This window comes from Polyodon spathula, chromosome 24 (genome assembly GCF_017654505.1).
Source record: "Polyodon spathula isolate WHYD16114869_AA chromosome 24, ASM1765450v1, whole genome shotgun sequence".
In the NCBI taxonomy this organism is placed as follows: Eukaryota; Metazoa; Chordata; class Actinopteri; order Acipenseriformes; family Polyodontidae; genus Polyodon; species Polyodon spathula.
The window spans coordinates 674107-797819 of NC_054557.1; the positions used below are offsets into that span (position 1 = coordinate 674107).

General features: G+C 41.3%; 1 protein-coding gene across 2 annotated transcripts; it reads left to right on the forward strand.

Moving 5' to 3' along the window:
- Nucleotides 1-43059: 43059 nt before the first annotated feature.
- On the forward strand, nt 43060-118860 carry LOC121299142 (semaphorin-7A-like). Of its 2 annotated transcripts, XR_005947368.1 has the most exons (15): nt 43060-43241; nt 54573-54715; nt 55371-55406; nt 57595-57687; nt 58425-58512; nt 58615-58725; nt 80225-80367; nt 85300-85478; nt 88079-88187; nt 89186-89381; nt 94156-94271; nt 106925-107070; nt 107443-107501; nt 112441-112886; nt 117459-118860. XR_005947368.1 is itself a non-coding variant. In XM_041226710.1 (14 exons), the coding sequence occupies exons 1-14, from the start codon at nt 43121-43123 to the stop codon at nt 112791-112793; spliced, it is 1893 nt and encodes a 630-aa protein (XP_041082644.1). In that variant the 5' UTR covers nt 43060-43120; the 3' UTR covers nt 112794-113296. The 2 variants fall into 2 exon arrangements, 1 of the variants encoding a protein (XP_041082644.1); XM_041226710.1 differs by lacking the exon at nt 117459-118860 and having other exon boundaries at nt 112441-113296.
- Nucleotides 118861-123713: the final 4853 nt, after the last annotated feature.

Here is a 123713-nt window from a genome sequence, read left to right on the forward strand (position 1 = left end):
TACATAACTGCATTTTTCTGAGATGGCATCAAGAGGCTGCAATGGTGGCATTCCTGATGGGTCTCAAAGGCGGTTACCAAGTTTCCCTGCTATCTTTGCCTTTGGGACAGCAAGGACACTAAGGCGCACTACCACAGGCGGGACTGGCCACAGCGGACCGAGTTCTCTGAGGGGAGGAACAAAGCCAAGTGGGAGCCACTGTTCGGACCCCGGAAGGTGCTGATGCCACCACTGCACATCAAATTGGGCCTTACGAAACAATTTGTCAGAGCTCTAGATAAGGAGTCGGCAGCCTTCAAGTACCTTCAAGACTTCTTTCCTAAGCTGTCTGAGGCAAAGGTGAAAGCCGGTGTCTTCGTCGGACCACAGATAAAGAAGATCCTGGAGTGCAATGAATTCCCCAAGAAGCTCACTAGTAAGGAGAAAGCAGCTTGGAACAGCTTTGTCGCAGTGGTTCGGGGCTTCCTGGGCAATCACAAGGCCGAAAACTATGTGGAGCTGGTTGAGACTCTGGTGAAGAACTACGGCACAATGGGCTGTAGGATGTCCCTCAAAGTCCATATCCTTGATGCTCAGTGGAGCAAGGCAAGCGCTTCCACCAGGATATACTGGACTTTGAACGTCGCTACCAAGGACAGTATAACGAGAACATGATGGGAGACTACATTTGGGGGCTGATTCGTGAAAGTGATTTACAGTATAATCGTAAATCTCAAAAAACTACTCACGTCTAAATCTTTTGTAGTCATTTTTGTATTACTTTAGTATAAATACATGTTAATTTGGATTCATATGTTGTTTTTTTCTGACTTTATGTGAACGAAAAGACACAAATTCGCCCGTTTTCTCATTGGAAATAGGAAAATTTCAAAATATCACTGTCCTGGTCACAAAAGCAAAGTTTGTGGGGAATAATAGCCATTTTCTATACTTTTCAGACATAAGCAATTAGGAAATAACACTTACTACCCAGGAACAAAAATTGTGTTACATAGTGTTATAGTAGACAGTAGTAGAACTGTGTCCCCTGATCAGTAAGTATCTCTTTTGGTATACCCACCCTTGCAAACAGTTCTAAGAGTGCCTTAGCTATGGTTTTACTACTGGTGCTTCGTAAAGGAACGGCTTCAGGATACGTAGTGGTGTAGTCTAGAATTACTAGAATATATTGGTAACCCGCTTTAGATTTTTTCAGGGAACCAACTATGTCCATGGCTATTCTTTCAAAAGGAACATTGATCACAGGCAAAGGAATTAGGGGAGCCGGTTTGGGCTTTTGACCCGATCCCAACTGGCAATTGGCGCAGGCTTGGCAAAACTGTTCCGTCTCTTTATACACCCCGGGCCAGTAAAACCTTTTTAGTTTTGGTTATCCATAGATGCCCCCCCAATAAGTGGCTATGAGACAAGCGCAACACCAACTCTTTAAACTTCGTGGGGACCAACAACTGTTCAACCCAGTCTCCCCCCACAGTATCCACACAATAAAGTAAATCATCTTTAATAATAAAATGTGGTACACTGACATCACCCCTATTTTCCCAATAACTCTGATCAGTAGTCACAACCTGGCTGCAGGCAAACTGTAAATTAGAATCTGCAGCCTGCCCCTGTTTAAAATCTAAAGGAGAGAGCTGTAAATTTTCACTCTCCCAACTTTAACACAGTTCTAGATGTTAGGGAACTTCTACACACTCAGTACCTCTGTCTGGTCTTTGAGATCGGTCATTACATTTCCCAGGGAAGACTTTGTGGTTTGGCCTGACCTCTCCGTTTTTGACTACGTGATTTACGAGTTTTCCCTGGGTCCCCACATACATCCCGGTCAAAGGAAACAACTCAGACATTGTATCAGACTCTACAGAAGAGGGCGCTGGTTGCTCCTCATTAAAAACCAACACCTCCCTCTCTTGAATTAGTTTGTCAAACTCACAATAGTCGCGTCCCATAATCACAGGGTAGGGTAATCTGGCCACAACCCCCATTTTAAGTTTCACCTCTTGTGACCTGGATTTAACGCCTACCAGAGCAGTGGGATGGGACTTAACATCTCCATGTATGCACACAATCCTTACTTCAGAGTTATCTAACATATTACAATGTTTAACCAGCCCAGCTGAGACTAAACTTTGGCCACAACCTGAATCCAACAAGGCCAACGTATTTTTACCCTCTATTTCTATCGGGATGAGGTATTCCCCAGTACTATGAGTAACGGTAAAGAAATTACTCACTGTGTTGACCATATGACACTCCATTTGCTCTTCTTTTTCCCTATGAGGACAGGAGCAGGCTATATGTCCCCAACCATTACATTCATAACACTGAACCCCGTTTATACTAAATCTTTTTACATCATCAGTTTGTTTTCTTTCCCCAGCCCAAGGTCCCTTCCCGGTCCCAGACCGCTCTTCAGCGTCTCCTGACCCAAACTCAGTCTTACTGGAACTTTGCTCAGGACGAGGCTTTGGGTTCAGTGGTCACCAGATCCTCCGGATGAGGTGGGTGAGACGGGGCGAACAATATCCAATGCGGCCCTATGATACTCGACCAAAGTAATTAATTCTCAGCAGATTGTGGATCACCTTGGGCCACCCACCTCCTCAAATAGGGTGGTAGTTTCCGTAAAGAATGGTCCAGGACCAACAACTCAACAACTCGTGCCGAATTGTTCAACTTAAGGTTTTAACCACCTCCTTGCCAGGTGAATCAAGTCAAACAGCTGTGACCGGGGAGCCTTCCCTTCCTCATACCTCCAGCCGTGAAATCTTTGTGCTCTTACAGCGGGGGTTACACCTGCTCTTGCCAGAATCTCTACTTTTAAAATTTTGTAATCCTCGGCGTCCTTCGGTTCGAGGTCAAAGTATGCTTTTTGTGCTTCTCCACTGAGGAAGGGGGCAACGATACATATCTTTCTCGTTTGATTGTTAGTAGCTTATTGATCCCAGAATCTCATCAAGCAGCTTCTTGAAGGATCCCAGGGTGTCAGCTTCAACAACATTACTGGGGAGTTGATTCCAGACCCTCACGATTCTCTGTAAAAAAGTTCCTCCTATTTTCTGCTCTGAATGCCCCTTTGTCTAATCTCCATTTGTGACCCATGGTCCTTGATTCTTTTTTCAGGTCGAAAAAGTCCCTTGGGTCGACATTGTCAATACCTTTTAGAATTTTGAATGTTTGAGTTAGGTCGCCACGTAGTCTTCTTTGTTCAAGACTGAACAGATTCAATTTTTTTAGCCTGTCTGCATATGACATGCCTTTTAAACCCAGAATAATTCTGGTCACTATTCTTTACACTCTTTCTAGAAAAGCAATATCTTTTTTATAGCGAGGTGAACAGAATTTAACACAATATTAAAGATGAGGTCTTACTAATGCATTGTACAGTTTTAACATTACTTCCCTTGATTTAAATTCAACACTTTTCACAATGTATCCGAGCATCTTGTTGGCCTTTTTATAGCTTCCCTACATTGTCTAGATGAAGACATTTCTGAGTCAACAAAAACTCCTAGGTCTTTTTCATAGATTCCTTCTCCAATTTCAGTATCTCCCATATCATATTTATAATGCACATTTTTATTTCCTGCGTGCAGTACCTTACACTTTTCTCTATTAAATGTCATTTGCCATGTGTCTGCCCAGTTCTGAATCTTGTCCAGATCATTTTGAATGACCTTTGCTGCTGCAATAGTGTTTGACACTATTTTTGTGTTGTCTGCAAATTTAACAAGTTTGCTTACTATACCAGAATCTAAATCATTAATGTAGATTAGAAATAGCAGAGGACCTAATACTGATCACTGTGGAACTCCACTGGTTACCACACTCCATTCTGAGGTTTCTCCTCTAATCAGTACTTTCTGTTTTCTACATGTTAACCACTCCCTAATCCATGTACATGTGTTTCCTTTAATCCCTACTGCGTTCAGTTTGAGAATTAATCTTTTGTGTGGGACTTTGTCAAAAGCTTTCTGGAAATCTAAATAAACCATGTCATATGCTTTGCAATTATCCATTATTGATGTTGCATCCTCAAAAAAAATCAAGCAAGTTAGTTAGACACGGTCTCCCTTTCCTAAAACCATGTTGACTGTCTCCCAGGACCCTGTTACCATATAGGTAATTTTCCATTTTGGATCTTATTATAGTTTCCATAAGTTTGCATATAATAGAAGTCAGGCTTACTGGTCTGTAGTTACCTGGTTCAGTTTTGTTTCCCTTTTTGTGGATCGGTATTACATTTGCAATTTTCCAGTCTGTCGGTACCATCCCTGTGTCAAGAGACTGCTGCATGATCTTGGTTAGCGGTTTGTAAATAACTTCTTTCATTTCTTTGAGTACTATTGGGAGGATCTCATCTGGCCCAGGGGATTTGTTTATTTTAAGAGCTGCCAGTCGCTTTAACACTTCTGCCTCGGTTATGCTAAAGTTATTTAAAACTTGGGCATGTTGTCTGTATCCTCCTTTGTAAAAACTTGTGAAAAGTAATCATTTAATATATTTGCTATTTTTTTTTCTTCATCTATGATTTTGCCATTTGTATCTCTTAGACATTTAACCTCCTCTTTGAATGTTCTCTTGCTGTTGTAATATTGGAAAAACATTTTGGAATTGGTTTTAGCTCCCTTAGCAATGTTCATTTCTATTTCTCTCTTGGCCTGTCTAACTTCCTTTTTGACTTGCGTTTGCAGTTCGGTGTACTCTTTCTGTGTACTTTCTTTTTGGTCCCTTTTTAATGCTCTGTAAAGTGCCTTTTTTCGCTGAATATTTTTTTAATTGATCTATTAAACCATTTTGGCAATTTAGTTTTACATTTAGATTTGTCTACTTTAGGGATGTAATTGTTTTGCGCCTCTAGTACTACATTTTTGATGAACAGCCATCCTTTTTCTGTGGATGTTTTCTCTATTTTAGTCCAACCTACTTCTGTTACTCTCTGTTTCATACCTTCATAGTTTGCTTTTCTAAAATTGTAAACCTTAGCTTTAGCCCTTACTTTTGGAGTTTTAAAAAGCACTTCAAATGAGACCATGTTGTGGTCTGAGTTTGCTAGTGGTTCTCTGACCTCTGTTTTAGTTATTCTGTCTTTGTTATTTGAAAAGACTAAATCAAGGCATGCCTCCCCTCTAGTCAGTGCCTTGACAAATTGTGTTAGGAAGCAGTCATTTGTCATTTCCACCGTTTCAATTTCATCCGTCATGCTACCCACCATGTTTTCCCATTTTATATGGGGGAAGTTGAAATCCCCCATTAGTATGGCTTCTCCTTTGCTACACGCATTTCTAATGTCATCGTTTAACAGATTATTTTCCTCACCGTCTGAATCTGGTGGTCTATAGCATGCTCCTATTATTATGCCCTTTGAATTTTTGTCCATTATTCTGACCCATATTGATTCAGCATTGTTTTCTTTGTCCAGGTTTAACACCTGGGCTTCAAGACTGTTTCTTATGTATAGCGCTACCCCTCCTCCTCTTCTGTCCTGCCTGTCTTTCCTATACAGTGTATACCCACAAATATTATATTCGTCCCCATCACTCTCAGATAACCAAGTTTCTGTAACACCTATCACATCATAGTTACCTGTTAGTGCAGTAGCTTCAAGTTCTAAAATTTTGTTTCTGATACTTCTAGCATTTAGATAAATACATTTAATGGCTGTCTTACCTGAGTTGTTGTTCTTGTTTTGATGCAGTCGCCCTTCTGTTTTTTTGTTGATTTCTCCTCCCTTCCTTTCTAGTTTAAATGCTTCTGAACTAGCTCGAGGATCTTTTCTCCAAGTAGACTGGTTCCCTTTTTATTTAAGTGCAGTCTGTCCCGTCTATACAGATAGTCCTCGTTGTAGAATGTGGTCCAATGATCAAGACAGGTGAAGCCTTCCCGTGTGCATCACGTCTTCAGCCATGCGTTTAGATTAATTATTTCCAGCTGTCCATATGGTCCTTTGCAAGATGCCGGTAGTATACCAGAAAATACCACAGTTTTGGTCTCCAGCTTCATTTCTAGCATACTTACTAGTTTATGCAAATCCTGCATCGCGCGGCACTTTACGTACACTTGGTTTAGCTCTGCTGGGTTTACTAGGATTTCCCACATTATGCAGGTGTCAGATTACTGGCTTGAAGACCATGTTGATGTTTTTTTTTTTTAAGTTTAGTTTCTTCTGCAGCCGTCGACCTGCTTTCAGACTGCTTCTAAACTGCTCTGCACTTTTCCACGCCTGTACTTCTCCCACGCTGTCACTTCCAGTCGCTGTCGCTCGGAAGACTCGTTTATAGCTGTGTTGTTCTGCTGTGCTGTTGGCTCCTCCCCTCCCCCATGTCTCAGAACGGGGCTGAATTTGAATCAGCTGCTCCTAGTTTCAGCTTGTTTGCTATCAGAAAACCACACGCGGCTGTTTGACTTTGAGCTGCAGTGTTTCCCCAATGTCCTGTGTTTTCTGATTAAAGCAATTAAAGCTATAATTCCTCCTTCCTCCTTTCTCCTTACTGCTTCTAAACTGCTCTGCACTTTTCCACGCCTGTAAATAATAAGTAAGCATGATTTGCAAAGATGCCAAATCATGGTAAACTAGAGTTAATGCATAGAGAATACTGCAAAATCCCAATGCAAACTTACCATGGTAGACATTTACATGGGTATCAGCAGATAAACACCATGGCTCTATGTGTGAACCTTGTAAACAGAAAATGCACAATAATTCAGGCACAATTCCATTACACAAGTGTGTTTAACTTTTTTTTTTTTTTAATATAGTCTGTAGCCACTCTACCAAACTGAACCAAGAAAATACATGAGCAACTGCCTACCTTCCAATCCCGACTCAGACAAAATTCATTAAAGCCTCTAGCACAGCTTTCCAAAGGATTCCTCTCGCTCCAGGATATTCCACGAGAGGTCCCAGTCCACTCCCCAGCTCTGCATCCGGGGGTCTGCTTGAGAAATAAGCAGCCGCTCTCTAGCCCACTGCCTCCTATAGCAGCCCAGCCAGTGAGTGAAAGCAAGGTGGGGAGGAGGAGGAGAAGGCAGGCAAGCAGACAGGAGCTTGAGAGACACATGGAGAAGACCTCTGAAACCCCTTGATAAGACACATTCCTCACGTAAATCATTCTGAACTGAAGTATTTGTATTCACCACTGGCGAGAGGAATGGGATTACATGTCATACACAATTATATTTTAAACTGCTCTGGATTTAAGATATAAGATGTCCTGTTAAGCAGTTTGTTCATGATAACAAAAAACAAATGTAGTTATGAACTACTGTATTATCCAACATGTAAATATCAGAAGCATCTGGTTACATGCAGGTTACAGCGGTATGGAATTCATATCGCCCAAAGCCCATTGTTGTGCCAAATAGTGTCACTAAAAAATAGTGTTGCACAATTGTAGTAATAAAGTAATTTACTACGGCAGAGCAGAACACTGTGTCCGTTTACCAAATTAATTCACATGCGCTCTGACAAGGAGCTTTTTTTCCAATGACACTATGTGGCAGAACACCGGGACAACGCGATTTGTCTAAGGGACAGCAAGTTTTGCTGTTATACTTAGCCCATTGATTCTGTTGCTAGAAAAATACTCTGTGTAGATTTCTAGAGCCACGCAAGTTTCAGAAAACTCTGAAATGCGGAAGTCAAATTCACACAGATATTTAAATGCATACCTCTAAACCGCAAACAAAAAAATATATATTCACGTATACAGAACATATCCCTTTAATTCACAAACCCTTCATCTAACACACAGTAACAAACTATATTATTACTAATTCACATTGATTAAGTCCAGTAAAGTTAGACTGTCAGCTCTAGGAAGAACACATAACATAATAAAATTATCTGCTGAGACATGACACTGTCCGGTCAGGGATCTGCAGCTGGCCAATCTCTAACTACTATAGCGAGATGCTCTGCTGTGCTAAGACACGACACTGTCCAGTCAGGGATCTGCAGCCGGCCAGTCTTTGACTGCTACAGTGGTTTAACTTGTAGATAATTTCCCTCAGGTATTTAAGACTTTCAAGCTGCAACTCACATAGTGATCCAACAAAGCAACCATAAAGACCAAGGAGCTTTTGAAACAAGTCAGGGATAAAGTGGTAGAGAGGCACAGAGCAGGAGAAGGGTACAAGAAAATTTCAAAGGCACCGATTATCCCTCTCAACACAGTGAATTCCATCATTAAGAAGTGGAAGATGCATCATACCACCCAGACACTACCCAGATCTGGTCACCCTCCCAAACTGAGCAGCCGGGCAAATAGGAAACTGGTTTGGGATGTCACTCTGAAGCCAATAATGACTCTGAGAGATCTGAAAAGTTATGTGTCTGAGATAGGAGTCAGTGTTCACACATCAACAATAAGCTGGTCCCTACACAAAGCTGACCTGTATGGACAGGTGGCAAGAAAGAAGCCATTACTCAAAAAGCCTCTTCTTAAAGCACATATAGAGTTTACGAAAAATCATGTAGATGATTCTGCAGACATGTGGAAAAAGTTTTTGTGGTCAGATGAGACAAAAGTTGAAATTTTCAGTCTAAATTCCAAGCGTTATGTCTGGCACAAGCCCAACACTGCACAACAACCAGTCAACACCATCCCAACTGTCAAGCATGGTAGTGACAGCATCATGTTAAGGGGATGATTCTCTTCAGCAGGGACTGGGACACTTGTCAGGATAGAGGGGAGAAAGTATGGTGCAAAGTACAAGCGAATCCTTGAGGAAAACTTGTTTGAGTCAGCCAAGACTTTGTAACTGGGGAGGAAATACACATTTCAGCAGGGCAATGGCCCGAAGCACAAAGCCAAAGCCACACTGGAGTGGTTGAACAAGAAGAGAATTAATATTCTTCAGTGGCCCAGTCAAAATCCTGACTTGAATCCAATCAAAAATTTATGGCAAGACTTGAAGATTGCAGTCCATCGACGATCCCCAACAAATCCCCAACTTTTAGAACTGGAGCAATTTTCCTGCGAAGAATAGGTAAAAATGTCACCATCCTACTGTGCAAAGCTAGTAGAGACCTTTCCAAAAAGACTCACAGCAGTACTTGCTGCAAGAGGTGCTTCTACCAAGTACTGACTTGAGGGGCTGAATACTTATGCAACCAGTAAATTTCATTTTGTACAGTTTTGCTGACATTTAACCTTCTCCTCCTCGTATAACACTGTTCAGTCTAGCCACTACAGCTTGAATCAAAAAGTTTGTTTGAAAAACACTGCCCAAGTATTTTTGTTTACAATCGCTTGACACAAAACAGTATCAACCTGTTTCAGAAGCCAGTGTTTGAACTGAAAATCTATAACAGCAGCATAAACAAAACTAAAGGAATAAACACCTACAGCAAATTTCAATGTCAAACCCTGTCACTTCAAAGGGCTGACAATAGAGTGAATGGGGACATTAAGTGCTGTTGACTTCAACAATAACCAATATTGCAATTATGCTGTGTAACTGAAATATATTACTGTACAATGCTGTTCATTATTAAAGTATCTTCCCAAACCCTAGCCTGCTACAGTACATTGTAGCACATTCTACTAATTAAAAACAAAAGAAAGCTTTAACCATGTGTACTGCAGTGCTCTGTATGTTATCATTCATTTCAATCAGAGCACTGCAATACTGTATTGCAACATGTAAATATAATCAACCGCCCCCCCCATAATAATCAATTAACACATGGTGCTAAAGGCATTAAGGTGAGACAGCTCAGCAGCTTTCCCTCTAAGCTTTTTACATACTGAGAAACTTGCCATTTTGACTGAGAAAGGGTAAATTATCAATGAGAAACCTTCGATATACCTTCGAAACCTTTTAATATATTTTTGCTGCATTAAACAATTTTGAAACAATATTCAAACACAAGTATCTCAACCACTTTTTTTTTCTGTAATAGTAAGTAAAGCATCTGAAGGCACTTCAAACCGGTCATAACGTTTATAGACATCACTTGGCTCACTGATGGCATTTAAAAAAAGCAGGAAAACCTAAGTATTATATTACAACAGTTCAGAAAACCAAATGTCCAGCACACTTATGAGAATCATATTCAGTCTTCCACTAACACAGTAGTTCAGTCTACAAATAAATGTATTTTGAAAAGACCTGTTTAGCTTATTGCTGGCATTTACAATAATAATAATAATAATAATAATAATATAATAATAATAATAATAATAATAATTGAAGTAACTTACAAAAAATGACGGTGATTAAGTAGATTCAAGAAAATGCACAGAGTCCTTTTCTTCAATCAGTTGCCAGGTTTATTGAAATATGCAGGGAGTCTGGTCCCAGGTATAGGACAAACAGAATACTCATCATTACAATGTTTGCATGACATTAAATACCCTTCTGTATAGATGGTCCACCTCCCCTTTCTCTGACACTTAACCAATTGCAAAGGTAATTTAATTTATTGTGTGAGTGTGTGTCTGTGTGTGTAGGCTAGTGTGACAACCTCTGAACTCAATGCATTCTTCACACTCCTGGAGACAAAAGGTCCATACATCTGTCTTTTGTTATCTTCTTGCGACCCCCTTTGATCCCAGTGGCATTATCTCTTTTGATCTCTCTGAAGTCTTTAGAGCCTGTGCTAATTGTAGTCCACAGCATTGTTATCTCGTTAGCTTGCAGTCATTGTTGGGCAAGAGCTTGTAGACGCAACGTCTCTATCAATGGTTAGCAGTACATGCAATTTGAAGCAAACAGTCTGCTATCTGCAATATTAGTCTCTTTTCAGAAAAGAACACCAGTATAGCTCTGCTAGTCCACATGCGTAGCAAACTGCTAATCAATTCTTGATCCATGTTTTTCAACAATAATAATAAAAAGTGTCACAGACAGAATGTGTTTATGAAACCAATGGTGTGCAGTGTAGTGACTACATCCACACAGTAAAGCTTTAAGGATTGTATTGCTAGAAAAATAGTTCTGAGCTCATTTCTTTGTCGTCAGAAAATGTTTAAAAAGGTTTAAAATTTCTAATTATAGCCTCATTAAAGGCAGATAGCGTGTAAAGAAATAAACTAAACAATAATGAAATACGTAATTAATTTAGCTTACTTACTTCAGGAAAGCTCCGCCTTGAGGCAAGTACCTTAGGTCTTAGTTTTTCAGCATAGAAGAATGCAATGCTTTCCTATTGTTGCCATCTTATTTTCTTTCTTATTATCTATATGTTTATGACTGGCATTATTATATTTAATGGTATTGACTCGTACATGATCATGCGAAATACAGCAAAACTTTAAGTATTTCACCATCCTCATATAGATAATCAGGTTCCTCATATAGATAATCAGGTTTCTGTCTTACTGAAACTTTTTTTTTCCTTCGTTGGTGCAGCCGCCATGTTGAATTTCATCAGAGGCATGGAGTGAAGTCACATGACGAAGAAACTCGCAAAATAAATAAATAAATAAATAACGGCCATGGTAATGTCTTCTTCAATTACTATACACTTAAATGTGTATTTTCGACTAATGTGCTGCTTACATTTTTACCAGTTTCAAAACGCTTGAGAGGAGTTCTGAAATGGTTGTTTTTTAAAAGGGAAATTAAACAAAAAGCGTCAAAGTGTAAGTATTGTGATTTGTATTTATGTTTACCAGAGTATTTATACTTCTAAATAATGCTGGAAGACTATGCTTGCTGGTTGCCAGATTTCTGATGGGTTTATAGCCAAAAGTCACTCAAAAATAGCTCAAAAACACCCCAATTATTTGTTTTAACTGAAAGCAAGCTTAATATTATTATTAACACGCAGGCCGGTCCATAAAAACACAATCAAAAGTTTTCATAAGAAAAGATATCTGGTATAAATCTGAAAAAAACTACAAACCCCAGTACAGCTCATCCACACGTCACTAACAACAAATTCGTACGGACCTCTGAAGGACAAATCATACCAGACCAGCAACCGAATTACAGCGTGATCCCTTTATTGAAATGCTAATGTCTGCTTATGTTAATGCTTTGTAAGAATGGTCTTAAAATAATAGGTTTACCTCGAGAGGCTGTTGTCTCAATTGAGGTTGATATTTATAATAATAAATTGTGAAAGTTGGTAAGCTGAGTGCGAAGGTTGCCAGTTACTGCGAAAAAATGTGCGCATTTTAGCCTTTGAGGGAACGCTGCAGCTCAAATATTGCCACCCCATGAAGTCAAATGTATTTCCGGTGCACCCCCACCTTACTTGTCGGTTGATGGATCCTATCCAGGCTACTAAATGGCGCAACAATGCACTATACCAAGCTTGGCTGCTGGTAAATGAGCAAGTCAAAATCCATCTGTACAATTGTGTAATCATGTTACCCTTTAAAACCATTTGACCAGCAGAGAATAAGATAATACCAGAGTGAAAGCAGAGCTAAGCATGTTAAAGTACAAAAGGTACATCATATATGGTAAAGCCTGGTAGAAGCATGGGAAAACTGCAAAATTAACAGCACATTTACTATGGGACACTTTTTATGAGACTGCAAAAACTTACAATCTGGCAGACTAGATATGTTGTTCATAACCATTTCAGGCTGATATGTACCTAAAGAGATTACATTTTCTATTGTAGATTCTTACTAGTTCATTCTGCATTGTGCACATGGCAGTGTGTGTAACTTACACAGAGTGTTGTTACAGATAAGTAATCTCTGTATCTACTTCCCTACCTCCTCTGTGCACCCACTATAGTTTCTGTGATACAAGTATCTAACGCATTGCAGTGCCCAGCAGTTAAGAGGTGAGGGTTATCCAGCTTGTTGGAGTACTGTTGAACACATTGGGGCTGATACAGTCTGTTTGCAGACTGAGAAAGCAGCTGACGGCAGACTTGATAAAGTTCAGCTGAAGTTGTAATAATGTAAAGATGCCTATGTACAAGTAAGAGCAGCCAAATCCTAATTTGAACTGACTTTTCACAGATGGGGGATTTTCACATGAACCACTAGCATAAAAAGGAATAAATATAAGCATTCAAAATTCTAAAAGGTATTGACAATGTCGACCCAAGGGACTTTTTTGACCTGAAAAAAGAAACAAGGATCAGGGGTCACAAATGGAGATTAGACAAAGGGGCATTCAGAACAGAAAATAGGAGGCACTTTTTTACACAGAGAATTGTGAGGGTCTGGAATCAACTCCCCAGTAATGTTGTTGAAGCTGACACCCTGGGATCCTTCAAGAAGCTGCTTGATGAGATTTTGGGATCAATAAGCTACTAACAACCAAACGAGCAAGATGGGCCGAATGGCTTCCTCTCGTTTGTAAACTTATGTTCTTACGTTCTTAAAAATAATTGTGATTGTAGCTGAAAAAATAATTGCATACGTTTCCCATACAATGTACACCCATTTACAAAGAGATCTCTGTGTTTTAGCAAAAACTTCTTTTCATTGTAAATATCAGACACTATCAGTGTCAGTAGGCAATAAAGACTGCCTCCACTGCACACTTTACCCATTCTGGTAGTAGCTTATTGATCCCAAAATCTCATCAAGCAGCTTCTTGAAGGATCCCAGGGTGTCAGCTTCAACAACATTACTGGGGAGTTGATTCCAGACCCTCACAATTCTCTGTGTAAAAAAGTGTCTCCTATAAACTCCATTTGTGACCCCTGGTCCTTGTTTCTTTTTTCAGGCTGAAAAAGTCCCTTGGGTCGACACTGTCAATACCTTTTAGAATTTTGAATGCTTGAATTAGGTCGCCACGTAGTCTTCTTTGTTCAAGACTGAACAGATTCAATTCTTTTAGCCTGTCTGCATATGACATGCCTTTTAAGCCCGGAATAATTCTGGTCGCTCTTCTTTGCACTCTCTCTAGAGCAGCAATATCTTTTTTATAGCAAGGTGACCAGAACTGAACACAATATTCAAGATGAGGTCTTACTAGTGCATTGTACAGTTTTAACATTACTTCCCTTGATTTAAATTCAACACTTTTCACAATGTATCCGAGCATCTTGTTTAGCCTTTTTTATAGCTTCCCCACATTGTCTAGATGAAGACATTTCTGAGTCAACAAAAACTCCTAGGTCTTTTTCATAGATTCCTTCTCCAATTTCAATATCTCCCATATGATATTTATAATGTACATTTTTATTTCCTGCGTGCAGTACCTTACACTTTTCTCTATTAAATGTCATTTGCCATGTGTCTGCCCAGTTCTGAATCTTGTCTAGATCATTTTGAATGACCTTTGCTGCTGCAACAGTGTTTGCCTCTCCTCCTACTTTTGTGTCGTCTGCAAATTTAACAAGTTTGCTTACTATACCAGAATCTAAATCATTAATGTAGATTAGGAATAGCAGAGGACCTAATACTGATCCCTGTGGTACACCGCTGGTTACCACACTCCATTCTGAGGTTTTTCCTCTAATCAGTACTTTCTGTTTTCTACATGTTAACCACTCCCTAATCCATGTACATGTGTTTCCTTGAATCCCTACTGTGTTCAGTTTGAGAATTAATCTTTTGTGCGGGACTTTGTCAAAAGCTTTCTGGAAATCTAAATAAACCATGTCATATGCTTTGCAATTATCCATTATCGATGTTGCATCCTCAAAAAAATCAAGCAAGTTAGTTAGGCACGATCTCCCTTTCCTAAAACCATGTTGACTGTCTCCCAGGACCCTGTTACCATACAGGTAATTTTCCATTTTGGATCTTATTATAGTTTCCATAAGTTTGCATATAATAGAAGTCAGGCTTACTGGTCTGTAGTTACCTGGTTCAGTTTTGTTTCCCTTTTTGTGGATCGGTATTACGTTTGCAATTTTCCAGTCTGTCGGTACCACCCCTGTGTCAAGAGACTGCTGCATGATCTTGGTTAGCGGTTTGTAAATTACTTCTTTCATTTCTTTGAGTACTACTGGGAGGATCTCATCCGGCCCAGGGGATTTGTTTATTTTAAGAGCTCCTAGTCCCTTTAACACTTCTGCCTCAGTTATGCTAAAGTTATTTAAAACTGGATAGGAACTGGATGACATGTGGGGCATGTTGTCCGTATCTTCCTTTGTAAAAACTTGTGAAAAGTAATCATTTAACATATTTGCTATTTTTTTTTCTTCCTCTACGATTTTGCCATTTGTATCTCTTAAACATTTAATCTCCTCTTTGAATGTTCTCTTGCTGTTGTAATATTGGAAAAACATTTTGGAATTGGTTTTAGCTCCCTTAGCAATGTTTATTTCTATTTCTCTCTTGGCCTTTCTAACTTCCTTTTTGACTTGCGTTTGCAGTTCTGTGTACTCTTTCTGCGTACTAATATTTTTTTTAATTGATCTATTAAACCATTTTGGCAATTTAGTTTTACATTTAGATTTGTCTACTTTAGGGATATAATTGTTTTGCGCCTCTAGTACTACATTTTTGAAGAACAACCATCCTTCTTCTGTGGGTGTTTTCTCTATTTTACTCCAATCTACTTCTGTTAGTCTCTGTTTCATACCTTCATAGTTTGCTTTTCTAAAATTGTAAACCTTAGCTTTAGTCTTTACTTTTGGGGATTTAAAAAACACTTCAAATGAGACCATGTTGTGGTCTGAGTTTGCCAATGGTTCTCTGACCTCTGTTTTAGTTATTCTATCTTCGTTATTTGAAAAGACTAAATCAAGGCATGCCTCCCCTCTAGTGGGTGCCTTCACAAATTGTGTTAGGAAGCAGTCATTTCCACCATTTCTATTTCATCCTTCGCGCTACCCACCGGGTTTTCCCATTTTATTTGGGGGAAGTTGAAATCCCCCATTAGTATGGCTTCTCCTTTGCTACACACATTTCTAATGTCATTGTATAACAGATTATTGTGCTCACCGTCTGAATCTGGCGGTCTATAGCATGCTCCTATTATTATGCCTTTTGAATTTTTGTCTGTTATTCTGACCCATATTGATTCGGCTTTATTTTCTTTGTCCAGGTTTAACACCTGGGCTTCAAGACTGTTTCTTATGTATAGCGCTACCCCTCCTCCTCTTCTGTCCTGCCTGTCTTTCCTATACAGTGTATACCCACAAATATTATATTCGTCCCCATCACTCTCAGACAACCACGTTTCTGTAACACCTATCACATCATAGTTACCTGTTAGTGCAGTAGCTTCAAGTTCTAGAATTTTGTTTCTGATACTTCTAGCATTTAGATAAATACATTTAATGGTTGTCTTACCTGAGTTGTTGTTCTTGTTTTGATGCGGTCTCCCTTCTGTTTTTTTGTTGATTTCTCCCCCCTTCCTTTCTAGTTTAAATGCTTCTGAACCTGCTCGAGGATCTTTTCCCCAAGTAGACTGGTTCCCTTTTTATTTAAGTGCTGTCTGTCCCATTGTAGAATGTGATCCAATGATCAAGATAGGTGAAGCCTTCCCGTGTGCACCACGTCTTCAACCATGCGTTTTGATTAATTATTTCCAGCTGTCCATATGGTCCTTTGCAAGGTGCGGGTAGTATACCAGAAAATACCACAGTTTTGGTTTTCTCTTTTAATTTCCTTCCTAGCTCTCTGAATTTGTTTTGCAGGGATTTTGGTCTGTCTCTTCCAATGTTGTTTGTACCGATGTGGACGACTACTACTGGGTCGTCTCCTGTTCGTTCTAGGAGCCTGTCCACGTTTTCAGTGATGTGCTTGACCGAGGCTCCCGGAAGGCAGCACACTGTTGTAGTAAGGGGGTCCAAACTGCGAATTGAACTTGCTGTGTTTCTCAATATGGAGTCCCCAACAATCATGACCTCCCTTCTTTTTGCTGTCTGGTCACCACTGTCAATAGGGTCCTGGATGTTGTTCCTTTCATTCTCTTGTTGTTGGTTCTGCTCATCAAAATTCTGAAGTGACTCAAATCTGTTGGTTGTTTTGATTTCTGGTGGTTGTGTTTGACGAAGTTTCTTTTTTTCCCTGCTTCTGCCTACCTGAACCCAGCTGTTCTGACCTTCTATCTCCCTGGTGGCTTTCAGTCTGTTAGGGGTGATGCAGACTTCCATGAATTGTGGGTGTGCCAGTTCCTCAAGATCCTGTTGCTGTCTCACTTCTTCCAGCTCCATTTCTAGCATACTTACTAGTTTATGCAAATCCTGGATCGCGCGGCACTTTAGGCACACTTGGTTTAGCTCCGCTGGGTTTTCTCGGATTTCCCACATCAAACAGGTGTCACAGATTACTGGCTTGAAGACCATGTTGAGGGTTTTTTTTTTGAAGCATAGTTTCTTCTGCAGCTGTCAACCTGCTTTCAGACTGCTTCGAAACTGCTCTGTACTTTTCCACGCCTGTACTTCTCCTACAATATTACAACAGCAAGAGAACATTCAAAGAGGAGATTAAATGTTTAAGAGATACAAATGGCAAAATCGTAGAGGAAGAAAAAAAAATAGCAAATATGTTAAATGATTACTTTTCACAAGTTTTTACAAAGGAAGATACTGACAACATGCCCCACATGTCATCCAGTTCCTATCCAGTTTTAAATAACTTTAGCATAACTTAGGCAGAAGTGTTAAAGGGACTAGGAGCTCTTAAAATAAACAAATCCCCTGGGCCGGATGAGATCCTCCCAGTAGTACTCAAAGAAATGAAAGAAGTAATTTACAAACCGCTAACCAAGATCATGCAGCAGTCTCTTGACACAGGGGTGGTACCGACAGACTGGAAAATTGCAAACGTAATACCGATCCACAAAAAGGGAAACAAAACTGAACCAGGTAACTACAGACCAGTAAGCCTGACTTCTATTATATGCAAACTTATGGAAACTATAATAAGATCCAAAATGGAAAATTACCTATATGGTAACAGGGTACTGGGAGACAGTCAACATGGTTTTAGGAAAGGGAGATCGTGCCTAACTAACTTGCTTGATTTTTTTGAGGATGCAACATCCATAATGGATAATTGCAAAGCATATGACATGGTTTATTTAGATTTCCAGAAAGCTTTTGACAAAGTCCCGCACAAAAGATTAATTCTCAAACTGAACGCAGTTGGGATTCAAGGAAACGCATGTACATGGATTAGGGAGTGGTTAACATGTAGAAAACAGAAAGTACTGATTAGAGGAAAAACCTCAGAATGGAGTGTGGTAACCAGTGGTGTACCACAGGGATCAGTATTAGGTCCTCTGCTATTCCTAATCTACATTAATGATTTAGATTCTGGTATAGTAAGCAAACTTGTTAAATTTGCAGACGACACAAAAGTAGGAGGAGTGGCAAACACTGTTGCAGCAGCAAAGGTCATTCAAAATGATCTAGACAAGATTCAGAACTGGGCAGACACATGGCAAATGACATTTAATAGAGAAAAGTGTAAGGTACTGCACGCAGGAAATAAAAATATACATTATAAATATCATATGGGAGATATTGAAATTGGAGAAGGAATCTATGAAAAAGACCTAGGAGTTTTTGTTGACTCAGAAATGTCTTCATCTAGGCAATGTGGGGAAGCTATAAAAAAGGCTAACAAGATGCTTGGATACATTGTGAAAAGTGTTGAATTTAAATCAAGGGAAGTAATGTTAAAACTGTACAATGCACTTGTAAGACCTCATCTTGAATATTGTGTGCAGTTCTGGTCACCTCGCTATAAAAAAGATATTGCTGCTCTAGAAAGAGTGCAAAGAAGAGCGACCAGAATTATTCCGGGCTTAAAAGGCATGTCATATGCAGACAGGCTAAAAGAATTGAATCTGTTCAGTCTTGAACAAAGACGACTACGTGGCGACCTAATTCAAGCATTCAAAATTCTAAAAGGTATTGACAGTGTCGACCCAAGGGACTTTTTCAGCCTGAAAAAAGAAACAAGGACCAGGGGTCACAAATGGAGTTTAGAAAAAGGGGCATTCAGAACAGAAAATAGGAGACACTTTTTTACACAGAGAATTGTGAGGGTCTGGAATCAACTCCCCAGTAATGTTGTTGAAGCTGACACCCTGGGATCCTTCAAGAAGCTGCTTGATGAGATTTTGGGATCAATAAGCTACTAACAACCAAACGAGCAAGATGGGCCGAATGGCCTCCTCTCGTTTGTAAACTTTCTTATGTTCTTATGTTCTTACTCGCTGTCGCTGGGAAGACTGCCTCGTTTAACTGCGTTGTTCTGCTGTGCTGTTGGCTCCTCCCCTCGCCCGTGTCTCAGAACGGCGCTGAATTTGAATCAGCTGCTCCGAGTTTCAGCTTGTTTGTTATCAGAAAAACACACGCGGCTGTTTGACTTTGAGCTGCTGCTGTGTTTCCCCAATGTCCTCTATTTTCTGATTAAAGCAATTCAAGATGCAATTTCTCCTTTCTGCTTCGAAACTGCTCTGTACATTTCCACGCCTGTACTTCTCCCACTCGCTGTCGCTTCCACTCGCTGTCGCTGGGAAGACTGCCTTAGAACAGTGCTGAGTGCCGGCACTCTGCTACCGGAAGTGTCGAGTGGCCTGGGGTGTCCTGTACTGTGTGAAACTCACGGTATTAATTATTATTGTTGTTCTTATGATTAATATTAATAATTATGTATGGAATTATTTGGGGTGGTATGCCTATATTGTAGGACTTCAATGTGATAATTTTAATTTTCTTCTAGCTTGTACTGCTGTGCTGTGGCCTGCATAGGATTTATTGTACTGCGTGAGTGTCCTGCATAGGATTCTATTATACTGCGTGAGTGTCCTGCATAGGATTCTATTATACTGCGTGAGTGTCCTGCATAGGATTCTATTGTACTGCATGTGTGTCCTGCATAGGATTCTATTGTACTGCGTGAGTTTCCTGCACATGATTATATTATACTGTGTGAGTGTCCTGCATAGGATTGTATTGTACTTTGTGAGTGACTTGTATAGGATTGTATTGTACTTTGTGAGTGGACTGTGGAGTCCTAGGACACTGCTGAAAGTGTCATGTGTGCTCAACAGGCTGTTGATAGTGTGACAAACATCCCTGTTCTTTGCAGAGCAACTGAAAGAGGAAGTAGGGAGACAAATCTCCTTGTACTTGGACTGAGCTGTTTTTTCTAATGGTCTGTCTGTGTATGTGTGCAAGTAAAGTCAAGCTGAAAAAATCTGTATAAATATGTGTTTGCTCCGCAACTGGAGATGCGTGACACATGTAATAAAAAGCTTGGAAGAGGTAATGTATGTAAGCATGCAAGTTGCAATTTAACAACAGACATCTTTAGGGATGTCTCCCCAGACAGCTGTCTGATAATCAATACAATAAAATGCATTAAGCTTTGGGATTGCCAGTACACAATTAATGCTATTTAGTTGGATTGTTTTAGTAGACCAAATAAAACAAATGATGCTTCAATCAAAGTTGTTACAAATTTATTCAGTAAACATTACATAAAATATATATATATATATATATATATATATATATATATATATATATATATATATATATATATATATATATATATATATATATATATATAAAAGAAATAAAAAATAACAAAAAAACAAAATAAAAAAGGAGGAAGGGGCTTCTCCAGATGAATGGCATGGGCCCAACTTTTAAAACACAAAGGCCCAACTGTTGTCAAAATTAAACAGCTCAGTTGCAATGTACATGAGAATAACTCATATTATCATAAAATGCAGCATGGCACAATTAATTCAACTCCAGAATTAAAGTTTTTTTTTTTTTTAACCCAAATAAGGTATTAGTAGGCAATTGCTAAAAAAATTTAGTTTAAAAAAAAAATTTAGTTGTCACCAATTATTATTTTCTCACCAATTTAGTTGTGTCCAGTTATTTTTGGGCTCAGCTCACCACTACCACCTGTGTGCAGACTTGGGAGTTGTGAGGACAAACACATGCTGTCCTTTGAGGTGTGTGCAGTCAGCTGACTGCTTCTTTACATGCTGCAGACTAACAATGCAGCAACTTCAGAGCTACAGTATCAGAGGACAATGCAGCCTTTGGCAGCTTACAGGCAAGCCTGCAGGTGCCTGGCAAAACCACAGGGGTTGCTGGTGTGTGGTGAGCTAAGGACACCCTGGCTGACCTAGCCCCCTCCTCCCTCTGGGCAGTGCTTGGCCAATTGATTACCACCCCCTAGGAACTCCTGGTCACAGTTGGCAGTGACATAGCCTGGATTTGAACTTGTGATCTCCAGGCTATAGGGCACATCTGTGTGGAGTGCTTTTACTGTATGCGCCACTTGGAAGCCCCTGTAAATTTGGTGTTTTAACAAGCAGATATTTTCTCAAATACAAAAGTATGACAATTACATTCCCACAACCTTTTAAAACAGCTGACACAACACCCTTTTAAAACATGTTTACACAAACACTAAGTCAATGGCCCTTACTTAACATGCTACTACAACACTCCAGTTCTGCACTGCATTCTATGCAGTCTGCTTTGACAAGAGCTATCTGAACTTCGTATCTGCATAGACCTTCATGCTTCTGAAGGATTTTGATAGTAACCTGTAATGCAAACCAGTCATTAGGAAAATCATAGTTTGTGTCTCGTCATTAAGAGACTGTCTGTGACTACATAGCCCTGGCAGATCCTCCTCTGTCACAAGACTCTGGAGCTAAAATAAAGCAGTTGTCTGAAGATGCGAAAAAATGATTTGGAGGTTATTAATAAAGGCATCCATACCACATAAAAATAATCCAACCCACTGTAAAATTAATGACTTACCACATTTTCATCAAAAATACTAATTCTTGCTTAAATTTTGCCATGTATGTAGGATTAGTAAAAAGAAACTTCCTTCAATTATGTCATTCCCCAAATCCTGTATTCCAGAAAATATATCACTATCACAACATGAGAAAATAGACATTGATCAAAACATGAGAAAGTACATACAGGCACTAAATACAAGTATATTTTACATACTTATACACTTTCCATGAATATGTACGGTAGTGAAATGTAAATTTATTAACATTCTGTGTATGTATAGAGAGATAGTTATACACACACATTTGACTTGGATAAAGGAGTTGGCTCAAGAATAAATAAAAGCACACAAATATCCATCCATCTGTTACTTAGAAAATGAGATATAATGACAGTACAACTCTTTCAAGCCTCTTCTCACCTTCTGTGTTACACTTACTTGTATCTCAGTGTCATCAAATAAAGCGCCAACACCTGCATTTGTAGAGTTGTTCTTTGCTAAGAACAACTCTCTCTCTCTCTCTCTCTCTCTCTCTCTCTTCTCTCTCTCTCTCCTCTCTCTCCTCTCTCTCTCTCCTCTCTCTCTTCTCTCTCTCTCTCTCTCTCTCTCCTCTCTCTCTCTCTCTCTCTCTCTCTCTCTCTCTCGTTCTCTCTCTCTCTCTCTCTCTCTCTCTCTCTCTCTCTCTCTCTCTCTCTCTCTCTCTCTCGTGGAGGATTGTGGGAAGGGCTTGCAGAGAGGTGGAACGCCGGTGCGGTAGGACCGGGAAATTTAAAACTTTATTTATTTATCTATTTATTTATTTATTATTTTTTTATTTGTTTGATAGTTACTTAGTTGTTTTTTTTTTTGTGGTGTTTGTTTGTTGCATGTTCACCACACACAACACAACAAACAAACAATATACAAAACAGGCCACAAACCTCTATGTGTTTGTTTGTTTGTTTGGTGGTGGTGTGTGTTTGGAGATCCCGTTATGGGATCTCGTTCAGGAGGGCTGGGGGCTCTCACCCGCCGACACGGGGTCCGTTGCCTGCCTGACCCCGGGGTTTCGGTGGAGGAGTGCCTGCTGGCAGTAGGAGAGGTGGTGGGGTTTGAAAATATTATGTCGGCGTCAAGAATGAATAAAGCGCTGGTAATATTTTTAGTGGAGGTGTCTCTGGTACACAAGCTGGTAGAGGAAGGATTTACAGTGAAAGGTGAATTTGTTCAGGTTTCCCCTCTAGTAACCCCGGTTACGAAAGTTATTATTTCTAACGTGCCTCCGTTTTTAAAAAATGAGCAATTAGAAAAGAATTTAGCTCGTTTTGGTAAACTGGTGTCCCCGATTAAGGGAATCCCGCTGGGGTGCAAAAATAACAGTGTTAGGCACGTCATGTCGTTTAGAAGGCAGGCGTTTGTCTTACTAAATGATCCTAACCAAGTCATTAATGTTGCCTGGAATTTTAACGTGGAAGGGATGAATTGTGTAGTTTTTGTCAGTTCCGAAACGATGAGATGTTTTTACTGTGGAGAACAGGGACACCAGAGAAAAGCCTGCCCGAGAAAAGAGGCTAGAGCGGAGACAGGGCAGGATCAGGGCGATGCTGGCGGGGAGGAAGTCGGGGGTGTTGGGGGTGAGCGGGAGGAAGAGTCGGCTCCCCCAGCGCAGCCGCAGAGCGAGCCCGTGCTAACCGAGGAGGGGGCGATCCAGAAGGAAACCGGAGCAGAACCACCAACACCACGGCCTCGCACAAAGAGACCCAGCCGCAGCCTGTCACTGACGGGTTCGGAGGATAATACAGCTACTACTGAGAATGGTGAAGAATCATTCAAGGTAGTAGCGAAAAAGACACGAATTCAGCGGAAGGCTGCAGAGCTGCCGGATGGCAGAGCGCAGCCAGTGCAGAACTCCGAACCCGTGCAGACAGGGAGACTGCGGGCTCCAGGCGGGGCGTCAGTCCCTCCCAACGCGGAGGAAGAGAGCACAGCGCAGGGTGAGCCGGGCGCGGTGCAAGACTCTCCGCTAGCTGAATCTCAGCCGCCTGAAATAGTGACGGCTGTAGCAGAGACCGGTGTCGGGGAGTCGGAGGGAGCTGCGGAGGAACGGATTCTCGGGGGCGAGCGAGAGGACAGCGCGGATGAGATGGAGGGGGAGCTCTCTGACTCCTCGCTTATCTCAGACATCCCTGATAGCCAACCCGTCAGTAAGAAAAAGTTATACACACTTGAGCAGGTAAATGATTTTATGATAGAAACAAAAGGGAAAAGGGGAGTAGAAATAGAGAGTTTTTTCCCTGATCTAAGGTTATTTCTCCACTCCGCTCACGTTATAACAAGGAAAGCCACAATAGAAGAATTTGATCAGCCAAAACGTTATAGATTAAAAAAAATTGTTCAGAAAATTAAAAAGGATCTTAAAAGTGGTTCAAAATCTCTTGTTTAAAAATGGCTGTGTTTTATGAAACTTCTTTTATTACTTGTTTTAGTGTGTTAGTTTTTTTAGCTATGATGGAAAGGTGCGTTTTTATTTCTTTTAATCTAAACGGCTGCAGACAGTCTTTTAAGAGGGCGCAGCTAGTCGGGTTTTTAGAGCAGAAGCAGGCGGGGGTGGTGTTTCTGCAGGAAACGCACTCGGATCAGGAGAATGAGGAGGCGTGGCGAGCGGAGTGGAAGGGGCTGTGCGTGATGAGTCACGGCGCTAGTACCAGTGCAGGAGTAGCCGTGCTTTTTAAACCCAGCCTGGGGGCAGTTTTACTAGATATAGATGAAATCGAGAAAGGGAGGATTTTAAAAGTAAGAGCTAGGCTGGGCAGTACAGTGTATGTTTTTATTAATATTTATGCCCCCAATAGAGGGGGCGAACGAATTTTATTTTTTAAGAAATTAAAGCAAGCTCTTTTTAATATTAATAATAATGATGTGGTGGTAGTAGGAGGAGATTTTAATTGTACTGTTAATTTTAATATTGATAGAAATAATGATGAACCACACCCTCAGTCCTCCAGAGAGTTGGCTGCATTGTTAGAGTCCAGTGACCTGGTTGACATATGGAGATGCCTGCACCCCAGTTCAAGACAATACACCTGGTCTCAGTATCACACAGACTGTGTATATAGAGCAAGACTAGACCGGTTTTATACTTCAAAAAACGATTTAAATAAATTTATCAAAGCAAGAATCATCCCCAGTAGTCTCTCTGACCACCACTGTCTATTAATTACAGTATTAATTCAATCAGAACCCCACAGAGCATCTTACTGGCATTTCAATGTAAAATTATTACAAGATGTAAAATTTAAGCAACAATTCAAACTTTTTTGGATAATTTGGAAAAAAGAAAAAGCACAATATAAAGATTTAAGACAGTGGTGGGACATTGGCAAAATACAAATTAAATGTTTTTGTCAACAATATACTATAAATGCAACCAGGTCACTGAACACAGCCGTGAGAGAACTGGAGTCCAAAATCCTCCTCCTAGAGGAAAGTTTAAATTCAGAATTTAAAGAACAGACCCTGGAGAACCTAAAGGAGCAGAAAATCGCGCTGGGGAGCTTGCTGAAGGAAAGAGTGAAGGGGGCGATTGTGCGTTCCAGATTCATGGAGTTGAGAGACATGGATGCCCCCACTAGTTTCTTCTTCAACCTGGAGAGGAAGAGAGCGGACAGTAGACAGCTGTGTTGTATCAGGACTCCTGGTGGGAAAGAACTGCACACCCGGGAGGAAATCAGCAGAGAGGCGGTGCGTTTTTACAAGGAACTTTATAATAATGAAATGTGCAACATAGAGGACACTGAGCGGCTGCTCCAGGGGTTACCCAGCCTCAGTGAGAAGGAGCAGATTCAGCTGGACGCACCGCTGACCCACCAGGAGATGACCGCCGCTGTCAAGCAGCTCTCCAGCGGAAAGGTTCCCGGGATCGATGGACTGCCAGCAGAATTTTATAATAATTTCTGGGATATAATGGGGGAGGATTTGCTCCAGGTTCTGAGAGAGAGCCTCAGCCACAGGGAGCTGCCTCTTAGCTGCCGTAGGGCAGTGGTTACACTGCTGCCCAAGAAGGGAGACCTATGCCAGCTTAAAAATTGGAGACCTGTGTCAATTTTATGTTCTGATTTAAAGATTTTATCCAAAACAATCGCTAATAGATTAAAAAGTGTTATTGGAACTGTAATACATATGGATCAAACATATTGTATACCGGGTCGCTCTATTTTTGATAACTTGTTTTTTATTCGAGATTTTTTAACTGTAAGTGATATTTGTGATTTTAATGTAGGAATGGTCTCCCTGGATCAAGAGAAGGCTTTCGACAGAGTCGACCACACCTACCTCTTTCATACACTGGAAGCCTTCGGGTTCGGTCCTGGTTTTATTTCTTATATTCGGCTTTTATATTCCAACATTTTTAGTATTTTAAAGATCAACAATGGGCTGAGTCAGCCCTTCCCAGTGTGCAGGGGTATAAGGCAGGGCTGTGCCCTGTCTGGTATGCTGTATTCACTGGTTATAGAGCCCCTGCTGCACCTGCTGAGGGTCAGGCTAGCTGGATGGACAGTGCCCTCCTCGCCCTCCACACCCTCCTCTGCCACAGTGAAGGTGTCTGCCTACGCAGACGATGTGACTGTGTTTGTGAGGGGGGATGCAGATGTCCAAGCGCTGCAGCAGACTCTAAATGAGTTCCAGAGAGCATCTTCTGCCAGAGTAAACTGGGCAAAATGTGACACCTTCCTGTCAGGCGGCTGGGATGAGGGCACCCCTCCTTTCCTGCCTGAGGGGCTGAAATGGAACAGAACAGGTATTAAAGTGTTGGGGGTGCACCTCGGAACAGAAAACTACATGAAAAAGAACTGGGAGGGTTTGTTGGATAGGGTGAGGGGGCGGCTGCAGAGGTGGAAGGGACTGCTGGCTCAACTGTCCTTCAAGGGCCGGGTGCTTGTTATTAATAATCTGGTGGCCTCTAGCTTGTGGCACAAGCTGGTATGCTTGGACCCACCCCAGGGCCTGGTGAAGGAGATCCAGAGAGTGTTGCTGGAGTTCTTTTGGAGCGGGAGACACAGTTTGAGGCCGGCAGTCCTCTACCTCCCTAGTGATGAGGGGGGGCAGGGGCTAGTCAGCATTGCCAGCAGGGTGGCAGCCTTCAGACTGCAGGCGGTTCAGAGACTCCTGTACACTGAGGAGGAGGCTCATTGGAAGAGGCTGGCCTGTTTCCTTCTTAATAGATTTGGGGGGCTGGGGTTAGGAAAACACCTGTTTTTAATTGAGAACACCAGTTTTAGTAAAGCAGGACTTCCTCCTTTTTATCAAAGTATTTTAAAAGCCTGGCAGCTGGTGAGGGTGGAAAGGGATGTGGAGTCCTTGACAGGGCAGGACCTGTTTGAGGAGCCCCTATTTTTTAATCCACTCTTTCCAGTTAAGTTCCTCCAGTCGATGACGCTCTGTGCCAGTTTTTTAAAAGCAGGTGTAACCAGGATGGTCCACCTGTTAAACCTTGAGCTCTCCTGCTGGCTAACTGCCTCCCAGCTAACTGCACAGCTAGGCTGGCACTCAGAGAGGCTTGCAGAAAGACTGATGGGTGAGTTGAGGGGCTGCCTCTCCCCGCGGCTCAAGGCAGTCCTGAGGGAGGAGTTGTCCAGAGGCACAGAGCAGAGACAGCTTTCCTTATTTCCAGGGATGATCGTGTCACCAGCAGTAGGTGAGGAAGGTGAGGGCGGTGGAGAGAATGGAGGGACTTTGCTTAAATTGCAGAATGTGGAGGAAATGATCTTTCACACAATGAATGGAAAACAGATATACAAATTGTGTGTTAAAGCCACAGAGTATAGTAGGCTAAGGGGTCTGGTAGACTCTAAGTGGCGAGCTTACTTGGCTGTAGAGGAGGGGCACAGGCCGGTGTGGAGGGTGCTGTACAAGCCGCCTCTCGCCAAGAGAGTGGGGGACCTGCAGTGGAAGATTCTACACTGCATTGTGTCCACAGGCAGGTTTCTCCATAGAGTGGCCCCCAGCATCAGTGAGCAGTGCGCTTTTTGCTCAGCAGAGGAAACTCTCTTTCATGCCTACAGTGAGTGTGAGAGGCTGCGGCCACTTTTTAATTTACTGCAGGGAATCCTGAATAATTTAGGAGTCGTTTTTAGTAAGGAGCTTTTTATTTTTGGGGTTCTATACAATTTTAAAATGAAAAACAGGTGTGTTCTTATTAATTTTTTAATTGGACAGGCAAAATTGGCTATTTTAAAGACAAGGAAAAATCAACTCTCTGGTTCTGGACTGACCAGTTTAGTGGTTCAGTTCAGGGTGCTCGTGGTCAGCCAGATCAGAGTAGAGTTTGAGTATTTTAAACTGGTCAGTAACCTGGAGGACTTTCAGGAGAGGTGGTGTGTGGGAGACGCCTTGTGTGCTGTGAGTGAGGAGGGGGAGCTCCAGTTTTTGTTCTAATTTTATTAAATTTTTGTTTTACAGTGTTTTATTTTTGGCTTTTATCTGTTTTCAACAAAGAAAAAAAAAACACTGTTTTAATATTGATTTTTTAATGATCCTTTTATTTTGTTTAAAATCTGTTTTTAAGGAGAACACGATATATTTTAGGATTTTTTAAATTTTGCTCAGGCAGTAGGAATCTTAACTTTTGTTGTGTTTTACCTTTATTTGAATTTTAATGGATTTTATTTGGAATATTTAAATAAAGGATCTTAAAAGTCAAGTCTCTCTCTCTCTCTCTCTCTCTCTCTCTCTCTCTCTCTCTCTCTCTCTCTCTCTCTCTCTCTAAATCAAACAGAAAACAGCCTTAGTATATTATGTCATTATTTCAACAACAATTAAAGCATTATTGTACAAACTGCACAGGCATCTTCAATTGAGGCTTGAGATGCCATGCTTGCACACTCATCCTTCTGAAAGTTAGATATTAATCCTTTGCACAAAAGACTGTCAAGGGATTGCTGGCATGGTTGATTTGAAGGTGAATATGGGAGTGAATGCACCATTCTTTAAAGATGGCAGCATTCCATTCCTGGATTGCCACTCCTATTAGCAAGAGCCATGAACTCTCTGCTTTCTTCAAGTTCACAATTTAGAATTTGTGCTGTCAAAGATTTTCGCATGTGAACTGGTGCCCTTGGACCAATTTGTGCTTTTCCTGTGAAGTATATTCCTTTCAGCACATCTACACAAAAACAGGGTCCTTGCCAGAGCCATGTTGATGTGCAGCATGGTGTCGTAATGACGTGTGTGTAAATATTGATTTGCACACACTGCACTGTATTGGTTTGCAATGATCGGAGTCCAGATGTACTTATCAATTCAGGGACATTCACTGGGATTTGTTCATCTTTCTTTATGCATCTAATAAAAATAACAGCAACAAAAAAACACACATAGTAAAATATGCTTTTCCTAATTATACATATTCTTGCCGGAACAATTTCATATTGAAATACAGTCTTGCATCATAACTTTGATCTGAAACACAATGGAAACAATAATTTCCCTGATATATAATACTGTAGTCTAAAATACCTGTACTTGTACATTAAGTAGGAATTCATTTGTGGGCTTGTTTTTTATAACACATTTTTTTTAATTAGCTCTTTGGTTTTATAATATTTTTTCAAAAAACAAAAGTAGACCATATCAAAAACAACAACAAAAATAACTTAAATTTACCTTTAAGTGTTGTTTTGCATATAATGTTGTACCCTGTAAAATTAAAAGAAAAAAGTTGAAACATAAAATTACACTTATTGGCAGTTATATTTTTAATGTATTATTATATTCAAAGGAATACAATGACTTACCAGGCTTCATTAAGTCAGTATGTGGCTCCTAAAGTTGCTTTTGTAGATTAACACGTCTAGCAATAATAATAATTAATAATAATAAAACTTACATTATAAATAATAAAATAATATTATTATATATATATATATATATATATATTATATATATATATATATATATATATATCACATACTATATAGAGATGGATATAGATTAAAATAAATAGACTAACAATTACAATTTTTGAAAATGATTACGTATGTATGCTGTGATGGAAGTTTTTCACTCAACTTCTGAAAGAGACTCATGAGATAGTCAAGGTTGAATCAAACAAGTTTATAGCTCAAGGATAAAACCTGAGAACACATAATAAAAGAAAACCGAGCAATGTTCTGACTATAAGTAAGCATAATTTATATGATTTGACCAAGAAATAAGCTCATGCTACAAAGGTCACATTATATACTATATGCTTTATTTATATATTATGGATGACATACATGTCACAGAGACGGCCGAAGTGGGCGGCGTCAGAACCAGGAAAGGAATGCAATACACAGAACACAGGACGGAATGAATGAAATGATGATGGCGCTTGCTTGCGCGGCGGCCGGTTTATTGCAAAATAAAAGGGTTGAACAAACAAACAGAAAAAGGACACGGCACTGGTAGCCAAAATAAAACAGACAAACAAAAACGGACTAATACTTAACAAAAAACGGTGAGCAGCTAGATACAAACAAATAGAGTTTTAAATAAACAACCAACATAATAATAAATAGACTAACAATTACAATTTTTGAAAATGATGAATACGTATGTACGTATGTATGCTGTGATGGAAGTTTTTCACTCAACTTCTGAAAGAGACTCAGTGAGACAGTCAAGGTTGAATCAAACAAGTTTATAGCTCAAGGATTGCAAACCTGAGAACACACTCACCACACGCATGTGCAAAGAAAACCGAGCAATGTTCTGACTATGCAGAGCCAGTAAGCATAATTTATCTGATTTGACTACATAACCGCTATGCTACACAGAGTCACATTTAACCCTTTCAACAGACTAGGGTACTGCTTACATTTACCCATCCAAACGACAATACAATGTGTATGTGTTATAAGTGAAAGAGAAGTGATATCTGAAAAAAATAATGCCAAGTTATCAAAAGTGCCCAGCCACCTTAAACTGCTGCTGAGATATCAAAAACTGCAACCTCCTCCCCCTTCTTCGTGGCCAAGTTTCAAGAAACCATTGGGGAGCGCAACCTTGCCGGCGGCACAAAGCAAATAGGCACAACTGTAAAAGCCTCCTGCTCCTCTCCCCCTGATGGGGGGAGGCCAAGGTTGCCCCAATTGTTTCTTTTAACTTGTATCAAAAACACCAGCAGGCATCACCCTGCTGGTGGGGGAACTGATAACAGCAGGCATTCACCCTCTGCTGGTGGACAGGGACCCAAGCAGGCATTCACAAACCTCTGCTGGTGGAAAGGGAGTGATACCAGCAGCTAAGTTAGAAGAAACAATTGAGGCAAGGCCTTAGCCAGCACCAGAGCAAATAGGCACAATAATTGACCCCCAATTCTCAAATGGGTTTAAATGTACATGTGGAAGGGTGGTGGGTAATTCACTGACAAAGGAGACAGAACAGTTGTACTTGGAAACACCACAGAGACGGTGTGGGCGGCGTCAGAACCAGGAAAGGTAATGCAATACACAAAACACAGGACGGATGAATGAAATGAAGTGATGAACACGCCTGCTTGCGCGGGTTTAGGTGCCAGGTTTCTCCTTCATGGTAAAACTCCCCACAGGCAAGGCACCAGCCACAAACCTTCCATGTTTTATTTTTTTTTGTTGGTGTTGCTGTGGTTTTTTTTTTTTTTTAAAAACACCTCTCCTTGTCTGAAGGCGCTGTTATCCCACCGCTGCCACCACGTGTCACAAAGACGGCCAAGTAGGCAGCGTCAGAACCAGGAAGGAATGAAATACACAAAACACAGGACGGATGAATGAAATGAAATGATGATGGCGCTTGCTTGCGCCGGTTTATTGCAAAATAAAAGGGTTAAACAAACAAAACAGGACACGGCACTGGTAGCCAAAATAAAACAGACAAACAAAAAAACGGACTAATACTTAACAAAAAAAACGGTGAGCAGCTAGACACACAAACAAACAAGGTGAGTTTTAAATAAACAAGTATCGTGCTGGTCCCACCAGCACGTAATAGCAATTGAAATATCTAACCACCGAACACCAGGTGCCCAGTTTTATTTTTAGGACAGTTCTTATTTTTCACACGTGAATTAATAAAGTGCAATTCCCCGGCAGAGGGCACTGTTGTCCGTGGGCTGCCTATCAACATTTTAAACACTCGTGTTACACAGACCCGTTTATGATAGACAGCACCACGGAAATACCAAAGTTGGTAAACGAATTCACTGCAGGCGCACTTGCAGGTGCTCAAAGAAATAATAATGAAAACAGAAGGCGAAAAGAACTAGGAAAAATAACACAACAATAAAACTAGAAATAAAAGGTTATGCACTCGGCAGCGTTATCTCAGTCGCCGCTACCCGCACGACCCGGATCACCAACCTACTCTAGCAGCTCCCTGCCTGCTCTAAACAATACTTCGGGGTCTGCCCAAGGGTTCCCCGCTGTCACTCTCTTCCTTGCTCGTTGCCGTGTTTCTCCCAGCTGGTTTCTCGGTCCTCGACCAGTGCTTCCGTACACACAGCGTATCTAAGCGGGCAGACCTGAGGAAACAGCAGAGCATTTTTTTATAGGGCTAGCAATCTCCCAAGACTCGCCTCTCAGCCATTCAGAGAGGGGGAAAGTCCACACACCCACTTTCCCAACTCCCCGTGTCACTGCCATGACTCACAGGCGGTTGTTGGACGACTGCCGCCCTCTTCCTGCAGTACTGTGAACACACCAGCAGAGTCAGCACAGATCTCCCCCTGCTACAGTACAGCAGATAGCCAATCAGAAGAGATTTCCCTGGTATGCTCAGATAAAACCCATGACACTTTTAGAAGGGGTCTTCCTTGAAAATGCCCCCAATTGTTGCTTGATGAGTTTACCTGGAAGACACCTGGTGTTTCCTGGTGCTTTTCAATTAGTTTTTTGGTTTTGTTTGTATGTCAACACTATGGTGATTCCCACAGCCATGCTGTTCAGAGGAATCTCTTCGGTTGGTCACTTGACTGTCTTATGCTTTATCCAGCAGTTGCAAAACCTTTTTAAAAAAGAAAGCTCCTGAAAGCATGTACTGTGTGTAAATCCATGAAAAACAATTGTTTCTGGCAACTGATCAGACACAAGTGGTAGCATTGGTTCCCATGTGAAGAGCTTGAGTGATGGGATGAAAACAAGGACTCACTTGAAAAGCTGCCAGAGAACATTCCCTGAAAGCTGTGTTTCATGATTATTGTCCAGTTTAACCCTTCTTTATACACTGTATTATAGATCAACCAATCACAGTTATGAAAACAAATGACAGTGAATGGAAAACTACAACAAAACTGTTAATGTGTAATAATCCCTGTGTTTTGTGATTAATATTAAGTTATATTTTGTTAGAGCAGCCAGAGCATTAGGGTTTGTTTGGAAACTGTTTTAACTCTTTAAGCCCCATGCTGCTTTGCCCCCTCCATGTCAATGCACCTCACAGCACTGCCCCCCAGGGATCTCCTCCAATGAGGGGTTCTGCTACCTACTCATCCAATCCTGGGGCTCTCTGCGACTGCATATGCTAATGGTGTTCATTTTATTAGTGGCAACTGGTATCTCTTATGATGTGAACCACTTGGAACCCTGCTGCGCTGACCAGAGCTCATTTTAAAAGGAACCCAACTGTCCATCCAAAGAGAAGTCCAGTCTTTACGGTAAATCTCATAGCATTTCAAAGAAACCCCAACAAAAAAGATAGTTTCAACATGCGCTTATAAAACTTATGGGACACAGCATTTAAGGATGAGAAACCAAAAGTGGACAGTGCTTATGAGAAAACAGAAGTAGGACTTTTAATTTCTCCAAATTTATTTAATAAACATTTCATGATAAATAACTAAATACCTGGCTAGGAAGCAGCTCAGTTGATATATTCTACTTTTATATTTATTAACAGTATAAATATTATTTCAAATTGTGTTCCTTCAAAACTTTAAGGTCAGAACTATGAGGAAAGTAAATATTTTTTTTGTTTTTCTTAATACAAAGATTAGCACCTGATTTTGAAAAATTAGGCAATTAGGCATTTTCCCTACCAGATGGTTTGATAGGTTTGGAAAGCATGGCAATTCAGTTTGGGGTGTCTGAACTTAAAAGCACTATATTCATAAAGCAGGTTTTTCTCTTAGGCACATGTAGAATGATTTGTTGGCGGTTCAAATCAAAGTTAAATAAGCATAATAGAGAGTTGACTGTTATGAGCTGTCACCCTCAGATCATCCCCCGAATATCTACACACAGCATTCCTCCTTTGTAGGCCCTGTAATCAGCAGCCACAGTTTCAGGCTGTAGTATAACTAAATGACTGCTATTGCACATTATGCAGTGTAGCTGTATGGTTGAGAGGATATTGACATGGTTTGAGTTGGGTTTGTGCTGTTTCTGCAGATCAAATGAATGGTTATCTGTACAGTCAAGAGTGGTCTATAGCGTATTTTAATCCTAAAACGTTAACATTGTAGTTTAATGTACACACTAATTTGGCTGTAGGAATATGCAAAGAGGGGCACTGGCACATTATTACTTGCTTCACTAAGTGAATGAGGGGGAATGGATAGCTGTGAAGGAGACAGTGAGGGGGAATGGATCAGGCTGTGAAGGAGACAGTGAGAGGGAATGGAACAGGCTGTGAAGGATACAATGAGAGGGACGGGATTAGGCTGGATCTGTTTTTCTGTTTGGAACTAGTGCTTTTTATGTTAAAAGTCTCCAAGGGAACCATAAGAAGACTTAAGCATATTGACTTGGTTTAGCCCAACACACAACAGGTCTGATTATCTTGAACATTAATTAAATGTAGAACACGGTACACTGAATGAAGAACAACAATCTGGCCCAAAGTGGTGGGGCTGAATTTAAAGAGTAAAGCAATTGATCCTGTTACTGAATAACTAGGCAACCTTATAAAGAGTTGTTTCATCAGACCTGTCCCATGCCCCAGCATAGTAACCATATATATAAAGACAGTATTCATGAAACAAAGAACAAAGCAGTAAATACTCTAGTGTAGAGAATGTAATGCTATGAACTTGGTCTGGCTGGGCTAAAAGATGCCTGGTAAAATGTTCCTCTCAATAAAGTCTGACCCTGGCAAGGGGTCAGTTATGTTTTTGCTTAAGATGTGAGGACAGATTTCCACTATATGGGCAGGATGCAGATACACACTTTATTGGGGTTCTTCTGCTATGCATTTGTATTGTTATATTTTTATGTTTTTAGAACTATTTTATCATTAAAAAAAAAAAAAAAAAAAAAAAAAACTGTGCCACTCAGTTATGTTGTATGCATTTTAAACCTGTAAAAACTCAACGAAACCATTTGAATATTCCATTGACAGTAACTGAAATAAGCTTTTGAAAAATATATGACCCACAGTAGAAGACTGAATGTCATCCAGGACCAAAACTCATGTGAGTTAGTACTAAACACTGTTTCCTGACCCATAGCCCAGCCTGGGGATGCACACACCACTATAGGCTAGACCATAGACCTCTGCAACAGAAGCACATGTGAGAGTACTCACTGCTTTTATAAGTGTTACTTGTAACCAATGTGCAGCATACAAGACTGTAATGGTAATATGAATATGGGGTGTAGCCAGCCAAAATCTCCTCAATGGAGGAAGCCACTCAGAAATAAGTCTCCAGTTTTCAGTTAATATTGGGAACCTTTGTTCTGTTGGATATCCTGATAGTATTTTATCATCTCAAAGTTTCCAAATGATGTTCATATATACAAGGACAGACAGAGTTTTCTGGAGTTTTCTTTTTTTTTATCTCTATCATCCAGAAAGTAAAAGTCACGTTTGATATTGCCTAATGAGGTTAAAAATTATTTGTCCGCAAAAAGTCTTTACTGGACACAGTGTGATGACATTAAAAAAAGTCGCAAAACACCTATATTGTTTGCATTAAATAATCTGATAGATGACAGCAAATAAACTATCTCTTGACTTGCCTTCATTGGGAGGCAGCCCTGTATGTTGGCCCCAATATTATTAGATAAACAGCTCCAAAAACTTAAACTTTCTATCACTGTTAGTGTTAACAAAACAGGAAACAAACAGATCTGAATTATATATTTGCATTGGTTCTAGTTGGTAAAACAGGTGTTTTCCACCTTGTAAATTCAGGGGCGGTGGTAAGGAGGGGCTTGCTGGGCTGACGCTCCCCCACATTGTGCCTCAGCCTCCCCTGTAGCCCCTGCACCCAAGTGAAAATAATTTGTTTTATTTATTTATTTTAATTATCTCAATGGTGTTGGACACTTCAATCTGCACGTTTGTATGCTTGAATGGTGGTGGCAACACTGACTGACAGGTTCAGGGAAATTTACCAGGCAGTTCTTATGCATAACTAATGGAATGAGGATCGCCTATCAGGTATGGCCTGTCAGAAGCTGTAGTTTAAACATTAGACAATTATAATTATAAGTATGTTATATATTTTTTTAAAAACAATAATAATACAAATAAACTATTTTAGGGTTGTCACAAAGACAGCCGGAGTGGGTGGAGTCAGACCAGTGCGAGGAAATAAACAAAGAGAGGTGGAGTTTGGTTGAGCTGAGTGAATGCTTTCGCTCAGCATTTAATAAATAAGCAGAACAGAAAATAAATGTTGGTAACAAACAGAAACACAAGAACACGGCACATGCAGCCAAAACAAAGAGACAAACAAAACTGACTAATACTAAACAAAAATACGGAGAGCACATATTTTACTATTCTTATTATAATCACAATTACTACCTCCGTCTCCTATCCCATTCTCCACTCACCAAACACCCAACCCCGAGTGAGTGAAAACATGTTGCTTTTATGCAGCTGTACCAAGACTTGATTGCTAATCAATCATTCAATTGGAGTCTCGGTACAACTGCACGTGAATTAATAAAGTGCAATTCTCCGTGCTCACATATTATTACCTTTTACTTGCACGTGAAGTGTGCAATCCTCGTGCCTAAATACAAATATACATTTTAAACACTCGTGTTACACAGACTCATTTATATCCTGTGTACCAATGACTATACACCAACATTAACACACAACACGCAACATATAACAGAAAATATACACAGGGGTAGCCACTTTGTCACATATACCCTCCCTGTGCAAAGCACACATGGCCTCAATGGCCACTTCCCCCCTTAAAAGCCCAAAAGTCCAGCACAAAGTCCTGGGCCAGGACAGGAGGCTTCAAGGGGCCCATACGTCGTAAGGCTGTCAGCAGCAATGCTGACAGCGGGGTGACATTCTCCTGCTAGGGTAGTCCTAGCAGCGGAAAGGCTGCTTGGGGGGTGGTCTCCTGACCTCCCCCCTTCTTCGGAGCCTGCAGCTTCCCTTGGTGGGGCTCTGACCACAGTACTTCCGGCAGCGAAGAAACTGCAATGGGAGCAGGTCTCCGGACCTCCCCCCCCGATCTCTGGCAGCGAAACTGCTGCAGTGGGAGCAGGTCTCCGGACCATCCCCCCCGATCTCTGGCAGCGAAACTGTTGCAGTGGGAGCAGGTCTCCTGACCTCCCCCACGATCTCCGGCAGAGAAACTGCTGCAGTGGGAGCAGGTCTCCAGACCATCCCCCCGATCTCCGGCAGCGAAACTGCTGCAGTGGGAGCAGGTCTCCTGACCTCTCCCACGATCTCCGGCAGCGAAACTGCTGCAGTGGGAGCAGGTCTCCTGACCTCCCCCACGATCTCCGGCAGCGAAACTTCTGCAGTGGGAGCAGGTCTCCTGACCTCCCCCCCGATCTCCGGCAGCGAAACTGCTGCTGGGGTTGGTGGTCGCCAGACCTCCTCCCCCTTCTTCGTGGCCGGCAGCTCCCCTTGGTGGGGTTCCGGCCACAGTACTTCCTGCTGTGATGCGGAGCAACAGGCAGCCCCAGGAGATGCGAAGTGGCTGGCAACCTCAGGAGATGCGAAGTGGCTGGAAACCTCAGGTGATGTGGAGCGGCTGGCAACCCTAGGCAATGCAGTTCCAGCGACCCCAGGCGATGCGGAGCGTCAGGCCACCCCAGGCGATGCCGAGGCATCCTTGGGCGAAGCGAGGCAGGGAGTCAGTACAAGCTTTAAGGTGCACACTGCCATTATTGCCCTTCAGTAAATATAGTGTGAACAAATCTCCGCTCATTATTCAGATACAAATAACATATTCATTCTGATTACCATAGTGTGGAATAATAAAATCAGTGTGCACCATAATATGCCTTTATTTCGCACAATAATGAATAAAATTGCAATAGTAAATACGGAAATCATGAACTTGCTGCAAACGAATTGCAATTAGGTGCATATATAACTGACTACATAATATGCTAATTGAGCACAGTCTATGCATTACTGAGTGTGTTGCAGTCTGTGCATTACTGAGAGCATTGCAGTCTATGCATTACTGAGCGTGTTGCAGTCTATGCATTACTGACAGCGTTGCGGTCTATGCATTACTGAATGTGTTGTAGATTATGCATTAATGAGAGCATTGCAGTCTATGCATTACTGAGCACATTGCAGTCTATGCATTACTGAGCGTGTTGCAGTCTATACATTACTGACAGCGTTGCGGTCTATGCATTACTGAATGTGTTGTAGATTATGCATTAATGAGAGCATTGCAGTCTATGCGTTACTGAGCACATTGCGGTCTATGCATTACTGAGCGTGTTGCAGTCTATGATTTGCTACTGATCACAATATGTGCCCCTGGCTTCTTCAGTCATTCACTGTGTGAAGGAGTGGAAAAGCCCACAACCTGCTCTCCACCACAATCACATCCAACGGAGGCTGGAAATCATTGGAGACTCAAACATTGGTATTATATGTAGATAAATAAAATGTTTATTCTGTATAAGCATATGCTCCTGACAAGCAGACCCACTGAACACCTTTTCTCCCCCACTAAGCCAATGTACTCCACCCACTAGTACCCAGATAGTTTACCTGTAACATCTTTATCGTTTTATATAAACACTCTACCTATGTACTTTTATATATTTTCTACAAAAATACCTTCTTAATAACAATAATTACAACAAAATACATTATATTTAAAAAACCTTTTAACCCATCTTCCGGGTAAGCAATAAATTGGTGGTATGATGTGTTACAGCCTATTCAATAGATTGGTGTAATGACGTGTTACAGCCTATTCAATAGATTGGTGTAATGACATGTTACAGCCTATTCAATAGATTGGTGTAATGACGTGTTACAGCCTATTCAATAGATTGGTGTAATGACGTGTTACAGCCTATTCAATAGATTGGTGTAATGACGTGTTACAGCCTATTCAATAGATTGGTGTAATGACGTGTTACAGCCTATTCAATAGATTGGTGTAATGACGTGTTACAGCCTATTCATTAGATTGGTGTAATGACGTGTTACAGCCTATTCAATAGATTGGTGTAATGACGTGTTACAGCCTATTCAATAGATTGGTGTAATGACGTGTTACAGCCTATTCAATAGATTGGTGTAATGACGTGTTACAGCCTATTCAATAGATTGGTGTAATGACGTGTTACAGCCTATTCAATAGATTGGTGTAATGACGTGTTACAGCCTATTCAATAGATTGGTGTAATGACGTGTTACAGCCAACCCGCATTGTCATGTGAAAGGCGAGTATGTTAATATTTACTCAAATAAATAAATAAATATTTATTACAGTATTGATATACCCTTGTGACAAAGTGCCCGCCCCTGTGTATATTTTCTGTTATATGTTGCGTGTTGTGTGTTAATGTTGGTGTATAGTCATTGCTACATGGGATATAAACGGGTCTGTGTAACACGAGTGTTTAAATGTATATGTGTATTTAGGCACGAGGATTGCACAGCACTTCACGTGCAAGTAAAAAGTATTAATACGTGAGCACGGGGAATTGCACTTTATTAATTCATGTGCAGTTGTACCGAGACTCCAATTGAATGATTGATTAGCAATCGAGTCTTGGTACAGCTGCATAAAAGCAGCATGTTTTCACATATTTGTGTGTTCGGGAGTGGGGAACGGGTGGGGTGGGAGAGAGAGATAGAGAGAGAGAGAGACAGAGAGACAGAGAGAGAGAGAGAGAGAGAGAGAGAGAGAGAGAGAGAGAGAAGCGTAATTATAAATATCAATTGTTTTGTGTAGCGTTCGTCCACCCTGTTTTGTCAGTGTCTGTTCATTTTGTTTGCCTATTTATTTTGGTCTCACGTGCTGCTTTGTTACAAACCTTTTATTTTCTGTCTGTTTAATTATTAAACTGCACATCAGCGACTTCACCATTCCAAAACCTGTTTTCTGAGTCAGTTTCTGTTTCTGGTCTGTCGTCACCCACTGCGGCCGTCTTTGTGACACATGGTGTAAGAAGTGGGATTACCAGCGCCTCCTAGATGCAGACCAGAGCAGGTATGGCAGTTTCTGGTTTAAAAAAACAACAACAAAAAATAAATAAATACATTTTAAAAAATAAAGAAATAAAGAAATGGAAGGCTGGAGCTGGAGAGATGGCTGCCAGTATTTGGAGGACCTCCTCGGTGGTCTAGAGGACCAGGTGGCTGTCTGCCCCTTCCAAGAGGAGGAGGAGGAGGAGGGGAATTGGCCCAGGAGAGGAAGGTGAGGAGAAGGAGAAAGAGTACAGGAAAGGGAAAGAGGAAGGCAGAGCATCCATAGCCCAAATCTCCACCAGCAGAGGGAGAGTGCCTGCTGGTTCCGTCTGGAAAGAGATCTCCCGAAGGTGATCAACCTGCTGTGGGCCCAAGATGGGGAGCATTGGGAAACTTGGGAACATCAACACCACCCAGTGTCCCTCCGAGACATCACAGCCATGGTGTTCAACTACCTGGCTGCCGATATTGGAGGGACCCCGTCTTAGCCCTGACACTGTCTCCAGGACCAGAGGGAGAGGAGCCAACACACCAGTCTCCTGCAAGTGAGGGAGAGCCGCACCAGTCCCCTGTAATAAGGGTAGACTACACGCCGCTCCCACCTCCTCTGCCAGGAGACTAAACACAGCCCCCATCTCTGTCGCCAGGAGACTTCACGCCTCCACCACCTCCATCGGCAGGAGCAGAGCAGCAGGCGCTGCCTCTGCCTCCTCCATATCCACCAGCAGAGGGTGAATGCCTGCTGGGTTCCTGTCCACTAGCAGAGGGTGAAGGCCTGCTGGGTCCCCGTCCACCTGCAGAGGATGAATGCCTACTGGTATCACTTCCCCCACAATCACGAGGAGAGGAGCTGGAGATGCCTTTCTGCCTCCATCACCATCAGGGGGAGAGGAGCAGGAGCTGCCTCTCCCTGCACCAGAAGGACCAGGACAAGATGCTGGCAGTCCTCAGCAGCCCTTGCATAGGCTGCTGAGGGAAGCACGGGGAAGAACTGCCCGGCCGCAGTGGCCGAGAAGAGGGCCAACGCCCGCACCCCAGCTTGTTCTGACTCCCTGCCTCGCTTTGCCCAAGGATGCCTGCCTCGCTTCGCCCAAGGTTGCCAGCCATTCTGCATCTCCTGGGGTTGCCTGCCGCTTCACATTGCCTGGGGTTGCCAGCCGCTTCGCATTGCCTGGGGTTGCCAGCCGCTTCGCATCGCCTGGGGTTGCCAGCCGTTCCGCATCATCTGGAGTAGCTGGAACTGCTTCGCCAGGGGTTGCAGTTAGCTCTGCTTGGCAGCACGAGTCAGTGTGGCCGGAGCCCCAGCAGAGGGAGCTCCCGGCTATGAAGAAGGGGGGAGAGGTCAGGAGACTACCTTCCCCCGCAGCAGTTTCGCTGCTGGAGATCTTGGAGTAGGTGTGGAGACCACCAACCCCAGCAGCTTTTCTGCTGCTGGACTTGCCCCGGCTGAAGGAGTCAGTCTGGGATCTGTCAGCATGTCTGCTGACAGCCGCACCATTGGCAGCATTTCCGCTGCCAGTGGTACAGCGGGAGGAGAGATTCGCCCCACTGTCATTGCCGCCCATCAACCCCTTAAAGTCCCTGTTCTTGGCCCAGGTCTTTGAGCGAGACTTTTGGGATTTTAAGGGGGGAGGTTGCCATTGAGGCCATGTGTGCTTTGCACAAGGGGGGGGTATATGTGGCAAAGTGCCCACCCCTGTGTGTATTTTATGTTAGGTGTTGTGTTTTAATGTTGGTGTATAGTCATTGGTACACGGGATATAAACGGGTCTGTGTAACACGAGTGTTTAAAATGTATATTTGTATTTAGGCATGAGGATTGCACAGCACTTCACGTGCAAGTAAAAAGTAAGAACACTATGTAACACAATTTTTGTTCCTGGGTAGTAAGTGTTATTTCCTAATTGCTTATGCCTCAAAGTATAGAAAATGGCTATTATTCCCCACAAACTTACTTTTGTGACCGGGACAGTGATATTTCAAAATATCACTATTTCCAATGGGAAAGTGAGCGTGTATTTACAGTATAATTGTAAATCTCGAAAAACTACTCACTTCTAAATCTTTTGTAGTCATCTTTGTATTACTTTAGTATAAATACATGTTAATTTGTATTCATATGTTGTTTTTTTCTGACTTTATGGGAACGAAAAGACACACATTTGCCCATTTTCCCATTGGAAATAGTGATATTTTGAAATATCACTGTCCTGGTCACAAAAGCAAAGTTTGTGGGGAATAATAGCCATGTTCTATACTTTTGAGGCATAAGCAATTAGGAAATAACACTTACTACCCAGGAACAAAAAAAAAATGTTTTTTGTTACACAGTGTAATATGTGAGCACGGGGAATTGCACTTTATTAATTCACGTGCAGTTGTACCAAGACTCCAATTGAATGATTGATTAGCAGTCGAGTCTCGGTACAGCTGCATAAAAGCAGCATGTTTTCACATACTCAGGGTTGTGTGTTCGGGAGTGGAGAATGAGGGGGAGAGAGAGAGAGAGAGAGAGAGAGAGAGAGAGAGAGAGAGAGAGAGAGAGAGAGAGAGAGAGAGAGAGAGAGAGAGAGAGAGAGAGAGAGAGAGAGAGAGAGAGAGAGAGAGAGAGAGAGAGAGAGAGAAGCGTAATTATAAATATCAATTTTTTTGTGTAGCGTTCGTCCACCCTGTTTTGTCAGTGTCTATTCGTTTTGTTTGTCTATTTATTCTGGTCTCACATGCTGTGTGCTGTTTTGTTACAAACCTTTTATTTTCTGTCTGTTTAATTATTAAACTGCGCATCAGTGACTTTACCAGTCCAAAACCTGTGTTCTGAGTCAGTTCCTGTTTCTGGTCTGTCGTCACCCACGTCGGCCGTCTTTGTGACAAGGCTTTCCTGAATAAACAATTTTAAAAAATGTAGTGTGCATGCTATGATATGTATAAAAAGTGCCGTTTTCATTTCTATTGATTTATGGGGAAAATACAGCCTCAACTAATGGATCTTTGGACCACCATGCTGTCTGATAATTCCAAGAACTTATGATGTGAGCATTGCGTTCCAGAATTCGATTGCCCCTCCCTCTATTCACTATCATCTGAAACAGAACTGCACATTTCCTTTCCAAACTGACTGAGTTAGCAGCAACAGCTTATGCTCTAGCATGGTAACTGGGGTTAAGATGTGCTCTCCAATCAGGACTGAATTACTGCTTTGCTTATTCCTACTCTTCCTGGATGCATTGGACAGCAAATACACCCCAAGAGTGATTCTACCTGCAACAGGTAGGACCGTTCTGAAGAGTCAGTTACTGTAGGATCCAGCAGTTCAGTTATAGTCATATTACTACAGTATGGAATCTACTGGCATGACCTTGGTCATTTTTACTTTATTTTGTTGCTGCTATTTGCTATTAAATTCATTTATATAAATTATTAACGCATATAATGTTTTACAGCTATCTGACAGAGATGTGTACTGCGGACAGAGCAGATGATTACTGGTACTTGTGTCTAGACTACAGGAGGACAGTCTTATTAGCCCTGTTGGGGTGCATGTCTCTGTAGTCAGTTTATATGAGGAAGGCGGGTGTATGTATTCATGTTGCACTGTAACATATCCGGAGATGCGCTTGGCCAATTGTCCCAAACAATCTGGGGACTGTTTTTATATCACACTTACATTCGAAAATGTATTAGTTATTTACCTGTCCATCTCTTTCTCCATAAAACCAGTTTAGTGGGCAAACAAACAGGATAGGTTTTGATGTGTGATGATCAGTTATTTCAGTTGACTCTAATTTAAAATGTACTGTCATGGTGTGGCGTGAAATGGTTCTTATCTTGTGTGCCAGTTGTGTGAAAATAAGATAGCACATGCTCTCTGTATATTAGAAACAAACCCTGATCACCACTTATCTTCTCAAATGTACACTTGCTAAAATTATATTTTGTTTCAATTTACAATTCTAACAAATAAAGTCCACCCAGCTGTATATATAAGTTCAGTAATTGAAATTGGGGTTCTGGTGATGGGTGCCTGGAGAGCTCTGGTTGTTAAAAGTGATCCCCTCATTGGCAATGAACTCCATAACATGGGGGGCACATCTAACCATGATGGGGTTATATTTCGACGTCTATGTCTTTTAACAGCCATATAATTCAATACAAGTATTGTTTGTATTGTTTGTTTCCTAAATCTGAAAACACACACAATAAATACAAACTTTCAGGCTACAGAGTATAAGTATAGAAATCCTAATAATTGTATAGAACCTGAATATCTGTGGTCTTTGTCAATCTGAAACTATACATTGCATAGGTTTAATAGATGCCAAGTAATAAAGTGATTAAAACATGTGTGGTAGTACAACCTGGTTAAACAATTTAAACAAATACCCCTCTGACACTCACAGCACATATACAGTAGCCTATTGTTAAAGCTAGCACTAACAAAAACCAATTCCATTATTTTAATCAAATGCTATCAGTATAGTGAACGAGTCTCTGAATTTCACAAATGTATGTGTTAGTAAAAGTCAGAATATTGGCAAATCTTAAGATTTACTAGTAAATGTTGGCATTTACCAAGTAAAGTGGTACATGTCTGAAATAAACATGGGAAAACTTTGGACATTTACCGGTAAATCTCAAGAATAACTAAGTGGCTTTGGCTAATGACTGAATCTTTCTAATCACTTTCTAAGCAGCCTCTTTTAGGTGGGCAAGGGTTCAATTGATATGTGTGCAATGGAAAGTGTTCCAACAAAAAGAGCTATTGTAAAAAAGTGTTTCAGCAGTCCTGTGTAACTCCAAGTGCCAAAAGAGTCTACCATGCTGCAGTAATTAAATATATCTGTTCATGTCTGTGGCATTTGGTGTCACAACCAAGTGTGATTTTCTGATTTACCGAAGATCCTAAATGATTTAATTTGTATTTAACAGCATGTTATTATTCATCAAACTACTGCTATTTGGAGTTCAATATCCTTCAACACCATTGTGAATTGTTTTATACTCAAATTTAGAAGAAATTAATTGATGGTATGTCGGCATTTACCGATAAGTTTGGGTAAATCATAATATTATTTCTTTATCATTTCTGACATTTACCACCTTAATTGGTAAATGTTGACATTTACTGGTAAAGCTTAAGATTGACCAGATTCAGACTTTTACCATAACATACACATGTCAAGCATTGATCGTGTACTGTTACATGCAAGAATAACATGCCATAACAACACGCAACATAACTAGCGCCACTTTTCTTTACCATGCAGACACGTGAAATCTATCATAATCATTATGCTACGCTATTTCATTGTGTAAAGCAAAAGGTAAATATACTAAACTATGAAGATTTTAGGACAAAAGTGCTGTAACATCAAGAATCCTCATGACTTTCTTCTAATGTAGATACAATGTAAACCTTATACATTTACTATCAAACTGCATGAATTCATAACGATTCCTGACAGAGTCATTCTCCATAGCCTAATGAATGCCAGTCCTCAGTTACTCATTTGTTTCAGTACCTAGGGGTCTACAGATCACACACATACCTCATAACAAGACTCACTGATGAGAGTTCAGAAGCATGGTCTCTGTTCTCACCCAGTCACAGTGAGTCTATATTGTGTAACAGAGGAAGTTCCTGATAGGAAGTGCCACACATTGCATGTCTTATGACTGAGATCTGGTTTCAAACACAAATGCAAATGAGAGTGCTTTAGTTATACTGTATTTACTAATTGTGCAAGAAACCATATAAAATACTGTAACGTGTGTGGGGTCTGTGAAGTGCAGGAACGTTTGACGTGGGAGGGGCAGGTTAGTTAGACACGATCTCCCTTTCATAAAACCATGCTGACTGTCTGTAATTTTCCATTTTGGATCTTGTTATAGTTTCCATAAATTTCCATATAATAGAAGTCAGGCTTATTGGTCTGTAGTTACCTGATTCGGTTTTGTTTCCCTTTTTGTTTATCGGTATTACGTTTGCAATTCTCCAGTCTGTTGGTACAACCCCTGTGTCAAGAGACTGTTGCATGATCTTGGTTAGCGGTGTGTAAAAAACTCCTTTCATTTCTTTGAGTACTATTGGGAGGATCTTATCCGGCCCAGGGGATTTTTTTATTTTCAGAGCTCCTAGTCCCTTTAGCACTTCTGCCTCGGTTATGCTAAAGTTATTTAAAACTAGATAGGAACAGGTTGGCATGTGGGTCATGTTGTCCGTATCCTCCTTTGTAAAAACTTCTGAAAAGTAATCATTTAATATATTTGCTATTTTATTTTCTAATTTTTTAATTTGCCATTTGTATCTCTTAGACATTTAACTTCCTCTTTGAATGTTCTCTTGCTGTTGTAATATTGGAAAAAACTTTCAGTACTCTTTCTGTGTATTTAGTTTTTGGTCCCTTTTAAACGTTATGTAAGGTGAATATTTTTTTTTTAAATTGATCTATTAAACCATTTTGGCAATTTTGTTTTAGTCTTAGATTTGTCTACTTTAGGGATGTAATTGTTTTGCACCTCTAGTACTACATTTTTAAAAACCAGCCATCCTTTTTCTGTGGATGATTTCTCTATTTTACTCCAATCTACTTCTGTTAGTCTCTGTTTCACACCTTCATAGTTTGCTTTTCTAAAATTGTAAACTTTAGCTTTAGTCATTACTTTTTGGGTTTTAAAAATCACTTCAAAATGAGACCATGTTGTGGTCTGAGTTTGCTAGTGGTTCTCTGACCTCTTTTTTAGTTATTCTGTCTTTGTTATTTGAAAAGATTAAATCAAGGCATGCCTCCCCTCTAGTCAGTGCCTTGGCAAATTGTGTTAGGAAGCAGTCATTTGTCATTTCCACCATTTCAATTTCGTCCATCATGCTCCCCATTGGGTTTTCCCATTTTATATGGGGGAAGTTGAAATCCCCTATTATTTTGTCTTCTCCTTTGCAACATGCATTTCTAATGTCATTGTATAACAGATTATTTTGCTTGCCGTCTGAATTTGGTGGTATATAGAATGCGCCTATTATTATGCCCTTTGAATTTTTGTCCATTATTCTGACCCATTGATTAAGCATTGTTTTCTTCAATTCAGATTTAACACCTGGGCTTCAAGACTGTTTCTTATGTATAGCGCTACCCCTCCACCTCTTCTGTCCTGCCTGTCTTTCCTATACAATGTATACCCACAAATATTATATTCGTCCCCATCACTCTCAGACAACCACGTTTCTCTAACACCTATCACACCATAGTTACTTATTAGTGCAGTAGCTTCAAGTTCTAACATTTTGTTTCTTATACTTCTAGCATTTAGATAAATGCATAAATACAAAAATACATATATAAATGCAAATACATAAATAAGGCAGCACACTGTTGTATTAAGGGGGTCCAAACTTTGGACTGAACTTGGTGTGTTTCTCAATATGGAGTCCCCAACAATCATGATCTCCTTTCTTTTTACTGTCTGGCCACCACTGTCCTGGATGTTGTTCCTTTAATTCTCTTGATGTTGGCTTTGATCATCTAAATTTTTAAGTTGCTCAAATTTTTTGGATGTTTTGATTTCTGGTGGTTGTGTTTGACAAAGTTTCTTTTTTCCCTGCTTCTGCCTACTTGAACCCAGCTGTTCTGACCTTCTTCTATCTCCCTGGTGGATTTCAGTCTGTTAGGGGTGCAGATTTCCATGAATTGTGGGTGTGCCAGCTCCTCAAGGTCTTACTTACTTACTTACTAGTTTAAGCAAGTCCTGGATCATACAGCACTTTACACACACTTGGTTTAACTCTGCTGTGTCTTTTCGGATTTCCTCCATCATGCAGGTGTCACAGATTACTGGCTTGAAGACCATGTTAATTTTTTTTTTTCGGGGAAGTTTAGTTTAGCTTCTGCTACCTGCTTCTAACAGCTCTGTACTTTTCCATGACCTGTACTTATAACATGCTATCACTTCCACTCACTGTTGCTGGGAAGACATTGGTGATGAGAGTGGGATATTGGTGATGAGGTGATGAGTGGGTGATGAGTGGATACATTGATGATGAGAAGTGGGATATTATGGAGCGAGACGAACTTGACACACTCAGATAATGGAGCTGGAGAGGTCTAGAGGAGACGCCGCTATGAAAACAGGGCGAGGTACCAGGAGAGAGTGGGGCGAGGAGAAAGACGGCAGATCGGAGATAAAAGGAACGCAGGGAGAGAGTGCGAGGGGGAGGGCGCCAGAGGGTCACGAAGGAGAGAGAGGCAACTCAAGATGACATCACAGAAGGCGGGAAGATCCAACATGCCGATGAGGAGCTGCAGGTTCAAAGGAAAGATGGGGACGGGACCGATTTCGTCACGTCATCGCTAACAACCAAAACAATAACAAACAAAATGGCAGCACCCATGCCGACTCTCAAAATGGCAGCGCCCATGCAGAACCAGAACTCACTGCATAGGCTTTGATGGTAGGACTGATTGGCAAGATTATTTTCATTATTTTAATAGTCTAGCCTGGCTAGCTGGCTGGGACAATAAAGAGAAAGCAAAACACTGAATTACTGATGTAAAAGGGGAAGCATTTCAAAGGCTGCTAAAGCTGGAACCAAGAGTGCAGTCAGATTACCAAGCCATAGTCCATTGGCTTGGGGAATGTTTTGACCGATTGTGACAGTGAATTAATCCGAATCAGCAGTCTCCTTCTCGACCTGTGAGAGCACTGTACAGCAGGAATTGCGTGCCCCATACTGAATGATTGGGCAGTTCATTCCGGGGGCAGTTGGACGCCAGCCATTCAGGAAAGGGACTGCATCATGGTACCAGGAGTCCCCATCCTAGTACAGTAAGCAAAGTTTCAGTCATGAATTGGAGGAGACATGATTGAGCTAGTTATCGGAGGGGGTGGGGCTGAGGGTACTTTAGGGGGACATGATGCCGTAATCGGCTCCTTTGTTGTGGTTAATGGGAGGAACCTGAGTTAAGTGTTTTTGTCTTGTTTGCAGCCGTGTGTGTTTTGTCTTTGCCAGACTGATTAAGGATCTGGGAGCTGCAGCCTTGGGCCAGTGATTCACCTGGACACCCCTGTCTGAGCGGGTGAGCTCAGGCAGCATATCAAGCCATGGCTGACGAGGAGGCTAGCCAGTATGACCTAGTCAGGCTGGCCATCCTACAACGCCTCAACATCAAGGGGGAAACATATTGGCTGTGTTTCCAAAAATACAGATGCCACTAGAGACTTGCCCCCAGGAACTGTGTGACCACATGGGGCACTGGCTTAACCCTGCACAAAAGACCGGTGCACAGATGGGCGAGGCAATGGTCTTGGAGCAGTTCTGCCATGTGGTAGGCATGGAGACACAGGACTGGGTATGCCGTCACACCCTGGAGGCCGCCATCAAACTGGTGGAGGACTTTGTGGACTCCCGGGTCTCCATCAGTACCGGACTACTGACCCCTCTTCTTCTAACCGCTCCTCGGCAGCGTCCGCATTACCACCAACACCTCCTCCTCCCCTGGGACCCCGACCGGCCAGACCACGGATCCCAATTGGCTGACCCACCTCCTCACTATGGAGGCAGCGGTTGGCCCCCAGCTGAGGTAGATTTACTACCCCTGACCCACTGCCCTATCAGCATCGGAACAGACCACTAACCCCAGTGCCTTCTGCCTTGATCATGATCCTAGACACATCGTCGCATGTGCCGCTCGATAATGAAGTGCAACGTGTTGTGGTGCAATTTAGTATCTGAGGCTGGTAAGGAACGGGGATATGGTCGAGAGGGGCCTTATATTTTTGATGTGGTGGTGTGTACCCTGGCTTTAGTGGACTCAGGGTGTGCACAGACCTCAATTCGATCAGCTCTCTTAGGTTGTGTGTCGTGGCAGCCACAAGCAAGATGGCGATCTCCTGTATCCATGGAGACATGGCGACATCCCATCCTAAAGCATACGTGTGGATAGGTCATAAACAGTGCCACCTCACAGTGGGAGTGGCGGAAAGGCTGCCACATCCCATAATTCTGGGCCGGGACTGGCCACACTATCAGCAATTAATCCAAAATGCAGTCCTGACCACACTGGGGACTGGTGGGAGAGAGTGCAGATGGTATCAAATGCCACTCAAAGGGAGTCAGTACGCAGTGTGACCGAAAGGGTGAGGGTACAGGGCCATCCAGGGCAGATGTTACTCCGGCCCCTCTCAATATACCAGACATATGGGGCTCAATGCAGAGCTAGTGATGGACCAGAAATACGACCCCACAATGGTGCACGCTTGGGGACAAGTCTGTTCTATTGAAAGAAAGGATGTTGAAGGCTCTGAGGTGTTAGTATATCTGCACTTCATTATCAAGGGGCAAGTACTGTAAACCCTGCCCCGGGCACAGGACAGCCTGTAACACAATTGATGGGTCCTCCATTCTGTCAACCCGAGTCCATGAGGATGGCACATAAGAACATAAGAACATAAGAAAGTTTACAAACGAGAGGAGGCCATTCGGCCCATCTTGCTCGTTTGGTTGTTAGTAGCTTATTGATCCCAAAATCTCATCAAGCAGCTTCTTGAAGGATCCCAGGGTGTCAGCTTCAACAACATTACTGGGGAGTTGATTCCAGACCCTCACAATTCTCTGTGTAAAAAAGTGTCTCCTATTTTCTGTTCTGAATGCCCCTTTTTCTAAACTCCATTTGTGACCCCTGGTCCTTGTTTCTTTTTTCAGGCTGAAAAAGTCCCTTGGGTCAACACTGTCAATACCTTTTAGAATTTTGAATGCTTGAATTAGGTCGCCACGTAGTCTTCTTTGTTCAAGACTGAACAGATTCAATTCTTTTAGCCTGTCTGCATATGACATGCCTTTTAAGCCCGGAATAATTCTGGTCGCTCTTCTTTGCACTCTTTCTAGAGCAGCAATATCTTTTTTATAGCGAGGTGACCAGAACTGCACACAATATTCAAGATGAGGTCTTACAAGTGCATTGTACAGTTTTAACATTACTTCCCTTGATTTAAATTCAACACTTTTCACAATGTATCCGAGCATCTTGTTAGCCTTTTTTATAGCTTCCCCACATTGCCTAGATGAAGACATTTCTGAGTCAACAAAAACTCCTAGGTCTTTTTCATAGATTCCTTCTCCAATTTCACTATCTCCCATATGATATTTATAATGTACATTTTTATTTCCTGCGTGCAGTACCTTACACTTTTCTCTATTAAATGTCATTTGCCATGTGTCTGCCCAGTTCTGAATCTTGTCTAGATCATTTTGAATGACCTTTGCTGCTGCAACAGTGTTTGCCACTCCTCCTACTTTTGTGTCGTCTGCAAATTTAACAAGTTTGCTTACTATACCAGAATCTAAATCATTAATGTAGATTAGGAATAGCAGAGGACCTAATACTGATCCCTGTGGTACACCGCTGGTTACCACACTCCATTCTGAGGTTTTTCCTCTAATCAGTACTTTCTGTTTTCTACATGTTAACCACTCCCTAATCCATGTACATGTGTTTCCTTGAATCCCAACTGCGTTCAGTTTGAGAATTAATCTTTTGTGCGGGACTTTGTCAAAAGCTTTCTGGAAATCTAAATAAACCATGTCATATGCTTTGCAATTATCCATTATCGATGTTGCATCCTCAAAAAAATCAAGCAAGTTAGTTAGACACGATCTCCCTTTCCTAAAACCATGTTGACTGTCTCCCAGTACCCTGTTACCATATAGGTAATTTTCCATTTTGGATCTTATTATAGTTTCCATAAGTTTGCATATAATAGAAGTCAGGCTTACTGGTCTGTAGTTACCTGGTTCAGTTTTGTTTCCCTTTTTGTGGATCGGTATTACGTTTGCAATTTTCCAGTCTGTCGGTACCACCCCTGTGTCAAGAGACTGCTGCATGATCTTGGTTAGCGGTTTGTAAATTACTTCTTTCATTTCTTTGAGTACTACTGGGAGGATCTCGTCCGGCCCAGGGGATTTGTTTATTTTAAGAGCTCCTAGTCCCTTTAACACTTCTGCCTCAGTTATGCTAAAGTTATTTAAAACTGGATAGGAACTGGATGACATGTGGGGCATGTTGTCAGTATCTTCCTTTGTAAAAACTTGTGAAAAGTAATCATTTAACATATTTGCTATTTTTTTTTCTTCCTCTACGATTTTGCCATTTGTATCTCTTAAACATTTAATCTCCTCTTTGAATGTTCTCTTGCTGTTGTAATATTGGAAAAACATTTTGGAATTGGTTTTAGCTCCCTTAGCAATGTTCATTTCTATTTCTCTCTTGGCCTTTCTAACTTCCTTTTTGACTTGCGTTTGCAGTTCCGTGTACTCTTTCTGCGTACTTTCTTTTTGGTCCTTTTTTAATGCTCTGTAAAGTGCCTTTTTTCGCTGAATATTTTTTTTAATTGATCTATTAAACCATTTTGGCAATTTAGTTTTACATTTAGATTTGTCTACTTTAGGGATGTAATTGTTTTGCGCCTCTAGTACTACATTTTTGAAGAACAACCATCCTTCTTCTGTGGGTGTTTTCTCTATTTTACTCCAATCTACTTCTGTTAGTCTCTGTTTCATACCTTCATAGTTTGCTTTTCTAAAATTGTAAACCTTAACTTTAGTCTTTACTTTTGGGGATTTAAAAAACACTTCAAATGAGACCATGTTATGGTCTGAGTTTGCCAGTGGTTCTCTGACCTCTGTTTTAGTTATTCTATCTTCGTTATTTGAAAAGACTAAATCAAGGCATGCCTCCCCTCTAGTGGGTGCCTTCACAAATTGTGTTAGGAAGCAGTCATTTGTCATTTCCACCATTTCTATTTCATCCTTCGCGCTACCCACCGGGTTTTCCCATTTTATTTGGGGGAAGTTGAAATCCCCCATTAGTATGGCTTCTCCTTTGCTACACACATTTCTAATGTCATTGTATAACAGATTATTGTGCTCACCGTCTGAATCTGGCGGTCTATAGCATGCTCCTATTATTATGCCTTTTGAATTTTTGTCCGTTATTCTGACCCATATTGATTCGGTTTTATTTTCTTTGTCCAGGTTTAACACCTGTGCTTCAAGACTGTTTCTTATGTATAGCGCTACCCCTCCTCCTCTTCTGTCCTGCCTGTCTTTCCTATACAGTGTATACCCACAAATATTATATTCGTCCCCATCACTCTCAGATAACCACGTTTCTGTAACACCTATCACATCATAGTTACCTGTTAGTGCAGTAGCTTCAAGTTCTAGAATTTTGTTTCTGATACTTCTAGCATTTAGATAAATACATTTAATGGTTGTCTTACCTGAGTTGTTGTTCTTGTTTTGATGCGGTCTCCCTTCTGTTTTTTTGTTGATTTCTCCCCCCTTCCTTTCTAGTTTAAATGCTTCCGAACCTGCTCGAGGATCTTTTCTCCGAGTAGACTAGTTCCCTTGTTATTTAAATGCACATGACATCCTCTTTGCAGGACAATTGGGAGGCGACAAGATGAGGGAATGCATATTGGCTTGATTTTATTGGGTAGGGCTTCATAATGAAGTGTCGAAATATGTAGTCACATGCCCAGACTGCCAGCGAGTAAAGCCGGGTTGAGTGCACCCCGCCCCTTGGTCCCACTGCCAATCATTTCCGCTCCCTTTGAACGCATTGCAATGGACATAGTGGGCCCTTTGCTACCTTCTGACTGTGGGTATATGCATGTATCAGTGGTGGTGGATTATACAACGCAATACCCAGAGGCAGTTCCTTTGAGGTCCACTCGTGCCGCTGCAATAGCCAAAGAACTAGTGCAGATTATGTTGAGAGTAGGGATCCCCAAAGAGATACAGCTGATCACAGGACTAAATATCTGTCTCAAATGCTACAGCAGGTGTATAAAATATTTAAAATATGTCCCATCTGGACATCTGTTTATCATCCACAGATGGACGGTTTGGTGGAACGTTTTAACCAAACATTAAAGCAGATACTGAGACGATTTGTGAACCAGGAGCAGAAACATTGGGATGCGCCTTTCCCTACCTCCTTTTTGCAGTGAGATAGGTGCCACAAAGTTCAACAGGATTCTCCCACTTTGAGCTCTTGTACCACCAACAGCCTCGCGGCATCCTTGATCTGTTGAGAGAGGGGTGGGGAGAGCACAAAGGCTCGTCCAAAAATGTAGTGCAGCATGTGCTCCTACTCCATGATCGCCTGGATTTGATCAATCATTTGGCCCAAGACAATCTGAAGTTGTTTTAGCACCGGCAACAGCAGCACTACAACCAAAATACACGGACTATGACCTTTCAGCTCCACTCCACACTGCTCCACACTGCCTAGTGAAAGGCCAGATCAAAGACATATGTTTTGAGCTTTGATTTAAAAATACTGACAGACTCAGCATTCCGGATAAAATCTGGAAGTGAGTTTAGAAGTGAAGGAGCTCCAAAACTAAAAGCCCTTGAACCAAAAGGTTCTTCATCGAGTTATTGGAATAACCAAGAGGTCATCAGCAAAGTACGAGTCGGTTTATAGAGACTAAGTAACTCACGCACACAGGCAGGGCCAGAACCAAATCAAATCCAACGAGATGCTTACTCATGTGTAATCTGTTTCTGACTTGTATCTTCTTTCTCCCACATTGTGTTCTCAGGTGAAGGTTATGTTCGCTACGAGTTCCCTGGACCACAGGAACACATTCTGTTTCTCCACGGGCAAGAGAAAGGAACTCTTTATGTTGGCGGCCAAAACAAGCTTTTCAACATTAACTTCAACTCACTGAATCAATCCACAGTGGTAAATTCATTTTAAACACTTCAATGTTTTCCTTAGTGTTATACTTCCAAAGCCTGTGTGAAGTGTAAATCGTACTGTTCCCAGTGACACCGTGTTGAGATGGGTACCAGGAGCCGCTTTAATAAAGGAAAATGGTCTAGCAGATAGTGCCTGCTGTGAAGGGTATTACTGTCATTATGAGCTGCTTGTGTGTATTTTTATGGCACCAGACTGCTTCAGGATGCTGGAAAACCTTACATTTTATAAAACCTATGATGCCATTAAAGGAATGTGTGTATTTGTAACTCTTATTAGCCTTATCAGCATAATCACTGGCCTCCCTCTTTCCCTCTCCTTCTTTTGTTGAAGCTCTTTAGCTGTTTTGCTTGTTTTTCATAGTGATGTAATATAGGTTATTCAGATAGTATGGTGTTGTAGGTGACATGATGTGGTAGCAGGTACACTATGGAGTGAAGCTGAGAAACAGCACAGGCAGTAGCAGGAACTTCTACTTCTATAGATTTGCCTTTAAAATATCAGGGTATATTGCTGCTAATGTTAATAAGAGTGTATGGGGCAAGAAAATAGATTTTAAAGCAAATTTGACACTGCAACCAAGAATATGTGTTATATAAGTGAATAGCAGCTGATTTGTATTTGTATTTGTTTTGTATAGATTCCTTTCCCATTGGAAGTTGCTACAGGCTATAAGGTATGTTCACTGTGCGTAATGCTGGGAAGGGGGCTTCTGTCAAGACTGGAGTCACATTGAATGTGTAGAGAAGTGGCAACACCACTGCTGCAGAAAAAGAAGAGCAGATATCCCTCCCAGAAATCTGCATGGGACGGAGAGGGGTAGAATGTGGGGATCCACTACACTTGTGGGACAGCTTGCTTAATTTATATGACTTCTATTATATGCAAACTTATGGAAACTATAATAAGATCCAAAATGGAAAATTACCTATATGGTAACAGTGTCCTGGGAGACAGTCAACATGGTTTTAGGAAAGGGAGATCGTGTCTAACTAACCTGCTTGATTTTTTTGAGGATGCAACATCGATAATGGATAATTGCAAAACATATGACATGGTTTATTTAGATTTCCAGAAAGCTTTTGACAAAGTCCCGCACAAAAGATTAATTCTCAAACTGAACGCAATAGGGATTCAAGGAAACACATGTACATGGATTAGGGAGTGGTTAACATGTAGAAAACAGAAAGTACTGATTAGAGGAGAAACCTCAGAATGGAGTGTGGTAACCAATGGAGTACCACAGGGATTAGTATTAGGTCCTCTGCTATTCCTAATCTACATTAATGATTTAGATTCTGGTATAGTAAGCAAACTTGTTAAATTTTCAGACGACACAAAAACAGGAGGAGTGGCAAACACTGTTGCAGCAGCAAAGGTCATTCAAAATGATCTAGACAAGATTCAGAACTGGGCAGACACATGGCAAATGACATTTAATAGAGAAGAATGTAAGGTACTGCACACAGGAAATAAAAATATGCATTATAAATATCATATGGGAGATACTGAAATTAAAGAAGGACTACAAGATGCTCGGATACATTGTGAAAAGTGTTGAATTTAAATCAAGGGAAGTAATGTTAAAACTGTACAATGCATTAGTAAGACCTCATCTTGAATATTGTGTTCAGTTCTGGTCACCTCGCTATAAAAAAGACATTGCTGCTCTAGAAAGAGTGCAAAGAAGAGCGACCAGAATTATTCCGGGTTTAAAAGGCATATCATATGCAGATGGGCTAAAATAATTGAATCTGTTCAGTCTTGAACAAAGAAGACTACGTGGCGACCTAATTCAAGCATTCAAAATTCTAAAAGGTATTGACAATATTGACCCAAGGGAATTTTTCGATCTGAAAAAAGAAACTAGGACCAAGGAATGGAGAGTAGACAAAGGGGCATTCAGAACAGAAAATAGGAGGCACTTTTTTCACAGAGAAAAGTGAGGGTCTGGAATCAACTCCCCAGTAATGTTTCTGAAGCTGACACCCTGGGATCCTTCAAGAAGCTGCTTGATGACATTCTGGGATCAATAAGCAACTAACAACCAAACAAGCAAGATGGGCCGAATTGCCTCCTCTCGTTTGTAAACTATCTTATGTTCTTATGTTCTTAGTAAAATAATGAACATGTATTAGAAGAGTAGACAAGTATCTTAGTATCTATTAAAGAAGTATCTATTAAAGTAGTCTGAGGGCCCCACCTCCCTTTTTCCCTTGTTGCTAGTAGTTCCTGTTATGGTACATGTGATATCCTGTTGCAGTTTAACCACTTCTGTTAAAAACTTCCTGCTTGCAATCACATTTAGCAGCTGATCAGCCCACCCTGCTCCACCTCTGTAGAAAAACAAGAAACAGATAAAAGGCAGAGTGCAGGGCTCAGTCGGGGGGGGGGGGGGGGGGGGGGGGGGGGGGGGGGGGCTGTGATGACGAGCTGCTATTAAACTGCAGGGCTCATGTTTATTTGTTTGTTTTAGTTGGGGGGGTGATGTTGAGCTGCTATTAAACTGCAGGGCTCATGTTTATTTGTTTGTTTTAGTTGGGGGGGGGTGATGTCGAGCTGCTATTAAACTGCAGGGCTCATGTTTATTTGTTTGTTTTAGTTGGGGGGGTGATGTTGAGCTGCTATTAAACTGCAGGGCTCATGTTTACTTGTTTGTTTTAGTCGGGGGGGGGTGATGTCGAGCTGCTGTTAAACTGCAGGGCTCATGTTTACTTGTTTGTTTTAGTCGGGGGGGGGTGATGTCAAACTGCTATTAAACTGCAGGGCTCATGTTTATTTGTTTGTTTTAGTTGGGGGGGGGTGATGTCGAGCTGCTATTAAACTGCAGGGCTCATGCTTATTGGTCTGTTTGTTTTAATCAGGGGAGGTGTGATGTTACAGTCCTGCACAGATATGACGACTCTCATCTGTTTGTCTGTGGAACAGACGGTGAGACCCCTCAGTGCTACATGATGGTAAGTGCTGCTGTATCACACAATTAATAGGGCTGGGTTCTTTCCTGCTGCTTGGATTTTTGCCTAATCCTTATCAATGTATAAGAAGCTAAGGGTTCAGCTCAGTCTATTCCATAAATGAAGCACATGTACAGCTATATGTATTTGGATTTGATTAACACATCGTGGACAATGAAATAAAATAAAAACAACCCACAAGTTTATAGCACAAATTTGTATTTACTTATTCTCTGGTTATAACAAGTATATAGATGCTACTTTCAAAACACTCGCCAGACACTCTACATTGAAAACCCTGGGAGACACATTCTCCGCAGTCATTGTAAATCCATCCCATGTCATTATTGGAGCCCATAGAAGATTGAAGTAGATTTCACAACAGAAGAAGGTGTAATAGGAGCTCATAGGTCCAATGAGTCCTTTGAACACTTTTCAGCAGATGAATGAAGGATCTTCCTCAGCCTCTACAAAAAACAATTAGTTCAAAGTTCATCAAAGCTCACCTACAGACACCTCCTTATCTTTTGCACTCACATTCACACGACACCCACCCTGGGACCCCTTTCTCCATCATATGTGGTTTATGCATCATCAGCAGCTACAAATGGAATTCAGTTATGGTAATTGTAGTGCATGATTGGAGATTTTAAGTGGCTTATGCTTGCTTTTGTCTAATTTATTCATCAGACTAAACTTTTTTTCATTTTTAAATTTGTTTTATACATATCCCTAACCAGACAGACACATGGAATTCATCTGAAAAGGTTAGCCCAGCTGGAATTTCGCCATTTTCTGCAACTGAAAAAGCACCTTCCCTGTTTGTAGGTGAGTCGTTGTTTTGAAGCGAGTCTCCCACCTCCACCATGCAAACTGTGTGAAAGAACAGCTCCTAACATTGAGATCAATGTGTTTTTATGCTTTTCTTAGAGGGAGAACTTTACAGCACCAGTAGGCTGTACAAAGAAGGAAATGGCAAAGATCTACGCAGAAGTTGGGGGGAAAAGAAAAAGGTTTGGATGCATGACAAATCAAGGAAAGGTGAGTTGCTTTCATTTCTTCTGTTGTTTTTAAATGTCTGTTTCTGTAGCTAACAAAATAATTTCATTGCACATTATGTACTTTGATTCACAATACAGGCTTGAAATGTGCAGTTTTCAAAGAAACACAAGTTCTAACAAACACGTTTACATGAAAAGACGACACCATGCACTACGCTGGGTTAACACTAGAAGGACCAGAGATATACTCATACCTAGAAGCCCCGCAGCAGTCTTTCTGATGGCTGCATTCAAAACATTGTAAATAGTATAAAGGAAGGAGAAACAGTTGGATGTAATTAGTTTTTTTTCATTTTTTTTATTGAGTACATCACAAACATCTGTACAACCGTAGAGCGTATATATATATATATATATATATATATATATATATATATATATATATATATATATATATAATAAGAGGTTTAAAAAAAAAGTTAGAAAAACTTGTTTGAAACTACAGTGATTGAGGTGAATGGTAGTTCCTCGTACAAGTTAGAAAAACTTGTTTGAAACTACTGTGAGTCTCTATACAGCTCCATGAGTTTAACTGTTTTCACCATGTTGCAGCGGCAAAGCTAAATCACCTAGAATTACCATCTGTACCATGACCAAAAGTCTGAAACTTTCTTTCATCAAATGTGAAAAAAAAACCATAAATACGACTTATACACAATGAGATATAAGTCGTCAAACTAAGTTAAAATTGTTCTCCTTCAACTTTTGTTTACTTTTTCTAAGAGTGTTTAACAGCTACAGGGTTACCATATTACAGATCCTCAAAAAGAGGACACTAACCGGGGGGGTTCATGGTTGCTGACGGGCAACCAATTTTTATTTTAGATTAACCTTTCGTTGTGCAAAATGAACACGGAAAAACTAAATTTATACTCAATACTTTGAACATCTGAAAATTATTAAAAAAAAGAAGTATAAAGGCCTGCATCAAACATACACATAACTTTTTACAGTCAGTACTTTATTGATTGGCAATCAAAAAAGTCTTTGCAAGATAACTGTCAAATCTGTGTACCAAACATCTGTTTCATACTGTGCTTCTTTTGTGCCCATGCATATTTCTCTGCAGAGTGTATCTTTCTCAGCAGTGGTTGAAGTAGCTCTAAAAGTCTATGCAAGATCTGTGCCTGAAGTTGTGCTGTACAAGCAGGATCCCTTTCAGAGACTCAACAGTCAAGTCCTTTCCTTTGCCCACGGGCTTTGCATCAGTGAAAAAACTCATTGTGAGAGGGAACAGCAAATAACTGTGCAATACAGTATGTAACAGTGCTGAATGACATTCAATCTTTTTAGACCTGTTGGTATATTTGGCCTATTTTTGGATTGCCAGCAAGTTCTTGAACTCTTCATCACTTTTACAACCTTCCACACAATTCTTGAGATTGCAAACACCTAAACCAAAAAGAAAACATTTAAAATTTGGAACTCACTGTAGCTCGGTGTTGTTTACATTATCGTCTTTACCTTGCTGCAGTTTGACGTTCAAGCAACATCTACGTATGTTAAGTGATGGAAACTAAAACTTTCAAAGTATTTTTAAATACAATTTTCTAAATATCAATACAGCACTGGTAGCATTTTAAAGGCAAACTGTATTTAGCTTACGTAGCGGTATTTAAACCTCAGTGTTTCCAGAAATATATACTAAAGGGGAATTTGCATACCTCCTTTAAGATCTACATCATGCCACACTCACTCTAGCATTCAGGGATAATAAAGGTCTCAAACCTCCGCTGGTAAAAGTGCAGTTTGTCAGCACAGTACGTACCTGCTTTTGTTATGCAAATCTCTTTGATTTATTTGTGTAGGGCAACAAAATGAACAAATTCCTGTTTATTTATTTATTTAGCAGATGCCTTTATCCAAGAAGGCTTATAAGTGTTACATGGCAATACAAGGTTAAAGAATATGTATATAATATATAAACCTATATAATGTGTATGTATTTTTTTTTCTAGTGATGGTCAAAAAAACAGAAAGATTAAAAAAAAAATGAAGTCAGATCTTTTTTTAAATTAGTTACATGTTTTGACACATTCACATTTGGCTCGTTTAACAACGTGTGCTATATTATAGTTGTACCAAACAAGTGTTTTATGTTTGTTGTTATTTGGTGGCTGTGATGCAAATGTATTCAGTGCATACAAAAAAAGGACTGTTTTATCCTGTTTCATTTTACTATATTTTATATTGCACAGTGTATTTATTTGAAGCAAAACTAAAGTATTGCAGAGCACGCTATAACGAAATAAACCCGAAGAGGCTTTTTTGCTGATCACGAAATATGCACTCCCATCAGTCTATGAATGAGCCTTTATAGTTTCTCTATTTAAATACGTTCGATCAAGCTCTGATCCGAATGTGATTCTGCTCTGAAGCAAGATCGAGTTAGAATCAGTTTTTGGACTCAAACTGAGTTCAGTTTCAACCCTGATTCTTTTAGTACAACCCAGTACGTCCCAGGAGCAAGATCAAATCTGGGTTCCAGTACAACCAGCCCCAGTGAACAATACAGTGGTCTGCGCAGGCGTGGCGCTATCAGGACACTCTAGGAATTACAGCTCTGCAAGCATTATCAGCAGCAAAGGGGCGAGCAGGTGAAATCCCGAACATCTCGTTCATTTTTCGAAAATCTGCCCAGACAGAGATCGGAAGGCCAAAAAAGAGGACATGTCCGGGAAAAAACTGACGTATGGTAACCCTAGCGACTATTCAAACAGAAAAACGAAATAACTGGACATCTACCAATCATGTGATTCCACATGTTGGTCAACATCAAATTAAACCAGGGAACGCAAGCAGTTTGATATCCACACCATTTATATTAAACAATGCATTTATGTTATAAAACCACACATATCGCAGAAAAAAATAAACATATATACACTGTGGTTTGAACTTGCAATATGACAGCCTTGAAAACCACACAGCCTTAGCCCACTGTGCCACTGGGCAGTTGTTGAAATGCATTAATTTTTTTAAGCTTACATCCATGCCTGACCAGCTTCTGCTGAAAACAAAGGCTGCTCAATTCTAGAAATGCTCTAAATATCTAGTTTCCTGCTTGGTAGATACCATAGAATGGAATTGTACACAAGAGTAGCATGTAGCTTCCTTGTCTAAATCTTTGATCTCTGATAAATAGTAGTTCCTTGTTTTTAATTTAAAAATTAAATAAAGGAATAATATATTAGGTATAAATAAATAAATGCTTAAAAGCATAGAGGAATACATATATTTAGAAAAAAATATTTTTAAATAAATAAATATAGAAATTAATGTTTATATTATAAATGTATAAATAAATTCATAAATAGCAAGCCAGAAAAATATGTCATATTAACACTAGAAGCCCCGCGGCAGTCGTTTTGGTGGTTTTTGGTTTTAAAATGTAATTTAAACATATGGGGCTGCGCGTTCATGTACCTTTCTGTCTGTATGTATTAAATGAAATGTGGGAGTGCAGAAATAAAGGAGATTTATAACATTATATCTAAAAACCTCGATGTTATGCCAAAAAGTGCCATCGGCAGAAAAGTGTCATTTCTGTAGTTTGTACGTTTGTGCGAATGCGAATTCATCTGCTCATGCCTACTGTAAAGTTGTCATTTTTATTGCCAAATAGTGTCACTCTTTAAAAATGAAAGAACATGTTGCATTAGAAAATGTTTTAAATTTTTTATCTGAGGGCAAATTCCCTATTGCAAGTTCAAAGAACTTGCAAAGAAGTATAAGGCGGTACTCCAAACTTCACTTTATAACGTAAACTTATTAAAACATCTTTACGTAACTGAGCTATGCACAGGCAGCGCACTAACCCGCCTGTGGAGGTGATAGCCAAGAGGAAGGCTGACTTAGACAGATACTTCAACTCAATGGAGTATATAGGCTCAAACACGGCCTGCAAGAGAACCTCCAGTACAATCTCAAGGCTCCATTTGGGGAGAGTAACCCTCTTAGAAGGGCGCAACCGCTGAGCGCCTCGGAGAAACCGGATAGCCAAAAAATGTGTGCCCAGAGACACTGAGTCAGTGGGGGCATGGCAAGCAGAAATAACCGCTAGGTATACCTTCAGTGTAGAAGGTGATCTACCAGCCTCAAGCAGATCTTGCAGAAACTGTAAGATGATAGGCATGGGACAGAGATTGGGTCATGACCGTTACTACGGCACCAATCATGGAAATATTTCCACTTTTATAGGCATACAGCGACCTAGTGGAATGTGCCCTAGCATTCTGCAAGGTACCAACAACCGCGTCTGACTGCCCTAAGGCTGACCAGTGGTCCTTTTCAGGGGCCAGACCCATAGCTGGAGCCTTCCCGGCTCCGGGTGCCAAAGCGTGCCTCTCAACTGGCTGAGGAGATCCAGGCAAAGCTGGATCTCCCAGGGTGGGCCGTTCAATAGCTGGCACAGGGTCGAGAACCAGATTCTTCTGGGCCACCTGAGAGCCACTAGAAGAACTGATGCCTTCTCCGATCTGACTTTTTCGAGAAAGCCGGGAGTAATGGCATAGGCGGGAACGTGTAAAGGAGAGCTCTGGGCCATAAATGGGCTAGGGCGTCGACGCCGAGCGGACCGTCTAAATGGTGGAGGGAGTACCATAGGTGGCAATGAGTTGTCTCCACCTAGGTGAAGAGATCGATCTGCGCCTTCCCGAACTGTTCCCAAATGCGCTCCACCACCTGAGGGTGGAGTCACTACTCTGATGGATGCAGGTCTTCCCTCAAGAGGAGGTCCGTTGCGCCATTGTCCACACCCAGGACATGCATCGCCCAAAGGGACAGCAGGTTCCATTGGGCCCAAGTCAAAAGCCTGAAGGAAAGAGTATGCAACCCCGGGGACCGAAGGCTACCCTGGTGGTTGACATACACCACCACTGAGCTGTTGTCCGTGTGGATCAACACATGCTTGTTGGGCACTACGGGTAGGAAGCGCTGGAGGGCAAGGAAAACCGCCTGCAGCTCCAGCATATTGATATGCAGGGACATCCAGCGGCCCGACCAGGACCAGGACCAGGACTCGCTGACTCCTCTGCCTCCTCTGTGCTCTGGACAAATGGAGACGTGAAAATACGTGTCCTACAAGTCCACCGTGGTAACCAGTTGCCCGGCTGGACAGACTGGAGTATGTGACTATGAGTCAGCATTTGGAACCTCCTTTGTTTCAAAATTTGGTTGAAAAACCGCAGGTCCAGGATGGGGCGAAAGCCGTCGTCCTTCTTCAGCACCAGAAAGTATCTCTTGTAGAACATATCCCCGTGAGAGGTGGGGTCTATGAGACGAATGGCGCGCTTGCCCAGCAAGGCTGCTACTTCGGTCTGGAGAACCGAGGCCTGAAGCGGATCCATCCAGCATACTGGATGTGTTTGCCAGCCGTTTCCCTGGGCCGCCACCACGTAAACCCTACGGACATGTGTCTCTGTAACCCTGCATTGCAGGTTCGGGCAGATCACCAAGGCTGCGATGATGGAGTCTAGGGGGGGAAACCCCGTCAGGCCCAGCTTCTCCGCACCCTCCAGTGAGGCCAGTTGAGAACCTTGCCTCAACTTAGCAGGCACTGTGGCTGGGTGGTCCTAAGAGGAGCACACCCCCTCCATAAAGTCAGGGAAGGCGGGGAAGGGCTGTGGCCGAAAGATGGAGCGACGTGGTTCTGCCGCTGTTGCCCAGGGAACGAGCAGGTATGCTGCAATGAAAATGGTGGCACACTAGTAACCGAGGACACCCAGGGACCGCTTCGGTCGGGAACACAGGCTCTGCTTCGACCTCACTCTCCAGTGGAAAAGCGGACTCCCTCCACAAGGCCGTGATGGAAAGTGCATCTTTGTTCGAACATAGTGCCCGGTCTTCCTGCTTGCCATGTTCTCCCATGGGGAGATCAGGGGGCAGTACAGTGACTGTCAGTGGCAGGTGGCAAGTGAACAGGACTCCAAAAGCTCCATGAGCCGACCGATCTGGACTTTTGTGTCCCGCGCCTGCTGAGACTTCACTCATTTCACCGTAGGTGACGGAGAGCGGCTGCGGGTGGACACAAACGCCTGCACACAAGGGATCCCCCTGGAGGGGTCCTATGACGGCATCAAGAGGCGTGACTAGGAAGGACCCGCTACAGAGACGAAGTACGCCCCTGTGCGACTCTCTCCAGGCGTGTTTGGAGCTTAAGCACCGAGCACACATGGTATGCCTGTCTTCCTGAGGGATGTTAGTCCCACAGGCCTTGCAGGCATGAAACCCAACCCTGCCCGTCATTGCTGGGTCTCACAGTGGTGTGCCTACAATGGAAATGCCTGACACGGAGAGTGTGTGCAGTAATTGCACCGACTACCATGCAGCAGCAGATACGTGCTTACCGTGTGCACCAAGCACCACGTTGTTATAATGTGCACCGAGTACCATGCGCACCAAGAGCACTAAGCACGGGGCAGGCCTAGCCCCGGTGGAGTAACAATGCTCTCCCAAGTAAAAAAAGGGGGTGAAAAACACACACTCACTCTTAGTAATACTGCTTACCAGCAGACGACTGACAGACAACAGACAGAATAGAAGCAGCCTGACACGCGTAGCGAGCAGGTGCTGAAGACAGTAAAGAAATAGAAAAAAAGGCTATGATTTAGGAGCTACTGATTCCTGGAAAAGAGGCAAGCCAGCTTTCAACACGAAGTGCAAGGGAACTAGCAGAAAGCTCAACACAGCCCTTTTTAAGTAATAAAAAGGGCTCAATGCAACACAGAAGGACTTACCGTACTATCTCAAGAAGTGAAAAGAGATAGATCCTTCCCTGCATGACGATTATATTAGGGTTGTAAAATATTAAATGTTTAAAAGATAGTATTTATCTTGCCATTAAGTATGTCTTACTGTTAATCCGTTAATATATTTCAGTTGCTATCTTTAAACTCAGCCCCATTAATTTCGGTGCGCTGGCGCACCAAACTTTAAACTGAAACTACAGAAATGTAGCTTTCAAATGGCGTCTTACTTGTTTACTACCGTGTTTCGTAGCCTTAGCAACAGCCTTCCGCATCTCCAATCACGTCTCATCTTTCAGGGCACAGTGTTGCTGTGTACCATGATCATTACAGATATGCTGCCTGTAAGTTTCGTTGAGGGTACAGGTTTTCGTGCATTGATGAGTTTTGTAGAACCTGAATACCATGTTCCTGTGAGACAGACTGTAACCTCGTGACTAGAAAAGTGTTATGAAGACCTTGTGAAGTTGCTCCGGGAAGAATTGGAAACCGCCGTTAATGTAGCTTTCACCACAGACAGCTAACTACAGAAAGCTACATGGCTGTCACTTGCCATTATATTGAAAATTGGGAGAAAGTATGCCAGAACGACATACAGCAGCAAACTTTGAAATTAAACACAACAGTGGAAAGATGGGGTCTGGCAGGGCGTGTCTTGGCGTGCGTACATGATAATGCAAGCAACATTGTGCTCGCCAACACATAGAGGTATGTTACATGGGAATTGTCAGTTGTTTTGCCCATACTTTGCAGTTAGCCATAAATTATGTTTTTTCTTCAAGTGGTGTGGATTGTGTTGCTGCAGCTGTAAGTAGACTAGTTGCACACTTCCACCACAGCACCGTGGCTGCAAAAGCACTCAAAAGAAAACAAACACAACTTCAGGTGGCGCAACACCACCTGATCCAGTCATGTAAAACTCACTGGAATTCGGTATATGACATGTTCGAAAGACTCAGTGAGCAAAGGTGGGCAAAAACAACTCTGTGCTTTCAGATAAAACAATCTGATGCCTGAACACTTCAGCTGCCAGATGAGCACTGGCAATTAATAGAGAATATCTTACCACTACTTTCCACTTTAAACTGCCATGTCTGCTGAACAGTCAGTTTCAATTTCAAATATTTATCCCATTTGCCTAACAGTCTTCTCCAAACTCACCTCAGCGACGAAGCACCAGTCAAAAATGGAAAAGTCGCTCATTTCAAGGCTGAGGTTCGTCGCTCTCTGGAGCATTGTTTGAAACCCAACCATCTTGCCATAAAAGCACAACCTGCACTTATTGCCTCTTTGTTAGATCCACACCATAAACACATGAGGGTTCTTTCACCTGTTGTCCAGATAGCTGCTAAATCAAGGCTTATGCAGCTTGCGTGGATGTTAGAATTAAAAGAACCTTCAAGTGCTGTGGCTGAACCGGATGAGCCGATAGAGCCAACGCCGAAAAAATGTGTGAAATGAGTGATGTGTTTAGGTGAAGATTATACAGAGAATGGAGAGAATGAGCATACTACAGTAGAAAACGAACTGCATAATTACTTCAGGGAGCCTTGTCCTTCATTTAAATGCAGCCCATTGGAGTGGTGGAAGGTCAACGCACAGCGTTTTCCAAGGCTTGAAAAACTGGCAAAGTGTTACCTTTGCATTCCGGCATCATCTGTGCCTTGAAAAAGTTTTTCTCCAATGCTGGCCTTACTGTTAATCGTCTGCGCACAAGACTGACACCAGAGCATGTAAACATGTTCATTTTTCAGTAGAATTTAAATGCAGAAGTTCTAAAATTTGATTCAAGTGAACAGGACTCTAAAACTGTTTTTTTTAAATTAAATTAAATTAATGTATTTTTTTGGTTCTAAATCAGACTTTTTGGACGTCTGGGATTTTATGTAAAAAGTTGCTACAGTTGTACAGTTAGTTGTTTCTGCAGATTTACCTGTTGTATTTTCATCTTTGGTGTGTATAATCTAAACTATATATAAAGCTGAGAGGAACATGTCAGTATTTTCTGGGGCTCACAATACTGCCGTGACACACGGTACCGCTTTACTATATTTGCCTTTATTTAAATCCTGTAATTGTACAAGTTAATTTTCTAATGACTTTTTATTAGTTAAGTGGTTAATGTTTCATATGACTCATCTGGTGGTATCATTAGTATTTAGTATCACAATACTAAAATGGTTATCAGCATTGTGGGGCAAAATTTTGGTATCGCCCACCAGATTAACTCCTTAATGGTTAAATGTTTTATCGTTATAATTTGAATTGTTTAAACAGTGTTTTTTTAAAACGATTTTTACATCCCTAGATTATATATCCTCAGTAGGTGGGACCAAGGAGGTCATTGAGGGAAGGGGGCCTATTGGCAGCTTTGATAGAAAAAGCTTAGTGATACCTACCAGTAGGCAGCCGTATATCCCATAATGATGTTTGGTGGCTATCTTCGAATTGAAAGGGAACTTATTGTAACCTGTCATACTTAATGAGTTGCATGTTGTGCTACAGACATCTTCCAACTCATATAGGGTAATATAGTTTCTTACTAATTAAAGATGCAACCAAACGCAATAGTTTTTTCCACACATAAAATGTAGGTTTATGGAGTACACTATTTACTTAGTTTAACTTAAAACAGACAACTAATACTGTAACAAGAGCCAATAGATCGCCCATAACCTGCTCAATGTGCTTCTCCTGCAACATTACAACCCCAGCCCTTTTCTGCTTTAAAAAATCAAATGTGCTCTTTTAAAAGACTGTCTACAACCATTTACGTTAAAAGAAATGGCAGCTAAAATATTTAAAACAAACACTAAGTACTATATTCATGAACACACAACCCCGAGTGCGTGAAAACATGCAGCTTTTATGCAGCTGTACCGAGACTCGATTGCTAATCAATCATTCAATTAGAGTCTCGGAACAACTGCACGTGAATTAATAAAAGTGCAATTCCCCGTGCTCACATATTATTTTACCTGCACGTGAAGTGCTGTGCAATCCTCGTACCTAAATACAAATATGCATTTTAAACACTCATACTCGTAACCCATATTTATATCCCATGTATTTTATATATAAACACCAACATTAACACACTACAGACAACATGAAATACTTAATAAACATAAAGGGGCAGGACACTCTGTCACAAGAGGACATTCATCTTATGGACTATGGACTGCCCTTGTAACTTTCAGAGAAATGTGCTGAAAAAAATGAATGGCTACAAGGCTGACTGCAGTTGTACAGCTGGACTGGAAACTACCATACGAGTCAAAATAGGCTGCAAACTGGTGCTTCACAAGAACATTGACATTGCCACTGGTCTCATTAATGGGGCAATAGGGAAGCTTCAAGATGTATCCTACTATCTGGAAAACACAAGTATGGTCAAAACCATAATCATCTCATTTAACAATGGAGTCACCCATTTATGCTCAAAGTTTGAAATCATGGACAGAGTTTACATTGTTTGAGAGCAGTTCCCAGTCATTGGTGCTCATTCAATCACCATTCACAAATGCCAGGGTAAGACCTTAAAAACAATTATAATTGATCTTGGTAACTCCACTTCCTCCTATGGACAAAGTTGCATTGCACTTTCCAGATACATCCTTAAGCGGTGTCCGCCATATCAACTTTTTGACCCCACCTGCATTAAGGCACCTCAAACTGCAGTTGCAGAGTACAATAGGCTCAGAGGGATTTATTGCCTTAAGTTGATGAATTTGAAGGAGACCAACATGCACAAGGGACACAAGGTAAAAAATTGAGTGCATTTCATTCACTGAGCCATCACTAATGTTCAGGAACAGCAAAAGCCTCAATTTTCAAGAGAACACTTGAGGTTACACATCCATTCAGAGGCTTGAGCAACCCAAATTTCACTTCATGCTATGAAAATGCAACATTGCAGTTCCTCTTCAATTGCAGCCTTTTTTCAGCATTAAAATGTGTTAGTATGCTACCCTTTAGCACTGACATGATGTGGCAAAGTGGCTGGTAAGGGGAACAGGTGTAGTGGTGATGCGGTGCAGGAGTGATGAACAGACAACGGTGATTCAGTGAATAAGTGCTTTATTGCTCGCTTCTTTCCAGGCTGACCCACTTCCCGGTCCCAGAAACGAACTGTCAGGCCAGCCCTTCCAGATACTTCTCTTCCCGTTCTTTAGCGCCCTCACAGGTCGGGAGGAAGATTTATCACCAGAACTCATTGTATTTCTGTCACATATCCAACCGCTCAGAGTGGAGCCGAAGGAACACTCAGCTAAATCTACCTTTCCCATCATTCCCCCCTCCCGGGAAAAATAATCGGCATTTTGGTGGTCTTTTCCCGCACGGTTTACCATATGATACATGAAGGGCTGCAATGCCAGATACTACCGAGTTATTCGGGCATTGCTGTCCTTCATTGTGCTTAATCACGTGAGTGGGGCGTGGTCTGTGACCAGATCAAATGAGTGTCCCAGCAGGTAGTATCGTAAAGAGTGAGTAGCCCATTTAATGGCCAAACACTCTTTTACGACTACGGAGTAGGTAAGAATTTTTTGCTTATGTACAATATCGGGTGTTCTACTCCAGCTACGTTTTGTGACAAGACTGCACCCAAACCTACATCCGATGTGTCGGTGTAGAGGATGAATCTCTTGGTGAAATCTAGAGTAATAAGAGTGGGGGCCTGGCAAAGTCTACGCTTAATTGTATCAAACGCCTCCTGATACTCAGCTGACCATTTAATTAAATTTGGAGCACTCTTTTCAGTGAGGTCGACTAATGGGTTAACCACTGTGGTGTACTCGGGGATGAAGCGGCGGTAATAAGCGGCTAAGCCCACTAGTGACCTCATCTGAGTCTTGGTTTTGGGGATTGCTGCATCAACCAAAGCCTGGATTTTGGTGACCACAGGTCTCGCCCTTCCATTCCCCATTAAAAATCCCAAATATTGAGTCTCTGTTTTGGCAAAAGCACATTTCCTCAAGTTAGCTGTTAGCCGGGCTGCCCTTAGAGACTGAAGAATGGCTGCAACCCTAGCCAAATGATCTCGACAGATGGAGCTGTAAATCACCATGTCATCAATATACGCTGCTGCATATTCATGAAGTGGGCGTAAAACCTGGTCCATCAGTCTCTGAAAAGCAGCGGGCGCACCATGTAGCCCAAATGGCATGGTTTTAAAGTGGAACAGCCCTTCTGGTGTTGAAAATGCAGTTTTCTCTGCGGGTTAAAGGGATCTGTGGTTAAAGGGATTTTCCAGTATCCCTTCGTCAGGTCCAGAGTGGAAATAAACCTAGCTTTTCCCAAAAAGTTCATCGACCTGAGGCATGGGATATGCATTGAACTTAGCAATAGCGTTTACCTTTCTGAAATCCACGCAGGATCGGTTGGTGCCGTCTTTCTTGGCCAATATGACAATTGGACTGCACCATTCGCTCCTGGAAGGTTCAATTACCCCAAGCTCGAGCATATCCCATACCTCTTTGCGAACGCCACTTCGTCGACTTTCCAGGATCCGGTACAGTCTCTCTCGCACTGTGACACCTGGTGGAGAGATAATGTTATATTTAACTAAATTTGTTCTGCCGGGCACGTCAGAAAAAACATCGCTGAACTCCACAATAAGCTTACGCAGCTTTCTTTGCTGATCGGGAACCAATTGTTCCCCCATAGAAATCACTCTTGTGCTCGGGGTCTCTGGACAGGGGCCTAAATCATCCTCCATATTGCCTGGGGCTATAAATAAGACCTCCCTTGCCTGCCAGGGCTTTAATAAATTAACATGGTAAATTTCACGTTCATTCTGGCGATCGGGCTGTCTAATTTCATAATTTACTTTCCCTATAGCCCAAATCACCTCATAGGGCCCCTGCCATTTAGCACACAGTTTTGACTCTGATGAGGGAAGTAGCAGCATTACCTTGTCCCCTGGTCGAAAGGTTCGAATCCGTGCATTTTTGTTGTAATGCTGCTGCTGTCAGTGCTGAGCCGATCTGAGGTTGTCTTGGGCCAAACGACCGACCAAATCCAGACGATCTCTTAGTACGAGCACATCACTACATTTTTGGAAGAGTCTTTGTGCTCCTCCCACCCCTCTCTCAGCAGGTCGAGAATGCCGCAAGGCTGCCGGCCGTACAGGAGCTCAAAGGGGGAAAACCCCGTTGAACTCTGCGGCACTTCTCTCACCGCAAAAAGGAGGTAGGGAAGAAGCGATGCCCAATGTTTCTGCTCCTGTGTTACTAATCGCCTCAGCATCGACTTTAAGGTCTGATTAAAGCATTCCACCAGACTGTCCAATTGTGGATGATAAACAGACATCCTGATGGGATGTATTTTCAATATTTTGTACACCTGCTGTAACGTATTGGACAAAAAATTGGTTCCGTGATCGATCAAAATCTACTTGGGGATCCCTACTCTCACCATAATCTGCGTTAACTCGGTGGCTATTGCAGCGGCACTAGTGGACCTCAATGGTACTGCCTCTGGGTATCGCGTTACATAATCCACCACCACTAATATATGCATATACCCAGAGTCAGAAGGTAGCAAAGGGCCCACTATGTCCATTGCAATGTGCTCAAAAGGAGTGGAAATAATCAGCAGTGGGACCAAAGGGGCGGGGCGCACTCGACCCGGAGCTACTCGCTGGCAGTCTGGCCATGTGGCTACATATCTCGACACATCAGTATGAAGACCGAGCCAATAGAATCGAGCCAATATTCGTTACCTCGTCTTCTCGGCTCCGAGGTGCCCCGCAAAAGGGATTTCATGCGCCAGCCTCATGACCTCGGTCCGACAAGATGTGGGAACCAACAATTGTGTTACAGGCTGTCCTGTGCCCGTGGCTAGGTTTACCCTATACAGCAATTGCCCCTTAATACTGAAATGTTTTTATACTAGCGCCCCAGCGCCATCAACAGCCTTACCTTCAATGGACCGGACCTGCCCCCAAGCGTGCACCAGTGACGGGTCGTTATGTTGGCCCCACGCTATGTCCACACTTGAGTACCACAGGTCCGGTACATTGAGAGGGGCTGGAATAACCTCTGCCCTAGTTGGTCCAGTAACCTCGCTCTCTCGGTCACACAGTGTTCCCACTCCCTTCGACTGGAGTTTGTTACATAAGAACATAAGAACATAAGAAAGTTTACAAACGAGAGGAGGCCATTAAGCCCATCTTGCTCGTTTGGTTGTTAGTAGCTTATTGATCCCAAAATCTCATCAAGCAGCTTCTTGAAGGATCCCAGGGTGTCAGCTCCAACAACATTACTGGGGAGTTGATTTCAGACCCTCACAATTCTCTGTGTAAAAAGTGCCTCCTATTTTCTGTTCTGAATGCCCCTTTGTCTAATCTCCATTTGTCTCCTGGTCCTTGTTTCTTTTTTTGTACCATTGCAGCACTCTCGCACCAGACCCCAGCCTTGTCTCAAAGACATTCCCTCCCATTTCGCGGTCCATCTCTCCTTATTTGTTTTTCTAGGACGGAAAAGAAGGGAAAACATTTCAGTATGAAAAGGAAACACATCACCTATCCGTTCTTTTTTTTTCTGCCACGTTTACGTGTGTGGCTGAGACTGCCATTATTTGCCCAATTGTTAGAATTTTGGCCAGTTTCGGCCCAGAATAACTGGGTGTGGCAACCTTTCCGCCACCCCGACCACAAGGTGACCTTTTATCGGTCCAACCGATAAATATACTTTTAATGTGGGGTATGCCGTCGTGTCTCCATGGATACAGGAGATGGCCACACCGCCCAAGCGGGGCATGACCTGGCCCTATGTCCCAACTGGTTATACCTGAAACAGAGAGGGGGGACAGAGGGAACATAGGTCAAATATCTGTCCCGCTGCTGGAAGGGCAACGGGGCAGGGGCAACACCTCTACCCCAGCTGGGGGCCAACCTAGGTCTCCATGGGGGGGAGGCAAGGGGGCCCAATGGAGTCGGTGGTCTTGGAGGTCTGGGGGCCAGGAACAAGGGTGATGGTGGTAGTGTTGGAGGAGAGGGAGGGATAGGTTGGCTACTGCGAAGGGCAGGGACTGACAGGATCTCGACCCGGGCCGACGTCAGGGAGTCCTCGTAATCTTCAGCCAGTCTTATCGCCTCCTCCAGGGTGTCGGGGTTGTGGCGCCGTATCAACGCCTGGGTTTCCGCACCGACCACATGGCAGTATTGTTCCACCACAATGGCTTCCCCCAAATTGCCAAAATGGTTTAATAGATCAGTTAAAAAAATATTCAGCGAAAAAAGGCACTTTACAGAGCGTTAAAAAGGGACCAAAAACAAAGTACACAGATAGAGTACACAGAACTGCAAACGCAAGTCAAAAAGGAAGTTAGAAAGGCCAAGAGAGAGACAGAAATGAACACTGCTAAAGGGGCTAAAACCAATTCTAAAATGTGTTTCCAATATGACAACAGCAAGAGAACATTCAAAGAGGAAGTTTAATGGCTAAGAGATACAAATGGCAAAATCGTAGATGAAGAAAAAAAAATAGCAAATATATTAAATGATTACTTTTCACAAGTTTTTACAAAGGAGGATACGGACAACATGCCCCACATGTCATCCAGTTCCTATCCAGTTTTAAATAACTTTAGCATAACCGAGGCAGAAGTGTTAAGGGGACTAGGAGCTCTTAAAATAAACAAATCCCCTGGGCTGGATGAGATCCTCCCAATAGTACTCAAAGAAAGAAAGAAATAAAAGTATTATTTTTTTGAACTGCTGTATGTCTTTGGGCCTCTATCCACTTGCCAGCGTCACAAGGAGAAACCTCAGAATGGAGTGTGGTAACCAGTGGAGTACCACATGGATCAGTATTAGGTCCTCTGATATTCCTAATCTACATTAATGATTTAGATTCTGTTGCAGCAGCAAAGGTCATTCGAAATGACCTAGACAAGATTCAGAACTGGGCAGACACATGGCAAATGACATTTAATAGAGAAAAGTGTAAGGTACTGTACGCAGGAAATAAAAATATGCATTATAAATATCATATGAGATACTGAAATTGGAGAAGGAATCTATGAAAAAGACCTAGGAGTTTTTGTTGACTCAGAATTGTCTTCATCTAGACAATGTGGGGAAGCTATAAAAAAGGCCAACAAGATGCTCGGATACATTGTGAAAAGTGTTGAATTTAAATCAAGGGAAGTAATGTTAAAACTGTACAATGCATTAGTAAGACCTCATCTTGAATATTGTGTTCAGTTCTGGTCACTTGGCTATAAAAAAGATATTGCTGCTCTAGAAAGAGTGCAAATAAGAGCGACCAGAATTATTCCTGGTTTAAAAGGCATGTCATACGCAGACAGGCTAAAAGAATTGAATCTGTTCAGAAGACTACGTGGCGACCTAATTCAAGCATTCAAAATTCTAAAAGGTATTAACAATGTCGACCCAAGGGACTTTTTCGACCTGAAAAAAGAAACAAGGACCAGCCTCCCCAATCAGGCAAGGTCCTACTTGGCTTGCCCAGAACTCCCGCAGCCATCCGGCCACGGCTGCTAGCCACTCAAACGCCACCAAGTACGCCTCTGGGTCATCCTCTGCTGTCATTTTATGGCCCATGCCTTCGGGGGTGACCTCTGCGATGTTGCGGTAGGGGTCGCTCCTGCGGCAACAGCCAACCCTACCCATTCAATAAGCGTCATGTAGCGCTCCTCCCTCCGTCTCTCCTCTGCATCCACTGTTTTATTGAATACAGACAGTATTTTATCACTAGGAAATACTATATAGGTTTGTTTAAAGGCCAGCTGATCTGACATAGCTATGTTTTTGAAGTAAAATAAAAAAAGGCTTTGGATACAGTCTTTTTTTCTGAATGATTTTTTTTTTTATGTAAGTTGTGCTGTGACAAAGTCTAAACTGTGGTAGCACACTCTCTGATTTGTAAATGTAACAAGGTCATTCACCTGCAAAGTAAACATTAATCAAGCATTTTTATATACACAATACACAGAAATGCATTATTTTATTCATTCTACTCACCCATTTGAACATCATGATTAAGCCCAGTTTGTAAGGTTTTGAGTGACGCCGGAATGGATTTTTTTCTTTATGCCATTTTTTTGTAAGAATCATAATTAATTCTAAATACGCTCCTAAAATGTTAATTGTAGCCTACTATGATTTCTCAATAAATGAACAGTCTCTGTACAATTAGCAACACTGACATTCAGCAAACTGGACAGCTGCAAAAAAACGGCCAGAAATTACAGAACTGTTAACAGAACTGTTTGTCCCGCCTCAGCTAACTTATGATTGGACTGCTGTAGAGAAAATACAGGTCTTTGATAGGTTGATTGTATCACTGGTCTGATTTTAGTTAACGTTAGCTGCAGCTGCCCAGCCCTCACCCGTAATGCACAGCAACCTATGGAATAGCCAAATAAAGCAATGGGCCACAAGATGGGTGTATGATGTATTTATACAATTAATTTACAGATGTGTGGCAACACACAGCAAAGATAACAGGCAAGACCCCCCTCCACTCTTCATCCTTCTCTCAATCTTCATTTTTATACTTTGATGGTACACGTTGGATGCCGATATGGCTGTGGAGCAGTGAAGAACATATATAACTGTATATGTAAACACACTACCGCTGTCCATCATATCCATACAATACTCAGTGATAAAACACATAACTGATCCGCCCATCTGGTGTGTGCGGATAGGGGGGGTGTACTATTGTACCCAACTCCAGAGTGGACTGTTACTCTGACACTATCTGAGCCAGCGGTGCGCAATTATTGGAACTAGAGCGTTGCAATTATTGCGCAGATATTGGTGTATTCAGACGAATTAGGGCTTTCTCCCAATTCAAATTTGATTGTGCTATGTGCATATTGAATGTCCACCTAGAATACATTTGCATCACATTTCTATTTACCAGTGCACTACCATATGCTAATAGGACCGCATTAAAGGAACAGCCGGACAGAGGTGAGTGCATGTTTCCACACTCGTCTGTTGGGCATGGGAATACGCTATAAACGTCACTATATATGCACATGTTATATATGTTATGGAAACAAAAAAAGAGGCTTATTGCTTGTATTTTGTTGCCGCAAATTGACTATGGTGATGCAGTATATAGGTTTGCATCACTATCAACTTTAGGTAAACTGGACTCGATATATCATGCAGCACTGAGGTACAATACAAATACAAGATTTAATACTCATCATTGTATATTATACAACTGGCTTTACGCCGGTTGAAGCACTGGTATATTCTGGTATAGAAGGCTATTCAATGTAAATTATATGAATATTCTTATTTAAATGAATACCTTATAGCTTCCCATAGTAACCATAGCCTCAAATCTCATTCTTTTTTGCATTTTAAAATCCCAAATGTGCGTACTGAGGCTGGCAAAGGATCCTTTGCTTATTATGCCCCATTGTCCTGGAATGAGTTCCAGTCCAAACTAAAGCTGCAGACCCAGATATCTTTATTGCAATTTAAGAGTAAATTGATTTTGAGATTTGAGATGATTTTGTGTCTGAGAGTTTTTGTTGGGCACGCAAGCCATCATCTTATATATTATAGATTATAAAACTACGACTCGTGTGTCTAGAAAAAAACTGGTTTTCTGAATAAGGTGTCTAGAAGGGCTAGTATTCCGATGGGTGTTCAGTATGACGTTTTCAGAATACTGGTATCCAGAATACGGACGGATTCATTCGGAATACCCTGTTTACATGGGATGGAGGAGCTATTCAAATTTCCCACTATTCCGAATACAACTGGAATCCTGAAAGAACAGAACAACTGGAACAGGTACCCTGATAGCAATATGGGTGCAGTCAATTGCACCTACCACGCGCGGCAGGTGTGCAACCTCATAAAAACCCTGCATTGTCTTCTCACTATTTGCTCTGGTACTGGTGAATTTAATATGTTCCTCAGGAACGCGGTTATGAACCGGTCGAGGTGGCGGACACGGCTGACTGGGTGATCCCCACTGTATCATCTGCTACCTTCTAGAAGGTTCCAGTAGCCAGGATACACATATAGACAGACACTACCAATTGCTCAGACAATGCTGCACAGGTTTGTTCTAGCCAGGCCATCATGCAGCATGTGGCATAGATGAGTCGAGGCAATACCTGGACACGATTTGCTCATTGTTGAGCTCTTCATATGTGTGCCGAGGCCGGTACACTCTTTCAGCATATCTATGTCGGGGTTGCTGTTGCTGGGTGTGCCTTGCATCATTCACATCCACATGTCGACGGACTAGCTGCATGCTACCCATGTTTCCCATTGTTGCCTGTTTGTAGTCAGTGCTGGAATGGTAGTGTGCACGGAGTTAACGCAGTCCTTTTACAATCCTTATTCTGCGCGTCACAAACCTGGTTTTGTGCTTGGCGCATACCTCTGAATATACCAGGATCACGCATATTGTCGGCCACTCCCCCTATATTGCGCGATGCATGCATTTTATTTCTGCACAGCGCAGAATGGATTGTGACGTGCAAAAGGTTATTTCGAATATGGCAACTAGGCACAATTTCGGCACAACGACCATTTGCAACGCGCATACCCCTCTGAGCGGTGCACAAACTTTTTGAATATCAGGCCCATACTGTTTTCACCACTCTGGATGTACATTTGCAACTAAAACAATACAATGTTTACTCTTTCAGTATTGTCCAAAAGTTCCTTCCACCATTATTTTACTTTCAAATCTTTTCGTATTTCTCTTATATTACTCTACTTATTACTCTCTTGTCTTGTCTTGTCTTGTCTTGCTGTCTTGCTGTCACTCACTCACTCACTCACACTCACACTCACACACACACACACACACACACACACACACACACACACACACACACACACACACACACACACACACACACACACACACACACACACACACACACACACACACACACACACAGTCGGGCTCTTCACTCAGCAGCCTCTAACAGACTGGCTGCCTCTCTTAAATACCCTGCACCTGGCTCTCATTTACAATTACCACCAGGTGCAGGGGATTATCTAAACAATAAAACAATTAAAACCCTTAGCCCATTCACCCAAGAGTGCATTTTCACATGTTTTTAGCAGGGAGGAATTTTAACCCCCTCCCTGCTATCTTACAATATATATATATATATATATATATATATATATATATATATATATATATATATATATATATATATATACACACACACATATACACAATTTATTTTATTTTACAAATCAAAACAAGAAAATGTAAATAAACAACATACGATACATATTTATAAAACTGAAAAGACAGCAATACATTTTTTACTTTTCAACAGCAATCGGTTTATTAAGCAAAAGTATCTTAACAACATAGATAAATGAAGTTATAAAAAAAAAATACCAACGCGCACAGTACAAGAAGTTATAAAAATTTTTTTTTAGTTAAGTCTAATTTATTTATCTTTTTTTTTTTTGACAAAAGGGTATTCCTTTGTCTTGAGTCTAAGACTGTTCACAGTCAACACAGATAATGCACTTCTCCACGCCGCCTTTCTGCACAGGGCACAGCTGCCTGAAGTTTTATTTTTATTGCACTTGCCAAACTGGCATTAGTGTCTCTTGCAGCTCTCAATGGGGTTGCCAGCTTTAGCAGTTGGTACACACTTGGCAGTCTCCCTCTGCTCCAAATTCTTGCAAAGTTTCTGTGCTAACTGTAAAATATATTCTTTCCTTGCTAAATTCTTCTCCATGCATTCTTTGTAAAGTACCCAGAAATTGATGGCTGCTAGGTCCAATACACTATAAAACACCTGAACAGACCACCGTCGGGAGTCAGCTTTCACTGAATACTTCGTGCCAGTTGATCCAAAACATCAACTCCATATTTTGTTGCGTAGTAAAACTCCACTGTCTCTGGTATTTATTTTCACTAGTCCCAATGCTAATCGACTGACCAAAGCAGCGCTTTGAGCCTTCAAAAGGCTGATTGAAAATAAAAGACTGTCAGTCATTCACTCAGGCAGAGAGTATAGACTAATCTGATTACAGCTAAACACATTGCGGACTGGTATAAAAATAATAAAGTAGAATACTGTTCTGTATAATCACAAAACAATTGTTTTCTGTGTGGCCGCCAATGTGACTGCTCCCAGGACTTTTTGGTTTAATGTAATATGTCTCCTTTATTTCTGCACTCCTGCGTTTCATGATTTGTGAGAATATTTAATACATACGGACAGAAAGGTACATGAACGCACAGCCCCACATGTGTTACACAACTGGAGAAAATTACATGTTAAAACCAGAAACTGCCAAAATGACTGCCGTGGGACTTCTAATGTTAAAGAAAGTTCTAAGTTTGCTTGCCTTGCTTTCAGGAAGTCTGTTACTGCTTCACTTCCTATATCAGTTTTAGGTTTTGAATGCTTATGATGACTGTTCAGATATTGAATGAAAGTTGACTGAATGTGCTTCCTGTCCCCTAAGACCCTCTTGCTGAAGAAATGATTCATCACAAGAGTTTGATCCTGGACAGTGAACGTTTAAAATAAAATAATAAATTGTGCCACAGCATACACATTGTGGTATTATTTTAAAAGAGTTTTTCATTTCTACTTTTAAAAGTAGAAATGAAAAACTCTTTTAAAATAATACCACAATGAACTTGAATTATAGTACTATATAAAATATAAAAAATAAAATCAACAGCTTTATAAATGTTAAGAATCTCACTTGTAAAAAATTGCTTGTAATTTTAGATCCCAAATATATTGCCATAACATCAGTGAGCAGGAAGGACGATCCGTTGAATGATAAAATCTACACCTTCTTCCAGGAGAAGAATCCAGATACCAGTCCTGATGCTGATCCATGGATTTCCCGGGTCGCTCAAGTCTGCAAGGTACTGCAGTGTCACAAATACATTGCACACTGCAGAGGAGCATTCGCTGCAGGCTCACAAATACATTGCACACTGCAGAGGCGCGTTCGCTGCAGGCTCACAGATACATTGCACACTGCAGAGGAGCATTCGCTGCAGGCTCACAAATACATTGCACACTGCAGAGGAGCGTTCGCTGCAGGCTCACAAATACATTGCACACTGCAGAGGAGCGTTCGCTGCAGGCTCACAAATACATTGCACACTGCAGAAGAGCGTTCGCTGCAGGCTCACAAATACATTGCACACTGCAGAGGAGCGTTCGCTGCAGGCTCACAAATACATTGCACACTGCAGAGGAGCGTTCGCTGCAGGCTCACAAATACATTGCACACTGCAGAAGAGCGTTCGCTGCAGGCTCACAAATACATTGCACACTGCAGAGGAGCGTTCGCTGCAGGCTCACAAATACATTGCACACTGCAGAGGAGCGTTCGCTGCAGGCTCACAAATACATTGCACACTGCAGAGGAGCGTTCGCTGCAGGCTCACAAATACATTGCACACTGCAGAGGAGCGTTCGCTGCAGGCTCACAAATACATTGCACACTGCAGAGGAGCGTTCGCTGCAGGCTCACAAATACATTGCACACTGCAGAGGAGCATTCGCTGCAGGCTCACAAATACATTGTGCAAACTTTGAGCTGTAGCTGGAAAAGCAAGAGAGAAGCAATTATAATTTGACATTTATTATTATTTATTATTATTATTATTATATTATTGTTATTATTATTTATTATTATTATTATTATTATTATTATTATTATTATTTGGAGATGCCTTTATCCAAGGCTACTTACTGGTGTTACAGGGCAATACCAGGTTACAGTGCAAAAACAATGTTTATATACAGTATAGTTTACAGTAAGTGCAAGATAAGAAGTAAGATAAGAAGTAACACATTTTGGATTAAAACCATTTGTATCTACAATGACATAATAATAGTAAAACAAGGTTGGTGCATCAGCTGAGCATCCTGTAACATGGTGCTTAGGTAAGGCAAGGCCAGTGCATTGTAGGATAACATTCATGGGGTTCCATACAGGTCAATGTACACGTGAAATGGCAATGCATGTGCATATTTGGGAGAATTACTCGGGTAAATCAGATTTGTGGCCATTTACTTGTGTAAATGACAAAACACACAGGAAATCCACACCCAGTTGCACATGGAATCCCTCAATTCACGTGTAAATGTTAATGAGCGTGTTTATTCTTAACTATAAATACTGTAAGTTCAGTTGTTACTGTGGATTCCAAGACGGCAGAAAGTAATGGCTGACGGGTGATTTTATGTTTAGCAGTGGTGTAGTTGTAGTTCACCTTAATAATAATGCGGGCGACTTTTTTTATTATTGTGTTTTGCTGTGTCTGGTCTAAACTTGTTCCACAGTTCTGTATAAAATCGCTTGCTATGAACTGCGTTATGCTCCTGTTATAGTATTAATGCACCTGTTTGAGAATACCCTTGCTGCTTCAAAGTCTAACTGAATTAATTCCCGTCCTTTTTGTTTGATCCCAGCTATGTCCAATGACAATGTCTGCCCTCCACATTAGTAAATATAGCTTGTGAACTGGATGTCATGAGCCAGCTTGATCACCCAAAACAAGACTCCTCAGATCGCTCCTGTCCAATTGAAAGTGGCAGCTGAGATAACCTTCACAGTTGCCAAGTCCGCTTATAATAAGCAGAATTGGGCTTGTTTTTGAGAGTCACTGGTTGGAACTTGCATAAACACCCATACTCTAACATGGGTTCGCTTGTTTTGGGCTTGTTTTGAAAGGCAGTGTCACTTTTTTTTTTTTTTCTCGCGGCAACACTGGTAATTTGTCTCACAGCAGGAAGTACCAGTTTTGGGAACGAACTAATGCTGCACTTCAGTCTGTTTCATTAGTATCCGCCACCTACCCGTATTTGCCCAAGCGTGGTGTTGATTGCTTCCTAAGAAGCTGTGATCCGTCTGGACAGGTAGGGTTTCTAAGCCAGGGTAGTATATGCAGCTTCACCTGATCCCCTATATGCTGTATTGCCTGAATGAAAGGGAAACATATATATAACTTCTCCGTCGGTTTTCAGCCATGGTGATCACACATGTTGGTTTCATTTTATACCTCTGAGTTTATTTTTAATTAGTGAGTCGTAAGATACATTAGTTGAAACAGTATTCACTACTAATGACATTTGATAAACAATTTGGGCAAGAGTAGTAAAACATATTATTAACCATCCAGGCACAAGGTACTTTGCTTTATTATAGCAGCTTAGATTAATTTGTGTACCAGTTCTCTGCACATGGAAACCACATATTTACAAAAATTCACTAGTAATCTACAAAAAACAGCACAAGTACTTTATGCATAGTTAATTTACATACCAAACCCCACTTTTCCCATTCGTTTGTATGACGTCGGGTGAAAAGCCTGGTTTACTCGAGTAAAATAAATTGAGTGAATGGAAACCCAAAAAAGCATTTTACATGAGACATTTTTCAAAAAACTTGTAACCCCATGATTGTAACAACTTTGCAAAGCTTGCAGGAGCTAAAACGAAGCTAAGTTCAACATAGCAAAGGAGAAAAACACAATCTACAGTTCTGGCCAAAGGCTTTGAATCACCTAGAATTTTAGGATTGAGACCTGATTTAGAGCTTTTATTTAACAGCATGTAATTAAAACAGCTACAAGAAGATACCAGAAGCCATAAAAGTAGTACATTAATACCACATTTTGTTATTTGTTTGTTGTTTTTTGCTAAATATATGGAAAACTACAAAATGGTATATAATTAAATATGTTAATATAATATTATTCAGCAGGTTTCATTCAAATTTATGAAGCAAAATGAGTTTATTCTATAGGGTGATGCAAAACTTTTGGCCATAGCTGTAGACTCTGCAGTAACAGGCAGTTGGCAAGAGGATATCACCAAATAAATATATAAGAGACGGGGTTGGGACTGGGGAATGAAGCTAGTGGAGAGGGACAGACCAGACCAGGTGTGTCCAGATGCTGGGCTGAGCCACTTCTTCACAGGATAGGTCTGCTCCTACTGTGTCTCATAGAGGACTGCTACACTGTATCAGACTAGATATATATGTTAATGGAACTGTGTGCCTGGGGACTCATAGCCAAGCATTAAATAATATTACATGTAAAACATATTAACTTGCATGTTATAGAATGCTGTGTGTACTAGTTATGATGTGTGAATAAATAAAATAGTTTTTGGGGCATCATGTTTTATTTTCTAGCATGTGCTTGGAGGCCTGAACCAAGGCCAAATGTCTAACAGTACACTGCACCAGCTAATACCAGCAAGACAGCACAGTTCACACTGATTTCATTGTTTCTGCACCCATCCAATAAATACACGTGCTTATACAAGCAAACAGAGACATGGTTTAAATTGCACACGTATACAAATCTGGATATACAGAACAGTTCCACCACATCCTTGAGTAGGTTGTCATTTATATGTGAGAAAGGGGAGATTACACTGCTTCAGTTGTCAAAGGTCATGCTTAGGGGTCTACTTAAATCACGATTTCGCAGAAAGCGCGAAATTCACCTTATTTAGGATCCGATGCATACAAACAAGTATGGAGAGGGGGAAAAAAGAAACCTGGTTTAAATGAACTACTGCACAATGCAAGCGACGCAAACTATTATCTTTCTTCTGTGGATAGGCTTTTTTTTATTCCTTCACTGTTCTGCGTGCATTGCACTTAAGCAAAAAGCAAACCAAACAAAAAACGTGCACAAATAACATTTACAAAACAAACTCTCCAAAGCGGTTAACGTTATTGTTTACCATTCAAATGACAACAAAGTTTTAATCAACCTATCAGTGCGTCTTTACTGCTTTTCTGTGACCTGTAATGTGCAGTAGGGGGTGGGACAAAGTTGGTGCTGCATTGTTTTGATTCTGATCTAGTTTTCAGCATTGGAGGTAAAATAATAGAAATGGACGACAAAAAAAGCGAAGTATATTTCGTCTGATGATCATTTAAAGATATTTCCCAAAGAAACTGTACATGCAGATTGAGGTAATTGTTTTGCATATCTTAATATGTCTTTAGAGAAAATACGATCGATTGCTATTTGGCTTCAGAATCACACATTAAACAAGGCTACTACAGAAGCTGCTGAACAGAACGTAAAATAAACAGCTTTCAAAACCAAACTGGAAAGTCAGCCCAGACAAAAGGTATTCCTGTCAGCAAGTTAAATCAGTACTACACGATCTTGCACAGCCACCTCGCTTCAACCTGCTGCTTATTTTTACGCAATTGGAATTTTAGACCCAAATAGCCACGTTCTCTGTTTTGACTCGGTACTAATAAAATAAATTATTGGATGGGACAAATAACATGACAACGAACGTGCTGCATACATTGCCTTTATTAAAGTATGTCAGATGCCCTTGGGTAAATGAGTTTTGGGGCTGTTTCTTATCGATTTCCACGTCTGTATAACTTAGCTTTTCCTTAACCTCCAACCAATTCAGTGGATAGAGAGCGTGCAGTCTCAATGTATGGGCAAGTCAACTGCAGGGGGATGCTGCATGCTTGCCTTTAACAAATGACAGCACTTTGTTTTAGTAAGGAAGCAAGCACCACTATTTTTAGGCTTTATAGTGTTCTGAAATACTGTCTACTTAGGTTTATTTAATGTTTAAACAGGTCCAAAAAATGTCTGTGAAATCCTAATTTTAGTCCGCAACCTACCCGTGAAAAATACGTACATTTACTGCGATTTAAGTAGACCCCTAGTCTGCTGAATGTACACTGTTCCACAGTTCTCATTATAAAATTTGAACATCCTGTATTGAAATAGTGCAACTGGCTAGTGAGACTTCTACAGATGGACTCTGGCCTCCTCTGTTCTCTCCAGGTGGATCAGGGGGGCAGCAGGAGTATACTGCATAGCATGTGGACGTCGTTCCTGAAAGCACGGCTGGCATGCGGCGTTCCCTCTGAGAACTTCTTCTATAATCGGCTCCAGGAGGTGTATGTGCTGCATGCGGAGAACTGGACGGACAGCAGGGTCTATGGAGTCTTCTCAAGTGCCTGGTGAGTGGGTAGGATACAGAGTTGAGGCCTGTCTATTGTGGACAAGCTGGTATTATCTATGGAGTCTTCTCAAGTGCATGGTGAGTGGGGGGATACAAAGTGGGGGTTAATTTCCTGCATACTTCACCAATACATTTCATAAGGACAAAAAACATTTGAACAAAAAAAATCCAAGGATCAGCTATATAAAGATGTGAGACCCAGACCGGCAGAGAGACCCAATTTAGTCTAAATTTGCCTTCCAGTTTTGTTAACTTCAATGTCAGCACTACTTCATAGACATTAAACATGCCTCAAATAGCGGCTTGTTTAAAAGTTATATGTCTTTAAAACAAATTGTGTTGGGACTGCATACTGCTGCTCATCTGCTGTTGTTCATTTGCTCTTTGAGTGTGTAGACCTGTACAGAAACACAACAATATTAACAATGAGCTAATGCAGTCACTGGAGATAGAGTGTTAGCCAAGGTTTTAAAATCCCTTAAATCTGAACATTGAAAATTGATGTCCTGTATAGTAGAATAGCATCATTTGGTCTTCAAGAACAAAGGATCTGTGTTAATATTGCTATTAAGAGGTAAGAAGATGTATTTTAAAAGCTATAGCTCTCCTTTAAAGTTCCGTCCAGAATATTCTTTCTTAGGGTGCCCATTAAAAACATAAGGACCCTTATGCGCTGATTGTGTCCATCTATCTGTCTGTCACACACTGCATGTTTACACGAGAACTTCCTTAATTTTGCACCAAACCTTTATAAGAACATTAGAACATAAGAAAGTTTACAAACGAGAGGAGGCCATTTGGCCCATCTTGCTCGTTTGGTTGTTAGTAGCTTATTGATCCCAGAATCTCATCAAGCAGCTTCTTGAAGGAACCCAGGGTGTCAGCTTCAACAACATTACTGGGGAGTTGATTCCAGACCTTCACGAATCCCTGTGTAAAAAAGTGCCTCCTATTTTCTATTCTGAATGCCCCTTTGTCTAATCTCCATTTGTGACCCCTCGTCCTTGTTTCTTTTTTCAGGTCGAAAAAGTCCCTTGGGTCGACACTGTCAATACCTTTTAGAATTTTGAATGCTTGAATTAGGTCGCCGCGTAGTCTTCTTTGTTTAAGAGTGAATAGATGCAATTCTTTTAGCCTGTCTGCATATGACATGCCTTTTTAACCCAGAATAATTCTGGTCGCTCTTCTTTGCACTTTTTCTAGAGTAGCAATATCCTTTTTGTAGTGAGGTGACCAGAACTGAACACAATATTCAAGATGAGGTCTTACTAGTGCATTGTACAGTTTTAACATTACTTCCCTTGATTTAAATTTGACACTTTTCACAATGTATCCGAGCATCTTGTTAGCCTTTTTTATAGCTTCCCCACATTGTCTAGATGAAGACATTTCTGAGTCAACAAAAACTCCTAGGTCTTTTTCATAGATTCCTTCTCCAATTTCAGTATCTCCCATATGATATTTAGAATGCACATTTTTATTTCCTGTGTGCAGTCCTTTACACTTTTCTCTATTAAATGTCATTTGCCATGTGTCTGCCCAGTTCTGAATCTTGTCTAGATCATTTTGAATGACCTTTGCTGCTACAACAGTGTTTGCCACTCCTACTTTTGTGTAGTCTGCACATTTAACAAGTTTGCTTACTATACCAGAATCTAAATCATTAATGTAGATTAGGAATAGCAGAGGACCTAATACTGATCCATGTGGTACACCACTGGTTACCACACTCCATTCTGAGGTATTTCCTCTAATCAATACATTCTGTTTTCTACATGTTAACCACTCCCTAATCCATGTACATGTGTTTCCTTGAATTCCAACTGCGTTCAGTTTGAGAATTAATCTTCTGTGCGGGACTTTGTCAAACGCTTTCTGGAAATCTAAATAAACCATGTTAATAATAATAAGTCATATGCTTCGCAATTATCCATTATCGATGTATGCATCCTCAAAAAAATCAAGCAGGTTAGTTAGACACGACCTCCCTTTCCTAAAACCGTGTTGACTGACTCCTAGGATACTGTTACCATATAGGTAATTTTCCATTTTGGATCTTATTATAGTTTCCTTAAGTTTACATATAATAAAAGTCAGGCTTACTGGTCTGTAGTTACCTGGTTCTGTTTTGTTTCGCTTTTTGTGGACAGGTATTACATTTGCAATTTTCCAGTCTGTCGGTACCATCCCCGTGTCAAGAGACTGTTGAATGACACTAATCCAATAAACTGTTATTGTTATTTACAAAATTGTAACTTTTCAGGTACTATGAGATTATTAATGATTATGAGGACCCTCTGTATGTGTCTGTACTGGTTTCTCTATATATTCGGGACTCATTGCATTCAATGCGCTTAGAAATGCGAGCGATGTATTCTCGCTCTCTCATATATATATATATATATATATTATATATATATATTATATATATATATATATATTATATATATATATGTGTGGGGGACACAAACACATACATGTGTGTGTACACACAAACACCACATACCACACTACAATGTTAAGATCTCTCTCTCTTCTCACTCTCTCTCTCTCTCTCTCTCTCTCTCTCTCTCTCTCTCTCTCTCCCTGCTGCCCCAGGAACATGACAGCCATCTGTATCTACTCCATTAAGGAGATTGACAGTGTTTTCACCCACTCCCAGTTTCAAGGTTATTCAGGGGTAATTCCAAACCCCAGGCCAGGAACAGTATGTACTTTAATCAATCTTTTTTTGAAATTCTTTACATGTTAACAAATAGCTTACACACATCTTAAAAATTTGCCATGCTTCTCACGCTGATGAGATGGGGAAGAGTATTAATGTTGCGCTATACACTGAAACCCTGGGTGAAGCATCATGCCCTGAAACCTGTGCAACCCTTATATGCTTCCCCAACTCACTCCCTCAAAATCAAACCATGTCTTTTTAGAAGCAATTTCTGATAGAATAGTGTGACAAAGTGCCCGCCCCTGTGTATATTATCTGTTATGTGTTGCGTGTGGTGTGTTTAAATGTTGGTGTATAGACATTGGTACACGGGATATAAACGGGTCTGTGTAACACGAAAGTTTAAAAATGTATATGTGTATTTAGGCACGAGGATTGCACAGCACTTCATGTGCAAGTAAAATGTAGTAATATGTGAGCACGGGGAATTGCACTTTTTAATTCACGTGCTCAAGTGAATAATTAATTGGCAATTGAATCCCAGCACAACAGTATATATAGATACACGTTGTCACATACTCGTTGTTGGGTGTTCGGGAGTGGAGAACGGGAGCGAGAGAAGGAGTAACTTAAATATCAATTGCTATTGCGTGCTGGTGGGACCAGCACGATACTTGTTTATTTAAAACTCGCCGTGTTTGTCAGTGTGTCTGTCCGTGCACCGTTTTGTTAAGTTTAGTCTGTTTTTGTTTGTCTATTTATTTTGGCGTAGAGTGCCGTGTCCTGTGTTTTCGTGTTTGTTTAAACCTTTTATTTTGTAATAAACCGGCGCCAACAGGCGTCTTCATCATTTCATTTCACATCATCATCTTTGTATATTTCATTCCTTCCTGGTTCTGACGCCGCCCACTTGGCCGTCTTTGTGACAAATAGTTAGTAAGCATGGCAAATAATTCTCTTCATCAGCTAGCCCCCTGCCCCCCTTAATGAAGAGCAGGCACATTGCAATGTATAATTGGACTCTCCTTTGTTTTCAGTGTGTTAATAACAGTCAGACGTTGAAAGATAATGTTTTAAAGATGGCAAAAGACCACCCAGAGATGTCAGATTGGATTCAGCCCATTGTCAAAGCAGCTCCCTTTATGATTAGTGACCGGCACTACAGGAAGATCCAAGTGGACAGAGTCACAGTCCCCTGTCAGAAATCACACAATGTTCTACTGCTGGCTACAGGTGAGTGTCCATTTAGACCAGAGTGGAGTGGATCTGTGTTACATGTGCTCAGGCTGGGGTCTGAGGAGTCTGCAGAGTGGAGTGGATCTGTGTTACACTGTGCTCAGGCTGGGGTCTGCTGAGTCTGCAGAGTGGAGTGGATCTGTGTTACACGTTACCGGTTTTCCGGTTTACCGCGGTTTATGTATGTAATAATAATAATAATTATTATTATTTATTTTTTCTTCCAAAAGTTTCTCAAAAACTCACAAAATTCGGTACACTGGTAGATATCTATGTGCAATAGTCGGTGATATTCAGCAAATTTGTGTAAGTCACGTAGTTCGGCAGCCATATTGGATTTTGCGGAATTTGTTAAAACATCTGTGTATTGAAAACTACTTATTGCAGAGTTCTTAAAATTGCTATACATGTTGAGGGATAGGCCCTGATTAGCTGTTGTTAATATGAAGCTGACTGGTACTGTGGTTTGTCAACCACATTGATTAATGTCATAAAATTACCATAAATATATAAAATCATCAAAATTCAAACATCTTCTCTGAAACCGCTTATCCGATTGAAACAAATATTGGAATAAAACATCTTAGTATGGTCATCTGTTACGCTTGTTCAAGAAAAGTTGCTACTGTGAAAATCATGGCGGCCACGCTGGATGACATCATCTGCATACGCAACTGACTATAAAACTGCCTATAACTTTTAAACGGCTGCACCAAACCTCACGAAATTTGGCACGAATGTAGAGGACTATGAGACGTTGTGCCAATATGGCGGCCTTTAGTCACATGGTGTGGCAGCCATTTTGGATTTTACTGAAAAGTTTGGACAATATTCAAAAATCTTCTTCAAACATGGCCACCATGAGCCAATCAATAACGATGACATGCCAGTTTTGCTCATTTTTCACACTGAAACGACACATTCTTATCACTGGGGCGCTGCTACCATGGAAAACAGCAGTCTAGGAAAAATATTTCTTGAAGCAGCCATTTTTCCAAGGTGTCTAGTAAGAACAGTTTAAATAACTCATGCAACTTAAAACACGGTAGTTACACTGGAAAGACTGATATTACTTTACACATACACACAGTACAGTATACAAAGACACATACTGTAAACTAAGAAATTTTATTTGAAGCCCTGTTGCAGTGTACAGCATCCATACGAAGACAAAAAAAAAAACTGCACCGTGCTTTTTAAACCAGAAGACAATCAAAACAATAAAATGTATAATACTTGCGCTATACAAGTCACACGCTGTACAGTTTGTTTAAAAATCAGAATAAAATTATTTTTATGACTGAACTGTGGTAAAACAACAATCACAAATCCAGAATATGATGCAACAAACCGCTCCTGAAACCCACTTAAAAGACGCATGACGGTGAGAGTGAGGTGGGCAACTTTGCAAGCGAATCTTTCATTTAATTATTTTAGGTAATGAAAAGTATGGACAGAACTCTTCAGACTCGCTTGCTCTATGACATACCATTGTGGCGGTGAAGATCGCACGCTTATTCACAGAGAATCCCCCCAAACGGACATTTTAGTATACTTAGAGCTGAGCAGCTTTTCTGCCGTAATCGTTGTTTACTTAAAATAACCTTGTGGACATGAAGGCATGTAGAGAACGGTACACATACTGACACATACTGACACACACGCACTGTTTAAGTAGGACTGCCACCTTTTCCACAGATCAAACCCGGACATATTTCTCAGTCATCCTAACTATCAAAACTGCAGCTGTAATAACACAATACCACTAAATCTCGGTACAAATTAATAATCATGCAGTATACACAGTATTATGCTCTTGATATTTCTAACAGTTGAATTTACAAGCCAGAAAAATAGTAGCTATATCACGGTAGATTAGAGGCTAATCTTGAAGGCAATCTGATTATTTATGTTTTCCCTCAATATTATTAAGCACTTTTTAAAAATATTATTTTCTTTCAAGACCTTTACCTCAGTATTCCACGTGGTTTACTCTGAATTCCATGCGTGGTTAGACCCTGTTCAGGCTTCGGTTCAGTATCCCACAGGCGCAGTAAACAGCAAGTAAGAAAAACATATTCTTAATAATTTACACGCAGTGTATGTACCTTTAAAAACGGTCCTGGTTTGTCAACTGTTTTTAACTAGCCTACATGTTTTGTTTTGTTTTTAAATGCATATTTCAGTGGGTGTTCATTGTGTAGATGTCAGTAGACACTAACTTACTGTATTTCGTACTACCTCTTAAAATGTATGAGCGGAAATAATATAATTTGACATCTAGTAGCCAACGTGTTGTTGCTAATCGTGCTGTCTGTTCAGTTTTCATTGTGTTCATAAAGTTCAATGTCACCATCCATTTGTTTCATTTTTACAATTTGTCATTAAAACCATAGAGCAGCTCCTATTGCCTCTGATTGCAAACACTTAGATTTTTTGTTTCACATTGACAGCGTTCATAGGATGTGTACAAAAACGGAGATTTACTTTCTAAAGTTCACCACAAGAGGGCCACCTATGACCATAAAAAAACTTGTAATTCCTGATAAAAATGATATTGCCTTAGTCTAATAGTACATCTAATAGTAAATCATATAATATATATATATATATAATATAGTGTGTGTCACACTTTGTGAAATATTTTTTTAAGTGTAACGTTGTTTTTTTTTTTATAATATATTATATTTGCCATTTTTAAAAAAGTACTGTTAATGAACACAAAGGTTCCGATCTAAGTTCACTAGTGATACTGTAATCATAATGCAAATAACGTTAACTGGTGAATTTGATGCTGACGGTGCTAGCGGAGGCGAGCAACATTTTATCATTATACAATGAAGCTCTGAACAGCCTTATCAACACTATATTAAATAAATAAATAAATAATTTAATCAAACAAAATGTACTAAGTCTGTGATAAGTGATGTATAATTTTACAATAAAGTTAATGTTAATCAATTACATTAAACTGACTGTTGATAATCCACACAGATGTAAATATAGCACGTTGAAAATGTGTGCTCTGCTGTAAGATTGTGAGAAGGCGTTACTGTAAAAACTGAGTGTGAATTCAAAAGGACAGCAGCAAAGAGCAGCCTTGATTCTGTGTCGTTGACCGTTTCCTTCAAAACCATTATCAAAGTACAGTATCAGTTCACAAAAAGGTCTTCCTCTGACAACACAGTGATGTAACACAAACGCAGCTGCATATAAATTATTCAGACTTTTCAGTTGTGCAGGCCTCAGCGAACTAATGGCAGCAATTGAATGAAGCTGATTGCTTAAATGCATTTCACTATAAAAGCTAGTTAGAATATTGTTTGCATCCAAATAACATTTTAATTTGCTGCTAACCCATGCTTCCAATATTGTTGCCAAAATTGACACAGTCAGCTGTGTCCAAAATTATATGTGATGATAATGTTTGATCTATAACAACCAATGCGCTTAAATTTCACAATAACTGCTTGGAAGCCGTAAAGTTGCTTGCACCTGTAGTACTGTACCTTTTATTCTACACCGCAATTATCGTAATTCCTTTATACAATGTTTAACGCATTTTTCAACTGCAAACACGCTTCTTCGAAATCAAGTGATGTTGGAGTATGGTAGAGTGTTCCAGGTGGGTTGGTGTTGGAGTATGGTGGAGTGTTTCAGGTGGGTTGATGTTGGAGTATAGTAGTGTGTTCTAGGTCGGTTGGTGGAGGACTATAGTAGTGTGTTCCTGGTGGGTTGGTGTTGGAGTATGGCTGAGTGTTCCAGGTGGGTTGGAGTATGGTGGATTGTTCCAAGTGAGTTAATGTTGGAGTATAGTGGGGTGTTCTAGGTTGGCTTGATGTTGGAGTATGGGGGAGTGTTCCAGGTAAGTTGATGATGGTGTATGGTGGTGTTGCTGGTGGGTTGGTGTTCGAGTATGGTGGGATGTTCTAGGTTGGCTTGGTGTTGGAGTATGGTGGTGTTTGAGGTGGGTTGATGTTGGAGTACGGTGGTGTTCCAGGTGGGCTTAGTGCTGTCATGCAGGTGTGGTTTCATTTTGAATAGCAAGCAGTAAATTAGACTCCAATATTAATAACACTAGTCAATTTACCAAAACACTTACAAAAACCTATTCAAAGTCAACTATTTATTTTTAAGACATCATAGTGGTTTAGTTAGACAGTTAGTAGGCTGTGTATTCCTCACAGTACAGACATTAAGACTAGGATAACAAATTCATAGTTTCAGTGTAAAAATGAAAATACATAGGCGATCCATTCCTTTGCAACTAGGGTGGTTTTGAGTGGAGTTATCGTTCCTCGGCCTCTATGTAGGACTGCAGGGCTGAAGCAGATATTCTTTTAGAAACATTTCACACAGTCATTTTTCAGTCTACTTTCTATAATGCGTGACGATTTATATCTGAGATGTGCCTTACCATGTTTTCACTAAGCTGTATTATCCTGTGCCGTGCTGTACCCTAATAAAAGCACAGTACACTTTTCTAAGGAACCATGAGAAATATATTTATTTAGAGTGGATGTTATCTGAGCAGCTAGGCATCTAACAGTTTTGACTGCAGTTTCTGAGATATGATAGAAGTTCAACAGATATTTAACCCAGGTTCCTCTGCTAAATGTAGAGGAAGTCCAGGATTGACTATATTTCTCTGTTTTCAATCCTGAATCCTGTTTTCATCTTGAATGAATGATAATGCCTATATAGTTTTATTGGCCGGTTCTGTGATTTATTGTATTAATTGTTTTTAATAAGTAATTTGCCTTCTTTCCAGATAATGGTTTGATCCACAAGGTGCTGGAGGTGAACCACAGTCCCTTCATTATTGCAGAGATTCATCCCTTTAAGAACAAATCTCACATCCAGTCGATGATTCTTGACTCCACAACGGTGAGTTTCCACTGCGGATTACTTACTGTGGCTGTCAGCAGTGAGCATTCAGTTTAAATGGCATTCCAAGAAAGTAGCTGTGCACTTTGTTGGATGGCTTGCTCAAAGATCCTCTGTGTTTATTTGTAAAGTGAGTGATTATATTTATAGAATAGCTAGATTTAGAAAGCACCACCACAGGTTTTTATTGAAACGAGTCGACCGGTATGGTTTAACTCTTTGCAGTCCTATTGTAAAATTCCCTTTCTAGTCCAATGTCGGATCCTGTCTGACATCATCAAAAAGGCATCATTCACAGGTCCCTAGTCGGTTTTTCTCCAAAAAAGAGAGAAAAGCTTTGAATGGCTGAGAGAAGCCAGAAAAAGAAACTGGAGACAGATCTGAACAATACACACTAGTACCTTCACCATAGATGGCTGCTTCCGCATCCAGCACTCAAAGAAAATCACAAAATCAGCTTTTTGAGATGTTATAGGAATAAAATAATGACTTTGTGTGAACAGAATGGCTTTGCAGGGGTGACGTCAGACCAGAAATAGACTCCAAACACTGATGAATGGCGGTGAGTTTTATTGCAAATAATAATAAACAAAAAGGTTTAACCAAAACACACAAAACAGGACATTGCACTTGAGGCCAAAATTATCTGTCACTTGTCTGTTTGTCATGGTACGACCGTTAAGGTCGTGCGACATCGTAAACAAATAAAGTTTTTGGGTTTTTTTTCTCCTCTCTCCCGTTCTCCACTCACAAACACACCACCCCGAGTGAGTGAAAACATGCAGCTTTTATGCAGCTGTACCGAGACTCGATTGCTAATCAATCATTCAATTGGAGTCTCGGTACAACTGCATGTGAATTAATAAAAGTGTTCATAACCCATATTTATATCCTGTGTATTTTATACATAAACACCAACATTAACCAACATTAACAGACTACAGACAATATAAAACACTTAATAAACATAAAGGGGCGGGACACTCCGCCACACTTGGATAGTATTATTGAGGAGTTTGGTGAATAATTGAGTGATCAGGAGATCATTTATCAGTATCACCAACGTGGAAGAGATACAGTGCCAAGAAAAAGTTTGTGAACCCCTTAACAAAGTGCCCGCCCCTGTGTATATTATCTGTTATGTGTTGCGTGTGGTGTGTTTAAATGTTGGTGTATAGACATTGGTACACGGGATATAAACGGGTCTGTGTAACACGAGTGTTTAAAAATGTATATGTGTATTTAGGCACGAGGATTGCACAGCACTTCACGTGCAAGTAAAATGTAGTAATATGTGAGCACGGGGAATTGCACTTTATTAATTCACGTGCTGGGATTCAAGTGAATAATTAATTGGTAATTGAATCCCAGCACAATAGTATATATAGATGCACGTTGTCACATACTGGCGGTTGGGTGTTCGGTGAGCGGAGAACGGGATTGGAGACGGAGGAAATTAGTAGTAGTAGTCTGTTTTCGTTTGTCTATTTATTTTGGCGTAGAGTGCCGTGTCCTGTGTTTTCGTGTTTGTTTAAACCTTTTATTTTGTATTAAACCGGCGCCAACAGGCGTCTTCATCATTTCATTTCATCCGTCCTGTGTTTTGTGTATTTCATTCCTTTTCCTGGTTCTGACGCCGCCCACTTCGGCCGTCTCTGTGACACGTGGTGTCCTGCGTGGGATAACAGCGCCTCCAAGCGTCAGACCAGGAGAGGTGTTTTGTCAAAAAAAAAAAAAAAAAAAAAAAACATGGAAGGCTGGGACTGGAGAGATGGCTGCCAGGACCTGGAGGAGTTCCTCGGTGGTCTGGAGGACCAGGGCTGGTGCCTTGCCTGTGGGGATTTTGGGCACCCGGTGGTGCGCTGCCCCTACCAGGAAGGGAGAGGAGGAACTGCCGCAGGAGAGGAAGGTGAGGAGGTGGCAGAGAAGGGGAAAGGGGAAGAGGAAGGCAGAGGTCCCACCGCTGTCTCCACAGCCGCACCAGTCTCCTGCAAGGGAGGAAGAGCCGCACCAGTCCCCTGCAAGTGAGGGAGAGCCGCACCAGTCCCCTGTAACAAGGGTAGACTACACACCGCTCCCACCTCCACCACCAGGAGACTACACGCCGCTCCTACCTCCATGGGCAGGCGCAGAGCAGCAGGAGCTGCCTCTGCCTCCGCCACCTCCACCGGCAGGCGCAGAGCAGCAGGAGCTGCCTCTGCCTCCGCCACCTCCACCGGCAGGCGCAGAGCAGCAGGAGCTGCCTCTGCCTCCGCCACCTCCACCGGCAGGGGGAGAGCAGCAGGAGCTGCCTCTGCCTCCGCCACCTCCACCGGCAGGGGGAGAGCAGCAGGAGCTGCCTCTGCCTCCGCCACCTCCACCGGCAGGAGCAGAGCAGCAGGAGCTGCCTCTGCCTCCGCCACCAGCAGAGGGTGAATGCCTGCTGGGTCCCTGTCCACCAGCAGAGGGTGAATGCCTGCTGGTATCACTTCCCCACCAGCAGAGGGTGAATGCCTGCTGGTATCACTTCCCCCACCAGCAGAGGGTGAATGCCTGCTGGTATCACTTCCCCCACCAGCAGAGGGTGAATGCCTGCTGGTATCACTTCCCCCACCATCACGAGGAGAGGAGCTGGAGCTTCCTCTGCCTCCACCTCCATCAGGGGGAGAGGAGCAGGAGCTGCCTCTCCCTGCACCCCAAGGGCCAGGACTAGATGCTGGCGGTCCTCAGCAGCCCTTGCATAGGCTGCTGAGGGAAGCACGGGGAAGAACCTCCCGGCTGCAGTGGCCGAAAAGAGGGCCAACACCCGCACCCCAGCTTGTCCTGACTGCCAGCCTCGCTTCGCCCAAGGATGCCAGCCTCGCTTCGCCCAAGGATGCCAGCCTCGCTTCGCCCAAGGATGCCAGCCTCGCTTCGCCCAAGGATGCCAGCCTCGCTTCGCCCAAGGATGCCTCTGCATCGCCTGGGGTTGCCCGCCGCTCTGCATCGCCTGGGGTTGCCCGCCGCTCTGCATCGCCTGGGGTTGCCCGCCGCTCTGCATCGCCTGGGGTTGCCCGCCGCTCTGCATCGCCTGGGGTTGCCCGCCGCTCTGCATCGCCTGGGGTTGCCCGCCGCTCCGCATCACAGCCGGAAGTACTGTGGCCGGAACCCCACGAAGGGGAGCTGCCGGCCACGAAGAAGGGGGAGGAGGTCTGGAGACCGCCAACCCCAGCAGCAGTTTCGCTGCCGGAGGAGGGGGAGGAGGTCTGGAGACCGCCAACCCCAGCAGCAGTTTCGCTGCCGGAGGAGGGGGAGGAGGTCTGGAGACCGCCAACCCCAGCAGCAGTTTCGCTGCCGGAGGAGGGGGAGGAGGTCTGGAGACCGCCAACCCCAGCAGCAGTTTCGCTGCCAGAGGAGGAGGGGGAGGAGGTCTGGAGACCGCCAACCCCAGCAGCAGTTTCGCTGCCGGAGGAGGGGGAGGAGGTCTGGAGACCGCCAACCCCAGCAGCAGTTTCGCCGCCGGAGATCGTGGGGGAGGTCCGGAAACCTGCTCCCTCTGCAGTTTCTTCCCTGCAGGAAGAACGGTGGTTGAAGCCCCACCAAGGGGAGCTGCCGGCGCCGAAGGAGGGGGAAGGTCAGGAGACCACACCCCAAGCAGCCTTTCCGCTGCTAGGACTACCCTGGCAGGAGAATGCTACCCTGCTGACAGCATTACGACCTGTGGGCCCCTGGAAGCCTCTGGTCCTGGCCAAGGACTTTGGGCGGGACTTTTGGGCTTTTAAGGGGGGAGGTGGCCATTGAGGCCATGTGTGCTTTGCACAGGAGGGGGTATATGTAACAAAGTGCCCGCCCCTGTGTATATTATCTGTTATGTGTTGCGTGTGGTGTGTTTAAATGTTGGTGTATAGACATTGGTACACGGGATATAAACGGGTCTGTGTAACACGAGTGTTTAAAAAAATGTATATTTGTATTTAGGCACGAGGATTGCACAGCACTTCACGTGCAAGTAAAATGTAGTAATATGTGAGCACGGGGAATTGCACTTTATTAATTCACGTGCTGGGATTCAAGTGAATAATTAATTGGTAATTGAATCCCAGCACAATAGTATATATAGATGCACGTTGTCACATACTGGCGGTTGGGTGTTCGGTGAGCGGAGAACGGGATTGGAGACGGAGGAAATTAGTAGTAGTAGTCTGTTTTCGTTTGTCTATTTATTTTGGCGTAGAGTGCCGTGTCCTGTGTTTTTCGTGTTTGTTTAAACCTTTTATTTTGTAATAAACCGGCGCCAACAGGCGTCTTCATCATTTCATTTCATCCGTCCTGTGTTTTGTGTATTTCATTCCTTTTCCTGGTTCTGACGCCGCCCACTTCGGCCGTCTCTGTGACAACCCCTTAGGATTTTCACATATTTCACATATTTCAAACCTAAAATTTTATTAGATCTTAATCTAAGTTTAACAATAGCTAAAGATAATCTGATTAAACAAATGACACAAAAACATGATACTTTTTCAACATTTATTTATCCACAAATGATTCAACATTCAATATCCATGTGTGAACAAGTATGTGAACCTTTAGATTCAGTAACTGGTGGGCTTCCTTGCAGCTTGCTTCAGGTCCTGCCACAACATTTCGATAGGGTTTAGGTCCAGAATTTGACTAGGCCATTCTAAAATGCGGAATTTCTTCTTCTGCAGCCAGATCTTCTTTTGTAGATCTGCTTGTATGTTTAGGATCATTGTTTTGCTGCATGACCCACTTTTGGTTCAGCTTCAGCTCATGGACGGATGACCTGACATTCTCCTCTAGAATCTTCAGATACAATGCAGAATTCATGGCTGTGTCAATGATGGCAAGCCATCCAGGTCCTGAGGCAGCAAAGCAGTCCCAAACCATCACACTCCCACCACCATGCTTAACGGTTGGGATGAGGTTCTTCTGTTCAAATGCAGTGGTTTCCTCCTGGCTATCCTTCCGTGAACGCCATTCTTGTTCAGTCATTTTCTGATAGTTGAGTCATGAACACTCACATTACCCAAGGTGAGAGTGGCATGCAGATCCTTCGATCTTACTCTTGGGTTCTTTGTGACTTCCTTGATGATTTTCCAGTTTGTTCTTGGAGAGATTTTGGTAGGACGACCGCTCCTGTGTATAGTGACTGAGGTCTTGAACTTTATCCATTTGTAGACTGTCTGTCAGTGGATTGGTGGAGACCCAAATCCTTAGAAATTGTTTTGTAACCCTTTCTAGACTGATTAGCATCAATAACAGTTTTTTTCTGAAGTCCTTAGAGATTTCTTTTGATCATGGCATGACGTGTTTCCACACACCTGTATGGTGAAGACGAAACTCACAAAGTTTCTGATCTTTATATAGGGTGGGGCCTCCCAAATTCACCCCTGAAGATCTACCTAATTATTTAAACACCTGATTCTAATTATCCCCTTAATTCAGCTGATAAAACCAGGGAATCACTTTTTCACAATTACTCATTGTTTGTCTGATTCATACATCATTTTGTTTCAAAAGACATGGAATTGGTTAATATAAACCCTATTGAATATTTAACTGTAGCTCCTGTAAAGTGTGCTATCACTTTAAATACAAATGTTTCATTTCTTTGTAATATAGTTAGGATGCACCACACTCACAGCGAAAAGCTTGATGCACATAAACAGAACACTATTGGACAGAGCTCATCTCAGCAGCAATTAGATGTCAAATAGTGGAATTGGGGGATGGGACTTAGCAGGATTTGGAGTAGGTTGAGCTAAGAGAGTGAAGGGAGAGACGTATGTGATAGAGAGAGAAGAGGTTGAGCTAAGAGAGCGAGGGGAGAGATGCATTTGCTAGAAAGAAAAGGTTAAAAGCATAGGCTTTTGTGAGTTTTTCGTTTTGGGGAAGCTAGGGGCCCGATATTCAAAAGGTTTGTCTACTGTGCAGAGGAGTATGCGCGTCACAAATGGCCATTGTGTCAAAATTGCGCCAAGTTGACATATTCGAAACGTCCTTTTGTGCGTCACAATCCATTCTGCGCTGTGCAGAAATAAAATTTATGCATCGCGCAATATGGGGGGAGTGGCCGACAATATGCGTGATCCTGGTATATTCGAAGGTATGCGGCAAGCACAAAACCAGGTTTGTGACGTGCAGAATAAGGATTTTAAAAGGACTGCGTTAACTCTGTTCACACTACCATTCTAGCCTTGACTACAAACAGGCAACAATGGGAAACATGGGTAGCATGCAGCTAGTCCGTTGACGTGTGGATGTGAATGATGCAAAGCACACCCAGCAGCAGCAACCCCGACATAGGCGAAGATATGCTGAAAGGGTGCACCGGCCTCTGCACACATATGAGGAGCTCAGCAATGAGCAAATCGTGTCCAGGTATTGTCTCGACTTATTTATGCCACATGCTGCATGATGACCTGGCTAGAACAAACCTACGCAGTCATGCCTTGTCTGAGCAATTGGTAGTGACTGTCTGTATGTGTATCCTGGCTACCGGGACCTTCCAGAAGGTAGCAGGTGATACAGTGGGGATGACCTAATCAGCCGTGTCCGCCACCTCGACCGGTTCATAACCGCATTGCTGCGACGTGCTGAGGAACATATTAAATTCACCAGAGCAAACCGTGAGGAAATAATCCATTGTTTTTATGAGGTCATGCACCTGCCGCGCGTGGTAGTTGCGATTTACTGCACCCATATTGCTATCTGGGTCCCTGTTCCAGTTGTCCTATTCTATCAGGATTCCAGTTGTATTCAGAATAGTGGGAAATTTGAATAGCTATTCCATGCCATGTGAACAGGGTGTTCCGAATGAATCCGTCTGTATTCTGGATACCAGTATTCCGAAAATGTGATACCGAATACCCACTTAGTATTAGAATACTATCGGAATACTAGCCCTTCTAGACACCTTATTCAGAAAACCTTTTTTTTTTCTAGACACATGAGTCATCATTTTATAATCTATAATATATAAGATGATGGCTTCTGTGCACAACAAAGCCTTTGCAAAAACCGTGCACAAATATATTAGTACTTGTATGACCCCAAACTGGTTGCCGACTATTTTTAAATTGTTTTAGATAATTCTGTGTGAGTTACCGATACACGAAGTATTAGCCTCCCTGTGTTAAGGTGATCCGAACGGACACGGTCCTATTGAAATCGGCAGGTCCTGTTTTGAGTTAAAGTCGTGTTTATATAATCATTACATTCGTGTACATACTGGGGTTGACCTATAGCTGATATAGCTATGTATCTATTATAAAAACAGAGGAAAATGACAAATAATAAAAAACAATTTACAAAATCATGTAGTTGTAATTTTGGACCTGATATCATATAAATATATATATATTATATATATATATATATATATATATTATATTTACGATCCTCGCACTCACGGAGTTCGTTGCCCCTTTAAGATAGACCCAGGACACAAAAATTGATTTTTTTATACGGCGCTGACGCGCACTTTTTTAATAAACACAGAAATGAAAACAAAACAAATGCCTAGCTCCCTCTTGGAGCTCTGACTAAACATAGACTGGTTCCTCACTAAACCACAGGACGGCTAAGCCGTTTACCTGACAACCACGAGTGTGGAAACGGGCTTCTCTCAGCACTCTCTTCAATACGACTGGACACACACGCAGTCGGGCTCTTCACTCAGCAGCCGGGCAAATGGATGATTAGATGCACGATCACGTGCAAATAAACCGCCTAAAACACGAATTGGCCGACGTAAATGAAAAAGGAGTTGAGTCACGCTAATCTAGGGAAGTTATTTCCTGATACCTGACAAGCGCACTGCCCCCATTAACCGTGGCCAGGATGTAGCGGTCCGAGTGATCAGCGAGTCCGCTAAAGACGTTGGAAGGAACGACTAATACAAATGCACCAATGGGTATCCTAACTCTATGTTTAGCAGATCCAGGTACATTTCTGAAACTAAACTCATTAAAACAATTACACAATTAAACCCCATAACACCCAAATGTGCATTCTCACAAGGTTTTTAGCAGGGAAGGATTTTAACCCCCTCCCTGGTACCTTACACATCCTCCCCCTCAAGTGTGAAACACTGATCGGCCATACCAAAAATTAATTGTATAAATACTGTCATACACCAGTCTTGTGGCCCATTGCTTTATTTGGCTATTCCATAGGTTGCTGTGCATTACGGGTGAGGGTTGGGCAGCTGCAGTTAACGTTTTCCTAAAATCAGACCGGTGGTACGATCAACCAGTCAAAGACCTGTATTTTCTCCGCAGCAGTCCAATCATAAGTTAGCTGAGGCGGGACAAACAGTTCTGTTAACTATAATTTCTGTCTGTTTTTATGCAGCTGTTTGTCCAGTTTGTCGTTGTCGCTAATTGTACAGAGACTGTTCATTTATTGAGAAATCATAGTAGGCTACAATTAACATTTTAGGAGCGTATTTAGAATTAATTATGATTCTTACAAAAAAAATGGCATAACGAAAAAAAATCCATTCCAGCGACACTCAAAACCTTACAAACTGGGCTTAATCACGATGTTCAAATGGGTGAGTAGAATGAATAACATAGCGCATTTCTGTGTATTGTGTATATAAAAATGTTTGATTGATGTTTACTTTGCAGGTGAATGACCTTGTTACATTTACAAATTAGAGAGTGTGCTACCACAGTTAGACTTTGTCACGGCACGAAAAATCATTCAGAAAAAATGACAGATTCCAAAGCCTTAAATACTTAAACATACATCTATGTTGGATCAGCTGACCTTTAAAGAAACCTATATAGTATTTCCTTGTGATACAATACTGTTCTTATTCAATAAAACAGTGGTGTTATCAGTGCATTAATTTGAAAACTCGACGCCTAGCTATGGAGCCAATTGTATATTTGAATGGTCCGCATGTATGTGTGCACGATATATTGTGTATCGACTGTCATATCGATATATACTGTGGCAACACCAATGATAGCAGCTTGTCGCATTACTAATGGTGACTGTCCATCATTCTGCATTCTCTCTTGGCTGTTGTGTGCAGTTTCTATATTGGTAGTGAATGCGCAGACGGTTTTGCGAGGCACAAACAGGTTTGCGAATTGCTCAAAACATTTCTATATTCCAATGTCTCGCAACTGCTTTGTGTCGTTTTGGAATATCTCTCATTTTGTGCCAAAGCACTATTTTTTTGCAAGGCACAAATTTAGTAAGGAGATTGCGCGAAGATCGGGCCATACTATTGCACACTTTTCCCCCTGCATTTATTGTACAGTAAGATACTAAATACTAAGTTTCATTCACTGTGTTGAGTTTGAAAAATAGTCAACATAACACAAATAAAAGCTGTAAACCAGATTAATTCTCCTGTGTCTTTTTGAGAACTTGTATAATGTATAGCACAAAACAGATCATGAAACCACTTGGGTGCTACATATATATTTGACTTTTTTTCCCCCAACATAAGGTGGCCAAATAAATGAAGTCTAACATAGCACTAGTTGTACTTTAAACTGTGTTATGCCCTTTTAACCAAATTAGAACAACAGTAAGGATAACAAGCTGCACTATTTTGTTTTAAACCTTTAAATCCGTTGACCTGTTCTGCAGTCCTAGTACCTACACCAATTCCGAACACTATTTCCATCATTTCGCACCAATTTAAATACATTATTAACACTGACTGTTAAGCTTCTAAACATGCACTTACTATCGTATATAATCAAGGAGCATTCAATGTATTTCATAAGGTATGTTTAAAGAAAGAAATAAATAACTGCACTCTTACCGTAAACTTTTGAATATCTATGTAGGGTCGCAAAATGAAGTGCAGAGATGATCAGAGACAATCGATCACACCGATCGTTGCATCAAAGGTTTATTGCAGTGGTCATCAAAATACAGAGCGCTCCGGAGAATAACTGTCACTTCATCAGTAACTAGTGTATTCTGCCGGGGTAAAGCACATACATGGTTTATATAGTTCCTACATAAAATTCCCTGCTCCTATCAGGATTTGGCACACAGCAGACAATTCATCCATCCCTACCCCCTAAACTCATATACTCAACCAATAGAGGATAGCTGTGGGGCATGATCGCCCCCTCCGTTGCGGTTGTTATGTTCACTTCAACCTGGAATTTATGACCTAGCAAGCAAGCAGGCATTGCCCTTCTTCTCCCATCCCCCCACTGCCCCTGGACATCTGACCCAACCTAATGGTGTACTGAAACATTCCACCCTTCCCCCCTCCTTTCACAAATTCCTTACGAAACATTGTAAAACCGCACCCAAATGATCGTTGGTTGATCAAGTTATAATATTTGGTTCCTTCATCTATATGGGGCTCAGATCGGTGGAAGAATGGACATTAACCAGCCAAGCGGTCTCCTCAAATGACATTGAAATGCAACTAAATCCTGTATTTTGAACCCTGTTGATACTGCAACAAGACTATCATAGCCTTGTTTACCTGTGTATCTGAAAACTGTCTTTGGTAAGCAAAACCATTCATTTTCATCAGAATATTAAAATACGTTTTCATAATTAGAGCACAATAACCAGGCAGATGCAGTTTTGCAGACCCTTTTTCAGAAGTTCAAAAGACCCCAATTTCTAAAAATGGAGTGAATGACTTGAAAAATCTAAAGAAAAAACACCAGAAACAGTGTTCTGAAAGGTGACATTTGTTCAAACAGTCGAAGGAAGTATTCTGACTGTAGCGTCACATGCAGTTACAAATTCTCACATAACGGTGGTGTGTTGAAACAGACAGTAGGGCCTATGCTACAAAAATATTTTGCTACAAGTTCTGTAAAATCAGATTCAGATCAAGCTGTTTGTATAGATAACAGTAATTAGAATAAATGTAGAAATTGTAAAGAGGGTGTTCCAGGCAAGCGAAAAGGAGTCAGTTTTTGTCGGCTGCCTCCTGCAGCGGTATGAGGGCTCAGATCGGCGGGAAGAATTGACGTTAAACCAGCTAAGCATTGTCTCCTCCAATGACATTGAACTGCAACTAAATCCTGTATCTTAGGCTACTGTGTTGATTTCGATATCCCAGCTGCCCCAGTGGTCTGGCGGTTGCGCAGTAGAAACACGAGAAATATGTTTGTTAGACCTGCTTTGCTCGCCTGTGGAGGAAAAAAAAAACATCGATCTTAACTCAGAAATATTTTTTGTGTTGGTTGGAACAATTTCTTGTGAAGGTTTGGGCAATTTATTTTGAGGAGGCTTAGCCTCTTATACCTGCCGACCATGGTTAAAAGTTTATTTCTAAATAAATATCATCAAAACGATATATTTTGCACTGCTGTTAGTATTCCCTACCCATCTAATATTACTATGTAAACAAAACATCTGCTGTGTAGTACCAACTGTTTCTCTGAAGAAAAGAGAAAGACATATCATTCGGAATTTTAGAGTTTAGTTAAAAAAAACAAAACAACACAATTAAATAATTCTACTGCTGACATATGGAGACTGAGTCACAGATAGCACTTGGGGTGACCTGGAGAAAGCCCCAAGTACCTCTGGCAATGTGGGAAAAGAAGATTACCACACATGCTGTGTGTTTTTGTAGCATTCGGCTAGAGAAGGAAGAATATATCCTTATGCTGGCTGCCTGGTCGTGAGTACTGTACAAAACAGTTTAGTTGAAAACATTTATTTTTATTTTTGCTTATTTTACCTAAATAAGTGAAGGGACATTTTGTGTGTTTTTTTTAATTTTATTGCCACTACGTACCCAAGCACTGATTTTAGGCCTGCAACGTTTATTTGTATACTATTATTACTGAGCACGTGTACAGGTTGTGTGTGAGTGTGTGTGTGGGCCCACTGTAGTGCAATAGTTAATGAGTGTGTATAGCAATTGCTTATTATTTATTTAAGAGGTATATCATTTGTAAAGCCTGTTGATTTAAATATTACTTTGCTATTCAGTTAATTCTATAAATATAACAAGCGTGTTTTGTTTATTTTAGTTTCTGAAAAAAATACAGGAACCTAATTTTAGTTGAGTACAGTAACTTTAGTTAATGCGTGTTCTGTAAATGAATACCGAGTTAGAATAAATAATATTTCCTATTAGGGGGTTTACTTTATTTTAAATTTCCTTTAGAATAGGTGGAGGCATCACATAAAAACTAAAAAACAGTTCATACATATATTTTGACAGAGAGATATCACTAAGTAAACAACTGGGAACCCAGGGCCCCTCCACTTACATTGAGTCCGGTGTTTTTCTGTATTCAATACATCACTACGTTGGAGTGGGAGAGGTGTTACATAACCAAAGACTGGTTTTGATTCAAGAAGGCTATCATGGTAAAACTATGGAATTTCCATAATTATCATTGGAATTCACAAACTTTCTCGGAACACAGCGAATAAGGGGCGGGGTGGGGCAGGGCTGGAGATCCGGTGCTGAGTGTCATGTTGATATGTAGTGCCTTTTAAACGTGTTTACTGTGAATAAAATGACTTTACTCAACATGCGCTGTTTAAATTGAATAATGTTATTTTATATAAAATACGTTGGACCTGACAAGCCTGACAGGTGCAGAATAAATGGACCACAAAGGGTTAAGAAATAAACTAAATGTGACTGAAGACAAAATAATACAAGCCTTTCAAGAGTTTCTGATTTCTTTTTATTCCTTGTTTGCTAGAAAAAGCTGTATGTGGGTTCTAACTACGAGGTGGTTGAGATTGACCTGCAGAGTTGTGAGCAGTACGGCGATGGATGCGAGCAGTGCATTTTGTCTCGAGACCCCTACTGCGGCTGGAGCAACAACAAGTGTGCTAAAGCAGAATGGTACGTGCCAGCAGACATGAGATCCGCTACTGATTTTGTAATCCACGAAAATTGTACAGGCACCCCCCCACCCCACCCCTAAAAAAAATATATATGTCTGTGCCTGTCACAGATTACTACACTAATGGCAAGTTTTAATAAATCTGCTGAGAACAGGTGGTCCAAGTGGCCTTCTCCTCATCCGTACACTTTCTTATGTTCTAAGAAGATAAGATGTACTGGAATGTTTTGAAGCAGGTAATTTATAGGCTGTGAGGGTCTGATATAACTCTTGCCGCTGTTACCCACACACCAGTCCTACGTCTTGGAATCAGTACATGTAAACTTAATTAAAATGTTATTTTAATGAAAGTATTTTTTCTCTCTTTTTAGTGCCGCTGTTCAGCAGGTGGAGGATGGTGATCTTAGCCATTGTACACAGATTCCCAAATGTAAGCCCTGCTTGTGTGACTGGATGCATATTTCAGTAGTTGTATTATGTGCAATGTCTAGCTCTGGGTGTTCAGCTCTATAGACAAGCTGTCCTCCCAGCTGTGATTGGTGTAACAAGGCAGTGTGTCAGATTGCTGTAAATAGCCATAGATCGTGACATAACTTAATACTGGTAGCTAAAACTCCTAACACTCTGCACAGGTACATGGGTTCCATCCTGGCTTAAGATATCAGAGCATGTTCTCAAAGTGTTTCCTCCAGTTCTTACATCTTGTTATTTTGAAAGGTGATAAAAAAACAGAACCCAAATGTCAAACTGTAACTCCAGAACTCTCCTGTTGTCTGTATCATAACCAATACTTTACTTTATCTTCTTTATTTTGGACAAATGGTAAAATACATGTGGTGTTATTGAAAGCGAATAAAGTATTTAACTACTTTCAGACAACCATTGTGTGACCCAAGTAGAAGTGAAATACAGAGCAAAGCCCTTTTACGAACCAACCTGCTCTGGAACAAGCCTTAAAGTGCTACAGAGAAAGCTTTACAATGTCTACAGGAAGTGTTCACCCCCTTGGACGTTTTCAGTTTGTTGTGTTAAAACCTGAAATCTTGATGCTTTTAACTAAATGGGATTTTTTTCCGTTTGATTTACACAATTTACTCACCACTTTCAATGTGTGAAAAAATGGGAGGGTATAAAAACAAATCAATTAAAAGTAAAAACCTGAAAAGTCTTCATTAAATAAGTATTCATCCCCCTTTGCTATTACACTCCTAAATAAGCTCAGGTCCAACCAATTGCCTTCAGAATTCACACAATAAGTTAAATGGAGTCCATCAGTGTGCAATAAAGTGGTTCACATGATTTCAGATTAAATACACCTGTCTGTAAGGTCCCACAGTTGGGTAGTGCATCAAAGCAAAGATACTACCATGAAGACAGAGGAACTCAAAACATCTCTGGGATAAAGTTGTAGAATGGCACAGATCAGGGAAGGCATATAAAAACATTTGAAAGGCATTGGTTATCCCATAGAGCACAGTCAAGTCGATCATTAAAAAGTAGAAGGTATATGGCACTACCCAGAATCTGCTTAAAGCAGGCCATCCTCCCAAACTGAGCAGCCGGGTAAAAACGGCATTGATCAGAAAAACCATCAAGAGGCCAATGACAACTCTGAAAGACCTACAGCATTCCATGGCTGAGATGGGAGAAACTGTCCATGTGTCAACAATAGCTGAGGTACTCCACAAATCTGTCCTGTATGGAAGAGAGGCAAGAAGGAAGCCATTTCTGAAAAAAAAGCCCATGTAAAATCTTGCTTGGAATTTGCAAAAAAAGGCATGTGGGAGACTCTGAAAAGATGTGGCAAAAGATTCTGTGATCCGATGAAACAAAAATTGAACTATTTGGCCTAAATGCTAAGCGTTTCGTCTGGCGCACACCCAACACAGCACATCACCCAGGTAACACCATCCCTACTGTGAAGCATGGTGGTGGCAGCATCATGCTATGGGGATGCTTTTCATCGGCAGGGACTGGGAAGCTTGTCAGGGTAGAGTGCAAAATGGAAGGAGCTAAATATAGGCAAATCCTTTTGGAAAACCTACTTCAGTCTGCAAAAGACCTAAGACTTGGACGGAGATTCAACTTTCAGCAGGACAATGACCCCAAACACACAGCCAAAGCGACACTGGAGGCTTAAAAACAAGAAAGTGAATGTCCTAGAGTGGCCCAGTCAAAGCCTGGACTTGAATTGAGAATCCGATTGAGAATCTGTGGCAAGACTTGAAGATTGTTGTCCACCAACAATCCCCATCCAACTTGACAAAGCTTGAACAATTTTGCCAAGAAGAATGGGTAAATATTGCACGATCCAGATGTGCAAACCTGGTAGAGACTTACACCAAACACCTGTCTCTGTGAGGTTCCTTGGTCAGGTAGTAAATTGCAAGCAAAGACTCAACCATGAAGACCAAAGAGCTTTCAAAACAAGTCAGGGATAAAGTCATTGAAAAGCACAGATCAGAAGGGTACAAAAAAATATTGAAGTCTCTGAATATCCCTGTGAGCACAGTCTACTCAATCATCAAGAAATGGAAGGTGCATTGTACCACCCAGACACTGCCTAGATAAGGCTGCACCTCCAAACTGAGCAGCTGGGCAAGGAGGAAACTGGTGAGGGATGCCACTGTGAGGCCAACGACAACTTTGAAAGAGCTACAGAGTTCAATGGCTGAGATGGGAGAAAATGTACATCAGTCAACATTATCCACAACGCTTCACAAAAGTAGCCTGTGTGGCAGGGTGGCAATAAGGAAGCCATTACTAAAAATAAGCCATCTCAAAGCCCGTATGGAGTTTGCAACAAAGCACCCGAGTGATCCTGCAAAAATGTGGCAAAAGTTGTTGTGGTCAGGTGAGACCAAATTGGAACTTTTTGGTCTAAATGCCAAGCGTTACGTTTGACGCAGACCCAACACAGCACATCTTCCAGTTAACACCATCCCTGCAGTGAAGCATGGTGGTGGCAGCATCATGCTATGGGGATGCTGCTTAGGATTGAAGGAAACATGGATGGAGCAAAGTACAGGTAAATACTAGAGGAAAACCTGTTTCATTCTGCTAAAAACTTAAAATTGGGGTGAAAATTCACCTTTCAGCAGGACTATGATCCAAAGCACAAGGCCAAAGCTACACTGGAGTGGCTTAAAAATAAGAAAGTGAATGTCCTTGAGTGGCCCAGTCAAAGTCCTGACTTGAATCATATTGAGAATCTGTGGAAAGACTTGAAAACCGCTGTCCATAAGCGATCCCCAAGCAACTTGAGACAGCTTGAGCAAATCTGCCATGGAGAATGGGCACAAATTTCACCAAGCTGGTGTGCAAAGTTGGTAGAGACTTACCCAAAAAGACTTGCGGCTGCAATTGCTGCCAAAGGTGTTTCCATCAAATATTGAGTTGATAGGTCTGAATACTTATGCAATCAACATATTTCAGTTTTTTCTCTTTAGTTTTTGCTGACATTTACTGTAACTTTTCTTACCCGTAGTCTTCAGTTTGAGCATTCTAGTTTTGCCTAAAATATTAAGTTTAAAAAAATGTGTATGCATCATTTTGTAATTTCACAAAATGGGACATCATAGGAAAGGTCTAAATACTTTTGCAAGGCACTGTATATATCCCTTTCATTCAGGCAATACAGCATATAGGGGATCAGGAGATACTGTATATACTACCCTGGCTTAGAAACCCTACCTGTCCAGATGACCAACAGCTGCTGAGGGAGCATTAAACACAACGCTTGGGCAAATGTGGGTAGTGGACACTTGAAACGGACTGAAGTGCAGAATTAGTTTGTTGCCAAAATTGACACTGCCTGCTGTGAGACAGACAGGGAAGGTTAACAGTGTTGCCAAGTCTCACAAGAAAAAAAAATGACACTGCCTTTCAAAACAAGCCCAAAACAAGCAAACCCATGTTAGGCTATGGGTGTTTATGCAAGTTCTACCAACAACTCTCAAAAACAAGCCAAATTCTGCTTACTATAAGATGACTTGGCAACTGTGAAGGTTACCTTAGCAGCCAGTTTCAATTGGACAGGAGCGATCCGAGGAGTGCTGTGCTGTCAGAGATTCTCTCCTTTCTTATAAGTTATGTTGGATTTACTGTTTTGTCAAATATTAATGATGCAAACAAGTAAAACACAGTCAATCCGTTCATTTGCAATTTTATTTGGTCACTTGTTGGATGTTGTTGCGCTGTTTTGGGGATAACACAGTTCATGGTAAGTGGTTATATACAGAATTGTAAACCCACAAGAGATAGACAACATGACACACCAGACAAAGCAAAACACAATAACAAAAAAAAGCCACCTGCATTACTGACCTGCTCCCTTGCAATATTTATAATTAAGAACAAACATGCTCATTAACATTTACACGTGAAATACGGGTTTCCTTACGAAACTGGATGTAGATTTCCCTTATGTTTCATCATTTACAGGAGTAAATGAGATTTACCCTATCCCTCTCTTTGGCCGTTTTTTTCGGCCACAAACCTGATTTACTCGAGTAATTCTCCCTAACGTGCACGCGCATCGCCATTTCACGTGTAAACTGACCCACATGGAAACCACATGAATGTCTTCTGAATTCACAACATCAGCTGCTTGATCTAATCTATTCAATCAGAAGCATGTTATTGGTTCCTGACTCCTGACAAAGTTCAGCATTGAGATCGTTTCAACTCTCTGTCCTCTTGCACAGGTTCATAGGGGTGGGAATAGGTTTATGAATATTCATAACAAACCCCATATAATAACAACATCTGCATTACAGACCCCTGCCCAGTTAGAGAGATGCAAGATGTGCAGGGAGTGCACCTCCAAGGAGTATTCATATTCATGTTTATACTCAAAGTGTGCCTAAGATATTGGCACACAGGACACTTTATAGCCTAGGCAGTGAAATCTCACTTAAAGGTTTTATTACTGGTTCTTATACCACCCTAACCCACAAAATGAATTTATTTGTTTATTTGTTGCCATTATATGGGGCTTGTCATGCGTATTCATAAACCTGTCCCCACCTCTATGATCTCTGAACCTGTGCCGGAGCGAGCTGGTAGGATGGACAGATGAACCAATCAAAATGCTTTATGAGAGATGTCAGGAACCAATGAAATGCTTCTGATTGAACTAGTTTGATTGAAGCAGCTGATGTTGTGAATTAAAAAGATTGGAAGACCCGATGAATAACTGATGTGAAATGAAAATAACAAAACCAATTAATGACTAGGGGTATGTCAATAAAAATATCAAATTAAGTTGAAAACGCTATTGTAGGAATACCTTAGACAAAGCAGAACACTAGGGAAGGTAATGTGCCCTAAACACCAGCCTGTTTAGTAACACTTTTCTTCTGTTTTAGATAAACATTATCTATCACAGAGGGGAAACCCTCAAGACCGGCAGCTGAAAAGCATCGCACCCTTGTCTACCCCCTACTTCCTATCCTGCCCCATGACTTCCCATCATGCCTCACACTCCTGGCACCATAACAACAGGACCATTGACTGCCAGTTCAGCAAATCGGACTGCCTACACCTGATTGAGAGAATGACACCAGACCTCTACGGAAAGTATCAGTGCTTTGCTGAGGAAAAGGGATACCAGCGACTGGTGACAGAATACACACTGGTACCTAGGTCAGGAACCACAGCGCTTAGCTCCAAGGTCCAGTTCCTGGGGACCATTATCCTGCTCATGGGACTCATTCTCTGAGGAGGGAAGGACTGGCCATGCTTCTGTTGCTGTACCTCTAAATCCCATTGTATTGAGGGGAAACAATGAAGAATGCAGCTGAATTAAAACATGGTATAGTTTAACAGCAATGTACCAATTAACCATGCTTTTCCCATGCTTATATTTGCTTGTGTTGTGCTTTTCCATAGTTACCAATGCTTTACCATTAGTTCTAATGGTTTTCTTGTTTGCCTCTGCTTTACTGTGCTTTACCTTGCTTTCATTATGCTTTTACCATGTTGTACCACAGTACATTTTTATTAGTGCCAAGTCAGGTTTAGTATGCCTAGTATACCATAAAACAGATTCCTTAAACAGTAGTTCTAGGGCTCTGTTTGCATTTCCAGAGGAATGTACTATAGCAGCACATGGCATGCAAGAAGTATTATTAAGTGTGAAAGTGGTTAACAGGTAGAAAACAGAAAGTACTGATTAGAGGAAAAACCTCAGAATGGAGTGTGGTAACCAGTGGTGTAACACAGGGATCAGTATTAGGTCCTCTGCTATACCTAATTTACATTAATGATTTAGATTCTGGTATAGTAAGCAAACTTGTTAAATTTGCAGACGACACAAAAGTAGGAGGAGTGGCAAACACTGTTGCAGCAGCAAAGGTCATTCAAAATGGTCTAGACAAGATTCAGAACTGGGCAGACACATGGCAAATGACATTTAATAGAGAAAAGTGTAAGGTACTGCACGCAGGAAAAAAAAATGTACATTATAAATATCATATGGGAGATACTAAAATTGGAGAAGGAATCTATGAAAAAGACCTAGGAGTTTTTGTTGACTCAGAAATTTCTTCATCTAGACAATGTGGGGAAGCTATAAAAAAGGCTAACAAGATGCTCGGATACATTGTGAAAAGTGTTGAATTTAAATCAAGGGAAGTAATGTTAAAACTGTGCAATGCACTAGTAAGACCTCATCTTGAATATTGTGTTCAGTTCTGGTCACCTCGCTATAAAAAAGATATTGCTGCTCTAGAAAGAGTGCAAAGAAGAGGGACCAGAATTATTCCGGGTTTAAAAGGCATGTCATATGCAGACAGGCTAAAATAATTGAATCTGTTCAGTCTTGAACAAAGAAGACTATGCGGTGACCTAATTCAAGCATTCAAAATTCTAAAAGGTATTGACAATGTCGACCCAAGGGACTTTTTTGACCTGAAAAAAGAAACAAGGACCAGGGGTCACAAATGGAGATTAGACAAAGGGGCATTCAGAACAGAAAATAGGAGGCACTTTTCTACACAGAGAATTGTGAGGGTCTGGAATCAACTTTCCAGTAATGTTGTTGAAGCTGACACCCTGGGATCCTTCAAGAAGCTGCTTGATGAGATTCTGGGATCAATAAGCTACTAACAACCAAACGAGCAAGATGGGCCGAATTGCCTCCTCTCGTTTGTAAACTTTCTGTGTACTTTCTTTTTGGTCCCTTTTTATCGCTCTGTAAAGTGACTTTTTTTGCTGAATTTTTTTTTTTAATTGATCTATTAAACCATTTTGGCAATTTAGTTTTACATTTAGATTTGTCTACTTTAGGGATGTAATTATTTTGCGCCTCTAGTACTACATTTTCCTTTTTCTGTGGATGTTTTCTCTATTTTACTCCAATCTACTTCTGTTAGTCTCTGTTTCATACCTTCATAGTTTGCTTTTCTAAAATTGTAAACCTTAGTTTTAGTCATTAATTTTGGGGTTTTAAAAAGCACTTCAAATGAGACCATGTTGTGGTCTGAGTTTGCTAGTGGTTCTCTGACCTCTGTTTTAGTTATTCTGTCTTTGTTATTTGAAAAGACTAAATCAAGGCATGCCTCCCCTCTAGTCGATGCCTTAACAAATTGTGTTAGGAAGCAGTCATTTGTCATTTACACCATTTCAATTTCATCCGTCGTGCCCACCACCGGGTTTTCCCATTTTATATGGGGGAAGTTGAAATCCTCCATTAATATGGCTTCTCCTTTGCTCCACGCATTTCCAATGTCATTGTATAACAGATTATTTTGCTAACTGTCTGAATCTGGCCGTCTATAGCATGCTCCTATTATTATGCCCTTTGAATTTTTGTCCGTTATTCTGACCCATATTGATTCGGCTTTATTTTCTTTGTCCAGGTTTAACACCTGGGCTTCAAGACTGTTTCTTATGTATAGCGCTACCCCTCCACCTCTTCTGTCCTGCCTGTCTTTCCTATACAGTGTATACCCACAAATATTATATTCATCCCCATCACTCTCAGACAACAAAGTTTCTGTAACACCTATCACATCATTGTTACTTGTTAGTGCAGTAGCTTCAAGTTCTAAAATGTTGTTTCTGATACTTCTAACGTTTAGATAAATACATGTAATGGTTGTCTTAACTGAGTTGTTGTCCTTGTTTTGATGCGGTCTCCCTTCTGTTTTTTTGTTGATTTCTCCCCCCTTTCTAGTTTAAATGCTTCTGAACCTGCTCGAGGATCTTTTCCCCAAGTAGACTGGTTCCCTTTTTATTTAAGTGCTGTCTGTCCCATTGTAGAATGTGATCCAATGATCAAGATAGGTGAAGCCTTCCCGTGTGCACCAGATCTTCAGCCATGCGTTTAGATTAATTATTTCCAGCTGTCCATATGGTCCATTGCAAGGTGCCGGTAGTATAACACAATATACCACAGTTTTGGTTTTCTCTTTTAATTTCCTTCCTAGCTCTCTGAATTTGTTTTGCAGGGATTTTGGTCTATCTCTTCCAATGTTTTTTGTACTGATGTGGACGACTACTACCGGGTCGTCTCCTGTTCGTTCTAGGAGCCTGTCCACGTTCTCAGTGATGTGCTTGACAGAGGCTCTCAGAAGGCAGCACACTGTTGTAGTAAGGGGTTCCAAACTGCAAATTGAACTTGCTGTGTTTCTCAATATGGAGTCCCCAACAATCATGACCTCCCTTCTTTTTGCTGTCTGGTCACCACTGTCAATAGGGTCCTGGATGTTGTTCCTTTCGTTTTCTTGTTAATGGTTTTGCTCATCAAAATTTTTAAGTGACTCAAATTTTTTGGTTGTTTTTATTTCTGGTTGTTGTGTTTGACGAAGTTTCTTTTTTTCCCTGCTTCTGCCTACCTGAACCCAGCTGTTCTGACCTTCTATCTCCGTGGTGGCTTTCAGTCTGCTAGGGGTGGTGCAGACTTCCATGAATTGTGGGTGTGCAAGCTCCTCAAGATCTTGTTGCTGTCTCTTTTCTTCCAGCTTCATTTCTAGCATACTTACTAGTTTATGAAAGTCCTGGATAGTGTGGCAGTTTACACACACTTGGTTTAGCTCCGCTTGGTTTTCTCAGATTTCCCACATCATGCAGGTGTCACAAATTACTGGCTTGAAGACCATGTTGATGGCTTTTTTTTTTTTCTTTTTTTGAAGTTTAGTTTCTTCTGCAGCTGTCAACCTGATTTCAGACTGCTTCTAAACTGCTCTGCACTTTTCCACACCTGTACTTCTCGCATGCTGTCGCTGGGAAGACTGCCTCGTTTAAAGCTGCATTGTTCTGCTGTGCTGTTGGCTCCTCCCCTCGCCCGTGTCTCAGAACGACGCTGAATTTGAATCAGCTGCTCCAAGTTTCAGCTTGTTTGTTATCAGAAAAACACTCACGGCTGTTTGACTTTGAGCTGCAGTGTTTCCCCAATGTCCTGTGTTTTCTGATTAAAGCTAAAGATGTAATTTATCCTTACTGCTTCTAAACTGCTCTGCAGTTTTCCACACTTGTACTTCTCCCCCGCTGTCGCTTCCACTCGCTGTCACTGTGCAGACTACCGGTAAACTTAAGTTTGACCAGATTCTGACTTTTACCGTAACATATACAAGCTATGGTTGAGCGCCATCACCCAGTGATTCACCAAGCCTTATAGGATGGGGCTCAAACATATTTTTAGATTTAACAGAAAAAAATCTAAGTGGATTTTATTAATCATTTTGAATTTAACTTAAGGTATCTGAAACTAAAACTATGATAATTAAATGCTTACGCTAAAGTAAATAAATGATTATCTTATAAGTGCATATAAATGCTATATTATTTTTACTAATCTTTATTTGAAGGTGACAAAGATACAGTAGCACACTTAGTACGTTTTTCCTCCTCGATTTAGACATAATAAAATATTTTTATGCTTAATTAACTGCAGTCATCATATATTTGTCATTGTTTATTTTAATCTTTTTTTAAACAAGTCAAATATTAAATGTTTATTGTTTATCGTTGTTATAATGAATAGACTCAATGTGTATCGCTTTGATTAATGTGTGATTGTTTATTATTGTTATAGATGAACAAAACTATTTAAATACAATGTACTAGAACAAAGGTATTGTGCATTTGGTCTTGCAAAGGTATCTTTTAATAACAGATAGTCAATTATTATTCCCTTTTTTGTATTTGATGCATTGGTAGTTTTGTAAATGTATGTAGATGTATTCATTATTTTGTTATATTGTTTTTATGAAGAACTGGAAAATCAATGAACTTTTTTTTTTTAAACGACAAAAAAATTAAAACATGCTATAAATGAGTTTACAGTTTATAGGTGTGAAATAAGATATGTAATTAAAATACTGCTTGGACATTACAGAACTTACCAGTATGTTAAAACAGCACTGTTTATAAATTATGTTAGCAGAGTCTTCAGAAATCCAGGTCTGTTATCATCCAGACTGAAGCAGGAGGGGCAGACTGAGGACTCTGCTAATTGGAGGGCTTTCCCACTGCCAAACCGACGAGAGTTACCACTAAAGGCTATAAGCTACAGAGCTGTCTGAGAGGAAGACAAATACTCCCTCTGTCAGTGGAAGAACTGAGACTGTTTCTAATTCAATACCCTTGCAAAAAGGCTCCCTGCCTGTCTGCCTGCCTATGACTGTGGTCAGTTCATGGGCAACATCTGAAAATAGGGAACAAAATCAAGATGATAAGGAACACAGGGAGTTTTATTTCTTCAAATAAGGAACAGATTTGGAAAATAAAGAACAAGCACCAACCCTGCCCCTGCTGTAGTTCAAAGGAGTTCCACGGGATCTTCAGTGTCCACAGAGGAGACGCCTCCTCAGAATCTGGGTGCCTCCTGTCATCGTGAGGCACTGAGTGAGCTCCAGACCAGAGAAGAGTGCTCCCGCCTACCCACCCCCTGAGGTTCCATAGATTACTATCAGCTGATGAAGAGTGATCCTGACTCAGCCAACCCACCCCTTGAGGTTCCATAGATTACTATCAGCTGATTAAGAGTGCTCCCGACTCAGCCAACCCACCCCCTGAGGTTCCATAGATTACTGTCAGCTAAATACTGCTCAGGCCCAGCCTGGCCTGAAATTACAGCAAACCCCTTAACAATTCTCTTGAAACGATTATTTTGTATTATTTTTGTTTTGTCAATGTATTCATGGTACTCCAATGCTTTCTAACTGTGGCCCACAGGGCTCCAATACATGGTCCAACTGGTGTGTATCTATATTGTAGCAGGGCAAGGGCCCTGGAAGTGTAAAAATGTGTTTTGTGGCAGGGACAGGGTGAAAAGCCCTTCTGCCAAGCTAATTGTTTTTATTTAATTGCATTGTTAATTGTTTTGGCAGTTGGCCTATACCATCTGCCAATACCTGTTTCAATGGGGCATATAAACCCCAGAGTTAGTTTATTTGGGGCTGCTGCTGAAGGAAGCCAGGTTATTAGAGAGGATATAGTCCTAATCCAGGGCGAGTAGTGCCCAAGAAGTTTTCTGTGAGTACAATTGTGTACCTTGCAACGCTATACCACAAGGTTTATTTGTGTTATTGTTTTGACAGCTAAATAGCTTAGCCGTCCTGTGCGTAGTAAGGCTCCTATAAAAAGTGTTTAGTTAGCGCTCCAAAGTGGAGCTAGGTTTGTGTTTTATTTATTTTGTATTATTAAAAGTGCATGTAAAAGCACTGAAAAAATCAAGTTTAAGTCTCTGGGTCACATTTATAGGGGTACGAAACCAAAATATGGCCATTCCTACCACTACACACACACAGTGCCTACAGAACGTGTACACCCCCTTTCAAAATTTTAACCTTTTGTTGTCATGTAGCCTGGAATTAAAATAGTTTATTTATTTTTTTTTTCATTTATCTACACATCCTACCTCACAAAGTCAGTAGTGATTCTGTGGAGTTCGTACCTTGCAACCTTATTACAACAAGGTGTATTTGTTGTTATTGTTTTGACCAGACTAAATAGGGTTAGCCGTCCTGTTGGTTAGTTGGGGCTCCTATACAAAGTGTTGAGTTAGGGGTCGCTCAACGGTTTGGGTGAGGCTAGGTGTTGTGTTTTTTTTGTATTTTGTCTTATTAAAAGGCATGTAAAAAGCACTGAAAATCCGAATCAGTTTACGTCTCTGGGTTTTCATTTATAGGGGTCGTGTTACGAAACCAAATCATTTCGTGCCAGTCGACCAACTCACACATTTTCACAGGTACCTGGGTTTTACCCGTGTTCACCCCCCTTTATCAAAAATTTAAATATTGTGGTACTGTTGTGGTGGATAAAATGGACGATGGTGTAGTTTGGTGTAGTTTTGTTTTTAATTTATCTACACATCCGATGTTTCACAACTTCACAAGATATTCTGAAATTTAGCTTGGTTCGGTGAGCTGTGTACCCCCCCCCCCTGTAATAGGTCATCCAAACTTAGCTTCATTCTGTGGTTTTATGGTCACCCCAGTGCAGGTTGCATGCTGATAAACAAGTGTTCACCAAGTCACTGTTGCTAAAATTGGGCTGGCTAATGGTGGGATAGGTTTAAAGTGTGGTCACAACAGGAACTCCTTTTCTCCGCCTCGATGGGCCTTTTTTGTGAATTTTTTCAAATGTGGGGTAGTAAAAAACAGTTGTTGAGATCCTGTGTAGGGATGGAGGTGAAGGTTACATATATTTGACTTATATCGAACTCGTAACATACAATGAAATGGGGGTTTGGGGGAACATTATTTATGGGATGTTCTTCCTGCTTCAGCAATGGTTTCTTTGGGGCATTTAGTTGATGTCGGGTAATGGTGGGTCAGAGTTAACAAGTGACAGGTCACGTGTCCACATTGGCAAAGTGTGCATGTGACAACAATATCCCCAAGCACTCCTCAAATCTGGCCTGTATGGTAGGGTGGCAAAAAGGAAGCCATTACCAAAGAAAGCCTACCTTGAATCCTGTTTAAAGTATGCAAAAAAACACTCAGGAGAGTCTGTAGCCATGTGACAATAAGTTTTTTGGTCTGACAATACAAAAATTGAACTTTCAACACAACGCATCACCCAAAGAACACTGTCCCTACAATGAAGCAAGGTGGTGGCAGCATCATGTTATGGGGATGTTTCAAATCAGCATGGACTGGGGCATTTGTCAGGATAGAAGGGAAATGAATGGAGCAGAGTACAGTGAAGTCCTTGAGGAAAACCTGCTGCCCTCTGCAAGAAAGCTGAAACTGGGACGGAAGTTCACCCATCAGCATGAGAACGACCCAGAGTACTCAGCCAAAGCTACACTGGAGTGGCTAAGGAACAAAAAGGTAAATGTCCTTGAGTGGCCTAGTCAGAGCCCCGACCTAAATTACGTAAACCTTTTATAGGAAATAAATTTACGACTTTGAGACTCTGTGGATGTTAATGCTTTTTACAACTTTATACAAAAGTTCCCCCACATCTGAAACATATCATGTGTATATATATATATATACACACACACACACACACACACACACAGACACACACATTTCCCAGTTAAATTCAGTGTGATATTATAAACGTAGCAAGTAGGAGTAACAAAGGTGTATTTGTATTTAGTGATTGAAACCAGCAGCATGGATTACATGGTTGTCTGCATACATTCCACTTTCCTAAGAGCTGCACACATGCCTCCCGGTTCCTGTAATTCTATCTTGTGGAGTGACCTTGGAAAGATTTGGCTGTTGCCAGATAATACTCCTGAGATGTAGGCTCAAAATCAAGAGGCAGGTAGGTTGAATTAAAGGCTTGTATTTGTGGTGAGTAAATCAATATATTATTATTATTATTATTATTATGACGATGAGGATGGTGATGATGATGATGATGATGATGTTTTAGGCCGGGATTTCCGCATTGTGTTTCACAGATAGCGAAGGTTAGTTGGTACAGTATTAACAATATACAATGCATGATGCTGCAGCTCGCTGATTTAAAAAAAAACAAACAAAACAAAACAAAAAAACCCCACATTTTTCGTAACCTCGCGTCTAGTTTATAGAGCTTACATTCCAAAGTACTGTAATCTGTTTGGAATAAATATTTTAGTAACACTCCTGTAGTATGTTAAACTTGCCAGGCTTGATGCGAATGATGTGTTGTTTTTTTTTACTCTTGACGCCACCCAGGCGTAATTACCTCTCGCATTCAATTGTTGTGCACAGGCTTTTACTGAACTGCAATGCTATTAAAATAATAACATCATGGGAAGAGGAATGCACTGAAAATGTATGGTGCAATCATCGATATTTACTAGAACGATTATAGTTTGTGTGCCCAATTAATCGATTGCTATTTTGAGGCATAACTGACAGCCCTAGTGTGTAGGTAATATAAAATATTAATATATATATATATATATCTATATATATATTATATATATATATATATATATTGTAGCGGCGGCAGAACTGGAGAGCCAATCCTGACTGGAGTTAAGACAGCAGCACCCCAAAAAGAGGTCATGAGATAAGAGAGCAGTGGGGATTGGAGGGGTGCTAGAAGGGGGGAGGGGTTAGTTCTGGAAAACGAGAAGCAGGGGAGGTGGAGATTAAAACGTGTTGAGACACCAAACGGTGCTGGGTGATGCAGAAAAATAAAGGGGAACTGTTAGCATTGCTGGGGATATAGGATCGGAGGAATTGTAACAACAGCGCAGCACTCGGTTGCGTGTTAATTCAGTTCTGTGCTGCTAAAATAAAGCCCTGTTCAGATCCAAATTACTGTCTCGCTTCCCTCATTTCTGAGATTGCTACTATATATATATATATATATATATATATATATATATATATATATAGCGGCGGGGAAATACAGTACCATATGGTGTCAATATCCAATCCGCAGAATGTGGCAAAAACACAACAACGAAAGCAGGAACAACTTCAAATATGCCCTTCTGTACTTGGCACCCGGTGGAGTTAAAAGACGTCAGCCGTTAATAACGTACTTTTTTCCAGTTTGACATCCTCCCTATACTGTCCTCCGTTCCACCCTCAATTATCAGTATATAATTTCAATATGTCCATTAAAATGTACACGTTATAGGCTGTTATGCCACCAGAAAAACAGGCTACCTCTGGTAAAGTTGATAACGATATTGAAATGTGTTTTCTTAAATTATAAATGAAATAACGACAAAAAAAGGAATAAAAAAAGGAATATGCATAAAGAACATCATGCCCATACTGCTCTATTCCATACTTACAGGTTGTATAGTAGAAAATTATTTATTTATTTTGCAGACTATTTGAAAAAAAAATTGAGAATAGTTTGTAGTATGTGTGTAAAGCAAATACTTTAAATGTATTGAAAGAAATACAGATGCTTCATATTTTGTAATTATGTACTGTTTCTAAGTACATTTAAATAAATAAAATGTGTAAATAAAGCAGGAGGAAAAAAAGCTTGCAGTCCCATTTTGACAGACTTAAATGTATAATTTTTATTGCAACTATTAATGACGGTAATATAAGGACAATTTCATTAAGATTATTTTTCTTCCACCCGTGTGCTTCTAAGTTTTTCCATTCTTGCTAAATCTTGCTCTTTTGTAGCTTCCTTGTGTTGCAGACCATATCCCACAGAGAAAAAAAGACATAACTTGTTGTTTTTTCTTTATATTCAGTTAAAGTAGTAATTGAAAAACAACCGCTACTATCATGCTAATCAGTGTATCGTGAAAGAGTGGGCTCTCAACTATTCGTAACATGGAAATTTATTATCGTTTCATCCCTAGCCACCAGCCGGGTCATCAGGCCAAGTCATGCCCATCTGCGATGGAGTGTGATGTGGCAGCATGCAATCTAGCATCAGAAGCAGGTGAAAACCCATGCCTTAGTGGACAGACCTTAATTAGAACGTCTCTCTTGGGCGGTGTGTTGTGGCAGCCACAAGGTCAGGTGGCTATATCCTGTGTCCATGGTCCGATAAAACGCCACCTGTTAGTTGGGGTGGCGGAAAGGCTAGTGCCAAGTAATTCTGGGTTGAGACTGGCCAAACTATAAAGAAGTGGTGAAATGAACGGCAGTCCTGACCGTACATGTAAACGTTGCAGATCAAAACGAAAGGGAAGTGATTGGTAATGTTTTTCCCTTTCAAATTGAAATGTTTTCTCCTATGTTCCGCCTGAGAAAAACAAATAAAGAGAGAATGATACGGAAATGGGAGGGAGCATTAATGAGACAAGGCTGGGGATGGTACAATGGTAACAAACACCAGTTAAAGGGGGTTGGAACGCTGTGTGACTGTGAGGGTGAGGTTACTGGGCCATCCAGGGAAGATGTTACTCCCACCCCTCTTAATGTGCTGGACATGTGGCACTCAAGCGCGGACAAAGAGTGGGGCCAAAATAACGACCCCTCACTAGTGCACACTTGGGGACAGGTCCGGTCTATTGACGGTAAGGATATTGAAGGCACTGTGACTCTAGTATTTCCACATTTCTTTATCAAGGGGCAATTACTGTAAACCTTGCCACGGGCACAGGATAGCCTGTAACATAATTATTGGTTCCCCCACCTTGTCGGCTGGAGGTCATGAGGCTGGCACATGATATCCATTTTGCGGGGCACCTCTGAGCTGAAAAGACAAGGGAGCAAATATTGGCTCGATTTTATTGGGTAGGACTTCATGAAGATGTGTC

Coding starts and splice junctions, on each gene's coding strand:
- LOC121299142 (XM_041226710.1), top strand. CDS start 43,121: ATGGTAACTGGGGTTAAGATGTGCTCTCCAATCAGGACTGAATTACTG. Junction 57,688..58,424: donor CCCCTCAGTGCTACATGATG/GTAAGTGCTGCT, acceptor ATCCCTAACCAG/ACAGACACATGGAATTCATC. Junction 58,726..80,224: donor GCATGACAAATCAAGGAAAG/GTGAGTTGCTTT, acceptor TTGTAATTTTAG/ATCCCAAATATATTGCCATA.